Consider the following 125,364-nt stretch of genomic DNA (forward strand, 5'->3'; position numbering starts at 1 on the left):
TTTCTTTATAATACCCCTCAATTATATTATTTTTCCTCTTTTACTCCATTTAATCTTAAAGATTTGTAATAATTACTCTCTAACTTTATAAATTTATTTCTCTTTTACCCACTTAACCCTTCTAATTTTATTATTTTTCCTACTTTACCCCTTTAACCTCAAAGATTTTTAATAATTACCCTTCCAATTTTATGATACAAACTATGACTACAACCTGGATGGGTTGGAGGGTAAACTCAAGCTCAACCCAAGTAGTAGAAGTCTCAACCCGAGCTCAATTCAATCCAACCATCGGGCCTAAACTCACTAACCCAAACTCAATCCGAGTTTGATCTTTTAAAATCGGGTTAAGTTCGAGTTAGTCCGATTTGGGTAATTTTGGGCAATATGATCTAGTTGGACTCGTTTAATAGTCTTAATATCCTTTTGATTAGCAAATAAATTTTATATTTAAAAACTAAATATAACATAAAAACAAAACTACTACTAAATAAAATCATACAACCTTCAAATCCATCATTGAGAGTACATTCAGCCAAACCATGCTTAACTTCACATTAATATTGACTAATTGTCCATAAGTCGTAATATTAAAATGAAATAAAAAACCTATAATTAATATAAAAATATTCGTATATTAGTATATAGTGTTGGGTTTGGGTTGGGTTGGGGTGCTCGTACCCTCAATCCGAATTAAAATCGGGTTAAGATATTCTAACCCAAGTGCAATTCGGGCCAGGCCGCCCAAGTTGTAGCCCTAGCAAAGTCGAATTCTAGTATATATATATAGATAGATAGAGAGAGAGAGAGAGAGAGAGAGAGAGAGAGAGAGAGAGAGAGAGAGAGAGTCGTGCTGGGGTGACACAGGATTTATTGTAATTCTCACAAGTCTGACGTGGACATGCATCCAAAATCGTAGATGGTTTTTACTCGTATCACGAGGAAACACATCGATGGTTATGTGAACATCCCACGTCAGACTTGTAAGAATCGCAGTAAATACTTTTTGTCATTTCAACTTTTTCCATGAATTTTTGAGTTTTGTATTAGTTTATATATATATACTAATACAAAACTCAAAAATTAATAAATAGAAATACCTCAATTAACACATACATTAACCTATCATGTAAATTACATTTTTTTTTTATCACATCTCAATACTATGTGTTTGATGAAAATACAGGAGACCCAAAAAATCTACAAAAAATTCACAAAGAAGAAATTCTCTATTTTCTCACGTCTCAGCTGTGAGTTTGATGGAGCCCACCTCTCAGTCCTAGTTTTGATGGAGAGCCTAAAAAAAAAGTAAAAACCCCATAGGTTCTCACATACAAAATCTCATTTTCTCACATCTCTGCTGGAGAGCCTAACCCTCCCAATAAAAGTATCTATTTTTCATGGAGAACCTCAACACACATCCACAACTAAATTCTCAATAAATGACAAATTGAAGATTAAAAAGGAAAGATGGAAATCTTCTTCTTTCCCTGAATCTTCAAAATAAAAATTCAAATCTTTCAACTACGCGATAAAGGAGAATTAGATAAACAAATTGATTAAGAGAAGATCTTTCTGGTGGTTTAGATCTTTATCGAAGCTTTTCAACCTCTTTTCCGAAAAAACTCGAATTTCAATTTATCAGATTTTAGGTTTGACAAATCAACAGTACATGAGAATCGGTTCTCATGGTCGAACCAACATTATTGAGAAAACCAATGGTTCTTGTTACAACACCGGTCCATAGTAAATTGGGCCAACATTTTTAAAAAACCGGTTTGACCCTGTCGGACTGTTGATCCGGTTTTTAAAACACTGAATAAACCTCAACAATTTTCAATAAAGCAGATTCCATTTCTTCTTTCATAAGCTCAAAGTTTCTAAGCGTGGGAGATATGTAAATTTTTTTTTTAAACAATAATCATGTGGTTGTGATTTATTTACATGTTTTTGAAATCCATGATAGGAAAAATCTTGGCTTTAAAGTCATATTTTTTAATGTTTTATTTTTTTGTTTTGGTTTGTTTTTTATTTTAAAAGCCACATCGGTTAAAAGAAGATTTGGGAACCAACTCTTGTATTGGAATTGCTTCTCTTAGACTTGAAAACTAAGAGAGGAAGTGGACGGGTTCTCATGCTCACATGGGGGCTCATGAGGGAAACCCATTGGTTTATTGCGGGATCGGTCCAAGCTTTGAAATCCCTTAGTGTGTAGTACCACCTAATACAAAAAGAGTCGTGCTGGGGTGACACAGGATTTACTATGAACATCCCACGTCAGAATTTTGAGAATCATAGTAAATACCCTATGTCATTCCAGCATTTTTCATACAAAAATAAGAAGATGAATAGACTAGGGTTTTAATTTATGGATGAGGTTTTGGGGTGAATTTTATTTTCTCAAGGGAATAGGTGGGAAAATGAAATTCCGCTCTGCTGGGTTTTTGGATGAGGTTGGAAATTAATTTTCTCTAAATATTCAATCAAACACTTGCAAATTATAATGGAAAATGAGTTTTCAACTCATTTTCCATGACCAATCAAACACACCATTAATTCAATTAACTCAATGGTTATTGTTACGATAATAATAATAATAATAATAATAATAATAAAATAGATTTGTGGGCATTGAAACCTTTGGGGAGGTTTGAGCTCATCTACACAAGGTATATGAGTCGTTAACATTCAATTATGGTGTGAATAGACACCATAAAAAGATTTTATAAAATTCTATTTTTTGACTTGTAGTGACTTACATATCTAAAAGATAAGGGAAAGTGATCTACCTAGAAATCTAAGGTAAGGAGGTTCTGTTGAGGGACAAGAAAAGTGTTAGGTACCTTGTCCGTCCCATCCTAAGATGGTTACCAATAGATAATCATAGGTGAATATTAGAAAACTATTTATTTATTTATTTATTTTTGAAGACAAAAAAATTATAAAAAATAAGAAAAATTAACTATAATTTTGTTTTTGAAAAATGAACAAATCAATATGATGGAAACCCACATAGATCTCATCATTTGGAGTCCTAAAACTTCAAAACAAGTTTATGTGCTCCTTAGGGAGACTTTATTTATTAGTTTGATTATTTGATGAGGTTCATGATTTGAACCATATTAAGTAGAAATTAAGATTACATGCATGAGATTTTGTCTATTTTTACACTATTTTTGTTAGCTCTAAAAGTTGAATATAGGTCCATCGGAACCTACATTCTTGCTTGTAATAATTTTAGAAGTGAGTGTATGCCAGTGTATGCCAGTGTATGCATGTGATGGACTTATCAATAGAAGATTACCTTCAATGAGGGTTTACTCTCTAGATCTATTGTCATCAACGGAAGTAAGTGAAAGCGTCCTCGATTCGCGGGATGTGCGGATCTGTTTTTGATTTTGAGGTTTGGGAGTCGCCACTTAGTTATTATGATCTAGGATCTGAGCATTGACTCAAAATAGATAAAAATAACTAATCTACAAAAAGAAACTAAGTCCGGGAATCACGTTACGGGGTTGGAAAGAGTTAGGCACCAACCCTGCCTGACAAATGCCGGTCTCTACTATTTTTCAAAAGACAACTACATTGCTAAAAAACCTAAAACAAATAAATAAAATAAATAGAAGAAAAATGTACCTAGATGGTCGCGATGATTTGTTCCCTTAGATCTGGTGGAGAGATTCCTTGCTTCATTTCCGTCACTGAATCCGCTTCTGATCTCCAAGATGAAGTATTTGCTTCTTAGATCTGAGTATTTTTTAAATTTTTGATAATTTTTGAGTGTTTTTGAAGGGTCTCTGGGTGTTTTTTGACCAAAAGTTAGAGTTTGGATGATAGGTAAGGGGTTAGGACTTTAAAATCAAGGTTTTGGGAAGGCTAGGGAGACTTTTTGACCTGCTTTTTCTAGGATTTTCTTTGACTTACGAAATTATGTTGTGGAGGCTCTATATTTATAGAGTTTTTTTTTTTGGAAGAATTAGGGTTCGACTAGGTCTCCTTTTAGATAAGATGAATTAGGGTTTGAACTTAAGTGTTATGAGATTGACTAGGTTTCTTTAGATTAAGGTTTCAATTAGGGTTTTGACTTAAGTCTTATGAGATTAACTTGGTATTTTTAGATTAGGGTTTCAATTAGGATTTTGACTTAAGTCTTATGAGATTGACTTGGTTAGGGTTTTAATTAGGGTTTTGACTTAAGTCTTATGAGATTGACTTGGTTTCTTTAGATTAGGATTTTGACTTAAGTCTTATGAAATTGACTTTGTTTAGATTTTTAAATTAATTTTATTAAGGTTTTAATTTAAGTTAATTAATATTTTATTTATTAATTTTGAAATTAAAAAATTAAAAAATTACCGTTTTGCCCCCGAAGAGAACTTTTGCGTTTCAAGTCGGTTTTCGATGTTCCGGGATGTTTTGAAATTGATTTTTCATAAGGAATTCAATGAAATTATTGGTTTGTATCATTTACGAATTTTTTGGCATGAAATGATCGCGAACCCTATGAGAGGTATTTTCGTAATTTTGTCGAATCTGGTGAAAATTAGCGAAATGGTTTATTTGATTTTATTTTGTTGTTTTATATATTCAAATGGATTTTTCTAAGCGTAAAGGGGCTCTAAGGATGTTTTGATGTTAGGGGTATTTTGGTAATTTGATCATTTTTGAGTGATTTTTATCGTAAAGTTTCTTTTTGTATGCAAGATGATGATTTTTATGTTTTTGAAGTTAGATTTTCCTAGCGTAGTGTAGTTTCTACAGTTTTGTTAGTTTGAGATATTTCATCTGAATTTCTGAAACATATCTAGTAATAAATAAAGCATTGGAATAATCATCGATCATTGGGAATCGTCGCCATCGGGTTGACGAGTTGATTAATCAGGCAAGTGCAAAAATGAAGTGTCTACAGTAAGATAAAAGACAATTATTTTAAAATTAAAATTACAAGGAATTGAAAGCATCTATGCTATAGAAATTGAATTGCATAAGAGTACATGAAAGTAAAGTAACATAATCTAATGCTTTCAAGGAACTTGTTGAGGACTTATTGGGGGAGATTACCTCAAAAAAGGATTACTCTCTCTCCCTAAGTCTTTAGACTAAAGATTTAGGAAACTACATTAAAAAGTATGAAATTAAACATACAAATAGGAGAAATAATTAAAATAAAGAGGAGGTAATAAAAATGGGGAGAATGAAGGGTTTAACCCCACCTTAGTTTTCTTCTTCTTCTTATTCTTGGGTCGAGTTTCTAGAAAATTTTAGAGAGATTTTGAGATAATAGGAAGGCTTAGAAAGGTTTGAGAGAAATTTGGGTAAAATTTTACATCACCAAATGAACTCATCTCTTTGCCTTGGATATAGTCTTATTTATAGGATTTGAGAGACCCTTGGGGACAAACTTATTCTAAAGCCTAGGTTTTCCAATCTTTTCAATAAATTTTTTAGAGAAAACTAAAATTACCTCTCCTCTCCTTGGACTTGATGATTTTTCACTCACCTATAGGCCTTATCAATCATGGTGATCAAGATGATAGGATTATAAAAAGTCATAATTTTTAGAGAATTCTTTGAGAAGGGTAAAAAGTCTTACGTCATTGGTTTTTGGGTCAAATCCTAGAGAACTAGGTTAGATGCCACATAAATATGGACTTGAATTTTGGACATTAAAGTTATCTAACTTAACTAATTCTCTAAAAACCTAGGGTTAGTTCACATGTTTTAGAGAATTCTATGAGTTAAGTAAAGTTAACAAAATCTCCCGAACTTAGTTTAATTACATTGAATCTTCTAGAATTGAGGACAAACTTAAATGACATAAGAGTAATCTACCTTGATTTAGTTCTAATAAGGTGAGGTTAGAATAATAATTACACTCATGTGGGGACCAATATGACCAAGGGTATTTGTTGGAAGAATAGAGAAAGTATAAGAAGACTATGATGGTGGATTTATTGAAGAATTAAAGTATGAGAAAAAGAGTAAAATGGAAGGACTTTTTTGGGAGAAAATTCATCAAGGAATGGGTTAAAGGGTAATTATCCCTAACCAAATTCTAGCACACTTGGATTTGTAACAGAATTGGCCTTCGGTGAACCAAGGCTTGAACAAAAATTATGCCTGACTGTGGGTCACCCTTGAACTAAGCAAATATTATTCCTGGCCATAGGTTACTTTTGACCAGGCAAATAATAAGCTTGGTTAAGGGTGAGGTACGGTCAGACTTAAATTTAAGCTTGATCAAGGGTAAGGTACGGCCAGACTTAAATTAAACTTTTTAAAAAATAGCTTTCAAGCCTTGTGGTTGGTTGAAAATGAGGTTTTGAACACTCTTGAAAATTGCCTAGGGTCAAGCCCCTTTTTGGAAGGTTTTTTATGCTCTCAGACTAAGCCTAAGAAAAAATAGGGTGTTTACAATAATAATAATAATAATAATAACAATAATAATAATAATAATAATAATTATTATTATTTTTATTCATTTTATTTTTTGTTCGGAGTTCCATAGATGAAGAGACCGTAGCCATGATGGATTAATCTCACCAAGAAAAGGGTTTTAGGATTCTATTTTATTTAGATTTATTCTATTTTAGATTTAATTTTTTTATTTCTAATAAGATTTTATCCGTAGGTTAATTATTGATTCGGAAGGTATTTTAGTAAGAGTCGAGTTGTAAGTTGTTAGCATTGTGGCTCTTTATTTATAAAAGGATGTAATTCCATTAATGATTATTAGAGAATATTTATTTTAGTCGTATTTTTACACAATTTTTTGTACGTTGAGCACTTGAGATCACTTTTTATCTCGTTGGAGTGGGTACATTAGGAACTAGGTTCCTAATAATTGGTATCAGGACATATTTTTCTGGGCATGCCAACGAAGAAAATGGAAAAGAAGCCATCAAAACTTGAAATCATGGATAATTACGTGGCTCGTCTTGAAGGATCCAAGGAGAACATGCAATCCGTTCTTGCAGCTATGAAACAAACTTTAGAGAAGGATTAGGATCAGACATGACAACTCATCGGGCGTTTGTCTATGCACAACCCACTAGCACATCCTCCTCATGATTGTACGGTTAAATATGTTGATGGGGAATCAAGTGTAGGTAATCGTGACATGTTAATTGAAGTCCATGTTTCAAATCGAGCACAAGAAGATGGATTTGAGGGACGAGTTCAAACAAGGTTTGCAAAAATTGACTTTCCAAAATTTAATGGGCACGAATCTCTAGACTTCATCTACAAAGTGAAATAATTTTTTTATACTGTCATACAGCAGAACATGAACAAACTCTGTTGGTTTTTTCTTTCCATATGGAGGGAACGATTTTGACATGGTATCAATGGTTCAACATTCTACATGGAGAGATATGACATTAGCTATGCTAACCCATTTTGGACCCGTGGTTTTCAAAAATTTGGACGGTTTACAGGCAAGATAAAGCAAGGACTGTTAACTGTCTCAAGTTTCCAAGGGGAATTTGAAAAGTTGACAAATCGAGTTGAAGGATGGTAGGATTGTGCATGGATGAAAACCTTTATTCAAAGCTTACGTGATGAAATTAACAAATAAGTACTAATGTTTATGCCATTGACACTCCAAGAAGCCATGTGACTTGCAAGGCGATAAAGAGAAATTATTCCTACTTCACATACAGATCACTCAATGCCGATATTGGTTACCAACGGCCAAACACACACCAACAATCCACTTGAGATGATCTTGGAACCTACTCAACGAATTTCAATTGACAATATGAAAGTTCAATGGGATAAGGAGTTGTGTTATAATTGCGATGAACGTTACACTCTAGTTCATCGATGTAAGAAGATGCAGATATATTTGCTTGAAGGATGGGATGAAGTAAACGATAAAAATATTTTAATTGACATTACTTTTCTACCATGAAGATATGGTTGATTTTTAGAGGGGGCATTGTTAGGATTCTATTTATTCATATTCAATTTTATATTTCTATTAGGATTCTATCCGTAGGTTAATTATTTATTTGGACAGATTCTGATTTCAACATTCAGATCCCTCAGTGCTAGTATTGGTTACCAATTGCCAAATTGTTGTGGTTTGTGGAGCCTGATAGTACTGGTCAACAAGGAAGTATTGTAAATCAAGCCACGATTTCACGTTGGTCGAGCTAATATTATGTAAAACCCTAGTTAGGTTTCTTGAGGTATTTATATTTCTCGTTTTTTGGTGAAAGTGTGTAATTTGTTACTACGAGTTGTTTTTCATAGTGGAATCAGTATGATCCGTGGACGTACCTCAATCTAGAGGGAATCACGTAAAATCTCTGTGTTTTTATGTGTGATTGCATCTTGTATTTGGTTTTTCGATTCGTCTTCTAGTTTCGATTCCACTTGTTTTCTTAATACAAACACACACCAACAATTCACTTGAGATGATTTTGGCACTTGTATGACAAATTTCAATTGACAAGGCGAAAGTTCGATGGGACAAGGGATTGTGTTATAATTGTGATGAATGCTACACTCTAGGCCATCCATGTAAGAAGATGCAAATATATTTACTTGAAAGACGGGGTGAAGTGAACTATAAAAATATTCTAATTGATATATATTTTTTTCCGATATGAAGATATGGTTGATTTTTAGAGGATATATTATTAGGATTCAATTTTTTTTTTTTTAGATTTATTCTATTTTATTTATATTTAATTTCTATTTCTATTAGGATTCTATCTGTAGGTTAATTGTTTATTTGGATAGGTATTTTAATAAGTTGTTAGAATTAGGATTCATTCTTTATAAAAGGATATAATTCCATTAATAATTATTAGAGAATATTTATTTTAATTGTATTTTTACATAATTCTTAGTGTGTTGAACACTCAGGATTGCTGTTTCTCTCATTTGAGTGGACACGTTAACGAAGGAAATATTTTTTTTTTTCTTCTCTCGTAAGGAAAAGGTTGTGAATCCCCTTGGATGCTTCCCTATGATAGTTTTTGTGTAGAGGGAGCAAAGTTTCTCTCTGACCAAATCACCCAATTGGCACTTTTTCTCCGCAACAATTTCATTCTTTGTCATCATTTATAGTATTCACCACGAAATGATTCATTGCAGAAAAGGACGCCTGACCTTCTTTTACCTTTCAAAAAAAAAAAAAAAAAAAAGCCTGACCTGCTTGGCTTTTTTAATTAGAGTCATAGTCAGAATCACTGTGAAAAACTAAGTCCCCCAAGGATTTTCCTTTTAATTAACATATATAAATGTAAGCTTGAGCATACAGAGTTCAATGTATCCATCGAGTGAGAGAGAGAGAGAGAATGGAAAGGAGGCTTAGTGAAGCGGCAGTAGAAGGGAAAATAACTAGCTTGCTTGAATTGCTCCAAGAAGATGCACTCATTCTAGATAGGATCATGATAACAAGCAGTTTTGCTCGTGAAACTCCTCTTCACATAGCAGCCATGCTTGGGCACCTTGATTTTGCAAGGGAAATTCTGAGTCGAAAGCCCGAGTTGTCTCGTGAGTTGAACTCACAAGGCTATTCAGCTCTACACTTAGCTTCAGCTAAAGGGCACGTAGATATGGTCAAAGAGCTGTTGAAGGCCAACTCAGAAGCATGCATGCTTCGTGGTCCAGATGGAAGAACTGCTCTCCATGAAGCTGGAATTAAAGGACAAGTCGGAGTCATAAAAGAGTTGATTCATGCCATGCCAGAGTTGACTCGGATCTTGACTGATCGAGGAGAGACAGTTCTACATGTCTGCATAACACATAATCAAGTTGAAGCAGGTAAATTTCTGATAGAAATCATCGAAAATGAAGAAATGTTGAAGTCAAAAGATAACAATGGAGACACTGCACTTCATCTCGCTGTTGCCAAGAGGCAGATCCAGGCATGTATTAAATTTTCCATGAATTCATTTTTAATAGTGTAATGATTTTTGTAAGAATAATGATAACTGCACGGCTGACATGGCAAAGGCACAGAACTGCACATATTTTTCCTGTGTATTAATCCCGATGAAAATGATCTATGATTGGTGCCCTTGCCACATCAGCCGCGTACCTAACAGTGTTCATTCATTAGGACTCTTTTTGTAACTCAACCTGGCAGGGTGACTCAAAAACTATAACTGACGTGTACCCTTCAAGAACAATAGAATTTTTTCTCCCGGGATACACAACTGCACATCCCCATAAATTATGTGCAGTTGTGTATCTACAATCCTTGCACCTGCCATGTCAGTGAGTTTTTGAGTTACCCTGTTTGATTGAGTTACAAAATCAGTATTCTTCTTAATATTCCTCAAGATACAATGAAAAAAGAGTCGTGATGAATGCACGCCTAGGTACGCGGTTGGGTACGCGGCTGACGTGGTAAGGGCATAGAACCATAGATCATTTTCAGTGGGATATACAGGAAAAAGATGTGTTGTTCTGTGCCCTTGCCATGTGAGCTGTGTATCTAACCGTATACCAAGACCACATGCATTCATCATTATTCATGAAAAAAAGAGAGTAGGGATCTTGACACCCCATTTTATGCTAAGTGAAATTTTTGGTGATCCACTGACCGTATGGATATATGGTCCATTCCGTGGTGAATCTACACACAAAACATCAGTTTGATTGGTGATGTGCATCCAATCAATAATGATCTCTGATCGTTGAATTTAAACTCTTCTTCAAGAGCTTAGATCTAGTGGATACAAGTTATCAAACACTGATTTTTGGTACCTTGGTTCACGGGATGGACCACATATCCATAGGGTCAATAGTCCCCAAAAATGCCATGTGGCATAAAAATAGGGTGCCACCTGATCTTGGTTACGAACGGGACACTGTTCTGGATCTCTATTATAAAAAAAAATCAATTATTCGGTACAGATTGCCATGCCAGCTGAGTCCTAGAGAGTCAGTTCAGCATTTTTTCCTAAATTGACTTCCTATGATGCCGTGTTCAACTCTGATCCGATGTGGAGGTGTGTACAGAACCATAGGTGCTTGAGATATTTACGAAAATATGACCAATTTTGACGAATTTTTAATTTTAATTACCAAAACATGAACAGTAAAAAATTTGGAGGTTTTAAAGAGATAATTTTGCAGGTTTTGCTATTTTTAGTGAGATTGTCATTTTAAACTTTCGTAATTGTCACTGTAAACTTGTGAAATAGTGACTTTAAAACCTCCGAATTTGTTAAAGATCATGTTTTGGTATTTAAAATGAACAGGAAGCTGGAATCGTAAATTCGTCAAATTCAGGTCACGAACTGGTAATTCACCATAGATGCTTTTCCTCGAAATTCGAGTGAAAAACACCTATGGTTCCGTTCATACGATGAAGTCAGCTCAGTGTCCACAGGTACTCCATAGCATTGTTCATTTTTCCAATTTTAAGTTTGATTGCAGCAACATTTTTTTTTTCCAATCAATTACATTGAATTAATGAAAATGCACAGATGGTGAAATTGTTGCTTAGCAGCAATTGTGTGGAAGTTAATGCTGTGAACGCCATAGGTATTACTGCATTGGATGTCTTACTACTAAGTCCAACACAACCATCTGACATGGAGATAGGAGAGATCCTTCGCGGCGCTGGAGCTATGCGAGCAAATAACCACCAAATGGCTTTGTCGAAACCACCGCTGACACTACTTCCAAAAAAAATGAAGGAAAGAAAACATCTATCGAAGAAGGAAAACACACTAATGATTGTGGCTATACTGATTGCTACTATGACATTTGAAGGTGGACTTAACCCTCCTGGTTTTGATAAATTCAAAGATGCTAAAGCTAATTGCATCGAATACAATCGACATTGGGTTGCTATGAATCATACTGCATTGGACTGCGAAAGGATTTACTCACACTATGATTTTTTCATAATGGTCGACATGATGGGATTCTTATCATCCCTGAGCATAATAGTGCTAATAATCAGTGGATTCCCTTATGGGAAAAGGTATCTGATTTGGGTCTTGAATACGATTCTGATGATTTCTGTCTCTTCAGTTGCTGTGCTTTTCATCTTCTGGTTGGTAGTTTTGGATCCCAGTCACCAGATCTTAAAATATATACCTATGTTTTGGTTGGGACTGATTGGTTTACTATTGTTATGGCAATTGGTTCGGTTTGGTTTATGGTTACTCAAAAAATGTCAAATAATTGCCAAAAGAGAGTGAGGGAAAGAAACTTTTACTGAGAGTCGGATAGGAATGTCTACCATCCCTTCACTAATGTTGTTTAATGTTGAATATTAGAGAATAAGATGCGTCATTTTAAGATTCATGAGATATATTGTATCATTGTCAATGTAACTCATCACAAATTAGGATATTAAAAGTTAAAAATTTATTGATAATATAATTAAAATATTTATAATAGGCTACTTTCTATATATCTTGATTGATGTAATATCTATAAATATTCTACTCAGGTTCATGTAATAATCATCCAAGAATTATTAAGTCATTGCAACTTTTATACTCTCTACGTTGCAGTTGGAGTTACTACTTTCTATAGCCTAAATTACGACCTTTGTATGTCCTTTTATGGCCTCCGTCATGCTACGAATTGTCTTAAGCATTATGCCTTACCATCTTATTCCTGAGATGTTGATGATCCAATAACACATTAAACCATTTCCTATTTCTTCTCTTATATATTTTTCAGGGTTTCTAATTCGATTTTCAGCTCAAATACATGCCAACGAATATTTATTGTTCCATTTTGTCCGGTTATAATTAGATTCCACTCGTTAACACCATGTGAAAACTAGAAAATTCAACATAAAAATTTGATGGGCCAAGGGCCACAAATTTTAGAAATTGAATTTTGACAGTCTAGGATTGTCGAAATTCTTGATGTTCTAAGATTTGACGGCTTAGAGCTATTGAATTTCTCTCATCCTTCATTAATTTGACAGTTTCGGCCTGTCGAAAAAAAAAATTGATAATGAAAAATTCGATGCCAATCCGACCTCTTTTGGTCCATCAAATTTGGGCTTTTTCACATTGTGTAACCTAGGTCGAATAGTGATTATGTTGTTGATCATTTCAATATATACTACAAATAATTCCATCCAATATTATATATAAACTTGAAAAATAACTTTATACACTTCTTATATTCAAAGGTTTTCATCCCATATGGATTTGAAGCCTTTGCTAATACCAAGTTGTCACGACCCAAATTTCAGGATCTGCAACCCAACCCACGATCATGGTTGGACCCATGATCCATGAATTTGGGGTAATCTAAGAACAACTTGTTTACACTCATGGAACATTAAAAAGCGCTTTGGACCTAAGAAATGTCTCTAACTTGACCTCTTTCTTGAAAACACCCTCATGAGACAGACCAACAGTTCTTCAGTCAAAAATCCATAACTCATCAATTTTTATTGAATTTTGATATGATACCCCAATTTGGAAAGAAATCTTGTGTACTAACTAAATAAAATACTTGTTGGTCTTTGACGAAACAACTTTTACGAACAAAAGTGAATTTTCTAACATCCATTGTTTCTGCCTAGCTAGAATAAGTTGACGGACTAGATTGTAGATTTTTCATAATTTTATTTCTTATCAAATTAACTTGGGCAGAAAAGATTTTTGAAACTCTTTTCCTTGTATAAGAATCCAAATTTGTAGCTCTTCTTTTCCAAGGTTTTACCGAATTTAATTTTCTGGTGAGCCCACATAATATCCGCACAACCAATAAGTGTAAAACATTAAAAAAAAAAGAAAAAAAATTACTATTGTGGTGAAATACGATGCTTTGTGTTGATACCGAAAGTATTATTATTTGGAAAAGCATTAATGGTAAAGAAATAATTGGGATAGTCAATAAAATGATATTTGTATTACCTTCTTCTCCTTGATGATCCCATCATTTTGATATTTGAGATTGAAAAGGGTAAAGTTGAAATTGCAATGTGAAAAAGTAATTTTATTATATTTTTTTTATAGAAATAATTTGTGGATATGTAAAATTCTTTTTAGGAAATAAGGATAAAATGGTCTGTCAAACAACCTATGTTAAAAAAAATTAAATAATGATAAAATGACGCACTAAAACATATGCGGTTTTACGCTATTGATGTGGTAAGTGCACAGAACCGTAGATCTTTTTCATTATGTATCCCGGAGAATATGATCTATGGTTAAGTGCACTTTCCATGGCAATTGCTTACAAACCGCATAAGTTTTAGCGTGTCATTTTATCATGACTCTAAAAATTAGCCTTTCTTTCTACTAGAACTACTCGTGAAAAAATGACAATTGCATCCGCCACTTAAAATTGTCCCATCAATCTATATCTTTCTCTTAATTAAAAGGACACATGTCACCTGATACATATATGCTTCTACTTTTGTTCTTAGATTTCATGTATACAATTGTCAAGAAAGTTTCTGTATATTTGATTGGTCTATTTGTGCACACCGAAATGGTCAATTGCACCCACTTGCTTGTGATACCGACCTTAACCTTAAAATAACTATTTGCACACACCTAATAAATTTCTTTTAACATATATTGCTTATAGGGCTGTTAATAGATAGGTATCAAATCGGATAGTGCTATATCCGAATTCGAATCCGAAAAAAATAGTGATATCCCAATTCGAATCCTAATCTGATCGGATATCACTAACCAAGATTCGAATTTGAAAAATATATCGAATATCCGATATGATAAAAAAATCCTACAAAAATTAGATTCGATTATACTATCATCTTGAATCTATAAAAAACAAATCGATTTTCCTACTCTTTTCAACTTCAAAAGTTGTAATCTTCATTCTTCAACCTATTTTAGTCTTAAAATTGAATAAAATGGGATTTTACATTGAGAAGAGAGAGAGAGAGAGAGAGAGAGAGAGAGGGGGGGGGGGAGGGAGGAAGTATCTACCTGGATGCTCGTCAACCGGAGAAGATGGTGGTTATGGAGCTCACACAGTCGAAAAAAATAGGGTTTTACTTTGAGAGAGAGAGAGAGAGAGAGAGAATATCTACCTGGATACTTACTGACCAGAGAAAATGGTGGTTATGGAGCTTGCATAGTCGAAACCCACCCTTACCCTTTGATTGCTAGTTCTTCTTGTGTTTTAGGTTGAGAGAGAAGATAAAGATTTAAAAGTTAAGTTTTGTTTTGTAACATGAATACTCATATAAGTTTATATGGGAAATGTTCAACATCCAATCATTTACCCAACAATTTGCCCAACATGTTTTGTCCTACATGGGTTAGAAGTTTTGGAATGGGCTGATTTTTGGTGAGGATGATCTCTACAGTTAAAAGATCATCCTCACAAAAAATCAGGCCATTCCAAAACTTCTAACACCATGTTTACAAGTTGAAAAATCGTGGACCATCCTTTTTTTGTAAAGCATTTGTGATGGGGTTAGAAGTTTTGGAATGGGCTGATTTTTGGTGAGGATGATCTCTACGGTTAGAAGATCATCCTCACCAAAAATCAGCCCATTCCAAAACTTCTAACCCCATCACAAATGGTTTACAAAAAGAGGATGGTCCACGATTTTTCAACTTGTAAACATGGTATTAGAAGTTTTGGAATGGGCTGACTTTTGATGAGGATGATCTCTTCACCATAGAGATCATCCTCACCAAAAATCAGCTTATTCTAAAACTTCTAACCCATGTAGGACAAAACATGTTGGGCAAATTGTTGGGTGCCGAACGGATATATATGGGTCCCGTTCGACACCTCACTCTTTACCACACGCTTTGACAAACATATAGGGACTGTTCGATATTACGCGAACAAATGGAACGAGATTCAATCTCGTAACTATATAACGTTTAAGTTATAAATTATTCAATATTTATAGCGCCATCCTTACATTTTCGATTATTTAGTGCTACCTCTCTTTGTCTCTTTAAACCAAAACAAAACAGAGAGGTCTCTTCTTTCGACAGAACTCTCCATCTCTCATTGAAATCGATCGAAACTTATAAACAAAGAGTTCTGTCGAACCCTCTTTCTCACTGAAACCCGATCGATCACTCTCTCATTCTCTCTCTCTCTCTCGCTGTAACTCGAGCTCTCCCCCCCTCCACCCTCAACGAAGACAGGTATTCTCTCTCCTCCCATCACTTTTTTTTTTTTGTTAATTTTGGGATCCTCGAAGCAAAATAGGGCTTTAATAATTACTGGGATCTAGTTTTCTTGTACGGTATTTTTTTTTTTTTTTTTTTGATTTGGTTTCCATTTTATAGATTGCAAAATATAGGGAACCTTGAAGCAAAATAGGGCTTTACATCAGTGGCCTTCCAGCAGCTATTTCTTACTTCAATGTACAATAGATTGTATCAATCCAATAGTCCATATATATACAGCTTTGATGGTCCATTTTTTTAAGGAGAAAAAGATTGAAAAAGCTTTGGAAATTTACAAGAAACTGGGAGAGGAGGGTTGTGAGCCTACCATTGTTACTTATTCTGCATTGATTCGTGGGTATATGAACATGGGAATGGTTTTTGATGCTTGGGATGTCTTTCGTCGAATGAAACTGAAAGGACAATTTCCTGATTTTAAGACTTATTCAATGTTCATAACCAGTCTATGTAAGATGGAGAGGTCTGAAAAAGCACTTCAGTTTCTCTATGAAATGTTGGATAGTGGGATTTTTCCTAGTACTGTAAATTTTCGATCGGTTTTCTATGGGTTAAATAGAGAAGGGAAACAAGATTTAGCTCATACTGTATTTTAAAAAAAATGGGCTCTCATGAGTAAAAGAAAGTTTTTATTGTAAATTTACGTTTAATCATTCTGGTGCATATTTATATTTGCTGTGCATTGCTGAAATTTCTGTTCAATGATCGAGTGTATATAATGTGAAAAAGCAGAACAGTAGCTTCATATAATATCGTTTGCTGCATTACAGACACAATTAACAACTAGTCAATCAATATCCGGTCGTGATTTATTACTCCATGCTATGGCTTTAACTTATTTTTTACAAAGTTTTCTTGTGTTACAAACATGGTTACTAATTTCCCTAAAACCCTCACCAATAGTGTATTTGTCCGAATCTGAAAATATTGCCATTGTGGTTTCTTTTCTACAGGTATGATGCAGTTACACAGAGCTGGCAAGTCTTATTTAGTTGGGGCCAAGAATAATGTTCTTATGGTTGGCAGCCCCAAGCAACTGAATTACTAGCCCACCAAGACTTGACAGATATTGAGCATATAAACAGGAAGGTTTCTCAGGAGATGTTTGACAGCATCATTCGTGAAGTAGTTGAAGAAATTGGAGTACCTACGCACTCTTTGGTTAATTTACGTGACTCATTTTAAATTGTGTATAGTTTCTAGTAATACATTGAAAGGTTAAATCTGCCATGCATCAGTTTTTAGACACCAGTGCATGTGTCCATGTTGTTGCAAAGATGAAAGTTTTCTCCCATTTCTCTCTTACTTTCCAAATTTTGAATGGCCAATATAATTTGTACTAAAGGACATACATTTGAATGGTGCGTGTCTGGGTGAAATTACCAAGACAGTTTAAAGGTGACAACCTCCTTACCAAAAAAGGTTCTCGTACTCTATAACCATATCTACAAGATAATAGTGAGTTGCTTTGCAATCCCCTGACATCAGTAAGGGCATTAAGATGCAATAGAGGAATTTTATAATTGATTAACACATATTTTAGATGGGTGGTTTCACATATCAGGATGAGTTCTATTGGGATTTCAGTCGGGCAATTGCTCACTCATGGGAATTCAGCCCCACAAGATATAGTGCTCTTCCAGCGTGAGTGTAACATTTCTGAATTGATATTTGGCTTTAGGAAACTGGGACAAGAAGAAGCCACCTCCATGTTCACTATGGGGAATGCATATTGGGGAATATGGGGGCTTACCAATAGTCCATCTTGGTTTGGGTTAGTTGTTGAACAACCAATTAATGGTTATCGAGGAAGACCATCGAATGGCTCTTGGAAGAATTTGGTGGGACATCAAGAAAGTGAAGGAGAATGTTTATCACAACAAATATTTCCAATCCAATGTTGTCACTTATTCATTTGTTATTGGTGATTGTGAGAAAATATTTCTTGTAGTGTAAAATATGACAGAATAAGCACTATGTGAAAAAAATGCCCTATTTGACGGTCGAGGGCCATCGAATTTTGCAAAATTTGACGGACCATCCCGTCAAATTTGCCTGTCAAATTTTTCAATGTAGAATTTTTTTTTTTTTGACGGCCCAAAGACATCAAATTAACTAAAAAATACAATTGCCCAAATCTGTAGAATTTGTCCAAGGAAATTTTGACAGTTGTAAGCCATCAAATCTTGGCAACTTTCAACTTGAATTGTATCTAATAAAAATTTAATTTAATTTAATTTTTTTTTTTTTTTTTTATGTAGTTTAGTAAAGCCTGCAAACAAATATACCATATCCAGCTGTACACCAAGCCATCCAACAATCAACATCCAGTCATTCAAACTATTGCCACACAATCCATAGAAACTATATTTCATTAAATAAAATCTAAAATATAATTGCAAATGCAGTTTGTTAGATAATTCACATCCAAGCCATGCTGATTACAATGAGTTCTTGATTTACAACCAACCGATCTTGCCATCAACATCATCGAAGCCTTATCCGAAAGATTTTTGGGCCAGCTAAGTAGATCTTGCTCCTTTGTAATTTCCATCCATAGTCACGTGTCACAATCCGATCTTGTAATAAACTTAAATGAACTAAAACAAAAGCATTTATCAAAGAAAAAGTATTATAACGAGTATCATCTTTACAAAAGCACTTGTCATAATTCAATAACTGAAATTAAAAAATAAGTGCTAAGGAACTGAAAATCAAACTCTCAACATCACAGAAAAAAATTTAGAAGTAGTACTTACAAAAGGCAACTACTAAAAGTTGCACCTCTTAACAGGTCAGGTAGACAACATTTTAATGATTCACAAGACCTGCATTGTGTAAACAAAGATCATGCAGGATGCCTATATATATATAAACAAAACAATATAAATTTAAAAATTGCACCATTATCTTAGAATTCAGTTCATGTTTACACTCTTTAGAGCCCCACCAATCCAATGTTCAGATTCTCGGTCAGTGAACACATTCATAAAAGACTATATAGACACGAAAAAAGATCAAACCCACTAACTATACTCAAATGCAATTAGTATAAGTCATAGATCAAATTACTTATTTGTGTCAAGACATAAAATATAGTCATGCAATCAAAGAATGCCAAGAGTATTCACAATCACACAAAATAGCCATATTACTCACTAATCATACTTTTCCCTGTTTTTATCTTCTTTCGAAAGAGAAATTGCAATAGCTCGATCTATATCTTCATATTCAAACAATGCATCTTGTATTCAAGTTCCTCCACAAAATAAAGTTAGAAAGGCACTAATATGAAAGAAGCAACTTAACATTTAAAAATCACAAACCCATCATCTAACCAAGGCTATCATATGTTCATGGCAGATGAATATAATCTAAAACATGAACCTATCCCCATCAGACTCAATAAGACTTGAAAAATGGTTCTTCATCTTCATACCTAAAAAGTGAATGTGAACCTAAGTATGTTGTATTTAGACTTATAAACTTGGCAATATGATAGAAGTAAATCAAAAGCATCACTATCTTGGTAATTGAATAACACAAGAGATGGGCAGTACGTACCTTAACAGGTTTTGTCTGTGAGGGCCCAAAACAAAACACCAAGATTACTTAAATTAATAGGAGATGGAGATTTGTTTCTTTCCCTACACTAATATTTGAACTATAGTAAATGCTCCACAAGGAAAACTGTACGAGAAGCTCAACATGTTGTAACAAGAAATCATCCCCAAAGGGTCTCTACATTTTTCCCCACAATTGACATAGGTTGCATGCCTCTCGTTAGCCTTCCAGAATGTAGGTTTAAGAATTATTGACCTCTTCAAGTCTTTCTTCCTTTTTTTGCTAGGCGATCTCTTCAAGTCCTTCAATAACAAAAGACATAGCTTTGGACATAGTGGAGTGGAAAAACAAAATTATTTTTAGTAGGTCTAATATTTGTGTGGTTTAGTGGTGGCTTGGTTTTGTTGTAGGTTTAGTTTTGTTTCCTTTTTTGGTCTTCTTGACCTCCATTTTCATTGCAATTTTAATTATCAAACAATAACTATGGTGTTGCTTAATAATTAGAGAAAATGTAACATTAGTGATCCCAATGGTGTGCCTAGGTGAAGCTTCTCACAGTTGTGTACACTTGACTGATCTCGTATTTTTATACAGAAAAGCCTCCTAATGAGGCACCAATTCTTTATACCTTTGTCAATGGCCTTATATCTTCCAACAAACTTGGTGCTCTCACCTTACTCACATATCATCACTGATAATTTTTTCTATAGGACTAACTAATGAAGTCCCAAGTAAAATTAACTTAAGGGCTAAAATGAAATCTTGCACAGCCTTTTGTCAAGAAGCCAACACTTTAGTAAGGGTTCTTGCATTAAGTAGTTCATTTAATAGGAATATATGCATGTAAGACAGACAATGGTATTTTATGGAAGGTCAAACTGTCCCCACAACATGCATACTCATCCCCAATTATTGTAACAAACTGTTGTTTTATCGTCATCATCATCATCAAAGCCCTTATCCCAAAATTTAGGATCCGTTCCTCCATTCAATTATTTATCAGTCTATTCACAAGGAATTTTGGTGTCTACTTTTCAAGAATTTTATTTATGGATAGGAGTCTACATATCATTACTTAATAAAATTAAAATTAAAAAATGAAGCCAAACAAAAGAATGGCCTCAAGGGCATGGTTTCTCAAGAAATGCTTGCAATATTCATGTTCATCCCATTTTGAAGAAAAAAAAATGAGATGTTAGGATAAATATTAAAAATTGGTGAACATTTTATAATGAAATTCTCACTTGTTGCTAAAGCAGGAAGAGACAAAGATCTTGAACAAGAAAAATATCTATAATATAAAAGTGGAATAATAAAAGAAGATTAACATACCCCCAATAAAGAAACCTATGTGAAGTAATCTATGTCAATTGTGGGGGGAAATTTAAAACGCTATATACACTACAACTAGAGGAAACCTAATGAAGAATGCATGAACATATCACTACGACTGAAGACCCACTCAGGTTTCTAAATAAGTATTTGATAAATAACATACAACTTCACTCACTAACTCCGAGGTGAGTGTTGACACTTACATATCGAGTTGTTCCAGTGAAATTTTTGTTTTCCCTGTAAGGAAAGACCGTATGAGCCCTTCACAACAAGTACTAAAAAAAAACTGTAACTACTGTGGCATGTTTGTTGGACAACAACCATTCACAACACAAAGCAAACGATATCTCATCTTATTCCTTGAACAACTCAATTTAATAAAGGTTGAGTAAACCACATGTCAATATCACATAAAACTCATATAAAGATTGGAGGATTTAAACATGTCTACCTCTGCATGCTCTGAAATTAAGGACTTGAAGAATAGATGGTGGCATTGTTGATGATCCATCCGTCTTGGCAAGCTGGAGATCAAAACATAAACTGGAGTAAGGATACCATCAAGTATATTTTTTTGTCTTTCCCTCTTGCTTATGCCACCTCAAAATAGAAAAATAAATAAAAGAGAGACAATGATGGTCAAAATACTGATTATGATTAATAATACATAAGGTGCATAAGATAAAAGAGAATAGAAATAATTTCCACTAAAACAATAAAATGTTCTAACAAATTGGAATAGGTGCACCATTCCAATCCCTTAGACAATCAAGCAGTGGATCGATCATCTTCCCCTCGTTCATCGCAGTAAACAATTTCTCGAATTCCTCTCCAGGTGATCGAACATTCTCTCCGGTCAGAAGTCCTGTTCCCAATTCTTCCCTCACAAACTTGTACAACGGGTACGACCTACATTCCTTAATCCGGTTCAGGATTACTGGGTTCCCATTCTCATATGCGCTCCTTGCACTCTCGATTTCTCTTGGCAAAAGGGTCTTCAATTTCTCCTCAAAGATACCAATCTTTTGGAAGATTGAAGTACTTGAATTTGCCTCGTTATCGCCATTGTTCATTGCATGTTCGACAAGAACTTGCCTTTGTTTCTGCATTAATGGGTACGTGGCACTGCATGGGTCGTCGATGTAGGTGAAGACATATTCATGATCAACAACTTTGAGTAAGTCTTTCTCACAAAATCTTGAAGGGTGAAGCCCTCCATTAACACCCATTGTTAGAACTCTCTTAGCTACTTGACTCACAGTGTTCTTGACTACGCTCTTAAAAATTTCCTCCAAATGCCTTAAATCGATTGCTTGGCAAATCCCAACTAAGAAAGTCGATGACATGAGCTTTAATATATCGACTGCTTCAGCTGTTTTTCTTGAAGATACCAAGCCCAAGGAGTTCACATCTTGGTTATGTTGCTCTGCACTAGTGACGGGATTAGCGAGGAATTGGAGTTCCGAACAATAGGACGCCATTGCAATCTCTGCACCTTTGAACCCATAATCCAAGCTTGGATCCCTTCCACCCGATAGATTTGAAGGCAACCCATTGTTGTAAAAATCATTAACAAGTTCGGAAAATTGAGCAAACATTAGTTTCCCAATTGCAGCAATCGCCAATCAGGTATTGTCCATGGAGACACCTATAGGAGTGCCTTGGAAATTCCCACCATGTAAGGCCTTGTTCCTCGATACATCGATCAATGGGTTATCGTTAACGGAGTGAATTTCCCGTTCGATCGATTTTGTGGATGATCGAATCACTTCGATTAGTGAGCCCAACCATTGAGGTGAAGTACGGAGAGCGTATCGATCTTGCTTTGGCTTTTGAAGAGGATCAATTTCATGTAGCTTTTGAGCTGCTTTCACATAAGAGCTCCCATCTAAAATATGTTCCATGATGGCTGCAGCCTCAATTTGGCCTGGGTGATGCTTCAATTTGTGAGTCAGATGGTCAGTAAATTCTGGTTTACCTTGCATGACTTCTGCGAACATCGCCGATAAGACTTCCGATAGGACAACTAGGATATTCATGTCGAATAAAACCATTGACGCCAATCCTGACCCCACCGCGGTGCCGTTAACCAAAGCTAGGCCTTCCTTTGGCTGTAATTCAAAGAATCCACCATGGATCCCAGCTAGGTGGAAGGCTTGTGTAGCATCAAGAGATTGCTCGTTGGGTCCCACAGATTTAGAATTGTGTTGACCTGTTAAGAGCCCAGCGATGTACGATAAAGGGACGAGATCGCCTGATGAGGAGATGGTGCCTCTAAGAGGCAAACATGGGGTGATGTTGTGATTAAGGAAGGAAGTGATGGCTTCTAAGATCTCAAAATGGATTCCTGAGTATCCTTGGAGGAGTGTGTTGATCCTCACTAGCATAGCTGCTCTTGTTGTGGAGTGAGGCAATGTGTGGCAAGATTCAGTCCCATTGCCAAATATTCCAGCATTCAAGAATCTAGAGCAACAAAATTCAAAAAAAAAAAAAAATGAAATTAGCAACACTAATCTACCAAGAAATTTAGATACCCCCATGTATAAAAAAAAACAACTATAATTCAAAAAGAACCAATCACTACCTAGTGGAATTCATTCAAACAAGGACTGATTAATATGCCAACCGTAGGCCAGCTGCCCATATATAAAATACCCATAACATCCTCTTTGAAGTAAAGATAAATATCAATTTCAAGTGTCTTATAGTTTGCAACTAAGATGCCTCTCCATTGTTTTGTGGTTTTGGTGATTGTTATTAGATTGGGCGTTGGAAGCATAAAAAAGGATCGTCTCATCGATTGTCGGATCATCTCATCGATGTAATATTGTTTCGATTTGATTTAAGTAAAACTCTAGATATTGTAGATCTATTGGAGGTTTCAAGGGTAAAATCCCAACACAGCCGACCCCAAATCTTTGGGATAAGGCTTTGTTGGTGTTAAATGAACCATATGGGTGTTTTAGTCTTACAATTCTAGAGAACATTTGCATTCTAAGCACTAGTCTTCTAAAGATAAAAGCACGAAGATGGTAGAACCTAACATGGGGTTTGCATATGTTTCCGATTGTGTGATCAATAAGTGATAGTGAGTATATAAGAGGCAGACTAAGTAAAACATAATTTCACAAAGTTGACGACATATACAAAGTAGTCTTAAAAAAAGGACAACTTATGTAAACACCCAACTTGTTTGAACCAAGTACATCAAAAGAACTATTATCAACTAATAGGAATTTAAAAAATAAAAATAAAAACCCAAAAATCGATATCAAGCAAACACATTCTTCGATCATAAAATCGTTGAAAAGCAAATTCCAAATAAAAATAATCGCCACATTACTGTCAAAAATATAGTATAATTCCATAAACTACCAAATAAAATCAATAGCCGCATGACATTCCAAATAAATTCGACTAATGAGTTGAATTGGTCATTCACTAGAAGTAAAGGCAAATTACTCATTGCATGTCTTAGAATTCAAAGAAAGAATATCTAAAAGTGAAGAGAAGTTCTATATATAATAATTTTAAAAAAAAATTAACAAAAAGTGAAGAGAAGATAAGTAATTTTCCCATCTTTTTTTCAACAGAACTAGGGAAAGTCCCCGTGGCACCATTCTAGATGCTACCACCCCAAGTCAAAACCTATTCTCAGATGTCTGGAGTAAGTTGAACAAACCCTATTCCTCCATCCAATTCCATCCTGAAACAAAGGATTAGGATTCATATAACAAACCCTCCATCCAGGCTTTGTATGAGCAATCAGTGTAAAGATCACTAAGCATCTAAAGTTAACCAACACTCCCATTTTCCCAACACTCCAAAACTTTTGTGTCCAAGTTGATACAAGTAAAGAACCTAGCCAATGGATCATCATTTACACAATTTCCAGCTTGCATACAAACACGCCGAAGACCAAATTTTAGATCTCTTTGAGGAAACCCAAGCAGTCCAAAACAGATCATCTTTCATATATTAGTCCATCTTCATTCATAATTCTCTAAACACATCTTAAGCATCCCAACTTTGTGAGAAACAGCTAGACGATACACTCCCAAGCCTCCTTCATCGACTAGTTTAACTAATTTTTCCCAACTAACCCAATGAGTTTTCATCCCATAAACACCATCACCCACAGAAATATTTTGCAACATACTGTTTGTAACATATTTAAGCAAGGGAAAAATAAAGAGCAAATAAATTGGATCGATGATAGAACATGCTTGAGCAAATAATTTCTCAATATGAACCATGCCTTCATTGTTTGGACCACTACATTTGTGTGAATTTACCTCTTGGAAGCAAACACAAAACATGCTCATCGGACAAAATCATGTGGCGGCATCTCCATAGTGCAGAATTGACAATCATATATGAATAAAACATGTTCTAATTGAAATTTATAAGTCTCCAAGTTTGACCAGATTCTAAATCAAAGGCTAATTACCATAACACATTATTATTTACTAGTAGTACCATATCATAAGCAAAGAAACACCAATCCTCAACATAAGCAAAATAAAGGGCCAGAGGCTCCTCTAAACCTGAAGCTAAACAATAGTAGTAGTAAAATAACCATAACTACTGTACTTAAAACTAATGTATTGCGATATTTATGCGTCTACTAGGGTTTTGATCCTATCAATACCCACATTGCCATAAAAAAATAAAAGCAAGCTTTGCTATATCCTGCTCATGCCAAATGAAGATATCTTCGGCCTTTTTTCAGTCAACTTATCTAGTGGGTCCATCATGTGAAATGACAATTGTGCTCCTTTATTTCACAAGATTAAAGAACGAACATAAAAAAAAAGCTGCACGTTAGAAGCCAATTAACAAGAAAAAAATTCAGTTGTAATATCAAATTATCACCAAATGCATAGTAAATGGGTGAAGCATTGAAACCTTAGTTAATTCTTCGTGAAAGAGCTTGTGCGGCAACTCCGGAGTAGCAGTGAGCGCTGCCCCACTCATCACCGGTGCAGGCTTCAAGCCCCCCTCCTGCACCAGATCTTGAAAATGGTTGATTGATGGCTATTCCGAATCTTCATAAACTTCTTCATCAGAAAGCTCATCAAACGACCTCATATCAAGTTAAAACCATGAAAATATGCAGTTAATGCCCTAAAATTCAAATCCTAAATACACAACCATCAGAATATTGGATCAACACATATCTAACTTTAGCATTTCAAGTTCTTTGAAATAAATATTGAGAAGAAGAGAAAACCTAATAAACCAATCTGAAGAGAAGAAGCTTTCATTTATTCGAAATAAGACTGATTTCTATCAATATTTCCATGCAAATCCTCTTCCATAGGTGCTCCACAGAACAATATTGAGAGATTAATCAAAAGACACAAAAGAACAAAATACAAGTAAACATTTAGATAAAACAGAAGTTAAAAGAGGAGAAAATAAAAAGAAGTACTCAAATAAAACCTTCAAAGTCTCATGATGTCATTTCCACAGTCTCAAACCAAACTCATTAAAATCTCCAAACAATTACCTTTTTCCCGCAAAATCGAGTCTCTTTGACACCTCCTCAAACGAATCTCTGAAATCAAAACCTTCAAATCGAATGTAACCGGAGGAGAACTACCATATTTCAATTATAACTCGATCATAACCAATATTTACCTAAGATTTGGTGCTTTAATGGTGAGTTTCGACAAAAAGAGAAGATTTAATGGAGGATGACGGTTTCTTCTATTGTTTTTTATTCAGAGATCGAAGAAAAAGATTTTTGGTAGAATTGAGGTATGAGAAACAGAGAAACTCACTGATTTCTGTCTAAGATCCTTCAACTCATGATCCATTGATTTCTCTGCAAAACAACCGAATCAGAACAATGAAGCTTTGAGTTCGTTCTTCAGAGAGAGAGAGAGAGATTTAGAGGGAAATACCTCATCTTCAATAAACTGAAGGCTCCGGTAACCCTAGATCTCATCTTCACTCCATCATTTTCAGTGTTGAGAGATGTAGAGATCAGATACAGAGAGAGATCAATCGGATACAGAGAGAGATGTGATCGAGGGAGACAAACAGAGAGAGAGAGAGCGCTTCTCACAATGAGCTTCTCACGAACTACAGGGAGGGAAAAATTTGCAGATCAGAGAGAGAGAGAGAGGAGAAAAAACGCAAATTTCTCTAAATTTCGTGCGTCCATAGCCGTCAAATTTGAGTCGTTAAAATTCGTCGGACCCAGTCCAACAAATTTATCCTTCAATTTTTACGGTTTCCACGTAGTGAAGATTTCGATTAGTCTGCAAATAATTTGACTAAGTCTAGTTGGTTCAGTAATTTTCTTCGTAAGGTGGCTAATTATTTCTTATTATATGTGAATTAAAGAAAAAAAAAAAAGTCCTATTTATATTTGAATAATTTGCAAATTTCTAAACCTGGTAAAATAATGTATATTATTATTCTTAAAATTAATCGAAAGAGTAATTTAAGATAGAACTAAATGGTGAAATAGGATTAATTTTATTAGAGCATCATATCCTGATACCATTTCCACTATCTTCTTTCCTTGAACCTTCAAAATAAAAATTCAAATCTTTCAACTACGCAACAAAGGAGAATGAGATAAACAAATTGATTAAGAGAAGATCTTTCGGGTGGTTTAGATCTTTATCAAAGCTTTTCAACCTCCTTTAGAAAAAAATTCGAATTTTAATTTATCAGATTTTAGGTTTGACAAATCAACAGTACATGAGAATCGGTTCACACGGTCGAACCAACATTATTGAGAAAACCAATGGTTCTTGTTAAAACACAAGTCCATAGTAAATTGGGCCAACATTCTTAAAACACTGGTTTGACCCGATCGGACTGTTGATCCGGTTTTTAAAACACTGAATAAACCTCAACAATTTTCAATAAAGCAGATTCCATATCTTCTTTCATAAGCTCAAAGTTTCTAAGCGTGGGAGATATGTAAATTTTTTTAACAATAATCATGTGGTTGTGATTTATTTACATGTTTTTGAAATCCATGATAGGAAAAATCTTGGCTTTAAAGGCCATTTTTTTTTAATGTTTTATTTTATTTTATTATTTTGTTTTGGTTTGTTTGTTTGTTTTTTTTTTTTTTTGAAAGTCCCACATCGGTTAAACGAAGATTTGGGAACCACCTCTGATATAGGAATTGCTTCTCTTAGACTGAAAACTAAGAGAGGAAGTGGACGGGTTCTCATGCCCACATGGGGGCTCATGAGGGAAATACAAAAAGAGTCGTGCTAGGGTGACACAGGATTTACTGTGATTCTCACAATTATGAAATGGAGATGCATACATAACTGTAGATAGTTTTTACTCGTATCGCGAGGAAACACATTTATGGTTATGTGAACATCTCACGTCAGACTTGTGAGAATCGCAGTAAATGTCCTGTGTCATTCCAGCATTTTTCATATAAAATAAGAAGATAAATAGACTAGGGTTTTAATTTATGGATGAGGTTTTGGGGTGAATTTTATTTTCTCAAGGGAATAGGTCAGAAAATGAAATTTCGCTCTGCTGGATTTTTGGATGTGGTTGGAAATTTATTTTCTCTAAAAATTCAATCAAACACTTGAAAAGTATAATGGAAAATGAGTTTTCAACTCATTTTCCATGACCAATCAAACACACCATTAATTCAATTAACTCAATGGTTATTATTACGATCATAATAATAATAATAATAATAATAATAATTGTAGATTTGTGGGCATTGAAACCTTTGGGGAGGTTTGAGCTCATCTACACAAGGTTTAGGAGTCGTAACGATTCAATTACGGTGTGAATGGGCACCATAAAAAGGTTTTATAAAATTATATTTTTTGGCTTCTAGTGACTCACATATCTAAAAGATAAGGGGGAATGATCTACCTAAAAATCTAAGGTAAGGAGGTTCGGTTAAGGGACAAAAAAAGTGTTAGGCACCTTGTCCGTCCCATCCTAAGATGATTACCAATAGATAATCATAGGTGAAGATTATAAAACTATTTATTTATTTATTTATTTTTGAAGACAAAAAAATTATAAAAATTAAGAAAAATTAACTATAATTTTGTTTTTGAAAAATGAACAAATCAATATGATGGAAACCCACATAGTTCTCATCATTTGGAGTCCCAAAGCTTCAAAACTAGTTTATGTGCTCCTTAGGAAGACTTTATTTATTGGTTTGATCATTTGATGAGGTTCATGATTTGAATCATACCAAGTAGAAATTAAGATTACATGTATGAGATTTTGTCGATTTTTACATTGCTTTTGTTAGCTCTAAAAGTTGAGTATAGGTCCATCGGAACCTACACTCTTGCTTGTAACAATTTTATAAGTGAGTGTATGCCAGTGTATGTATGTGACGGACTTATCAATAGAAGATTACCTTCTATGAGGGTTTACTTTCTAGCTCTATTGTCGTTAACGGAAGTAAGATAAAAGACAATTATTCTAGAATTAAATTTACAAGGAATTGAAAGCATCTATGCTATAGAAATTGAATTGTATAAGAGTAAATGAAAGTAAAGTAACATAATCTAATATTTTCAAAGAAATTATTGAGGACTTATTGGGGGAGATTACCTTAAAGAAGGATTACTCTCTCTTCCTAAATCTTTAGACTAAAGATTTAGGAAACTACATTAAAAAGTATGAAATTAAACATGCAAATAGGAGAAATGCTTAAAATAAAGAAGAGGTAATAAAAAGGGGGAGAATGAAGGGTTTAACCCCACCATAGTTTTCTTTTTATTCTTATTCTTGGGTTGAGTTTCTAGGAAGTTTTAGAGAGATTTTGAGAGAATAGGAAGGCTTAGAAAGGTTTGAGAGAGATATGGGTAAAATTTTACATCACCAAATGAACTCATCTCTTTGCCTTGGATGGAGTCTTATTTATAGGATTTTGAGAGACCCTTAGGGACAAATTTATTCTAAAGCCTAGGTTTCCCAATATTTTCATAAAATTTTTTAGAGAAAATCAAAATTACCTCTCCTTTCCTTGGACTTGATGGTTTTTCACTTACCTATAAGTCTCATCAATCATGGTGATTAAGAGGATATATAGGATTGTAAAAAGTCATAATTTGTAAAGAATTCTTTGAGGAGGTTAAAAAGTCTTAGGTCATTGGCTTTCGGTCAAATCCTATAGAACTAGGTTAGATACTATATCAATATGAACTTGAATATTGGACATTAACGTTATCTAACTTAACTAATTCTCTAAAATCCAAGAGTTATGAATGTCTTTGTTTGCAAATTCTAGAGAATTCTTTGAGTTAGGTAAAGTTAACAAAATCTCTTGAACTTAGTTTAATTACATTGACACTTCTAGAATTGAGGACAAACTTAAATGACATAAGAGTAATCTACCTTGATTTAGTTCTAATAAGGTGAGGTTAGAGTAATAATTATACTCATGTGGGGACTAATTTGACTAAGGGTATTTATTGGAAAAATAGAGAAAGTATAATAAGACTATAATGGTGGGTTTATTGAAGAATTAAAGTATGAGAAAAAGAGTAAAATGGAGGGACTTTCTTGGAGAGAAAATTCATTAAGGAATGGGTTAAAGGATAATTATCCCTAACCAAATTCTAGTACACATGGGTTTGTAACAGAATTGGCATGGGGTGAACCAAGGCTTGAACAAAAATTATGCCTGACCGTGGGTCACCCTTAAACTAAGCAAAAATTATTCCTGGCCATGGGTTACTTTTGGCCAGGCAAATAATAAGCTTGGCTAAGGGTGAGGTACGGCCAGACTTAAATTTAAGCTTGACCAAGGGTAAGGTACGGCCAGGCTTAAATCAAACTTTTTAAAAAATAGCTTTCATGCCTTGTGGTTGGTTGAAAATGGGGTTTTGAACCCTCTTGAAAATTGCCTAGGGTCAAGCCCCTTTTTGGAAGGTTTTTGAAGCTCTCAGACTAAGCCTAAGAAAAAATAGGGTGTTTACAATAATAATAATAATAATAATAACAATAATAATAATAATAATAATAATTATTATTATTTTTATTCATTTTATTTTTTGTTCGGAGTTCCATAGATGAAGAGACCGTAGCCATGATGGATTAATCTCACCAAGAAAAGGGTTTTAGGATTCTATTTTATTTAGATTTATTCTATTTTAGATTTAATTTTTTATTTCTAATAAGATTTTATCCGTAGGTTAATTATTGATTCGGAAGGTATTTTAGTAAGAGTCGAGTTAGTAAGTTGTTAGCATTGTGGCTCTTTATTTATAAAAGGATGTAATTCCATTAATGATTATTAGAGAATATTTATTTTAGTCGTATTTTTACACAATTTTTTGTACGTTGAGCACTTGAGATCACCTTTTATCTCGTTGGAGTGGGTACATTAGGAACTAGGTTCCTAATAATGGGTATCAGAACATATTTTTCTGGGCATGCCAATGAAGCAAATGGAAAAGAAGCCATCAAAACTTGAAATCATGGATAATTACGTGGCTCGTCTTGAAGGATCCAAGGAGAACATGCAATCCGTTCTTGCAGCTATGAAACAAACTTTAGAGAAGGATTAGGATCAGACACGACAACTCATCGAGCATTTGTCTATGCACAACCCACTAGCACATCCTCCTCATGATTGTACGGTTAAATATGTTGATGGGGAATCAAGTGTAGGTAATCGTGATATGTTAATTGAAGACCATGTTTCGAATCAAGCACAAGAAGATCGATTTGAGGGACGAGTTCAAACAAGGTTTGCAAAAATTGACTTTCCAAAATTTAATGGGCACGAATCTCTAGACTTCATCTACAAAGTGAAATAATTTTTTTATACTATCATACAGTAGAACATGAACAAACTCTATTGGTTTTTTCTTTCCATATGGAGGGAACGATTTTGACATGGTATCAATGGTTCAACATTCTACATGGAGAGATATGACATTAGCTATGCTAACCATTTTGGACCCGTGGTTTTCAAAAATTTGGACGGTTTACTAGCAAGAAAAAGCAAGGACTTTTAACTGTCTCAAGTCACCAAGGGGAATTTGAAAAGTTGACAAATCGAGTTGAAGGATGGTAGGATTGTGCATTGATGAAAACCTTTATTCAAAGCTTATGTGATGAAATAAACAAATAAGTACTAATGTTTATGCCATTGACATGCCAAGAAGCCATGTGACTTGCAAGGTGATAAGAAGAGAAATTATTCCTACTTCAACATACAGATCACTCAATGTCGATATTGGTTACCAACGGCCAAAAACACTAACAATCCACTTGAGATGATCTTGGAACCTACTCAACAAATTTCAATTGACATTATGAAGGTTCAATGGGATACGGAGTAGTGTTATAATTGCGATAAACGTTACACTCCAGGTCATCGATGTAAGAAGATGCAGATATATTTGCTTGAAGGATGGGATGAAGTAAACGATAAAAATATTTTAATTGACATTACTTTTCTGCCATGAAGATATGGTTGATTTTTAGAGGGGGCATTGTTAGGATTCTATTTTATTCATATTCAATTTTATATTTCTATTAGGATTCTATCCGTAGGTTAATTATTTATTTGGACAGGCCTCTTATTCTGACTTCAACATTATGATCCCTCAGTGCTAGTATTGGTTACCAATGGCTAAACTATTATGGTTTGTGGAGCCTGATAGTACTGGTCAACAAGGAAGTACAGTAAATCAAGCCACAACTTCACGTTGGTCAAGCTAATATTATGTAAAACCCTAGTTAGGTTTCTTGGGGTATTTATATTTCTCGTTTTTTGGTGAAAGTGTGTAATTTGTAACTACGAGTTTTTTTTCATAGTGGAATCAGTGTGATCCGTGGACGTACCTCAATCTAGAGGGAATCACATAAAATCTCTATGTTTTTATGTGTGGTTGCATCTTGTGTTTGGTTTTTTGATTATTTTTCTTGTTTCGATTGCACTTGTTTTCTTAATACAAACACACACCAACAATTCACTTGAGATGATTTTGGCACTTGCATGACAAATTTCAAGTGACGAGGCGAAAGTTCGATGGGACAAGGGATTGTGTTATAATTGTGATGAATGTTACACACCAGGCCATCCATGTAAGAAGATGCAAATATATTTACTTGAAAGACGGGGTGAAGTGAACTATAAAAATATTCTAATTGACATTTTTTTTTCCAATATGAAGATATGGTTGATTTTTAGAGGGTATATTGTCTATTTTTTTAGATTTATTCTATTTTATTTATATTTAATTTTATATTTCTATTAGGATTCTATTTGTAGGTTAATTGTTTATTTGGAAGGTATTTTAGTAAGTTGTTAGAATTAGGGCTCATTATTTATAAAAGGATATAATTCCATTAATAATTATTAGAGAATATTTAGTTTAAGGGGGCGGTTCGTGGGACGTCCCATAAACCAGCTGAGAAACAGATGATTGAGAGTCGTTGGATATGGGAAAAACAATGGTCTGGATCGCATGGGATGTCAAATCATTTCTTTTATAATAAATGTAACGAATTTCAAATACTCCTTCTATTTTATTTTAATTGTTTTTTTTTTAAACCCTCTTCTCTCTCTCACTGTCTCACTGTCTAACACAAATCGACGAAGCCCTCTCATTCCTCATCCTCTTCTCTCTATCACTGTCTCACTATCTAACACAAATCGACGAATCTCTCTCTCTCTCTCTCTCTCTCTATATCTATCTATCTATCTATTTTGTTTGTTTAATGTTTATGTGAGCAGATCTACTTAGTAGCTTCTGTTCAACTACCCAAAAAGCACACCCTTCTTAGAACATCAATAGCTCCATTTTGAGAACTGTATTACTTATTTTCCTATTTTGCCTTCTTCAATGGATGTAAGGGGAGCCAAGTATGAGAATATATTGTTCATTGGGGGTGGGCCTTCAATCATGGATTAAATTAGAGAGAGAGAGAGAGAGAGAAGAGGATGAGGAATGAGAGGGCTTCGTGCATTCGTGTTAGACAATGAGACAGAGAGAAGAGGGTTTAAAAAAAAACAATTAAAATAAGAACAAATGGTGGATGTAAAAGTAGCATGATGGCCACCTCCCTCTCCTTGATACATATGAAATGTAAATTGGGAAAAACGAAAATTGAAGTTTTTTTCGTTCTTTTTTCTATCTTTCTTGAACTAGTCATTGGCGGAGAAGCATAATCATCTCATCCCCATCTCACAATGGCGGAACCCCATGTAAGGCCAGCCCCAAAACCTGCGGTGGCAATTGTTTGGTCTGATTCACCTTCCCACTTCGAATAGCTTCATCCAAGGCCAAGGGAAAGAAAGAGAGTGAGAGTTCAGTCGAGACTCGAGAGAGAGAGAGAGAGAGAGAGAAATAGCGAGAGAGCGAGAGACGAAGGTTTTCAATGGAGACGAAAATGAAAACTGATGCTTTTCAGTCGTTTTGTTGAGACGAAGGGAGAGAATGAGAGTTTTGAAAAGAAAATAATAACGAAAAAAAACAAAAAAGCTAGGGAGTTTTATTAAAATATAAGAAACTTCGTTTCTTAGTTGGAACTGACGTTTCAACGCGTATGCATCGTCTATTTCTCACCATCCAACGTCTGAGAAACTTCAGTTTCTCATATGGTTTTTAAGACGTCCGTCGAACCATCCCCTTAGTTTAATTGTGTTTTTACATAATTCTTAGGTAGTGTTTATTTGCGCTATTTTTCAGCGCTTATTGCTGAAAAAATTAAATTCAGCACTTTTTGTCAAAATAGCGCGTTTGTTTACTCTATATTTTCAGCACTTATTGCTGAAAATAAGTGAAAAAAATTCAGCACTATTTTGATGTTGAAAAAAAGTGCTGAAGCGGTAAGCACTTCGCTGTTTTCGATACGGATAAGTATGCCCTTCATTTTTTTTACATGGACAAGTATGCCCTTATTCTTAAAAGGATATTATCTCTTATATCCTATGGATAAGTATATAAGCACCCTACAAATTAATAAACCCACACTATGGCTAAATTATTTTGTCTTATATGGGTTAAAAGTAAAGTTTTGGAATAAGTTGATTTTTGATGAGGATGATCTCTACAATGAGGAGATCATCAACACCTAAAATCAGTACATCTTGAAACTTCTAACCCTATCAAAACAATTTCAAGAACCGTAAATCGTCCCTTGTTTAAAAAAAAAATTATTTTTAACGAGTTAGAAGTTTCAAAATGGATTGATTTTTGGTGAGAATGATCTCTAGACCATTAGACCATCTTCACTAAAAATTTGCTCATTCCAAAAACTTTAACCCATATAAAAAAAAAAATTGGTTATAGTGCTAGTTGCCCTTATTAATTCATAGGATGTTTTTATAATTACACATCATTCATTTCCATAAAAAATTATTCATCCAAAATTAAGTTTTTTTAATGTTGATTTCAAATTTTGGTGACTTATATGACATTATTATTTTTAATTTGAAATTTGTGGGCTTTTATAAATAGAAATTATTATTAATAAATTGAAGATTTAAGTATTATTTATTATTTAAAAATGAATTGTATTTTAATTTTATAAGAAATAATATATTTTATTATGTTTGATAAAAAATAGGCATTTGAAACATGCAAACAATGTGTAATATAATTGTAAGGGTAACAAAGATAATTTACCAGCTTCAGCACTGTGTAACAAACATGATTCAATATTTAAACAAACAACTTTTTTAGTACTTCAATTCAACGCTTATAAGTTTCAGCGCTTAATGCTATTCAGCTTAACAAACAACACATTAGTGTGTTAACCACAGGAGAGATTTTAGATACCTAATTCACAGGAAAAAATACACGTGGGAAGACTAAGAGATTCTTTTTTTCTTTTTTCTCGGAAGGAAAAGATTGTGAATCCCCTTGGATGCTTCCTGATAGTTTTTGCGTAGAGGGAGCAAAGCTTCTCTCTCACCAAATCACCCAATTGGCATTTTTTCTCCACAAATTTCAGTCTTTGTCTAGAATGCCGTATTTAACCCACGACGACTTGAGAAGGCTTGGTGTACACAAGTTTGATTTGATTTTTTCTTAAAGAATTGTTCCTCATTGCAGGAAAGGACGCCTGACCTTCTTGGTTTTCTTAATTAACATATATAAATGTCAGCTTGCGCATACAGAGTTCAATGTATCGATCGAATAAAGAGAGAGAGAGAGAGAGAGAGAGAGAGAGAGGATATAATGGAGAGGAGGCTTAATGAAGCGGCAGTAGAAGGGAAAATAACTAGCTTGCTTGAATTGCTCCAAGAAGATGCACTCATTCTAGATAGGATCATGACAACAAACAGTTTTGTTCGTGAAACTCCTCTTCACATAGCAGCCATGCTTGGGCACCTTGATTTTGCAAGGGAAATTCTGAGTCGAAAGCCCGAGTTGTCTCGTGAGTTGAACTCACAAGGCTATTCAGCTCTACACTTAGCTTCAGCTAAAGGGCACGTAGATATTGTCAAAGAGCTGTTGAAGGCCAACTCAGAAGCATGCATGCTTCGTGGTCCAGATGGAAGAACTGCTCTCCATGAAGCTGGAATTAAAGGCCGAGTCGGAGTCATAAAAGAGTTGATTCATGCCATGCCAGAGTTGACTCGGGTCTTGACTCATCGAGGAGAGACAGTTCTACATGTCTGCATAACACATAATCAAGTTGAAGCAGGTAAATTTCTGATAGAAATCATCAAAAATGAAGAAATGTTGAAGTCGAAAGATAACAATGGAGACACTGCACTTCATCTCGCTGTTGCCAAGAGGCAGATCCAGGCATGTATTCATTTTAATAGTGTAATGATTTTTGTAACTGCGCGGCTGACATGGCAAAGGCACAGAACTGCACATCTTTTTCCTGTGTATCCCGATGAAAATGATCTATGATTTGGTGCCCTTGCCACGTCAGCCGTGTACCCAACGGTGTGCATTCATTAGGACTCTTTTTATAACTCAACCTAACAAGGTGACTCAAAAACTATAACTGACGTGTACCCTTCAAGAACAATAGATTTTTTTCTCCCCGGATACACAACTGCACATCCCCATAAATCATGTGCAGTTGTGTATCTACAATCCTTGCACCTACCATGTCAGTGAGTTTGTGAGTTACCCTGTTTGATTGAGTTACAGAATCAGTACTCTTCTTAATATTCCTCAAGATATAATGAAAAAAGAGTCGTGATGAATGCACGCCTAGGCACGCGGTTGGGTACGCGGCTGACGTGGTAAGGGCATAGAACCATAGATCATTTTCAGCGGGATACACAGGAAAAAGATGTGTTGTTCTGTGCCCTTGCCACGTGAGCTGCATATCCAACCGTATACCAAGACCACGTGCATTCATCATTATTCATGCAAAAAAGAGAGTAGGGATCTAGAACGGCGTACCGCTCCTAACCAAGGTCAGGTGACACCCCATTTTATGCTAAGTGAGATTTTTGGTGATCTACTGACTGTATGGATATATGGTCCATCCCTTGGTGAATCTACACACAAAACATCAGTTTGATTGGTGATGTGGATCCAATCAATAATGATCTCTGATCGTTGAATTTAAACTCTTCTTCAAGAGCTTAGATCTAGTGGATACAAGTTATCAAACACTGATTTTTGGTACCTTGGTTCACGGGATGGACCACATATCCATAGGGTCAATGGTCCCCAAAAATGCCATGTGGCATAAAAATGGGGTGCCACCTGATCTTGGCTAGGAACGGGACACTGTTGTGGATCTCTATTATAAAAAAAAAAATCAATTATTCGGTACAGATTGCCATGTCAGCTGAGTGAGCGCAATGTCCTAGAGAGTCAGTTCAGCATTTTTTCCTAAATTGACTTCCTAAGATGCCGTGTTCAACTCTGCTCCGATGTGGAGGTGTGTACAGAACCATAGGTGCTTGAGATATTTACGAAAATATGACCAATTTTGACGAATTTACAATTCCAGCTCACTATTAATTTTAATTGCCAAAACATGAACAGTAAAAAATTTGGAGGTTTTAAAGAGACAATTTTGCAGGTTTTGCTATTTTTAGTGAGATTGTCATTTTAAACTTTCGTAATTGTCACTTTAAACTTGTGAAATAGTGACTTTAAAACCTCCGAATTCGTTACCGATCATGTTTTGGTATTTAAAATGAACAGGGAGCTGGAATCGTAAATTCGTCAAATTCAGGTCACGAACTGGTAATTCACCATAGATGCTTTTCCTCGAAATTCGAGTGAAAAACACCTATGGTTCCGTTCATACGATGAAGTCAGCTCAGTGTCCACAGTTACTCTATAGCATTGTTCATTTTTCCAATTTTAAGTTTGATTGCAGCAACATTTTTTTTCCAATCAATTACATTAAACTAATGAAAATGCACAGATGGTGAAATTGTTGCTTAGCAGCAATTGTGTGGAAGTTAATGCTGTGAACGCCATTGGTATTACTGCATTGGATGTCTTACTACAAAGTCCAACACAACCATCTGACATGGAGATAGGAGAGATCCTTCGCGGTGTCGGAGCTATGCGAGCAAATAACCACCAAATGGCTTTGTCGAAACCACCGCCGACACTACTTCCCAAAAAAATGAAGGAAAGAAATCATCAATCGAAGAAGGAAACCACACTAATGATTGTGGCTATACTGATTGCTACTATGACATTTGAAGGTGGACTTAACCCTCCTGGTTTTGATAAATTCAAAGATGTTAAAGCTAATTGCATCGAATACAATCAACAAAGGGTTGCTATGAATCGTACTGCATTGGACTGCGAAAGGATTTACTCACGCTACGATTTTTTCATAATGGTCGATACCTTGGGATTCTTATCATCCCTGAGCATAATAGTGCTAATAATCAGTGGATTCCCTTATGGGAAAAGGTATCTGATGTGGGTCTTGAATACGATTATGATGATTTCTGTCTCTTCAGTTGCTGTGCTTTTCATCTTCTGGTTGGTAGTTTTGGAGCCCAGACAAGAGATCTTAATATATATACCTATGTTTTGGTTGGGACTGATTGGTTTACTATTGTTATGGCAATTGGTTCGGTTTGGTTTATGGTTACTCAAAAATGTCAAATAATTGCCAAAAGAGAGTGAGGGAAAGAAACTTTTACTGAGAGTCGGATAGGAATGTCTACCATCCCTTCACTAATGTTGTTTAATGTTGAATATTAGAGAATAAGATGCGTCATTTTAAGATTCATGAGATATATTGTATCATTGTCAATGTAACTCATCACAAATTAGGATATTAAAAGTTAAAAATTTATTGATAATATAATTAAAATATTTATAATAGGCTACTTTCTATATCTTGATTCATGTAATAATCATCTAAGTCATTGCTACTTTTATACTCTCTACCTTGCAGTTGGAGTTACTACTTTCTATTGCCTAAATTACGACCTTTGTATGTCCTTTTATAGCCTCCATCATGCTACGAATTGTCTTAAGCATCTATGCCAAGCCATCTTATTCTTGACATGTCGATGATCAAATTACACCTCTAACCATTTCCTATTTTTTCTCTAATATATTTTTCAGGGTTTCTAATTCGATTTTCAGCTCAAATACATGCCAACGAATATTTATCGTTCCATTTTGTCCAGTTATTCTTGTTAGATTACATCTCTAGTTAAATTATGATTGAATTTGAATATACTTTAATATCTAACAATAATTTCATCCAATATTATATATTAACTGAAAAATAACTTTATACACTTCATATATTCAAAGGTTTTCATCCCATATGGATTTGAAGCTTTTGTTATGATATCAAGTTGTCACGTCAACCCGACCCACGACCATGGTCGGACCCATGATCCATGAATTTGGGGGTAATCAAAGAATAACTTGTTTACACTCATGGAACATTAAAAAGCGCTTTGAACCTAAGAAATATCTCTAACTTGACATTTTTCTTGAAAACACCCTCATGTGACAGACCAACAGTTCTTCATTCAAAAATCCATAACCCATCAATTTTTATCGAATTTTGATATGACACCCCGATTTGGAAAGAAAACTTGTGTCCTAACTAAATAAAATGCTTGTTGGTCTTTGATGAAACAACTTTTACGAACAAAAGTGAATTTTCTAACATTCACTGTTTCTGCCTAGAATAAGTTGACGGACTAGATTGTAGATTTTTCATAATTTTATTTCTTATCTAATTTCATTGGGCAGAAAAGATTTTTGAAACTCTTTTCCTTGTATAAGAATCCAAACTTGTAGGTCTTCCACTACGTGAAAATCCCAAATTTGCATAAGAAAATTTGTTGGGCCGGGCCCGTCGAATTTTAAAACCCAAAATCCGCGACCCGTGGACCACGTATTAAAACCCAAATAATAATCTTACTCTCTCACTATTTCTCTGCCTCTCTCTCTCTCTCTCATGGCCTGTCACGGTCTCTCTCTCTCACAGTCATCGATCGATCTCACAGTCTCTCGCTTTCTCACAGTGTCTCTCTCGAACGATCGACCACTCCATCGATCGATTGACCTCTCTATCTCTGTCACACAGTCTCTTTCTCCATCGATTCTTTAAGTTTTTTTCTTAAACTGTTGAGGATTGATGTTCTAGTTCGATCTGAAGAGCTACCTGGACCGCATCCCGGGAGATTGCGATTCGCAGCGTTGGCTCGATCTAGGGATTCGAGACGAACTTTGATGAGTTTCGCTTTTTTGAGTGAAAGTGCGACATCGGAGTCCATTCGAGATCGAAGATCTTTAATGGATTTAGCGTTGTGCATCGTTTTGCTTTCTTCATGAGTGGATTGAAGCTTTTGATGAAGTTTTTCTACTTCTTTGAGCTCATCTTTGATTCCTTCGACATCTGCGAAGAACTTATCCAAATTGGCTCCCATCGCGCCCATCTCTATATTTCCATCTTCGTCTCTGGATCGAGAGAAAGATCGTGACATGAGATCGTTCAACTTTGGCTCCTGGATTGATCAGAGATGGAAGTATCGATGAGGGAAACTGGTTTTTGAGAGAGAATTTGGAAGAATTGTGAGGTTGGGACTTTGGGGGAGAATTGGATTATAGATAGAGGAAAAAACACGTTTTGAAAGTTTGAAATCGTGGCATTCGAGTCTGAGTTTCCTTCCTTGTTGGCTGCCTGACTAGTATGTCTCCCTCGATAGATCTCATCTCGATAGATCGGATTGTGCGCAATTGGTGGATCAGGGAAGACTACATTGGCTGCTAAGCTTTGTCGAGACGAACAAGTGAAAGGTATATCTATCTATTCAAAACTCACATTGAACATTTTTTTTAACTTATGGTTATATGATTTTTCTTAGTAGATTAAAAAATTTAACATTGAATTTTAGACACAATTGAATCGTGGTGAAAAGAAGAAGAAGATCACTTTATTCACCTTTGATAAAGAACTTTGAATCCACAAGGAAAACAGAGAGAATTATTCTAAGAAAGCTAACATTCTATTGATAGTCTAGATGTTGCAAAATGTATCTCTCACTATGATTTGAAATATCAGAATGTATCTATCGATACGTATCGGTATCAGCCGAGCTGATATGAAACATTGAATGTTTTAGGTATGTATCAATTGACACCATATTGAAACTTTCATTAACCGAAAAATTCAATCAATACGATATTTTAAACATTGTCGCTCAACATCATTTAAATAGACTTTCAAACTTGTAATTTGGTGCAACTTCTACTAATCTAAAATAGTAAATCTTTCTAAAAACAAATTCAATTTTGTCTGAACTTCTTTTACTAACACTAGAATACTTACTAATGACCTTCTAAAACAAATCCAGGCTCCAATTTAGACTCTTAAATGATGAACCTCCCTGTAATGCTTATGCTTTGTATTCTTTTGGGTGACTTTTATCTCAATTTTGTAACTTTTTCCGCTACAGGCAATTTCAACATCGTACTGTCTATATCAAATTCATTTAATGTTTCAATGAGCAATTTTTGAGACGAGTTAAGGTAACTTGGCTCTCTCTTTCTCTCTTATCCTTTTTTGTGTCTCCCATTTGATACATGTTGTCCCAATGGACTTTGTGATGTGGGATTCTACAGTCCCTGATCTCTTATATATTTCCTTTACAAGTGGATTAGTCATAGGAAACCAGCATTTGTTCTTGAAAAAAATTTAATTTAGTCATACAAGTAGTTCAGTTATTATGGTTAAGCTTCACTTTAAATCTTTCACACTTTTTTCAACTGATAGTTATGTTGATTTGAGCCAAACATAGAAAGGTATTGGGTTAGGAATTGGATTAAAACATAACATTGAAAGAGAGAGAAAGAAAGCAAGTGTGTAAGCAAGGGGTGTCTTGGATTAAGTAAAAAAGAGTATGATAAGTTTGAAAAGATGGGTGATGGATTGTGAGGTGAGGTCAAAGTCCAATAATCTAAGGGAAAAAAGGGAAGTGCAGAGTCTTCACTAACGTGTTCTTTCTATGCTTCTCAGGTCATTCTTTACTATGAATTTTATAGATAGAGAGTTATGGATGATCATCCAACTGCTTATGTACTTGTTGTATACAAAGGTGATGTATGCTTATAGTTACAATTTTTACTTTTTTTATGCTTGTAGTTACAAATTGAAAATTCTATTTTTACCTCTAGAGGTGATGCATGAAAAGGTGATGTTGTTGTGTTCGTAGAGAGAGTTTATGAGAAGTACACCTACATTTCCTAGCATCTGTTATTTCAATAGTTTGTGAAGCTTTCTAAATTTGCATTTCTGGTCTCAAATTTGCTTACTTGGTTAATCAAACACACATTTTGAAAACCATGCATTTAGCTTTGTTTCTCTTTTATGTTACATTCAAGTCAATAACGAGACGAGTTTACTTCAGTTAAGACCCAGATAATTGAAATAATTTTCATGCACTACCAGTTGAGTGTCTCCTTAGTGTAGAATCTTCATGATTTCCTTTGAGAGGTTTTTTTTCTTTGTAGAGCGGTAAAAGTGTCCTTGTTAAGTCTGTTGGTGTTGTTGATGGAAGCTTGGATACTGTCTTTGAAGTGATTTTGAGCCTTGACCAGCGTAAGAGATACGAGTAAGTTGATCGGCCTATGTTTACACTACTTGCATATGCTATCTAAATGAAGTGCCAACTAGCTAAGTTGGTAAGATGTGTGGAGTGTTTCCACGTCTTAGGTTCAAACCCCCCTTAAATCCAACTTCACTTTCTAACTTTTGACTTTTTACCTGTCAGAAAAAAAAAGTTACCTAAATATCTCTAAGAATGATCTTTGCAGGTGGGATATGTTGACATGCGACCTAGAACTAGTAGATTCTTTGGATGGGCACTATGATGTTGTCTATGGGGCATATGACCCAAAATACCTAACTAGGTATGTTGTTGCAGATGACTACTTGTTTACTTATTACTGCATGGTTGGTTGGTTATAATTTGATAGGTTGTACTCCTCGAGCTTTTATCTATGTTGATTCTAATCAAAATAAGTTATTCTGCATTTTACAGATAAAAAAATGTTTTTCTACCTTTATTTGATATATAGATATTGTTTTTTCTTACGAAGGAAACAATATTCACATAAAAACACATTTGTTAATCTCTCATAAAAGTTAAGGGATCAATAAAGATCCACAAATCTAGGTTGTCATGCAACAATAGTTTACTGGGTTGTATGTGTTCCTTTTTCTTTTCTATTTATTTATTTTTGGTGAATATTGCCATTTCTTCCTCTGTTTGCTCTCTTTCATTTTCACTCTGGAAACATCAAATGGGAATTGTATCATATTCGTTTGCACTCCTGCATTCATCTCTATATTTATGACATCTACATTCATCTATGGATTTGTGATTCTGTTAGTTTATTTGTGACCCAAGATGGATATAAGTGTTTGTTCTAGTGCAATGTTGTAAATATTTTGATGGTCTACTACCCCAAGAGAGCTATAGATAACGCTAGAGTTTCCTGCCCATGTTTTACAGCTGCTCATTCCTTCTGTAAGCTCTTTAGAGAGTTCAATGGTGTTTTTTATCGAAGGTCTTGTGGGGTGATGAGATCTGGTTTGTTCAATTTCCATATTATTGCTTTGTCGATTTGTATTTGTCTTTTTAATGTTTCTTTCTTTTCATGTTTTCTTGATTGGTCTCCTCGTCCGCCTTTTTAATAAAAAAAATCATTTACTTGTTAAATATATGTATTTGTGGGTGGTTTTTTTTTTTTTTTTTTTTTTAACTTTTTGGACAAGTGGTTGAGTTATGCTAATATATGCTGAATTGGTGGGAACCTTGAGCTCCTCCAAATACTGCCTAGCAATCTACCATATAATACACTTTAACATTCTTTTCCTTTTTTCTTTTTCTATTTTCCTTCTTTTGTTCCTTCTCTATATTTAGAAGAATGGGGTTGGCGTTATGTGAAATTATTTAACAAGTGAGGAAAGATACGTAAGCATGGTTCAAACTTCAAGGTTTTGTGCTGTTTAGAATGTTTCGGTGGTAATATATAGCATTATTCTTAAAACAATTCCAAAAGAAGCAAAATTATCATAAAAGTAAATGTAGGTTGTACCCCATCGACCATTGGTGTCTTTATAACTCCCGGTGCAATGCTGTTAGTCCGAAGATTGAACGATCGCCTCTCGATGCTTCGATTAGTTGTTCCGAAGATAAGCAAGGTAATCAATCAATGGGGTATTTGTTGATTCGTCAATTATTTAGATTTATCTTTGTTTCCAATTATGTTGGACTACTTATTTTGTTCTTGAATTTGGCCTAGTTATTGATGCTCATTTTATTGAAAATATACACATTATTATAAGTTAGATTGTTGATCAAAATGGACTTTAATCAGATGGACAGAACATCTATACTTGGAGATACCATAGATTACGTGAAAGAACTACTAGAGAGAATCAAGAATTTACAAGATGAAATTGAAGTGGGTTCAAATCAATTGAACCTAATGGGCATCTTGAAGGATTTAAAACCAAATGAAATCCTCATCATGAATTCCCCCAAGGTATGATTTCTGATCTAAATATTAAAGACCCCTTCGGGGAATGTGGAATCGATTTATACCCAATTTATGTGCAGTTTATGTGGAAAGGAGGAATCGGGATACCCGGATTGAGATTTGCTGCACGGGGAAGCCGGGCTTGTTGTTCTCGACTGTAAACACCCTTGAAGCAGTAGGCCTAGAGATTCAACAATGTGTTATAAGCTGTTTCAATGATTTTTCAATGCAAGCTTCTTGCTCAGAGGTATTAATTTTTAAAATTAATTATATTTTTGTTCACTTTAAATGTCTTAAATGGGTGTTTTTTTTTTCAAGGCTATTGATCACTTTAATGTTTCCTTTTATATATTCTTGTAATGTGCCATAGGAGTTGCAGCAAAGAACACTACTTAGTTCTGAAGAGATAAAGCAAGCATTATTCAGAAATGCAGGTTATGGAGGGAGGTGTCTGCAGTAATTTTGAAGTGGTTGCTATTCATCAAAGCTATCTCATACCCTATTAATGTAATATCTATTGCTTTAAGTTCGAGATGTTTTATTAGTGTTAGGGGTTGTTCTGTTTCTCCAAACACATATATCCCCCCTCCTCCCCTCCCCCACAAAAAAAATAAAAATAAAAATCTTGTTTTAGTTATTAAATTGGGTGGGAATGTTTTTAGAATTCCATGAGACTGGGACAAAGTACCCCTAAGTAGTTCTTATTTCTACAATAATTAACCAACTTCAACTAGGTGGCGCTTTGGATTTTCTTATAATAAATTGATGGAAGAATACAAGGAGTTCCTTGAGCTAGAGGCTGCTGGTAGGTCTTGTAGGTGTCTCCTACTGTCCTTAATGCATCATTTGTGCTTGGAACATCTGTACTTCGTTTTTTTTTCTTTGAACTTTTACACGCGCGCGCACACACACACACACACACATATATATATATTAATAAGTATGACTTCCTATTAACATGTTGGTTCCACTTATTTTTCTTTCCAGCATTTCATGATATAAATCAGCAAACTTTAGAGGCAAAGCCTTCTGGAAACAGTGCAGTTTCTTTTTAACAAAGTTCAAGTGTTTCTGTGGTTGGTGGCAGTTCTTCCGAAACACTAGACTATGGTAGTGATAATGCATATGAGACATCTGAGCTTGGGACAGCAAGGCAAGGGAAGGATAACAGTTCTGAAATTGGTACGGAAGATTTAGTGTTGGATCATGACTTGACAACTTCAATGGGGATGCTTGTTAAGTATGGGATGTCTAATAAGGATAATGGTCTTTTTCTGGGAAACTCTATTTTAGAGCAGCACGAAATGCTTGCCAGAAAAGAAAACAGTGTTACGGGAAGAGATCCATTTCATGGAAATACTTATGGGGTTACATTTCTTTCTGGGGATAGGGCGGACCTTCTGTCTGAAGCAGAGCATGGTAGGCTAGCTGGTCATGCTCGAAGACTCTCTTCTGATAGTGTTGGAAGTGACATAAGTTCCATTAGAGGCAGTGAAATATCAAATCTTGGAGTGGCTAACTCACTTGGTGATGGGTCCCTTGACTTGGTTGGAGGTGCTGAAGCTCCGACAACAATGGAAATTCGTGGCAGAACAGATTTACAGTTTCACTCATTTTTCCCAAAAGAAGAAAAAGAAAACTGGTCTGACAAAGAATCATGTGACTTGTTCTTGTGAACAGTGAAAGAATATTTGCTCCACGTTGATAAAAAAGTAATTAAGATATATTAAAAGTTCAGATTGTTCTCCATAGGCCATCTTCTCTTTCACATGGAGTCAGCTAGAATCTCTTATCCATGAAAGAAATTGTCACCTTTCCAATTTAAAAACAAAAAGAAATGAACCCTTTTTGTCAAAAATTGCAAATTCTTGAGAACTAATTCATATTCTCTTTTGTTTTGTTTTTGATATTCAGGTTGGTACAGTAGGTGGTGGGACCCAACTTGCATCTCAGTCAGCTTGTTTGAATCTCCTTGGAGTGAAGGGTGCAAGCAGAGATTCACCAGGATCAAATTCAATGCTCTTGGCCAGCATAGTTGCTGGTTCAGTTCTTTCTGGGGAGCTCTCTCTCATGTCTGCCATCTCAGCAGGCCAGCTTGTTAATAGCCACATGAAATACAACAGATCAAGCAAGAATGTAGTTCTCCCCGTGTTCAGATTTTGTTATTCAATTTTCTCTTCTTTTTTCTTCGATTTAATGTGAAGTTGGGTCTATTTCAATTTCAAGATATTAATTGATGAATATTGATTCAGTTTTCTCTTCTTTGTTCTTCAGTCAATATGGATGCCCATCATATTCTTATTTTATGAATTTTCTTTTGTTTTTTATTTTTTTGATTTTTTTTATTATTATTTCGTTCATTGTGATTGGTGAATTAGAGGGCCGTGCTATTCTTTGTTAAACCTCCAAATTCGACGGTCATACTTTATGGATTGTTTTTTTGTTTTTTTTTTTAAATCCATTCTCCAATAATTTGATAGTCCAGGGCCGTCAAAAAAAAAAAAAAATTCTACAAGAGAATATTTGACGGGAGGGTCCATCAAAATTTTCAAAATTTGACGGGCTAAGACCGTCAAATATGGGCTTTTTTCACATAGTGTTCTTTTCCAAGGTTTTACCGAATTTAATTTTCTGGTGACCCCACAAAATATCCGCACAACCAACAAGCGTAAACATAATAAATAAAAAAAATATATAGAAAAATATTACTATTGTGGTGAAATACAATGCTTTGTGTTGATACCGAAAATATTATTATTTGGAAAAGCATTAATGGTAAAGAAATAATTGGGTAAGTCAATAAAGATGATTTGGAAAAGCATTAATGGTCAAGTACAAGCCACTAAGCTTTTTGGTGGAAACTCAGAGGTAAGAGATGTTGGTGATCTTGTTAGTCAAACGGTTCCAAGGCTTCATGAAGATCAGACTAATGGATGATTGTTGTCATGCTTTGTTCGGATCGATTTCCCTTGTTTTGATGGAAATAACCCATTGGAATTTATATGCAAAGCAGAACAATTTTTCTATTTCCATCAAATTGTCAAAAACGAAAAAGCTTTTTTCCTTTCCTCATTCTACATAAAGGGAGTTGTGTCAAATTGGTTTCAATGGTATAGCCATACCAATCCATATCTTATATGTGAAAGAATGGCGAAAGTTATGTTGGTTCGTTTTCGATCAACTGATTACGAGAACCTTGATGGAATGTTGGCAAAGATACAACAAGATTTTGGATCTATAAAAAATTACCAAGAAGAGTTTGAATGACTTTCCAATCAAGTTGATGGTTGAACAAATAGAGCCTTGATGAGATCCTTTATTCAAAGCTTTCAAGACGGGATCGGTCCAGAAGTGTTGATGTTTCAACTTTTAACATTACAAGAGGCAATGATGTTGGCTCGACGACAAGAAGAGAAATTGTTCCGACTTCAACATGCAAATCAACCAGTACTAAGATTGGTTACCAACAATCAAATACACACCAAAAATCTACATGAGATGATCACAGCACCCGTACAACGGATCTCAAGCGTGAGATAAAAACTCGATGAGACAAAAGGTTGTGTTATAATTACGATGAATGTTACACTCCAGGTCATCGATGTAAGAAGATGCAAATATATTTACTAAAAGGACGAGATGAAGTAGATGATGAAAATATTCCATTAGAAGTTAGTTTATCGCCAAGAGGACATGGTTGATTTTTAGAGGGGGGGCATTGTTAGGACTCCATTTCATTAGAATTGATTTTTATTTATATTAGGATTCTATCAGTAGGATTTATTATTGATTTAGTAGCTATTTGATTTAGATAGGTATTTTAGTAGTATAGAATTGGTAAATTAGTAGGATTATGACTTTTTAATTATAAAAGGATGTAATCCCCTTATCAATTAATAAGAGAATATTGTTTAATTGTGTTTTATGCAATCCTTGGTGTGTTGAGCACTCGAGATTGTCATTTCTTTCGTTTGAGTGGGTACATTAGGAAATAGGTTCTTACCATCAACCTCTCACAAAACTCAAAAGGAGATGAATATGGAGAAAGAGAGGAGAAGATATGGGTTTTTTTTTCAATAGGTTGTGGTGTGTGCATAAGTAAAAAATGGAAAAGGCAAAAAAGTAATTTATCTCTTGTAGACACTCCAATTTAAACAGGCCTCACTTGAAAAGAGCTAAAAAATACGTAATTTATCAAAAAAATGATCAATGGTCTAAGGGCCAAAAATTTCAAATTCGAACATTTTTGTTCAAATCAAAGGCCTTAAAACTTTTAATAATCCTTAGACCCACAATAAGACTTATCTAAACCTCATCATCTTCTTAACCTATCATCATTTTAACCTTAACCTAATCAAGTCCAGCCCAACTCCCAAGCCCAATGGACCTAAACCATTACCCAATTCTAAGCCCTAACCTCTACTCTAAGCCAAATCCACATCCATATCCATGATCATAACTAATCAAGATTCATATAATCAGTTATCATTAATGAGGGACATTTATTACCACCACAACGCACATCCCAAAATCATTCTACCCAATCTCATCATCACCCCTAAAAGTTACACAACCCATATCATAACACACATCTCATGTTATAATCTAACCCTATCACATTTTCCACAAAACACTCTATAAGTCATCTCTATACCCCCACACCCCAATTCTTTAATCAACTCACCTAACTCACTCACCCATACCATTGGACATATGTCACCATCTCCTCCACCTTATCAAAATATCCACAACTACCCCCCTTTACACAACCAGTCTTTCAACTAATACTCACACCCCTTAATCCCACCTAACACTCAACCTATGTGAGTTAAAGAATTCAAATCATTTGGGTCAATAATGACCCATTCCCATCATCTTCCACAAATATCCCTCTCCAACCTCAAAATAATAACCTCCCAATGCCGACACCTCATGCCATTAATCTTAAATCATTCACCTTGACACTTATAACCCTAAACCAGTCTTTCAACTAATACTCACACCCCTTAATCCCACCTAACACTCAACCCATGTGAGTTGAAAAATCCAAATCATTTGGGTCAATAATGACCCATTCCCATCATCTTCCACAAATACCCCTCTCCAGCCTCAAATAATAACCTCCCAATACCTACACACCATGCCATTAGTCGTAAATCATTCACCTTTGACACTTATAACCCTCAAAACAATCCAAGAAATCTATATACCCCATCCCCCCCCAATCCTTTTCAAAAAATGTTCATGCTCGCAAGCCCTCAAAAATTCAAAAAATCTCTCAATCTCTCTACTTAATTCTCCTCTTCCCTAAAAGAAAACTCACATAATTCCACTAAGGACCTAAGAAGAAAAAAAGAAGGAAGAAAGAAAAAAATTAGTTATGACCTCAAGGTGGGTTAGAGAAAGATATCACACCCCCTCTCTCCCCTCTCCATCTCCTTCTTCTATTTTTCCCTCCCTCACTTTTTAATTTTACTTTTAGAAGCCTATAAGATATAGTACTCACGCTCCTTTATCTTTGGTAGATCGGACATCGATTTGGTCGAAAGTGTAGGGGTTGTAACCGCTTTTAAAAGAAAATCATCTTTAATTCTTAATCACAAGTTGCACACACCACATAACTCATTTTGAGGCTAAAAGAAGCTAGGTCATTTTCATTCCATGAGAATGGGCCCATAATCATAAAGCTAATACTTTTTCAAAACTTATTTCCTAAAGGCAAAACATGGTAGGGTCTCTTTTCTCAATAAGGTGACCCTCCTAGTTTAAGTTGATATTAAAAGCCCCCTCATTCAAAGGGTACAAAATCGTTGCTTAATCAAAATTTTCTATTTTCTTTTATTTCTCTAAAATGATCATATTTTTCTAGGTTACCGTCATTTGATGGAGAGAGGGAGTACCTAACACCTTCTCTTCTCTCTAACTGAACCCTTACCTAGATCCTAGGTGCATTAATGTCATAATCTATACGATAGTCACTATGAGGTTAAAATGATATTTTTTATAGAAAATAATTTCCAAGTGACCATTCACACTATTTATAAAAAAGAACGGTGGTGACCCCAAATCCTTCTAGAAGTGATCTTCAGATTCGAAAAATCACGTATCTTCATCTTTTTTTTTTTTGTTTACAAAAGTCACTTAAATTAAGTGGATGCAATTGACCATTTCATGTGCAAAGAGACCAACCCTTTGGAAAACTTGACCAGGGATTTCTAGGGTGCCAAGAAAGTTGAAATGTTCAATTGTCGATGAATTGACTTCATACTCCATATTATTTTATCAATTTGATCATTTGGCTAGCTACACAATAAGGAGTCACAGTCACTATGATTGTAATTATTAAAAGTTAATTACGAACCTTAAGAAAGATTTAATCTAAAAATTAACTATTTAATTTAACTATCCTGATTATTTTATTAATTCACATCACTTCTCATTATCTTTTAATTCACATCACTTCTCATTAGGATTTTTTTCTTGACAAGTTGTCAAACACGATGGTATTTTTGTCATTTTAGTAGTCTCTTGTAAAAGAATTTGTTAATGGTGTATGTCATCCGTTTGAAAATGCAAGGGTTATCTGAAGTATTCACCAAAGCAGTGAGGGGTATGTCTAAACTACCATTTTTTTCTTTGAATGCTGGAATCTCATATGGCACTTCTTGACGTGAAAGTGTATAGGAATCATAAATACTTTTCATTGAGATACGAGTAAAAGGTACCTATGGTTACTATTCCATTTCACATCAAGAAGTGCGATATGAGGTTCCAGCTTGATGTCACTCCCAAACCACTCTTTTTCTTTCTTTCTTTTTGGGAGTTCAACTAAAACCTATGATGTTGAATGTTTTTTTTTCACTCATATCTCACTCAAAGGCTTCTCTATCCATGTACACACATTCCTTTCGGCAAAGTGTGAATCGATGTTAATTTTAAAGTCACTCCAACATTTTTTTACAATATTTTATATTAATGATAAACTGAGATAATAAATATAAAAAAAAGTCACTGGAAATTCACTCACTGACTTGGATGTGTGTCTGGAATCATGGATCTTTTCCTTGTGTGTATCCCAAAAAAAAGATGTATGAATCTGTGCACATACCACATCAGTGAGTCAAATATCGACTAATCTTTTTTATTTAGTCGGTTTATGGAGACTCAATATTTTATTTTCCTGACAGATGGCTATTGACCAAGCACAAGTGGCATTTAATGAACTTGGAACTCTATTTAAAGTTTAAACGATGAAGTTGTTGAAGTTAAACTGCCCAAGAAAAGCATCTTAAAAAGAGAGAAAGAGAGACTATGGAAGAGCTAGATGAAGTGAAGGTACATGGGATGTGGTGTAGTACTTATTCCAAGAGGGTTGAATTAGCCCTTAAAATTAAGGGCATACCCTATGAGTATGTGGAAGAAGATTTGATGAACAAGAGTGAATTGCTCCTCCTTTATAATCCTCTTCACAAGAAGGTCCCTATACTTGTACATAACGGAAGACCTATTTCCGAGTCGCTTGTCATCCTCGAGTACATCGATGAGAACTGGAACAATTTTCCTCGGCTACTTCCAGAGGAACCTTACCAAAGAGCCCAGGTCCGTTTCTGGGCCAATTTTATCCAACAACAGGTACGGATGCGCGATTTATTCACTCCTCTTTTGGGTAGTCAAAACATTTAAAATTATTTATTAAAATACTTTAGTTTTTTTTTTAATAATTATAAAATCTTATCATAAGGTGAATTAGTAGATACTCAACCACAAACTGTTATTTTATGTAGATATCAAACAATTAAATTATTAAAAAATAATTATTTTAAATAAAAAATACCGAATAGTTCACTTGGTTTCAAAATATTGGGGGAATCATTTTGAATGATGGGCTCAGTCAATGTGATGGATGATACTCGCCCCTTGCCTTCAAGATAAGGATGACTTTGTTAATGTGATGTCTTTTTTTTTTTTTTTCCTCTCAGGCTCCCCGTTGCTTGCCACGTCAAGCATACAAGGGTAGTTTGGTAACTAACAAGAGTACTTTTGTAAATTAAAAATGTCAAAAATTTCCACTATAATCCGGATAACCTGACTCCCCCATATGGCATACTCAAAATACTCTCCCGACATAACATGTGCTAGAATCATAGATTTTATGCATCGGGATACATATATGCACATCTTCATAAATGTGTATCCCGAGGAATAAAGATCTATGGTTCTATCACATGTCACGTGGGGAGAGTATTTTGAGTATGCCATGTGGAGGAGTCTGAAAATCCTTACTCGTAAAGATATATTTATTGAAAAGAGTCGTGATAATATGACGCCCACTTTCACCTATGCCCCATCATAGAACCATAGATCATTTGCCTTGGGATAAACAGAAAGATTCATGGTTCTACGTATCTCAAAACTACCCATGTTAAGCTTCGCGCAATAGGTCAATCAGAGAAAGCATTGACTTCCATACGAAATCCCATATTAACTTTCCAGTAATTATTAATGCTTGTAAATCCATGGATACAGTTGTTCCAGAGCCTCAGCTCAGTTATCACACAAGAAGGGCAAGAACAGGAGAAAGCATTGAAAGAGTTATATGAGAACATGAGGATTGTGGAAGAGGGAATGAAGGGCATCTTTCCTGACTTCAAACCCTCTTTCGACGATCAAAAGACTCCGGCATTTCTGACGATTGCCATGAGTGCAATATTGGGTACTTACAAAGCTATTGAAGAAGCCACTGGTTTGAAGATTATTGATCCACAAATAAATCCATTGATCTTCTCATGGGTGACTGCTCTCAATGACCTTCCTGTGTCCAAAGAATGTCTCCCTCCTCATGAAATACTGGTGCCATTTATCAGGCACTTTAGACAGAGTATACTCTTCAAGCATCCAAAACTTGATCAAAAGCAGTAGGAACAGGAGAAATAATTGTGATCAAGTTGAATAGTTTTTGGTATTTATGTCTTTCTAGTAGTCATAGTTCTATAACCACTATTTGTAATTCCTATGTGTAGATCAGTAGATGCTCTTTATTTGCTTTATCCATACTTTCAAGTGTTTCCATCACATGCACCTTATTGTCCCAGATTTTTTTGGTTAAGTTATTTTTTTTCATTTTTCAAAAAACCAAAATGCATATATCATAGTTGCTAAATGAACGATAAATACAAGTCACGACATAATCTACAAAAAAATTTGGAATCTCAACTTTCTTGACATTCCATCAAGAATATGCTGCACTAGGGGCAAGTCCAATACTATTCCATAGGATCCCTATCATCCCTGGGCATTGAAGTGTAGGTAATAACAATGTCAATAATCTGTGGATTCCATTTCCGAATAAAGTATCTGACGTGGGTATTGACAGTGACTATGATTGATTGTTGTGCCTTCAGTGGTTCTGCTTTTCGTCTGATGGTACTGATGGATCTAAGTATGCTTGTGGCAGTGTAGGAAGATTTTCAGTCGTCCTGCAATGGGGGGAAAATGTAGTGCCCTGTACTAATGGTATTCTTGAATGCATTGTGGCACATTTGTAAACGATAAATCATGCAAGTTATATAATAAAAGAATGGGTCAAGTCTATGATATAGGGAAATGTGTTCTTGAAAGATAGAATGCATTTTTGTTTCATAAATAAAAGGAATGATAGATTCCTCCTTCTATGATTTCCATTTCTGTGTTACTAACATAAAATTAGAAGCTTATTGTCGCATATCACCAAATGCAAAAAATTAATGAGTGATTAAACTAATTCTATCTAAGCAAATATATAGGAATGTAATATTAATCAGAAAGTAAAACCCCGATGATAGAATTGTCGACAAAGTTTTGAGAATATAGTACCAATAAACAAAGAGTCTGAAACCAACTCAAGGCAGAAAAAAAAAAATACTCATGCATAACACACTTAAAACACCTAACAAGATTTTGCCATGAATCACCCCTTATAGAACATTTAAAAAACCACCGGAACCGGACTAAAAATTAGAAGAGGTTTCTGCTCTCATCTTTTAGCTCTTTGAGGTTTGCTTTTCCTTGGCTTTCTGGATCTTCAACACCTTCTTCACAATCTTCTGCTCTTCCACCAAGAAGGCCCGAATGATCCTACATACACCAAAAAACAGGCCAACATAAGTTGGTACCCCCCAAGGCAGCAGTGTCCAGATCACAAAGAAAAACTAATACTGAAGAAAAAAATGATAATCATGTACCTTTCCCTGACTGCACTTCCAGATAATACACCACCATAAGCACGGTTCACGGTCCTCCTGTTCCTTGACAATCTAGACCTCTTGTACTCAGTAGGTCTCAAATGAGGAATCTGAAGCCAGAGTGATGAAACACTTGATCAGGACTGAGATCATTCACAGAGAAGTAGATAGACACTTATATGTGAAATCATTTGAAGGCTTGTGTGGTGTAGAAATCGAAACACAAGAAAGATAAATTTCACCCATACAACTTGCAAATAAGTATTGTAATACTAGCAAACGAATATTTATATGAAATTGGCAAACACCAAAGGTTCAGTCTTTGATAATGAATAGATACCCATCCACAAATTATCAAAGGTTTGACAAAACATGTAGGAGTGGAATACAGCAAAAACTGGAAGAAAGTGAGACAAAACAGGAAACTAGGCATACTAATTCAGTTTATTTGTTGTTAGAAAAATGGTCAAACAAAGGTACTCCACCAAAAATGATCACTGAGTAAAACCCAAAACAGTCTCACTAGTGTGAAACAGTGGTCTGGTGTATGTTTACGCCATGTTTGGATTGAGACAAATAGAGGGAAGAGAAAAGAAAATAAATGAGTCCCACTCCATTTCTCTTGTTTAGATTGTTAAGGTGGGGGGTGGGGGAGAAGAGAAAAAAAAAAGGTGAGTTTTCTCTCTCCAAAAATAGAGAGGAGGAGAGAAACCATTTTAAAATATTTAATAATTCCAACTCTGCCCCTAGATCTCTTTTAAGATATTTTAAAATTCCAAAGTTGTCCCAGGTTCTCCTGTGTCAATCCAAACATGGTGGAGAGAAATTGAGTATGTCTTCTCTTCTCTAAAAGAGTTTCTCTTCCCTCCACTTCTCTCAATCCAAACATAGCCTTAATGTTTTGATATAACAGCTCTCTAAATATATATAAGCTAAGGATGCACCCCAACTTTTACTTATTACATCCCAATTAAACATTAAAACACACTTTTCAAACATTACCAAGGTTTGGCTCAAATTATAATCTCAACATTACAAAACATTATAGCACTCATTCTAACAATTTTCAATGGTTGCTTACAACTGTCATTAGGCTCATAAAAATCCTAAACCCAAAAAATAGACATCTAGCAACCAAAAAAAAAAAAAAAACCAGAGATCTTCTATTGGCATCCCAACTCTTACTTATCCATGACCATTCACGTATTTTCTTATTTTTAATTGGGGTCTAATAAGTAAAAGTTGGGGTGCCAATAGCAACTCTCTATATTTAACTTGCAAAACTTCTACACATGGACAGTAACACAGACATGAATCAAGAACGCAAGAAAGATCAAGTCAAAGAGAAAAGAGTGAACATAATAAATAGATCAACAGGTTAACTTGTGTTTGCGACTACATGTTAAAGTCATCCAACATAGCTGGTAAACACCCAGTTTAACCAATGTGCATTGCCAATATGTAATATTAATCCCCAAATATCAAACCTGTTCACCTTAACCCAAGTATACACTCCATATATAATATATATAACTAAATCAGTATTACATATATAAGACTCTAAATACCCATGCAAACATACACTTTGGAATTGGCACAACATGTAATGCAAATCTGTAAAGGTCATCAAGGAAAGATAAGTTTAAGTTCAATCACCACCAAATAATTTTTTTTTCTTATGACGTAGCGCTTTGACCAACACCAAAAATTTAAAACCTGCACAGTCTAATCAAATTTAAACAATTTTCTTGGTGCACCGAGCCAATTGCTTTAACCTAAACCCTACATCAACAAACAGGGCCTCACCTAGGTGATTCCTTCAATTTCTATACACAAGAGCATCACAAAAAACCAATTATAGAGCAGAACAACTTTCACTTATTAATTCAAACCAGAAACCCTAATGCAACAACCAAGAGTAAAATAAACACTAAAACCTCAACCAATAGCCAAGCAAACACTAAAACCTAATGCATCAACAAACAGTAAGATAAACCCAAATCCAAATTTTCAATTTTCTAAAAGATAGTGTCTATATACGCTTGGATCAAAGGTATAAATATTATCAAAACAAAGTGATGGTTAAACCATAAACCAACAAACAAGCTTTAATCAAATGTATATAATGATGTCATATCGTACCCCTTGGATTCTCTTTCCTGTAACAGGGCACTTCGGTCCGCTAGCCCTCTTCTTAGTGGTCTGGTAGACAAGCTTTCCACCTACATTTCAATAAGCAATAAAACACATTAAGAAGAAACAAAACTCCAGAGACGAAATGAAACAAAATAAACATCACATACCAAGAAAAGTTTAAGATAAAGCATCAAATCAAAGTGCATTCTACACAACACATTTGTTCATAGTGGAAACTATGAACTACAGTTTCCTAAAAGAAAACTAGGGTTTCAATTAATAAACTCTGTTACAGATGAAAATTTCGTACAAAACCCAAAAAAAATTATTAAAATTTAAAAGCAGATTAAAAAAAACCAAAAATCACAGAAATGATGGCGTTAGCACCAAAGGGTTACATTACCATAACGAGAATACTAATCAAATTGAGCATATAAGAAGATGAACTAGGGTTTTACACCATTAAAAAAAGATCAACGAAACCAAAAAAAATAGTAGAAATGAAGGTGTTAGCATTGAGCAATTACATTACCATAAGAAGAATACAAATCAAATTGAAAATAAAAAGGAAGGAGTAGGGTCTGATGAAATTATGGTTCATGTGGGCTAGGGTTTTACAAGTTTGGGAATCGAATCGAATCAAATCGAATGGAATCTAGTCGAGAATAGAAAAGATACCAGGGGTCTTGACCACCCTCGTCTGGTTTGATTTGGTGGCATAACTATGCCGCTTTCGATACGTTAACCTCTGAACCATCTTCTCTCACTCACTCTCTCTCTCTCTCTCGAGGTCCCTTCGCCGCACAGAATTAACAGAGGCGCCAACAGTGGAGGAAGAGTTGAATAAAAAGGGCTTCGAAGTCTCGAATGCCCTAGATCCTACGGTTAGGATTCATTTTTATCAACGGTGAGATTCAGCCATGCATTCTGAAGGAAGATTATATGATGTCGGCGCGCTCTTAGTAAAAATTGGTGTAGCAATAGAAGCTCTCTATTTTTAATTATCAAACACGTTTTCCATTCATGGGTTACTCTGTTTGGCGACTCTTGACTATCGTCCATTGACGAGACCGAGTTGTCTCGGACGGGTCAGCTCGTATTGGACGAGTCAACTCGTATTAGACGAGACAACCCCTTTAACTCAGTTTGGAATGATTGATTTACATATATAATTCTTTTAATAAAATAAGATATATTGGAAGATGTTTTGTCATAAAATCATATTTTATTTTCATAATAAGTATTTAACATCTAAAAAAATTAATTATTCTAATCAAAATCCCAGTTGACTCGATTGAGATTTTCAAAGTATTGTTTGAGATATCTTGTTTACCTTGCAAGATGATGTGATTGTTTAGACACATTGTATATTTGTATCGTTGTTGAACAGTATTGAGATGACTCGGGTGAATCATCTTGAGATCGGACAAGATTTAAAACCATGTTTCCATCTCATCTCCAAAGTCCGAACACCGACCAATATGACTCAAACAAGTCAAACCGATTTAAAATGTAAATTTTTATTAATAATTATTATTATTCTGTTTTAAACAGAATTAGTAGATGTTCAATCACATAATCTCATTTATCTGACAATCGTTGAACATCTTAGGGTTTCTTTGCAATTTCTAACAAAGTCATCGTAGTTATACAGAATTGGGTCCTCGTTGCAATTGATCTTTGGGAAACAAATTAGTTTGATTAATTATTTAGATTGGTTTGAACATATTGGTTAAATTGGACCAATTAATTGACATGATTAAGGAGGTTGGATAAATGCAATTTGGGAATTCCCCAGTGTTCCAGCCAGATTAGTTTACATGTTGCTTGTGTAACATTGATCCTGATATGATTTAGTCTACTTGTTATTTATCCGACACCAGTACAACTCTATCTTGATGTAGTAAATCTTTTAAATTTGATTTTGTGATAATTATTTTGGATTATAATGTTAAAATAATTATCACAAAATAAAATCTTAACACAATTAAAAAAGGACAATTAAAATTCTTTTCGAAAGAGGATCACTTTGGATCATACCACTGCTAATGAATGTTTCTATATTAAAATGTTTTTAATGAAATTATAACTAAAACATGTATAAATTGAAAATGAATTTCAGAGGTAAAGGAAGCTCAATTGACCAATATTTTAAAAATCAGACCAATTGATGGTCTTGCTAGATTCGATTGAATGAATCATGAATTTTATTATTATTATTATTATTATCTTTTTATGAATATAAATATAGGTATTTTGTGTTACGTAAAACTCATCCGGGACTCGCTCTTCCATTTTATATTTTAAAAACTGTGAGACAAACAATAAAAAGGTGGATTTGCAAATCTGACCCTCAGGTAATATAAGATAAATCGTGTAACAAATATAGCCTTTGATTTCATCCAATATATAAAATAGCTAGAGTTTGTCCATGCCTATGACAAAGACATCCTCTTTGGGATTAAGGGTGTAAAAGTAAAAAATTAATAAAGTTGGAGGAATATGATTAAAACCTTTGAAATTAAAGAGGTAAAAGAGAAAAAATAATAAAGTTTGAGGTATTATTAACAATGAGGGAGAAGAGAAAAGACAATAAAATGGGTTAAAGGGAAAAAAGAGGAAAAATAGTAAAGTTTGAAAGGGTATTAGTGAAAAATGGAATAAAAAAAAAATATAAACAGTAAAATTTGAAAGATATTGTTGAAAAGTATGAGAGAAGAAGAAAGACAATAAAGTTAAATGAGGTGAAGAGGAAAAGATAGTGTGAACCTCATTTCATTATTTATATCTCATAATTGTAAATAGCATGAGGCTCACTGTTATACTGTATATAGACTAGAGTCCGTCCATGTCGTGCCTACAACACAGACATCTTCTTTAAAGGTTAAGGGGGTAAAAGAAGAAAAATAATAAAATGGGAGGAGTATTATTAAAAAAAATTGAGGTTGAAAGGGCAAAAGACGAAAAATAGTAAAGTTAGAAGAGTATTATTTAAAAAGGGAAGGGAGTAAAGGAAAGCAATAAAGTGAGGTCATGGTAAATGAAGGGACATTTATCTCCTACAAGTGGGTCCTATCGTTTCGTTTTATTATATAAATATTAGAATCATATTTTGATATGTTATATAGTATTGGACTAAAATTGGTAACTATTGTACGTGATAAGTCACATCCTTTTTAAGGGACCATGTCACCATGCTAGACACCACCAATGATTTTTTTGGAGGTTGAGAAATAATATAGAATAACACAAAAAAGAAATGAAATTCAACAATCATACATGCATCCTTTGTGTAATACAAGTCCTAAATGCGTAATAAAGTACATGTCCTTTCCAAATCGATTCTCAAGACATAATTTCTTTGGATCCAAACTGTGAGGGCTTTTTTAGGGCTTCTACTCCTTGAGATGTGAGCTGTCTCTTGAAGTCAAGCTCGATCTTAATCTCACGGCATCTTCCTATTTACAAGTTGGTTTGACTCTCTTCTACTCTTTTGTGATTTCTAGGATGATATAATACAAGAATGATAGGGTCCTGGTATGGTGCCTGTCAAAAATCCTACAAAGTTTAAGTATCTATTAGTGAAAATGTAAAATGGGTCAAACGGAAAAGATAATTAATAGTAGAGTTGCAAAGAGATATTCATTATGTAAAACTAGAGATAATCTAAATTCTCCACCCCTCTTAGTCTTAAGGATGAGGTTTTTATAACTGAAATCCAGAGACAGATGTCACCACATTGATGGTGTAGGTATAAGATGAGATCGGTAGTTTGAGATACACTTGAGTGATTTGGGAGATGTGTCCATCACTTGTAATCAAGCATTTGAGTTGGATTTTTAGTGTCTTAGTGCATTAAGTACTTAGTTGTTACATTTCACTATTTGGAGGTGGGTGAGTCAATACATGTCACATTCACCTTTACTTAAGTAATTATTTATGAATATCGTCATAAATGAGGAGATTTGGCACATGAGAGTGCTTTGATTGCATTGAATTCTTTGGCTCATTATAATTGAGATATTTGACTGAACTCACAAATCAACCAGTTTTTGAGATTTTACCGAATTGATGTGACCTTTGATTTTAAGCCCGATTTATGTTTCTATCATTTAGACTAACCCACTGTGGAAACTTTCACATCATATCTTTGATTCACTAGCCTATTCGATTAATATTGTCATGTTAACTAACTGGGTGAATGAGGGTGGGATCACATGCTTCTTATTGACCGTTCAGAACCTCATTCAAGTATTAAATCTAGCATTGATAAATACTTTTTTTTTTTTTGTTTGTTGTTATCCTTTGGAATTGGTAGCTTTAGTTCTGTATTTTGCCCTGGCCCTACTCAATCTTTAGGGACACATGTCCTCATCATAAAACATGCCAAAAATGGTCTCCAGACAAACTATTAATATAAATAATAAACTACCCTAAACTAACAAATATAAGTATAAATTAAATGGATAAACCCAAAATAGGCTAATAGTCAGGTTCAAGTTTGATCATTTGTATGTCTAGTAGAGTTTGCCACATTAATGGCTTCAATTCATACTTAGATTTGCCCAACCAACATCAATTTGATTGGTTCTTTTTGGGGTCCCTTGATTGAAGTAGCATCAATTCATACTTAAATCTGCCCTTTGACATAGCCATGAAAATCACTTTTTTTCTCCTTATATGGTGTGGATTGTTGGTGGTTATTAGCTTAAAGTCAGAAGGACAAAATTAATGGTTATATCATAATCAAAACAAGTTGATAAATGTGACTTAAAAGACTGTTTACCTACAATGTGCAAAAGGTCATATATAAATTGTATTTTATGAAACAAACAAAACAATAGGTATAAGGGGATTCTTGGATGTTATGGGTTCTGTTTGGAGTCGTTCAAACTGAACTTGTTTTCATTGCGTCGACAGTCATCATTTTAATATGTTTGGTTTGATCAATGCTTTAGATCATACACTCAATGCTTGTATGTTAAAAGGAATTTTTTTTTTATTCCCTTGTGTAAAAGGAGATTCTTTCAATTTTTTCATGAAAAAATTATGCAATTTTGAAAGATAAAAAATTATGCAATTTTGAAAGATTTTATTATGATATTTATATACTTATTACAAAATTTAAATTAAAATAATATTTTTTTGTTATTTTTCATGTCATTCAAACAATAAAATAATTTTCCGCGAAATTTTACATGATGTGATCAAATGGTGGCAAAGGATTTGCCTAGAAAATCCTTTGTCTTGCCCTACAAAATTTTCCCTGCAATCAAACACTCCCTTAGTAAAAATTGAATTTAGAAAATTTCAGGAATATATTGGTTGGTCAATCCCTACAGCTGAGTTTTAGTAGTGCATCTAAAAAAAAAAAGTTATGGTATTTCTCAAAGGGTATTTTAGAAACACCCCCTATACAATTGGTGATATTAGATTTACCCCTTTGCAAAATATGAGATTAGGTTTACCCCCTTGACTGTAATTCAACCTTGCATTTTCTTGATGATTTAATGGTGAAATTTTAATTTTAATTTTCAAAATACTCTTGAAATACTTAAATTACTAAATCAAAATATGGAAAAATCAAAATTTCATAGTTAAATCATCAAGAAAAAACAACATTGACATATGGTCATGGGGGTGAACCTAATCTTGTCTTTTGCAAGGGGTAAATCTAATATCACCAATTTTACAGTAGGGTGTTTCTAAAATAGCATTTTCTCAAATAAAAACCTTGGTTTTAATAATTTTATATTTTTTCGTCAAAACTAAATGAGTCTATTTTCTACGTTATCATGACTTAATGTTTTTTTTAGCATTTTTCGAGATATGAATTTCCTAAGATCGAAGGTCGACTTGCTAAGTGAATAACTATTATTTTTTTACCATGATAAATTGTAAGAAGACTCAAAGGGTAGTCTTCCTTTCCATATTTGAATTATCTTATTAAATTCTCATCCTTGGATTCTAGATTGGGTTTGACCATGGATCATGGCCTAAGTTGCGGATCTCAAGAATTTGGCTATGACAGATTATGAGACTTAGAATTGATTATTAACCCTCATAATCAATTATGAATATACTTACAAAACTATCTCTTATTTATGGATCCTCCAATAGGGCTGCAACCTGGGAAGGTTGGCCAGAACTTAACCTAGGCTCAACCTGATTGATGGGCAAGCCTGGACCAAGATATGTAGAAGATGAGTTGAGCTTGAGTTAGAATATCTCAATCTGACATCAATTCGGGTTGAGGGTTCGAGCAACCCAACTCAACCCGAACCTAATGTTATATACTAATATATAAATATTCGTATATTAGTTATAGATTTTTAATTTAACTTTGTTATTCCATCTTATTATTATGACTTGTGAACAATTGGATATCATTAAAGTTGGTTTAGTATGATTTTTCTAAATATTCTCTCGATGATGGATTTGGAGTTTGTAAACGATTTTATTTACTAATGATTTTATTTTTAAAGTACTTCTTTTTAAAATATAAAATTATTTTCTAAACAAAATGAAATTAGGGTTATTTAAAAGAGCCCAACCCAACCAAACCACCCAAAATTACCTAACTCGAGTTAACCCAAGCTCAGCTCGATTTTAGAAGATCAACCTCGGGTTGGTGAGGTTTGGCCCGATGGTCGTGGTGAGGGTTTTTCTACTTGGGTTGAGCCTGGGTTTACCCTCCAACCTATCCAACCCGCCCAAGTTGCAGCCCTATCCCCCAATACGTTCATACGATACCAAAAGTATCACACATGACATTTTGCGAACGTCTTTATCACAAATTTTATAACAACATCATTTTCAAACAAAGGATTCTCCACTCATCCTCGCTGTTACTTAAGAATAAAGATTTCTTTACTAAAGGTTTTTGCTCATCAAATCAAGTTTGATTTTGGTATGTACCATATTAGGCTTATCAATCGATGGTTTCACAACCCACTTGAGAACTAGATGAATTAGCCGAGTCATTACGGTCTTGAAGGCTACATGCAGGATGGTTGATGTGAATCACCCATCACAATGACTCGTTCGAGATTGAAACTATATTACTTGGTTGATATTTTGGAAATATTGGCGGATTTAATGAAAACTTGGCTGAGTCAATCAATTTTTGTAATTTAATTTATTATTCCTTTTGTGATATAAATGTTTTATTATCCATGAAAATAAGATTTTGAGATTAAGCATCTACTCATCTATTTTATAATAATTAGGGAAATATTATAAATACATCTTTATTATTAGAATGAGAGAAGGGCGAGTGTTGTTGATGCAAATTCACATCAATTAATATTTTTAAATTACAAAAAGATTCTTATATTATGATAAAAGGCATATGTTATAAAGCTAGATTTCCATATGAAAATTTCTAAAATAACCTCCAAAATTAAAAATAAAGAATATTCTACGCAATATAAGTACTACTTTTTCTTAATTCACTCGCTAATATTAATATATAATTTTAAAATGATTTAAATGGTTTGACTCATCCAAGACGATTGAGAGAAGGGTTAGTATTGTTGTCGCAAATTAACTAGTTGTAGACACCTCATTTTCGCACTCACCTGATTAATCAACTTGTTAATTTGATTGCGAAGGTTCCCAATAATGGATGAATATTCTAAGGTTTTATTTGTTACTAAATGTGTTTTCAAAGCTCGGATGAAATGTTTCAAGGAAACAAACTTTAGAAACCACGCTACACTAGAAAAATATGATTCAGAACATAAAAATCATCATTTTGAGACTTAAAAATGTTTTATGAGAAAAATCATTTAAATATAATCAAATTACCAAAATACTCTTGATACCAGAACATACCTAGAGGCTACATTATGACAGAAAGAGCATTGTAGGTTATGTCTTTACATTGGGTAATACAATAGTGAGTTGAGTTTCATGATTACAGAAAATAGTTACTCTCTCGATTACAAGAACAAAATATGTTGCAACTACAGAACATGTAAGAAAATGATATGACTTTAATTTCTTTTGAAGGAATTTGGTAAGGTGTCAGATGATTGCAAGTTGCACAGTGATAATCAAAGTACAACTCACCTAACGAAGAACTTAGTATTTCATTTGATGACGAAGCATATTGACATCAGGTATCACTTTATACGTTCAGTTCCGGAGGATGGGATGTTTACTTTGGAAAAGATTCACACAAGTGTGAATCTTGCAGATATATTCACCAAGGTAGTTACTATTGAGAACCTGAAGACTTGTTCAACTTCTATTGGTCTTCAAGCTTAAAAGACATATGATTCACACCGAGTTTGTTATGGAGGCGTAATTTATCAGATGCAGCATGTGTAAGTGGGTGATATTCTTGATCAGTCTCCAAGTGGGAGATTGTTGTGGTTTGTGAAACCTAATAATATTGGTCAACAAGGAGATACTGTAAATCAAGCCACACCTTCACATTGGTCGAGCTCGGTGGTGAGCTCACTAGGGTATTTTCATAATTTCACTAATAATATGTAAAACCCTAGTTAGATTTCCTAGGGTATTTATATTTCTTGTTTTTTGTGAAAAGGTGTAATCTATAACTACGAGGTTTTCTCTAGAATCGATGTGATCCGTGGGCGTACCTCAATTTAGAGGAAACCAAGTAAAATCTCTGTGTTTCTTTGTGTGATTGCATCTTGTGGTTGGTTTTCAATTCATTTTCTTGTTTTGATTGCACCTATTTTCTTAACAAAATGTTGATGGGAACTCAAGGTGATGCTTTTCAAGGTTTCCAACAATGGGAAACCTTGACAAGGTGTGGGTGAGGCCTGTAGTGCTGCTGGAGTAAAAGACTCGAGTCAGACATGTAACATGCATGTTATTCTTCTCTTCTTTCAACTACTACAATCATATTTGGCTACATTGAAGAGCGAAGATACACAATAGGATAAACTGGTATAGTTTTTGTGTGGATTGTGATGACTTGGAAGGATCATGAAATTGTGAGCCGACACTATCCGAACAGCAAATTGGATGTGGTGTTGGATTTTGGGAAATACCCAGCTAAGTTCGTCACTTAATGAATCTTGTGAGGACCATTGATGGTGACTCAAGCCCAAGATATGTGACTATGCGTGCAACCCTGTTTTTCAAGAAAATAGTGAACGGATCTCATCATCTCACATGCACGTAACCAATTATGCCAAACCACATAAATCTTGTATTTTTTGTTTGTTTAAAGCTATACATCCCAAAATCTTCCCCTCTCGATTTAAACATTATTAACAAATATGAATAATCCTTGTTGAGGTCCTTGCTTATGTGAGGCACATTAAAGGGGGCTGGACCCATCGTTCACAGCATCCAACATTGGAGATCACCTAGGTCGAAACTGATGTTGTTTCATGATTCAATCTCTCACTGTATGCCATTTTCTTTATTTTTCTAACCATTTAGAATATTCGGCACAACGGTTCTTTAGGATCATCCTTCTTAATCTTCTTGATATCTTAGGAAATTTGGTAAGTGGGACACATCTGATCTTTGGTCCTAAAGTCTACTTTCATGGTGGTAGGAAGGATGTCTTCTAACTTCCTTATCCTTAAACAAGCACTCCCTTGTTAAAATTTCAAATTCTTATCAACCAAATTTGTAAATTCGTCGATGTTCAATATTATATCAAAGCTTTAAATGGATCCTGATTCATGACCTTTGGATAAAAACTGCTCCCCTGCTCCCGTGTAGGCTTTATACTTAAGCCTCAGAATCTTACATCTTATTCATATTTAATTTGCTAAACATGTATAGAAATTTTCAATCTCCCTATTCGATTTATTTAATTAGGGAATCATTGAACAAGAATTCTATTGTCTTCTCAAAGATGACAAAGATCTACACGTTGCTTTAGATGCGTTCATGAAAGTCTGATTGGTGCGGTGGGCCACGAAATGGCCCATTCCGAGTTTTGCATGAAATATCACAGGAGACATCCGAATGGCATTATGTCAATAAATTGAACTATGGGTTCAATCCCTGAGATACAAAGAGAAGTTAGTTTCTTTGGTTTCTGTGATGTGTTGACACCACTTGTAATGTAAATTTCGAAATCGGTTCTTCATAAAAATTTATGTTTTAAAACATTAAATGGTTTCAACAGATAGTCTTTTACACCATCTTTACTCACAAGTGATTTGGCCTAAAACCCAACAGAAATAAAATCAACACTCTTAAAGAAAAAAGAAAAAAAATAGAAACTGTATTTGAAGATCTCTTTGATGTGAACAGTGGAGCTCCAAATTCATTAGAAACTCTTGTAAGATCTGAAAGAATGCCAAAGAATTTCACTATATTCTGCAAGAACTAAACTGGCTAACTAAAACACATGAAATTTCTTTGTCTTCAATTCGAAAAGAACAGAACTCACTGTAATTTTGTTTTCTTTGTCAGCATCATCATTCTTCAAGTACCTTCTCCTTTGTATATTTGCTTATAATCTCAGTTTACAATAGAGAGATGTCTTAAGTTATCCTTTAATAGTTCCATCCATAAACATCTCTCTAAGCGAAACCGCTAAATTGTTAACTGAGAAAACCGACAAACCCCACATAACAAAACATCTAAGGAAGCGAAGAAATTCCACTACCCTCGAGTTTTCATTTCTATGGAGGAGTGCAACAAGCCTTATATCTTCTTTTTTACCGATCAATTTCCTTAAACGTATCAAGATCTGTTGTGAATTGGGTCGGACCCTCTTCGAACTTTTCGTTTGCTTGATTGATTGGGATCAAATGTTGGTGGCGTGGGTACTGATTGTTTCTTGGTGTTAAGGTCTTCAACGACGACATCCTTAAGAACTCGTGGTTTCTTCAGGTCTAGCCCATGTTCTTCTTTCTCCCATTTAAGGACAAAGTCTATGCTTCTTAGTCCAGAAACCTTTTCTGGTTGTACAACAAAGAGCCCAATACAGACAAGAAGGATAAGTACCTTGTAAGTATAGGAAACCATGGTTTCTATACTAACAAACAACAGGAATAGAAGTGTTTCTTGATTTTGGGTAATCCTTCTATTCCTTATGGTGTCAAGTCCTGTTCTCTCTTATTGGGTTTTGAGGGGTTTAAAAGCATAAAGCAAAGAGGGACCCAGAACACTTAGAGAAGTTTCAGATTCACTTTCAATCATATGGAAGCAATCCAAGTAAGTTTTAAGGCTGTCTTAGAAGACTGATAGGCTTGAATAAAGTGGTTTTGGAACACCACCCTTGAGAAGCCAAGTATCTTTTTTAATAGTTCTCTCACCCTATCATTTGCCATGCTTTTGTTACCAAACAAAGGCCAACCAAGGATCTTGGACTACTTGCTGACCAGCCACGTCACACGATCATGCTTACGTGTACACGCATTGGTGGCTACTGGTTGCTCACTTTAACCAATATTAGCTTGACCCATCTTTGCAAGCCATACAATGTGCCTAATGGACAGCAGTGGCTCAGCTTGTATCGGTTATTGTTAAAAGTGTTTAATATTATATTGATAGAGGCCAACTTAAATTCCATTTTTTATAGCTGGTTTAATGAATTAATATCAAAATTATTTATTAGAGATATTTCTCTGGGAAAGAATTCAGTGAAAAAAAATAATGAAATAGAAAAGGGTAAGTGCCTTGTAAGTTCAGTTCCCCTCATTGTATAAACTGTAAAAAAACAAAAAACAAAAAAATTCATTTTTATATTTAAGGTCATACAAGTAATGGGTTTTCTAACTAATTTTTGCTAATTATACTGCTTTGTTCTTCCTATATAAAACATAAAAAACAAAAAAGATTACTTATGTGTAGGGGGCATTTTGGTAATTAATGTAGTTCTTTATTGCTAGAAGGAATAAGTGCTAACCAAAAAAGCAAGCCATGAGCCAAAGATTTAGATTGCTACAGTTGCAAGTTTAAAAAAAAAAGTAGAGATGGGGTATAGAACCCTTAAAAAAAACAAACACTTGCTTTATACCATTCTAAGATCTTCTCTCTTACTTTAGAATTCCAAGCTCTCCTCTCTATGCAGCAATGGAACAGTCCTTGGTTTCTTGTGCTAAGTAGTTTTCTTTATGCTTTTCTTTGGATTGCTAAGGACCAAGCCCCCCATTCAAAGTTTGAAAGATGACCCATTAGAAGCAAGTTTGAAAGATGGCCCATTAGAAATCTTTCTCACTCTTCTTTTATCCATTTTTGTATCTTTTTTGTCCATTTAGACCATCTTTTCCTTTTATTTACTCTTGGTATTAACATACAAAATCACATGGAACTAGTACTTTTTTTTTAATCAAACAACTTGAAGAATCCAAAAGCATAAGTTCTTCTCACACTTTATCAAAATTGAGGTGATGGGATTTTGTGTTGTTTTAAGCTGATGGAAGGAAGACTGGTCATGGTCCAAGCCATATATATACCCTACATATTAATACTTAGGTATTCGCCTTTAACTTTCAATTAAAGTAAAAGAACAATAGAGTTGCTTTCTAGTATTCTTAGTACAAGGTTCAAATCTCATTTAGATTGTACATGAGTATAACATGTAATCATTCATGCACATACATGGATGATATCTATTAATGTAATATAGCCTCAGTGCACATATATTTTGTTAGACGTGTTGGTGGCACAAACACATGGGGGTTGCACATCTTAAAGAAGCGTTGAAGTGTCTATGTGCACATCATAGTCACTAAATTCGATGACTTATTGTAAATGTTGTGATTTTTTTTCTTTATTGATTTAGTTGTCGTTTTTACAAATTTCGCTCTTAAATTAAATCACAAAATTTGTATCAAATTAGAGAAAACAAAAGATGACTTAATGCAATAGTAAGAAACTATGATCTCGATGAAGAAGGTGAAAACTATTGATGAGATGTTAAAAAATGAGGGTGCAAATGAGTTGGCTTTGAATTTAAGGATGTTTTTTTATATCGCAAGATTTCCCCCAATACCCTTTTTGGGATGGGACTAATCCATATGGTCTCACACCCCAGACACCACATAAGTTTTTCAATGTACAACAAGATAAGTCAAGAGATCACCAAGTTTTGAACACAACACCAGAGAGAGCAAACCCTTGTGTCTACCACTAAGCCAACCTCTTAGGACTTAAAGCTTTGGGATATTTACAAAAAGTGATCAATTTTGACGAATTTACGATTCTGGCTCATTGTTCATTTTAATTACCAAAACGTGAATGATAACGAATTCGGTGGTTTTAAAGTGACTATTTCGCAGGTTTAAAGTGGCTAATTGGAATTTGTTACCGTTCTAATTTTTTACTTATTTATAATGAAAACATGATCATTCACGTTTTGGTAATTAAAATGAACAGTTAGCCGGAATCGTAATAACTCATTTTTAGCTCACGAATAATTTTTTATGTTGCCATCGAGTAAGCTTATTTTTAATGAGATCAATAACTTGGTGTTGGTAGGAATTGAACCCAAGTTAATGGTATCATCACTCAAAGACTTCACCAACAAGCTTGTTGGCACTGAATTGTAACTTGGATTTATGATTGTGATCTTTTTATAATTTGAAAAATATAATAAATCTTGAATGTGTTGTGGATCTATGATTATTTTTATAAGAGTGCGGGTGATATAGATATTGAATTTAATAATTTATTATTAAATATAAAATTTGGTGATATAATATGAGAAGTATAACTTAGTAGAAATATTACAAAGTTGTAAAATCCTAACCAGATTTTTTTCTTCTTTAACTTTTGTTATTTTTCTATTTTCTGAGTTTTCTCATGGCCAACTTATTCCTAAACCCTGATTTGATAAATATGGTGCATATAAGTAAATACATCGTATAACTTATTAATCAAGAGGTGTTTTATTTTGTTGAAATTCCCAGGGATATGTAATTTGACTCTAAACAAAGATAATAAAACCTATTGCAAATTAAAAGGTTCTCTTTTCTCTAACTACAATAAACAAAAGAACAATAATTTTCTACCATCCTCTATTAGAAATGTAAATCATTTGCCTCGGGATATGCAGAATCATAAATCTTTTTATTATGTATCCCGAGGCAAATGATCTACATTTCTGTGATGGGAGCGTCAGATTATCACGACTCTAAACAAAATTGTTTGCATGCCCATGTGCGTATGTAGCAATACATGTATGTGGCATGTGCATCCACCAATGCATGTCTATCTTGACCATGTTCATTGTGAGCGTATTGTACATGAGTAGATGATGCACAATACCTTATCATGGTCATATTCAAAGAGCAAGGAATGCCAGATAAGGAAATAATTTGGTGCAGATGGGGACCCCTTGTCTGATGCGTACGGGAATGTACTTTTAAGGTTTGTACTTTAATATACTCTCTCCTCTTTTTAAAGTTTGTTATTCTGAAGAGAGTAGGAACCCACAAACTCCAGCGAATTTATATATTTATGCATAAAAAATCAAAAAAGAAAAGAACAGTGCAGTAAGGAGGATTCATTCAATTTTTAAACATTTTTAGTGTTTATTTAGAGATTCTTGAGGTTGGGTCTAAAGTTCTTTCGAGCTTTTTTGTGAACAAAGCCAACTAAGAAGATTCCATAGAATTTAATCAAAATCTTTTTTTTTTTGGTAAGATAAGGTGGGGGAATGGAATTAAGAACTCTCTTTCTTCATCATCAATCGAATGAACATTTGGGACCCAAGATTCTATTTTTATTATCGATCCCATCAATGTTCATATTGTTCTTTATTTTTATTTGTATGAATTAGATGTCTTGTATATCTTATGGTTGAACTTCCTACCCTAAGATAAGACATGGCTCTGATGCACAAAATAGAAAAATTCAACCAAAGCCCAGCACAACACAATATCAATTTCAATTACAAAAGGATACCTTCCCATCACAGCATCTAAAGTGAGAAAAATAAAGAGTTCTACCCCACTCAGAATATGTAGGAGCAACTCCAATAGAAGGTAAAAGCTATGAAAAAAGCAGTTGATGATGAGGTGTTTTGGGCATGTTTAATGAAATTCCGTTATAACCCGAGTTGGAAAAAATATTTAAAGAGTCGTGCCGGAGTAACATTGAAATGTATATTTCAATGATTCTGACATTCTGATGTGGTGTTGCACACTTAACCATAAATGCTTTTCACTCGTATCTCAAAGAAAACCATCAGAATGTACGATCGATATACATTTTAATGTTACTTCAGCATTATCCATATTTAAATTGAAGGTCTTACAAGAGTTAGGGAAAAACCTAAAAGAATTAAAGGTTTAGGCTGTAAAAACAGATATGAACTCTCACTAATATAAGACTTTGGATGGAATGGAATGAAGGAAAAATGATTCATTTAGCCGAGAAGCCAAATCTTTGGGATGAGGCGTTGTTGTCAATCTACATATCCTCATCTCTACTACACTTGTGACTATCCACAAATCATATATTCAACCTGATTAACATGTTATGAGCTCTAAATCCCTCTCTAACAGTCTAACTTACTGAATAAATGGGTAACATTTTGCGACTATGTTTCAATATACCTATGTATTACTTCAATAGAGTGTGGCTATAATAAAGTTTACATAATATATTCTCTAGTTGCTTTGTAGATGGTTTAATGTTAAAATTATTTTTAATCTTGCCATTGTTCAATAACAGGACAATAGAACTTATGCTCTATATACTTCTTAGTCGTCACATATGAAATAAAGCAAACTCTAAGAATCTATTTTATCTTCATCAAAACCATTGCTCCAATTATCAGAAAGAGAGAATGAAATCCTACAATGTTTAAGGTTGAACAAAAATGTTAAGCTAGGTCAATGGGAACAAATGCTGTTTTCATGGTTGATCAGATGAACAGCTGTTCTTCACCATTGATGACCATGACCGAAGACTACTAATAATAGAAAGGGCCCAAACTATCCACAATATACGGACACAACAAGCACACGTAAAAACATATCTAAATAAAAAGCTTGTTCAACTGAAAACAAATTCGAAATGAATTTCTCCAAACAGCACATTCTTGTTGGGAAAAACACGAAATTTACATACATGCCTTTAAAAGAAAAATAATTGCTCTTCCGATGAGCCAACAGCTTCAACACACCATAAAAAACATTTCAATATAGAACCCCTTCCATTTTCTTAAACTAGTAGCTGTAAGATTAGTGCCAATAACATCCCAATTTTCCAAATGTTTAATACTCCCTTTTCTATGTAGTGCTGGAAATTGACACACTTACTGGGGGTCCAAATATATCACATTATTGAGGCTGTTCTTGCTGGGGAATGGCTGCGGGCCCCGGAGCTATGGTGAATTGCAGACCTCGTAATTGACCTGACTGCAGCACGAATGCAACTTCCGTCGCTGCCATCGCTGCTGCTTCCTGATTCATCAAATAGCAATGTTAGAGGGTATTTTTGGTAAGAAATTTTTTTATTGGGTTTTTTTGGTAGGAAAATAAATTTACAAGATGTATTTAATGCACCATAACGTTTTCCCTTAGGGCACATGTGAACAAAACCCTTTAAACAAAACTTCCCCCATATTCTAGAGAATAATGGTATGAAATAACATACAAAAGAAAAATCAGGGAAATTGCTTTACGAAATCTTAGGCTTTATTGCACTGCGCAGTATTGCGTGATTATTTTGTTAAGCAACGGCAATGTTGACTAAAATGATAAAAACTTCCCTCCGAAAAATTCTTTCTAGTGGACTTCCAAAAAGTTTTCTTGTCAAGAAGGACTAATTTTTTTTCTTCAAAATAATGATTAATGTCGCTCTCATGGGAAAATGGCTTTGGAAATTTGGGAGTGGGATAATCTATGAAGGATTATTGTCAATTTTTTCGTTCTTTTCAAGCCAAGTTATGACTCTACCATTAGGTTTTGAGAGGATTTATAGCATTGGGACCAGCCTCAATTTTTAGAGTTCCCCTCAATGTACCTTTTTTTCCCTCTGGCAGAGCCTATAAGCCATGCATCATTTGGAACTAAAACGATTTCTTTTGCAATCTCTGCATGAGAAGAAATCACAATGGGAATTTGATTGCACGAGAACCCTCTCAAATAAGCTCAGCTCTTACCTTGGACCATTTTAGGTTGGACGAGAGGTTTGGAGGCTGATCCCTAATGGGAATTCTTAGGTCAGATCCTTCTTTAGCCTCTTTAATAAAGATGAAAATTTGCAGCTATTCTCCTTACCACTATGGAAGTATCTACTCCTTCCTAAGTGGCCTTCTTTGTCTGGTCTGCTATGCAAGATAAAATTCTTACTATAGAGGCTTCCATCTAAACCCCTTTTTACATAAACTACTTGGATGATACATATTTATATAGATTATCCTTGCTTGTCAAAAGAAACAAGCGTTACTGTGCGGAACAATAAATTCTATGAAATTATCCTTGAAAAAAAGAAAGTTCCAAAAACCTGAAAGGATATTTTAACATGGGAAAGGCAAGTAAGGTAAACATCGCAGGGAAGTTTACCAAAATAAAAGGGGAAAAAAAGAAGAAGAAGACAGATCAACTAACCTGTCTTTGCCTTCGGCGCTGCAAGATACTGATCGCCCAGGCCATAATGTAGCAAGGCAAAAGAAACCCAGCAACCCGAAGCAAGAAAAGCTGTTCAGCATCAACCATTCAGTCACAAACTACAAGTATAAAAAGACCTACAACCAGAAAAAAATATCGCGAGGATTGTTTCCTCATCCACTTACAGAGAAAAAAGTGGAAGCATCATCATCACCATCAGCATTGGTGATGGTCAATGCATGCCTCAGGAGCAGAAGTGCCATTAACTACAAAACAAAGATAATAACCTTAAAATTAAAGCTACAAGATAAGAACAAAAGAGAAATAGAAGTGAATATAAAAATGAAATCATTCCAACAACTTATGTTTATTCTTTTATACATATATATGAGGAATGCTAACATCCAAGATCTCATGGGGACATTAGCATTCTCCACCACATTCACTTTTCAATAATACCCCTACCCATTTTGTCTTTTAGTGAAAAAGAAAAAGGTATGTTCGTCTTTTACATAATAAATATAAATATTTGTTGACATTGATTGCCAAGGTATTTACTGCGAACAAAGCATTTAATCCAGAGACTAAAATGCCCTTAGCATTTCTTATGTAAAATACAAACATATCCTTGTATTTTTTGCTAAAAGAAAAAAAATAGGTAGTGGTATTATTAAAAAGTGAATGTAGAGAATGCTAAAGTCCCCATGAAGTCTTGGACGTTAGCATTCCCATATACATATATAATGAGTAGACATCAGTTGTCAGATGTCAGTGACTGATGTCTATTCTATTTTATTTTAAGTACTGGACTTATGAAATTCCTTCCTTTTTTGGATAGCTTAAACAGAATTCCAGTCATCGTTGTTTAGATAATTAATTATCACAAGGGCTTACAATCAGAGCAGCAGAGCGGCAAAAGGCAGTTCCACTAGCATTTGTAGCGGCATACTCATCATACTCGGACTCCATTAAACGACGTTCTGCTGCTGCCATTGCCAAGACTCGAGGATCATGCAAATCCAAAGGAGCTCCAGAGATTGTCCAGCCTCCACTGCAAGATCAAATCAATAAATACATACATAATTAGATAGATAAAAGTAAAATATATATTCAGAAAGTTAACATCCATAACTAAAATTTCCACTGCATGTCAAATTTTTGACCTTAAGAGATTAGTAAACGTACTATGTTTATTTCAAATGAAATTCTCATCATTCTAAAAGCATGAAAAAAACAAGGGAAGTGTGCATAAAGATTGAACTTGCCTGATATCAATGGAGGTCTCCTCAGAGTGAGGTGGGGGAGGTGGAGCAGTATAACCAGGCTGGTAAGGCTGAACATCAGAGTTCAGAAACATAAATTTATGGTCAGTTCATATGAAATAATGTTGCAATAAAATTTAAATTTTATAAAAACAAATACCCTACAAGATATACAGTTTATACAAATGAAAGAACAGCAATTCAAAATGATGTAAGATAGACTAGTAAACTACCCCTCAATATGTCAACACAAATGAACTTCAGAATTTTATTTAGAATTACATAGGTTCATGCCTACGTGGGTCTACTATATGCATATAATTAAACAAGTGATGATTATATATACCTAACAACAAAATATATGAGCATGGAAACTTGAATAGTGTAAAAAAATAATGTTCGCAATGATGCATATATGGATAGTAAAACTTGTAATAATAAGCATCATAATAATTTAATGGTTTATAGATGAGCAATAATTCTTTTAATATGTCGTAGATGAGATATAATCTGCCAATAAAGTAGGACCTGACTTCCAGTTAAAAATCAAACTCAGTACTAGTCACTTTGTGTCCATCAATAACGTTGAGTTATCTCAGAGCTTGACTCAATATATATTTGTTTGAGTGAGAATATCATGAATGAAAAACACGATGTCTATAACAACTATTATTGTAAGATATAATTCTCAGTTAATTTGGATATGGGTCAGTTTATTTTATATATGTGATATAGATCAAATTTAATAGGAATCATACACACATGAAGAGATACTTAAACTTATTAACAATCCAGGTGAACTCTGAGCATAATGTCTAACACTTAATAACTCTAGCTACATTTGTATCTCAATATAAATGAAGAGATGCCCTAAACTTAATACACACATGAAGAGATACTTGAACTTATTAACAATCCAGGGGAACTCTGAGCATAACGTCTAAAACTTAATAACTCTAGCTACATTTGTATCTCACAACCAAAATCAAAGAAGAATATATATAAAACGGAATATGGCTAGAAATATTAATGAAAACATAATAAAACTAGAAATATTAATGACAAGGAATTTTTTGGAAATAGGTTAATGATCAAACAATGATATTAAATATGCTGCATGTAACATTAATGGGACAATAGGGAAAATAATAAAATTCTAAGTTGTAGGCAGGGAAGGGGAAAAAAAAACAAGGCAGATACAATAGCTATTTAATATTGCAAGATATACTATGACAAAAGTTAACTCGAATTTAATAAGGACTAAGGTTCTAGTCCAAATCAGCCAGCAGTCACATTTAATGCAAAAAGAATAGAAAACTTTACAAAGAGAATGAAGGAAAAATTATTTTTTAGAAACAAAAAGTTATCAACAATCCCAATGTGCCAAAAATTCTCATTAAATTACCTGCCATTAGAGCAAACAATATTACGAAGAGCAAGCGTAAATCCTTAGATATAAGATGGGCCAAATACCAATAAAAGCAGTCATCCTTTTTTAATTTTACGACCACAAAACTTAGTTTATCTTCATAGTTGTACAACAATGGCTCTCGTAATTAGTTTTGAACCACAAGTCTTCTTGTTCAAATACATATAGAGCAATTATTCAAAAAAGGACAAAGGAGTGAAAGATATTTTCACATCTATCATTAGAACTAAATGAAATAAATATCAATTCAAGAAAACTGAAGCATTGTACATACTTGATGGCAGATCTCACAAGTTATGTCCCCCTTCTCATTGCACCATCGCTGCACACACTTCCTGTGAGCAAACTGGATAAATCATGCTAATCAGCTTAGTAATCAATATAAGTAGCAAATCAGTAAAATAAAACAAAAACTTTCTCCTATAAATGAGACTGGAGAAGCAAAAGATAAATAAGAAAATGTATTGAAAAATCAAGTTACGACTTTCACGATTATAATGTATTTGAAGGAAAACATAGCTTTATAGTTAAAAATCTGGCTAATAACAGTTTCACTAAAAAACCAACGAATTTTGATAACTAAATGAAGTTGAATATATACTAAGACTACAAAATGGACTGCTGGTTCAATTGAGTTTAGGGTTGGAGAGGAATATGCCCCATTAAACAACAGTGTTTGCTACAAATCAATTTGATATCTCGTGGAATACAATAATACCTTATCTAACAAGGCCATTTACATTACCAAACTTTTTACAATTTTTTTGAATATACAACGTTTGCAATTCTAAATACAAAAAAGAACACCGATGCTAAGACAATGTGTTTTAATTTCCTACCAAATTTGCTTACATTATGACAAAAATACTTACCATAATGATTGATGAGAAAAGAAATGTGAAATTAACATATGGTAATACCAAGCAGCTCAATTAACAATAGAAGAATGGATGAAGTCCTCAAACTTTGACAATGAAAGAAAAAACACAGTCTATGAACTCCAAAGACCTGAAAGTATTTCTTTTTTGAAAAAACTGGATACAAATACAGAGAAATTTAAGAGAACGACCCAAAGTTACATATTTTCCAAAAAGAATCACAAAAGAAAAGTTATTCTAATCATAGTCACAAAACTCTCCAAAATTTTCAAAAAATTATCCGAATTAGGGGTTAGCCGATTAAATCAGTGAAGTGACGATGTCTCACTTACTCGTAAAACATGGTAACATTTAATCCCTCACCTTTATTTTTCTTTTCAGCATTTAAACATCAAAAAAAAGACTAGGGTTTTTAGAGAGGTTGAAGATGATAGATTTTGGTAAGAAACCCAAAAACATATTTCGTATAACCTCCAAAATTTTGCCGATTTTTTAACGAAACTTTCCAGAATTTATCAGATTAAACCCCCACGGAGTAATTACTGAATCCGAACTTTGTTACTATGATTCTAATAACAACAAGACAACATTTATTTTGATTTAGAACTGGAATTAAGCCGAAGACCTCAACCATCACAATTCAGTTAACATACACATTTACATGCAGTTTTAAAATAATGACGAATGTGTTAACGAACAATTGAATAAGATACCTTCAAACTGCCACTACAAGCACAAGGAGTCTCCAAGTTCTTGATGTGGTCCTCCTCCTGACAAATGCGGCACTCCATATTCTGAATAAGCGGCTCTTCCTCCTCAGGTACCTCAAGTTCATGTTCCTCCACTTTCTTGCCGTTGCTTGTGGAACCGGACACAGCAGGAGTGTGAGGCAAAGAGGCTTCTGCAGATGGTTCTGAAGCCTCAGCCTCTTCGATGGATTGTAAAGTTGCAGACGTTATGAGGCGGTCGACATACAAAACCAAATGATCACCCATTCCTGAATAAATTTTCCTTCCTTGAATCCAAAGAATTCTATTTTGACCTCTAATTCCTCCTGATAAGGTGACAGAAAATACGAATTTTCTTAAAAACTACATTAAGAAACTTATCTTAAACTAGAAATTAAAATCAGCAAACAGAGAAATAAAAACCCTAAATTCCTGCCAAAGAAAGCAACATTCCCCAAAAAAACACTTCAAAATCAATAACGAACTTTGAAATATCTTCGCTTTAATAAATTTTACCTAATTCTTCGATTTTTCCTCAACAAAAACCTAACAGATACCCCAAAAAAAAAAAACATTTTTTCCTCAGAAAGCGCGAAAATCTTCACATCTGACAGATAATTGAAAAAAAAAAAGAAAAAGAAAGAAAGATTGCAGAAACCCTAATAAGGCTAAATCATAAAAATAAAAAAAATTCCTAAAAATCCACGATCACAATTTATCGAATAATTTCTTCAGAGAAATAATAATCAAAGACAAAGATTCAATGAAGAAAAAATGGAAAATTGAATCTAATGTACCTCGATTTCTCTTCGATCAAGCGTTTCCCGTGGATTTAGATTCAATAAAACCTATCCGCTTCGCTTAGCTTTGAAAAAACTGAAAAACAAAGAATTTTATACATATAGCTCCGAAATCAACGTGACAGGCTCGGATTCAAACAAACCTCTAGCCTCGGTAACGTCGTCTAACGTGAAGAAAAGTTTTGGCCATAAGTGTGATAACGGACGTTAAGTTGATGACGTTACCGTAAGATTTCTACGCGGAATCATGACTTTCGCTCGAATGTATTTTTTTTTTACTCCCTATCTCTACTCCGCTTTGGGTCCACACGGATGAGATTGACCGTAATGGAAATTGACAAGAAGGTTCCGCGACGGAAAGACATTTGTGAAGAAGATAAGGCCGAAACGCTACCAAATTTTGCAAGAATCGGAAATCGTTAATTGGTTTTTGATTATAACATCATGAACCCCAATTATCTCTCACAACCATTTCAACGACTTGATAGTTAAATCCACTTGACCTAAATTGAAATTGATAGAAGAAATAGACTTTTTGTTAAGATATTTAGTATGGGACAAGAGCCAATCTTGAATTTCACAAAATTAGATTTTGTGCTTAATTAATGAACCAATAGCATGACACCACATGTATTGAAAATTATCAAAAATAGAAAATTTTAATTGTTCGAAAAATTTCTCCTTAATTTTTCTCTCCACCAATCAATCATACTTTTTTTTACAATACACATGTCGTCGTGTCATTGATTTATTAGTTTAACACAGAAAATTATTAACAACAAATATATGCTTTGGGATGGAACATGTATTATAAGGGTATCCCTAACTTAGGGTAGAGTGCAACTAGTCTTACTAAGTTAGTAAGGATTTCACTCTCACTAGGGGTAGCTGGGCTCAACTTCACAATTTGAAAAAAAGCTCAAATTTGATGGTTATTGACTGTCAAATTTCATAAAATTCGATGAACAAAGGTCTTGAATTGGAATTGAATTTTTCATTGTCAATTTTTTTTTCGACGGGTCGAAACTGTCAAATTAATGAAGGATGGGAGAAATTCGACAACTCTAAACCATCAAATCTGGGAATATTTAGAATTTTGACGGTCCTAAATTGTCAATATTCAGTTTCTAAAGTTCGTGGGCCTTGGCCCGTCAATTTTTTCTGTAGAATTTTCCAATTTTCACGTAATGCTTGTAATATCCAAAACTATGATCCGATGTTTTAGGATTGTTGTAGATGACAAAATTCTATGAACTTTGAAAAGAAAAATAAAAAGAAAGTTATTGTTCACAGTTGAATTTTAATTTTAAATTTAGGACTTATGTGGAAGTTTGGTAGCTGTCAATTTTCAAAATCCTAGATCAAGTTTAAAGAAAATTATTTTTTGAAAAAAATAAATTTAAATTTAAATTTTTTTTATAAAATCTAGAGGGTTGTGGTGTTGGTTTACTTATGTGATAATCTATTTGAAGAAAACGACATTTAATAAGACTTAAAATAAGGAAAATATTTCTTTTTACAATAATACTCATGTTGAATTAATTGAAGGATATTAATATACGTCACCTCTAATGATTGATCAATACCATCCATGGTTTTAAATCTCGTCCGAGATCGAGATGACTCATCCAATACGTCTCGGTATCGTCCAATATTTCTTATCATTTGGGTTCAAATCTGACCCATACCAGGATCCGATCCGATCCGGTCTGGTCCCGGATCAACCCATCCTTTGACAGTCTTGTATGACACGTCATCAGAAATTTCATTTATATTATTTATAACCTGAAAGGTATGTATCTGTATTCCATGACTTTTCCATAAATAAATACGTCAGCGGTATTTCGGGTTGGATGGAAACATTGCTTCGGATGAGATCTACGAACTTGCGAAGACCGTTTATTCCGTTAACCAGACCGTTACCGTCTTTTAAATGTCTTAAATCTATAGACGGCAGAGAGATGGATTTTTTCTCGAGTCTTGGTTGACCTGTAAAATACATTGTTCTTCATTCTTGGACGGACCATAACAATGATCTGCCGTATAAAACAAATTGCAACTACCGTTTCTTCGAAAGAGAGACATTTCCCTTACTAACTTAGTAAGATTTTAAGTCTTATTAAGGATGTTTTTGTTCAAATGAATTACCACATTAGCAATCCAACACCACACAGCCCTCTAAATTTCATCGGATAACTCAGATCATTTTTTTTTTTCAAAAAATAATTCTTTTAGACTTGATCTAAGGTTTTAAAAATGGTTGGCTGCCAAAATTCCACAAAAAGTCCAAAATTTAAAATTAAATTCAATGGTCAAAAATAAATATTTTTTTTCTCAAATTTTTAGTAATTTTATCCTCAACAATCCTGAAGTATCGAATTATATTTTTTTTTACGTCACAAGGTGAACCCAAAGACCCTTAGTAAGGGTAAAAATACATACTAACTTAGTAAGACTAGTCAAACTCTTCTTCAAAACATGACGTGTACAGCCAATCATCTATTTTTTAAGGGAAAAAAATATTTTTTTCACAAGGGGTACTATTGACACCCACGTTTACTACTTTCACCCTCCATCTGCTACCGAATTTGATTCGGTCTCCTCCTCCTCCTCCTCCTCCTCCTTCCTCTTTCTCATTCTTCTTCGAATTTACATAGGTTTCAAGTAGGGTAAAAAAACTAAGATTTCTTGGTACAATATTCTTAGAACTTGCAAAATAGGTTAAGTAATGATTATGGTAACCTTAACTTCTAATGTAATAGTTGTTAGAAAATTCCAATAGTGGATTTTCTCTTTTTCAAATGAAACTTCATTCGGTGGATTAGTATTGAATTCACAATCTATGAGTTCTTATCGAATCCTTTCAGGAAGATTCGATAGGATCTTACTGAATTGCAAGGTAAATGTTTAGTAGCTTCTTACTGAACAAAATCTTCCTACCAAACAAAAAGTTAGATTTTTTTAAAGTAGATGTGACGAGTAATTTTGTGATTTTTTGAAAAAAAAAAAATGGGTGTCAATAGCACACCCCTTTCCACAAATATGATTTTTTATTATGAACATTCAAAAGTACCATCTCACCTAGGTGGTACCTTCCACTTAGGTATAACTTTAATTAAATAACATTAAAATTTTATAAATTTAAATTGCATTTAATTTCATGACTACAAATAGCTTGTGACTTTCAATTTGAAAAAAAAATTGATTGTATATATTAAAATATTTTTTATTTATTTATAAAATTTTAATTATTAATTTAAATTAGTTAGAAAACTTTGTTTAAGCCTCGCCTAGTAAATCTCTTTTTATTTTCTTCTATTTTTCTTTTATATGATTAAGAACCATTAGGGACCACTAATTCTATAAATGGATCTTTGGTGGGCTTATACTTAAATCCTTAACTTGATTGGTGACTTCTAGTCACTAGATTTGATATAATTTAGTGTTTATTTTTGTAATTACATGATTTTCGAGTCTAGATATAATCGCTACGTGGATTTGGAGTCACAACCATTCGTTTTTAGAAAAAAAAAATGTGGAAGGTCACCTAAAAATTGGTTTTGAAAAAATTGATATTTTTGGCATTATAGTGACTCTCGTATGAATTCAGACATTGATCTACCTAAGATTTAGGTAAGAATTCGGTTAAAGATTGAGGAAGGTATTAGGCACCCATTTCTTTCCATCAAATTGATAACCTTTAAAATACATGGTCATTTTTTAGAGATATAAGTTTTTTTTTTTAGTAAACGGTGATTTTGTACCCCTTAAATGAAAAGAAACATTAATTTTGGTCTAAGTAATGAGAATCACCTCATTGAGAGAGGGAATCTCAACTATGACTTTACCTTAGAGTCAAACAATTTTGAAAGATTTGGACTTTGATGGTTATAGACCCATTCTTATGAAAAAAGGGTCCAAATATCTTAGCCACAAAACTAATTTTTGTGGCATGTGCAATTTGTGAGTAGGGAGTAAAGTGAGTAAAGTTTAGTTTTTAAAATGGCTTCAACTTCTACACTTTTGACTGGGTCGAAACCCGATCTACTAGAGGTATGGGAGGATATTCATTACATCCTAAGGGTTGAGTTTTTTGATATAACATTTTTTTTTTCTATATGGGTTTGGAGCTACTTAGGACTTCCTTGTGGTACAATATAGTTCCATACAGATTTTTCTCTGGAAAGAAAGGTACCTATTAAATGTTGCAGACCTATTGTTTGTTAAATATATCTATTAGTTGTTGATTTTAAACCATGTATTTAATCCGATCTCTATTGTGTTTATTTTCATAAATTTGATTTAGTTGATTGATAATTAGCTTCTTAGCATCCAAGGAAGCTTCACCAATACCTTAATAAGTTCAAACTTAATTTGATGAGTTGATGGGTGTTGCAGCAGAGGAGAGATAAGTTTATGATGGTAACAGCGATGGAGGGAGATGTTGAGGAAAAAATCTAGAGTACTTGACTCTATAAGCACAAATATTGGATATAAACAAGTAACAATTTACTTGTACTATACCCTTAATAAAAATATCACTCACAAGTTGAAGAAGAAAATAACACTCTATTAAGAAGAACAAACTTTTACAAACACTCACACTTTTTACAACCTCTCAAGACCTCTTACTCACAACTTATTTCTCACAACTTGTTTTCTTACAACTTGATACAAAATGAGAGGACTCACCCCTATTTATACTAGTGGCATCTCCTTAACTAATGGCTAGGATTGTGCCAACACATTTTTAATCTAGTGGTTACAATTTTGTCATCTAGAACTTTCTAAAAATATCATTAGTCTAGAGTTTTCTACCAAAATATCTACAATTCTAGAATCTTCTATTTTTCTTTTATCTAAAAATATCTAGAGTTTTCTCTAGGAAGATTTTTGGTCTCTAAAAATATTTAGAGTTTTCTCTAAGAATATTTTAGAAAATGGGCTCTAAATTGTCATTGGGCCTTTCCTAATTGGGTTGGTGTTGAATTTTAACACTCCCCCTCAACACCAGCTCTCACTCTATGTACCATGCCAAGCTGACGACGAAAATTTTTGAACTTTGCCAGTACTCAATCCTTTTGTGAGTTTCGCCACCGGACTATACATTTCATCATATTGTTGAGAAAACTCTCGAGCCACCAATCTAACTTTGTACCTCTCGATCGATCCATTTGGATGACTCTTTATCTTGTAAACCCATTTGCAGGATATGGGTTTCACTTCTTTTGGCTTTGACACCAGATCCCAGGTCTGAATTCACTTTAACGTTGTGACTTTTTCAAATATCTTAGGTTATTTAGCGGTTGCTTCTTTAACTATGGCTGCATTGGCATATTTGGGATTTGATTTGTGAATTATGTTTGACCTTCTTAGTTGTGATTGTGGAGTTGATACTTCTGTTTCTTCATGATGATCTTCTTGTTGATACACACCAGTTTCCCAAGAATTCTGGGCCATCTCTTGATCACCATCACTGTCATGCAGATCTCCAGCTTCATCTGAACTTGGTTGAATGTTGACAGTGTGCTCCTCCATCTGTTGTTGTAGTTTGTCTCCGAATTCTCTTAAGTCTGGCAACACCTCTTTTCCTGAGGACCACCAGGAAAATGCTTCGTCGAATACCACATCTCGCGATGTATAACACCTTCCAGTTGTAGGATCACAACATCTCCACCCCTTTCTCTGATTATCATATCCAACAAAGATACATCTGACTGCTTTCTTATCAAACTTGCTACGTAAATGATCAGGAACAAATACATAGCATACACATCCGAATACTCGAAAGTAGCTAACTGTAGGTTTTATGTCCCACAGTTTCTCAAAGGGTGAAACAAACTCTAACCTTGGTTGAGGAAGTTTGTTGATCACATGGGCTGCTGTTCTCATAGCTTCGGCCCAAAATCTTCCCGATACATTCTTTGCATGTAACATACTCCGAAAAATTTCTACAAAATGCCGATTCTTTCTTTCTGCTACACCATTTTGTTGTGGTGTATTGGCACACGTATACTGACGACGTATTTTGCATTCTTGTAGGTATAGAGAGAACTCGTCTGAGCTATATTCTCCTCCGTTATCTGTGCGTAAGCAACGGATCTTATTTCCAATTTCTCCTTCAATTATCTCTTTGAACTCTTTAAACTTTGAAAAAGTTTCAGATTTTTCTTTCATAAAGAAAACCCACACATACCTAGAGAAGTCATCAATGAAGGTCACCATGTATTGCATTCCGCCAACTGATGGTTACTTGACTGGCCCGAACACATCAGAGTGAACTAACTCTAATGGTTCATTTGCTTTAAACTTTGATTTCTCGTATGACAATTGATGTGCTTTACCATTCTGGCATCCCGCACAGACCATATATGTTCTCACATCAAGCTGAGGAAGTCCCTTAAGCATCGACTTCTTTACCATCACACTTAGCTTGGAATAGCTAACATGACTCAACCGCATGTGCCACAAATCTGTTGTCTCGTTCCTTCTTGTCTTGTCTACATATACAGATTCTGCTGACATTACGTAAATTTACTCCAATCGTCGTCCCTCCATTGTTGGCTTTTCTGAGATTTTGAGGTCACGATATACCTTCACATCTTGGGGACCAAACAAGACATATTAGCCTGATGATGTTAGTTGAGCCACGGATAAAAATTTTTCTTCATTCCTGGAACATGGTAGGCATCTTGAAGTGGCACCTGGTTAGAATTATAACGAGGTGTGATTATCATCTTACTGATGTGAGCTATCGGTAACCTTGAGTTGTCAGCCGTCACCACCACACGACTTTCCTTGTATTCAAACAAGTTTTGCAACTTTTGTTTATTACCTGTCATGTGATTTGAGCACCCCGAGTCTACGATCCAGTCATTCTCATAGTCAATCCCTTTAGATGTAGCTATAAGAGCTACCTCTTCTTCTTCCTTTACAAATGATGCTTCAGCATCCCATTCATCTTCGATTTTCTCTTTAGAGATAGAAGTAGCAGCATTACTCTCAGTATGCTTTTTCTTAGACCAGCAGTCTTTCGCCATGTGGCCTTTCTTCCTGCAATTGTAGCAATCGCCTTTGAACCTTCTACTATTACCGTGATTCTTTGAATCTCCCCCTTGACGAGAGCCTCCCTCTTTTTGATGACCTTTTGTCTTGTCATCATTCATTTTAGATCTACTTCTGACGTGCTGCTTGAAGTTGCCCTTGCTTTTTCTTGTGTAGAGTGCTTCATCCTCACCCTTAAACAAGATTCCTCTCATTTGCTTAGCCAAAGCTTCTTGACCAACAAGCAAATTTTCAAACTCAACAAGTAATGGTTGTGTCGGCCATCCTTGTACTGCAGCAACAAAGCCTCGGTATTCTGGTCGCAAACCATGGATAATTATTCTTTTTATCCTGATTTCTCCAATAGCAGTAATCGGATCTAACTCTGAAATTTCACGGCATATCGACTTCACCTTATGAAAGTATTGGGCGATTTTCATATCACGTTGCGCCATTGATAGCAACTCGTTCTCGAGAAGTTGTAGCTTTATATCATTCTTCTTTGAAAAAAGTGTAGCAAAAGTATCCCATGCTTCTTTCGGTGTTTTGGCATCTCGAATGTACTCTAACATTTCTTCTTCAATTGTGGTCTTTAAAGCAAACATCGCCTTGCCTGTTTTAATCTTCCATTTTCTCAAGATGCCATTGGCATCTTCTATTGTCGGTTGTGTAACCTCACTACCACCGACAATCTCCCAAAGGTCTTGACCTTGTAGGTAAACCTCCATGCATGTTGCCCACGTGTTGTAGTTTTGATTGTTGAGCTTCTTGATTCCTCCAACTACTTGAAAGTCACTCATCGTGCTGATAAAACTTCGACTAAACGGAACAAACTTGACTAACGATCTTGTAGAGTAGTAAATTCCTCACGACTCAAGAGAGTTCCACCAAAATCGATCCTTTGCAACCTCGCTCTGATACCAATTGTTGAGGAAAAAATCTAGAGTACTTGACTCTATAAGCACAAATATTGGATATAAACAAGTAACAATTTACTTGTACTATACCCTCAATAAAAATATCACTCACAAGTTGAAGAAGAAAATAACACTCTATTAAGAAGAACACACTTTTACAAACACTCACACTTTTTACAACCTCTCAAGACCTCTTACTCACAACTCATTTCTCCCAACTTGTTTTCTTACTACTTGATACAAAATGAGAGGACTCACCCTTATTTATACTAGTGGCACCTCCTTAACTAATGACTAAGATTGTGCCAATACATTTTTAATCTAGTGGTTACAATTTTGTCATCTAGAACTTTCTAAAAATATCTATTAGTCTAGAGTTTTCTACCAAAATATCTACAATTCTAGAATTTTCTATTTTTCTCTTATCTAAAAATATCTAGAGTTTTCTCTAGGAAGATTCTAGAAATTGGTCTCTAAAAATATCTAGAGTTTTCTCTAAGAATATTCTAGAAAATGGGCTCTAAATTGTCATTGGGCCTTTCCTAATTGGGCTGATGTTGAATTTTAACAGGAGACACCAAGTTTCTTGGGCATTTGATTTGTGGATCTTGATGTGACGATATTGGTAAATTCATTATAGTGATCCATTTCTTCGATTATAGATGCTTGAGCAATGGTGGTCATCAAGGAGAAGTTAAGAAGATATAAGTAGATGTCTTTATATTTTGCCCGTAGCTACTTTAACAAACATCATGGAATTCATATTCAATTTAGATGTTTTTTTTCCTTCCCTTATTCTAAAAACTTTGTCTGATTATTTAGTAAAAAGTATCAACCTCATCGGTCTTTAATTGTTAGAGATACGAGATTTTCACTTATTTGAAGAAGCTAAAATTTCTACTAAGATTGCAATTTTTGATGTTCGAAAATGGTTCATTGAGCTAAATCAGATTGCTACCTTAAAAAAAATGCTCATGCTCCAAATGAAGTGAAGAGCCTATTGCCTATTGGAATTAAGAATAAAAGCTCACTCATGTCCTCCATGAAGAATTTTCATGATTTCTTGGAAGTCTCCTTCGAGAGGTTGGATAAAAGTACATATTGATGGTGCCTCAAACAAGAATCCAGGGAGTTCTGTGGGTGGTTTTATCGTAAGGAGAATGAGGGGAAGTTCATTAGAGCAGGTTATTTATTCTTTGGAAACAATTCCAACAATGTGGCTGAGTTTTCAACAATCATAAGAGCTCTTCAAGTGCTGGATTTTCGTCAAGATCAAGTAATTCTAGAGATTGTTTCCTTTTTGGTAGTGAATGCTTTAAAGGGTGGTGCATTCCCTTAGCAAGTGATTTAGGTGATGCATAATATAAAGTCTGCTTTATCCAAGTGTCATTGGAGCACTCCAAATGTTTGGAGGGAATGCAATGGACTTACAGACGCACTTGATGATTTTGGAAGTTTTTGTCAATCTTTTGTAATTTATTCTTCTTTGGACGATCTTTTCCCTTGTTAGCGAAACCATGAACCCAAATTCAAACCAAGCGAACTGACGAAACAAATAACATAAGTAAAGAAATTCAAGTACCCCCATCTTCAAGCTCCTATTAAATCCCTTGATTTTATTTGTTGCCAATAATCCTTCTTTTTCACTCTAGTTAAATCCAACAATGGACCTATTCTATTTTCCCGACAGTTCTAAAAAAATTACTATTACTGAAAAATAAATCAAGAAGACTATAAACTCAATCGATGTCTAGGGTTATAGAGGAAATAATGGGGGTCATAGAAACCGTAGAGTATGTTTTATATATATACATAGGTCATTTAATCAATGTTTGATTAATACTCACACGTAAAAATAAGATTTGAAGTTGTTTTCACCAAAATCTTAGTATGAATTTACAAAATATGGGATTTTATTATAAAATTGCAACTATTAGACAATTTTAAGAATAGGGTAACGATATTACCATACCATCATAATATGAGTCCACTATAGGAAAAATGATCTATAGCAACGACTTGTAACGACGGTCAATTAAAATCTGTGGCTATAAACCATTTAGTTGCACCCAAAACTTAAGTCGTTATTGAAATATCCTGTCACTCCCACTCCCACTAGCACTCTCTCTCTCTCTCTTTCAGCCTCACTCTCCTCACGGGTCAGCAAACCCTCTTCTAGTCCTCTCTCTCTCTCTCTCTTCGATCTGTTATGTTTCTCGAATTCCCTTTGTATTCATCTATCATTAAATAAACAAGCTCTCTCTCTCGACTCAACATGTTCATGCTGGATCCATAACATCGTTCATTAGGTTTGTTTTGTTGTTCCACTCTTGAACTATTCTAGGGTTTGAGCTATCGGTCTCACTCAGTAATTTTGATTTTTTTATTAATTTCTTCAGATCTGTGAGTTTGAGCTCTCAAATTTTCTCTTTCTATATAATCTTCAGTGGCTTTGGTAATAAGTTTTCAATCTAATATCGAAACTTTAATCAGGTTCGATGGTCTAGTTTTGGTTCAATTTCAAATCAAAATCCTTATTTCTTTAGTGTTGGTTCAATTTTTGGTTCGATTCCAAACCAAAATCCTAATTTCTATAGTTTTGATTCTATTTTTAATTCATTTTCAAACCAAAACCCTAATTTCTCGTTTTATAGCTAAGATTTTAATCAAAGAAACTGGTACTTTTGATTACGGTGTAGCAATCGATCCCTAAACCCTAGATTTCATTTTCTAGGTTTTTAATATCAAGAGGAGATCAACTCAGTTAAGTTTCCGCATCGACAATCAAGTTTTTAAAGCTTTTATTACTTGATATTTTGGTACTTCAACTCTGGTCTCAATCACATTTTGGGAGAAATCAGATTTCAGGTGAGTTTATGGTTCAATTTCAGTTTAAAAGACTTAGATTTATGGATTCACTTTGATTTTTTTTTTTTTTTTTAGAATTAAACCTTGATTTCAGTATAATCATTTATTTCAATCGGTCTGGACTCTTGCTTGCCTCTCTCTCTCTCTCTCGATTGAGTCTTCTATGAAAATCTCCAATTGGATTAACCAAGTAAGTAAAAAAAAAAAAAATTACCTTTGAAATCGCTGATCGAGAGATAAACAGTGAGCTTTGGTACAATTATGATCATTTTCTTATCCATTTTTTCAATATGGTTTTGATTTGTACCATTTGTTAATGCTATTTAATAAGGGTTGGGTTCCGTAGACACATAAAGCTACAACACTTTTGTCTTATATGGTTAAAAAGATTTGGAATGAGCTGATTTTTTGTAAGGATGATTTCTGTGGTGAGGGGATCATCCTTGCTAAAAATCATTCCATTCCAAAAATTCTAACCCCATCAAAAGTGATTTACAAAAATTGGACGGTCTAAAAATTTTCAACTTGTAAACATGGGGCTAGAAATTTCATAATGGGCTGATTTTTGGCAAGGATGATCTCATTACCATAGAGATCATCCTCACAAAAAATCAGCCCATTTCAAACATTTTTGCCATATAAGACAAAACACGTTGTAGCTTTATGAGTAGCTTTATGTGTATACGGATCCTAATCCATTTAATAAATGTTAATCTGTCTGTTTTGACAGTTCAATTTCCCCTCCAATTAAAGTCAATATGGTTTTGATTATCCCTTCTGTAATGGGCTAGAATAGAAGTAGCACAACCCAAGCTCAGAACTTGAATGATGCATCAAAGGTATATCCATTTGATTTGCTCATTTTTCCATTCTTTGATCAATGGGTGGGACCTAAAATTATATATGCAAGTGACATGAGTAGGCACTAGGCTTTTCAAGATAGTTGCAGCAGCAGCAACTATGGTGGGTGGGGATAGTAGCAACTAGAAACTAGCAACAACAACTCAATAGGAATCAAAATTTGTTTATTGGCAATATGTCAACCAATTGAGCTATGTTTTGACACTTACTAGCATATTGCCAAAATGTATTCAACAAGAAAAAAAAAACCCTACGCATCTATAACAATTTAACTGCCACTAAATGTTGACATTTATTCCTTCTAGAGAAATGCTTGGTTATTTTGTTACATGTGAGATAGGGATTCAATTTCTGATGTGGACCCAATGATAGACTCAGTTGTAGTAAGAGAAAAAGGCACTTTATTCATGATGCATTCACCTTTTTGTGTTTAAATCAGTTTAACTCTAAGCATTCATTTGTAGTGTTTTGTCTTTCAATATCCTCAAGATCCATTGTCAACTTGAAAAGGTTAAGGTAGCTATGATGTTATTTGTCTTAACTGCTTCATGTTTAGCTTCCTTTTATGCCCATATAATCTAGGGAAATTTCCAGTTTAGTTGAACCTTAATCTAGGAAACTCTGATGGTTTGGGAGCTAATTCTATTCTGTTAAAAAATTGCATCATTTCTAATAGAATTTCTCATCTATCATTGTGAGCACATCAAGGTCTACAAGCTCTTCAATAGATGACACTAATTTAATTTTTTTTTATAGTGGAATAACAATTGTATTTATACACTCTATTTTTGGAACTCAATATGGATGCCATCTTAAGGTCATTGCTAGATTGATGTCTTGAAATTATTGTGAATGATAATCCCTTGCAACTATTGAGACCGAGTTAAGTTATATGACTTTCTGATAATACGTTGTTCGTGTCTCCTATGTAAAAAAGGATTCTGTTCATATATTTCAAATTATAGGTCAAGATAATGAAAGGAAAAGACTTAAGAGAGAACAAAGTCTATGCATTTGTGTCCTTTAGAACAAAAAAATTGGCTGCTAAGGTTATTCAACTTCCCAATAATATTGAATTCAAGGTAAATGCACCTTATCAGGGGCGGAGCCAGGATTTTGCTCATGTGCGAGCAACCAAGGGTACAATTTTTTTATGGGGGACAACTAAGAGTGGAAAAAAAATTTGTGGGGGCAATAGTTGCAATTTTTTTTATCCCCCACTAAAATCTGTTGCAATGGTTCACTAATCGATACACTTTGAAAATTCTTGTGGGGGCAAGTGCCCCCACTATGCTTTTCTATTTTTTCCATTGGAATATTTTTCTTACTAAGGCAGTTGTAAGTCCCTTTAATGCTTTGCTATGTGCAAGTTTGCAATTTGATTAATCTCATAATGGATTGGGTTACCAAACTTACTGTGGGTAATGCAGGGCTATTCTAAAATAAAGAGTATGCCGCTTCTCACTTCTATGGAGAATTGTGTTATGGTACGTCTTGAGGCTGGAAAACCCATGTATACGCCATCGTGAGTATTGGAAATTATTATAATGTTATTTTTTCACAAACGATAAGACATGAGCATAAATGTGTGAACTGGGCTTTTCAACTATGTTATATAGTATCTTTGCATTTATCTTTTTTTATATTAAATTTTTTTATCACTATCTTTGGATGTTATAGATTCTCATATGCATTTGCTAATGCAGCCACTGATAATACACAATAGATGATGCAAATGAGTTGATTTGGATTTGATCCTTCAAAGGTATGTCTATTTGATGACTCTTTCTCTTCTAAGTGTCCTTGTATATTTGATCTAAAAAGTTCCTATAATATTAGTTCCAGCTATCGAAGGAAATTTATTGAGTTTCCTTTAAATCTATTTCACTTTGCACTTAGCTTTCTAGTAACAAAACCACTTAGCATGGTTAATATTTTATGTTCTTTTACCATTAAATGGTCCTATTGTTTGTTTTAAGGCTGATTGAGACATTATGTTAAGGTCTGTTACATATTGTCACTAATGTTCCATGATCATAGTGTTGTGTTGTTGCTGGTGAAGGTCACATGGTAGATTTGGGGATTAATTGTTAATCGTTCAGTACGTTCGTGTTATTTGTCTAAGTTTTTATTTTTATCGTTTACATGATAATTAATCATAATCGTTCAAGGTCTTTGTGTAGAAACACAATATGTATGGTCCATGGCTTGGGGAATTATCTGGGGTGTTTATTCATTCAACGAACTCATAATTCTCGCATTATGCTCAAAATCATAAGAGTTTGGCGCTCTTTCGTTTTCTGTTTCTCCACCGCTATAGAAATGTAGTCACTTGAGAACACATCTAGCCTCACATGCTTTGGACACTAGCTCATATATTGTGTCAACAAGCCACAGATGATCTGCATTCAGTTTTTTAAATGTGATGGATTCATAGAATCTTGGCTTTCCTCACCTTTCTAGGAATTGTCCCCATTGCATATGTACTTGACAACAAGTTTTTCAGCTTGCTCAAGTATCCCTATTCTTAATGTGATTTGTCTAATATTTGAAAATATGAATCTATTTAACATTTGAAAATTCAAAATGTATACTCTATCTTATAAAAAAATGTTATAATATTTATTTTTTCTCATTTGAAAGAATATTTATTCCTGAATGTTTTCCAGTTGTATTCGCATTTTTATGCAGAACATGCGAGGTAAAAAATTATTATGGCCAATCTTTTGTGGTAATAGTTATTACTAGTTATTGATTTGAAACCTTTACATTTGAGCAATTCTCATGTTCTTTCTTGAAAACCATTAAATTCCAATTAACACATTTCTGTGATTCTTCTTCTATATGATGAGGTCAATAATGTACTAGGTCTTTTTCGTTTCCCAAGCTGTTGCATTTAGGACGTCGGAAGATCTTTTGTGCTTCTCTTGAATTAAACTTGTCAAGTTGAACTCATCTTCTAACACTTACTTTTTTTTTCTGATCATGAAATAGATGATTGAGAGATTAAATTGGATGGCTGATAAATCAGAAAAAGGCCTTCGTCAAAGCAGAGGTATCATGGTAAATTATATTTATAGGTAAATCTTCTGCCCAAAACTTTCATCTTCCATTTTTTTTTTTTTTTTTAATTTATGCCCTATTTTCACTGAAAGGGAAGAAAAGTAGGGTCCCCATTTGCTAGATCGTAAGGAAAATCTACAATGTACGCTTCGAGTGCTTAGTTTTCTTTGCCTTTTGAATTGTTATTACCTTCCATAGAAAGAAACTACAGGTTAATAGTTTTCCTAAGCCGAGTACAAGTGCTTGATGTCTCTGTTCTACCATGTTCTCGAGGGGAACATAGTTTTATGACCTTCCATCTTTTAGGTATTAGATTTTTTCAATAGCTGCATGGATGCCTAGATAATGGATGTTGAATGGTCTGTGGAGGAAGTCCTCCAAATCATAATCATCAATCGCCAATCTTGGTGAGGTGAAAGGATGAAGGTAAAATGTTATTGGTCTATTTGACATTAGAAATTGTAGTCCAATTATTTTTTGGGAAAAATTATTTTCATGGAAAATAACGTGCCTTTAACTTGTATTTTGGAAATATTGAATCCGAGCAGATGTTTACTCAATTACGGTTCACATATGAGCAAGAAAATCATCCTGAGGAGTTCTTCATTCCATATGTGTGGCAGCTGGTACTGTCTCGCAGGTATTGTTCCGACTCTTATGGCTCCTTACGCTACAAATTTTTTTTGTTTTCCAATCAACAAGTTTCAAACCCAAGAATAAGCATACAAGCATTGGCATTCTGAATCTAACTCCTTTGGTGCCAAAAACCATTCTAGTGTTTCATTTATTGCTTGGCCATTTTTGCCATACTCTGAAACAATAAAGACATTTCTACTTATTTTGAACTCATCACACAACTTTTACTTCTGTATTAAAATCGAAGATCTGTATTCAATTAGTTGCTTATATATGTTGCGTCCCAATTTGATGCTGATTACACCACACTTTCCCAGCAGCTTCAGTTATAATCCTGGTGCCATTAATCTATTCCCAGCCAATCTGCCTGTAGAGGTAAAGTACTTGAAGTTCCTTGCTACCTATAATAATAATAATTTTATGTGTTATTATGGAGGAAATAGGACTGTTCTATGCATATTATACTCTTTTAGTTGCAAGTCGTGCTTCTTAATATCAATAAACTTTGGTCATGTAGAAAGGTCATTTAGTTGGGAATAAAGTTCAATAGGACTGCCTTTCAATTGTCTACACTGTGCATGCACAAATATAATACATGCACATACACAAGTACAAACAAACAAACTACATTTACACATGTACTATCACAAGTTAATGAAGTATAGCCTATCAATGCCAATATTGTTTGGTCATGAAGGAAGACCATGGAGTTTAGTTAGGAATAAAGTCAAAAAGGACTACCCTTCTGTTCAATTGACAGTATGGAAGGTATGAAATGGTGAACCATCTTTTTTATATCTTGAAAAGAAATTAATGCAATTTGTCAACAAAAAAAAATCAGATAAAAATAACTAAATAGTAGACATACTTAAACTAATGTGGTGTAATTGCAGTTTTGACCTCCAGTTGGCTGGGTGAACTACCAATATATGCCACCGCAGTTTCATGTCGTGTTTCACAGCTTTGTTGCCACATGTTGGTAAAAACACCTCTCACTTCCTTTTGTTTCTCTCTCTTGAATCTTTCAATTACATATCCCTTCCAATACATGTGCATGCGCAATACATTTGAAAAATTGTATTTGAGGTAGATGTATGTGGATGGTTGTGCTAGTAATGATAACAAGTATGAAGTGGGGAAGAACCTTGTCTACGGTATCTAACTCTAGTCAAAACTGATAACACACATTGATAATTTTTTATTATTGGTCTTTGATCGTTGTGCAGGCTGGAGGAATTTGTACGGTCACAATCGCATACTTGAGTTGCTCACAAATTGAAGAGAGAAATTGTAAGCTTTTTATATTAGTCTTGATCAGCTATAATTTCTTGTTAAGTTGTGCTAGAGTGACCTCAAGTCAGAATCTCATATCGCACTTCTTGACGTGAAAGTGGATAGGATTTTTAGTTTGAAAAATTATCAACTTAAAGTATATGAGGATATTTTTGTAAAGTTATTGTAATAAGTAGTGATAATATATTTTGTAGTTTCAAATTGTAGAATGAAATTTGGATTGACAATTAAATTTATGAAAGTTGAAGACGAGGGGCATTTGGGTCTTTTTATGTTGGTAGTTGGGGTTTCGGTTATCAATTTAAAAAAATAGGGGTATTTCCAATATTCAGCAACATGTGAAGGGGGTAGGTGTAAAATAAAATTTTTTTTTTTTTTTCAAAAGTTCTTCTGTGTGACCGTAGTTTTTTAAGACCAAGTTTTTTTTTACAAAAATTCCCTACAGCAACGGTCGGGCGACAGTAGCTAAAGGCCTTGTATATTTTTTTAATAAAAATACCATCTAGCAACGGCCAATAGCAATTGGCCGTCGATAATACATATAGCGTCGGAGGTTTTATCGACGACCACCAACGGCTTGAGCGACAGTTATTATATGAATTTGTGACAGGTTTTTACCCTATAGCGACGGTCGTTGACCGTCGCTATATCTCTATTTTAGTGGTCCATGCCATAAGAGATTTAAGTATGAGATCACACCATTTAAAATGAGATCGTCCTTGTAGCATCTACTAATAAGTTGTGATTTTATATGCACGTAGTAGTTATATATAAAAAGACCTTGAAATGAAATTCATCTGCCCATGAGTGGCAATGTAATGGTCATCGTGTACACAGAGTCAATGTCAAGCTATGTGCCATTGTAAATATTAATGTGCTGACACTACAACATTTTCGATCTACAACAATGGATTTTTCTACCACTATTGGGCACCTTTTCCATCGGTGAAACCTATTGCAACGAATAAGCAGCGGAACTGAGCTTCGACGGTGTTGCCTCGGTCGCTAAATGTAAAAGTGGATACCATATTCTATTGGTATAGGTAACACCTATAATGACGCATATTAAAATCCGTTGCAGTAGTTTGTTTTCTTAACAAACGGAATGTAATACATATAACGATGGATATTAATATCCGCTGCAATAGATCATTTAAAAAAAAAATTAAAATATAATACATATAGTGGCGAATATTAATATCCGCTGCCATAGATCATTTAAAAAAAATAAAATATAATACATATAGCGGCGGTTATTAATATCTGTTGCAATAGATCATTTAAAAAAAATGTAATATATATAGCGACGGATATTAATATCCGCTGCCATAGGTCATTTAAAAAAAATATATATATATAACACATATAATGATGGATATTAATATATGCTGCAGTAGATCATTTTTTTAAAAATAAAATATAACACATATAGCAGCAGACATTAATATCCGCTGCAATAGGTCATTTTTTATATCTATATATATATATAATCTATGTTCTCCAAGATGTATATATTGAAAACAAATATACAATAAACAACACCATATGGAATGTGGAAATGAATATTAACAATGTTCTATTTCCTATGAATAAAAGTGAAAATGAAAAACATTAACATTCTACATATAGAAACTATGAAAATACATATAGAATAACTTAGAAGATTCATACCAGTAGTTATTTGTACCATCTTGCTCCTCTTAAAAATCTTTACCAGAAGAATCATAACAATAATGTGTCCCACTTTCGTCTTTAATTCATCAAGCGAGCTAATTTTCATCCATTTAGGTCTCTCCTACAAAGATAAAAAATAAAAAAATCAACCCATTTGTGATAATAGTCGTAAAGAATGTCGTAATCCTTCTCTAATGAAGGAGAGTACCAGTTTTGTAGTTAGTCATAAAGCACTTGTTGCACTATTCCTCGAGAAGGTAAAATCATGTTTTGAAGTTTTGTGACACCTTGGATATTTCAGCTGAGATCAAAATGAAACATTCAATGTTACAATTTTATATTAGTGATTAGAACTTAGACATGTGCCCTTATTCATTGTTTGGTTCACCGGTTTAAACAATCTACCTGTTAACCTTATATATGAACTTAAAATCTATGGTTAAATAAGGTTAAAAGGTATTTTGTTTAAACCGGTAAAAAACCTTAATACACACTTTAGCATACTTATTTAATCATCAAATTAATCAGTATTTGTGATTCTAGGAACATAAAGTCATTGGAGAAAATTTTAACCTTCATTGTAGTTCCCTCCTTGTGTACTTTCTTAGCAACTTCTGTAGCATTGTCATTACCACTTTTCTAAAAAAAAAAAAAAAAAAAGATTTTATATTTAGGGGGTTTAAAAAAAACCCTTTTATACATATATAATTAAAAAGAAAATAACTAGTGTAATAAATTGAAAACTTACTGGGTTCAAAGATGTAACAAGCATCAGTGACTGCAATAGCGAAGTAAATTGTCAGATTGCAATGAAATATCTGATAAGTTATTTTGAACTTTCACCAAGAAGACACTATAAGATATGAACTATTTCACAAAACGTACATGCAGAAGGCCACTAGCAATTAGTTGTTTGTATACATAGAGTTCAAAGTGGTTTGCATACACATTACCTGAGCACAAACCATCGTTAAGGGGCCTCACATTGAGTAGGGTTAACCTGCCCTTGAAAAAGAAGACAACTCTAAGCTAAATAATAAAAAGTTAATGCTAACTACTTGCAATTACAAGTTTTAAGAATTTTTGTTTCTTGTTTTATCTTTTAGCAAAAAAAAAAAAAAAAAAAACATTAAATGAACAAGTACAAATACAAAAGTTTTGTTGAAGCCACAACAAAAGACAATTTGCTTATTATAGGTTGATGACATAGCACACATTAAGTGGAATACATACCCGTCGATAGGAGAAGATTTAAAAAACTAACCGTCATGAAAAGTTTCACATACTCCAAAGGCATGAAAAGGTTCTGCTAATAGATATTATAACATAAATAAGAGAAATCTGCTAAAACCTAATTATCACAGGGGGACAAAGATCAACATCTCAACATAAAAATAAGGGCTAAGCAATGGACCTATATACCAATGTCTTGATGCCTAACATGGTATCCTTGAAAAAAGACAATGCAAAAGGAATGCGAACAAATAGATAATTGGGGATGTCCAAAAGGAAGTAAAATTGGTAAAATTTCATTCAATATGTAGGAGAACAACAGTGTCAAGCTTGCTATTAGCTTCTTCATAACATGGGAGACCGGATGTTCATGTATGCAATTACTGCTATGCTGCATGGATTTTTCAAATCGTGTGAAGATTTGGTAAAATTCTTTTCGACTTCTTCTAATGCCTATTGTAAATTGAACGCAAATCAGTATCAATATCCATGTTTGAATCGATGATAAAAGAATAAAGGATAACTAGCCTAAAAGGAATGGCTACCCTTGTAATTGTTTCCTACATAGAGTTGGAAATGTTAGTTTATAGACAAACCGATCACTTCTTCTTTTAGTGGCATTCTCTACATAGAGTTGGAAATGGGCCAAGTTATTGGACTTTTGAATCATAACAAGACTCCGTAAAGCCAAATCTGATTCGTCTGAAGTTTCAATATTTTCTTCTGCTAAATCACAAAAGACTTAAACATATACTTAATTTGAAGGAGAGGTCTTTATTTTCTCTCCAAAGCCCAACCTTCACCAAACACATGATGAGCATATACCCAAGCCAACGTGCCAACAGTGTCCCAAGCACTCGATTCCCTATACTCCAAGTTGCCTTATAAGTTGCCATCATATAAAACAAAATGCTGGCGAGTTTTGCTATATATATTGTTGACGGACAAGAGAGTTTTTAGAAGATATCTATTCGTGGGTTGATATATGTTGAACACGATTTTTTTGGGAAGTTTCTTTTTGTAGGACTCTTTGGTTGGAAAGTTACGTAAGTAGGATACTCTCAATTGGTCTTTACACGTTTCTATAACCCAATATATTGCTTGTGGGTGTCAGTTCTTTATGGTATCAGAGCAGGCAGATATTTGATCTCTGACCAACACATGTGAATAAAACTATAGCAATTTTCACCTTCTCCAGTTCTGCAAAGGGGTTGAAGGATTTCGTAGCGAATATATATAGCAATCAAAACTATTTTTCAATTGAAATGTGAAAAATATCTGGGAAATTTAAAAAGGATGTGAGTTGAACTTGACATGTATTGTCCACACACCACTGATGCGAAAACTCTTCTAAAACGGGCTGAAGAAGATAAAAAAAAAAATTCCCTGCTTAACAGTTTGAAGCTAGAATTTGAAAATCTCAGACGTAATATTCTTATGCATCCCCAACTCTCTACTTTGTCTAGTGTTTGTGCTATCATTCAAAGGGATGAAACTTGAAAAAAATGCTATAAATACTGAGTCAAAATCTTCTGAGATAGTTGAATCTAGTGCTTTATTAGCTGAGAAAGATGATAAAAGAAAGATTTTTGGCACTATAAAGTATAAGAATCACAATCAGAATAAGGGTAAGCGTAAGCTTTAAAGATGTGATCACTGTGGAAAAACTGGGCACACCAAGGATCGGTGTTGGAAGCTTTATTCCCACCTCATATCTAATACTGAAAAACATAAATAAAAAGGACCATGTAGCAATAGTTGATACGTCTATCTCAATGAGTCATTGAGTCATCTCCTTCAACAACTTAGTAACTCTGTATATTTTTTAAACTGCGATGTTATTTTCTCCTACTACTGTTATCTTTCAAGATCGAACATCAGGGAAGATGATTTGTGAAGGAGTCTATTCGTATGGCTTGTACTTGATAAATCAAATTGATCCGGCATATCATACCAACGGCTTTGTGGAAAGTCGCATTTTGCATAAACGGCTTGGACACCCATCCAACCATATCTTATCTTGTATGTTTCCTTCTATTTCTGTTGAGTCAACTACGTGTGATGTTTGTCAATTTGTTAAGCAAACTGTTTATCGTTTGTTAGTTCATCGTCCATGTCTTCTAAACCCTTTGACTTAATTCATTTTGACTTGTGGGGTACTGCTCCTATTGATTCTTATGATGGTTATACATATTTTGTGTTATTCATTGATGATCGATCTCGTGCTACATGGTTATATTTATTAAACTAAAAAACTGAGGTGTGTTTTATTGTATGGAGTTTCATAATATGTTGATGAACCAATTTGGTGCCAATGGTGCTGAATATACCCAAGGACCTTTTCCCCAATTACATATGCAGCCAATAAATTATCCACCAAACTAGTTGCGTGGGCATGCTGCAATAGAATGAGGTGGCAGAGAGAAAAAATCGATATATCTTGGAAACTGCGAGAGTTCTCATGTTTCAAATGAATGTGCTAAAACGGCATTGGTCCCATGGAGTCTTGGTTACTGCATATCTTATTAATTGACTTCTCGGTCACATTCTCAATTTTAAGTCTCCTTTGGAGGGCTTACAAAATCGAAAGCCTAATATATCTCATCTACGGATGTTTGGCTGTGTATGTTACGTGCACTAACAAGCAACTTATCGTGATAAATTTGATGCTTGTGCCACTCAGTGTGTTTTTCTTGGGTATTTTTCTACAAAGAAAGGATACAAATGCTATGATCCAGCATCTCGAAAGCTTCTTTCTCGTGATATTCGATCTGATGAAATTGGACCATATTTCCAAACACGGAGTGAATCTGGAAATCGGTCCTAGGGAGCGTATTTATCTGATTTGGTACCACTTTCAATAGTAATTAAAAGCTCCTTGACACTTTTTACAAAAATAAAAAGTATTGGTGATTTAGGGATTTTAAGGAATTAGGGAAAAAGAAGTCGCTACATAGTTCTAAGTCTAAGAACCATAAAATTGACTCCAAATAGATTTAGGTCGGGTTACGGGTAAGAGAAAAATGGGTAAGAGGTCGAGTTAAGGGTTTCGGAAGGTATTAGACACTTAACCCGATTGAGACGAATCCAAATAATCTTATGGTCAAGAAAAGAAGATTAGGGTCAAATTAAAGTTTATGGTCCTTTTTGGATGTAGTTACATCATCATTATTTTATATCTAAATTACAAAAAATTGAGGCTTTGAATCCCTTGGTCAAAACGAGTTATTTTGTTGCATTGTTGTTGTGGTATGTAGTAAGCAAAAATAGTACACACCCTATACAAAATACATCAATGCTGAAAGGGTTCAATTTTCGTCCGAAAAATGGTGTGCAAATATAAAAAACACAACATAGGCCTTAATATTGGTGTGTCCACATCATAAATGAATTTTTGTCGATTTTGACCTTGAAAAAGTGAATTTCTCAATCCAATTTTTGCCACACCTTGACCAATACAAGTGTTTTTCTTTTAAAATTTGATATTTCATATCATCTCACTAATATTATGTTGACTCACCTGAGTTATCATGTTTCCTACGAGATAACTCGTTTAATAATTGCTTTGGATTTAATAAATCTTTTAATAATTATTACATTTAATAATACATAAATTTAATAGTAATCTTTCAAAAATATATATATATATACAAAAAATTGATCAAATTTTATTAACTTGACCAAATTTTTTTGTATAAGATAGTTCACAACTAGAATCTAACTTTTTTGTGAACGATGCCAACATAATTTGAAGCCCCCATTTCAACCTTCAAATGATCAGAGATCAAAATCTCTTCCACATATTGACGAAAACGTGGTCGAAGGAACTTGTATAGCGTAGTGTAGTGAGAACATCTAATGCACGTCCCTAGCCAATAGCAATTGGATAGGATCCATTGTCACATCCTAATCTCTAGCTTGATTATGATTTTTTGCTTTGTTCAATTGAGATAGGAACCCTTGCTTTAAATTTTAATAGGATGCAATAAGCACAAGTTGGGCTGCCAATGGAAATTCTCAAAAAAATTAAGTTGGTTTAGTGACCCACCACATTTTGATTATTATTTGAGATATCCCACATTTGGCTTTTTGGCCTTAATCTTCTCTAATAAACTAATAGAAAATGACCAATTGACTCATGTTGAACCTCTAGCTAAAAATCCATGATTTTTCTGATAAAAAAGAATTCTCTTCAATCTCTTATTTAAAAAAATTTACCCTCGTCTTCAACCTTAATATTATATCTACCTCAATCTTCAAATCTAAAGGCAACATACGGATTTAATTTGGAGAGTAGAAAACAATGGAAATTTTAATTAGCAAAATCTAAGTATTTCTACGGATGGAAGGGTTTGAAGAAGACTATTTGTGAGAAGAAAAATCAAGAAAGGATGTTTGGAGACCCGCGTTTCGGAGACCCCACAATCCTATTGGTTCACGGGTATTGAAGGCATCTCAAATTTACAAAATTACCATACCATGTTGGGATGCCTTCGATACACACCGACCCTAGATTCCTATTGGTTCATAGGTATTTTTCCTCAATGTTGCACTCTCTCAACTGGAGTTGAAACTTCAAATGCTTGACTTCCTCAACCAGTTGAATCCAAAGGCAAAACCTCCTTTCAACAAGATTTGGGAAGTCTCATAACTATGACTTAAGTCATTCCAGATGCATTGGTTGAACTTGATCAGGCTATAAGGCTGAAGACAAGTTTGAAGAACCCATGGATATAAGATGTATTGAGGAATAGGCACCAACCCCAAAGCTTCCAAGTGAACCACATACTTCGATAGACAAACACCAAGACAAGTTTGGACTTCACCCCATGAGCATCCTATTCAATTGGAAGCGTAAAACAAACATATCTTAAAACCCGTATCACTACCCATTTTTCAAAAAAAAAAATGAAATCAAATGACAGTGCACAACTTGTTGGAATTAAGATTAATCCAAACAAGCACTTGTCCCTACTCCTAACTTTTTGTTAGTATAGAAGAATGATGCATGGAAAGTGGAATGTGTGTATCGACCCACATAAATGAGTAATTAGAAACCTAAATAGAAATTTCAAACTCACTAGGAGCCTTATGAGTTTCTTGTCATGCCATTTGGGCTTGCCAATGAACTGTCAAGTTTCCAAAGCCTAATAAATGAGATTTTGCCATTATTTGAGGAAGTTTTTTTTTGCCAACTATATATATATATTTCGAGTTGTGCTGTGGTGACATTGGATTTACTGCGATTTATTACATTTCTGATGTGGAGGTACGCACATAACTGTAGATGCTGTTTCCTTCAGCTACGAGTAAACACATCTACAGTTATGTGTGCATATCGACGACAGAAATGTAAGAATCACAGTAAATCCAATGTCACCCCAGCATTAGTGATATTTTTCCATTTCTTTAAACTATACCAAGTCATAAAAATTAAAATGCATGAACCTTAACAAATTTAAAATCTTCATTTTTAACAACTCAAGAAGAATGTTGGATACAATATCTGACCTGCTTTCAGAGAATAGCAGCGAAGGGGTAGAACACCTGAAAAACATTCAATCATCAATCAAATTGGTAAAGCAACATGAGTGCTGAATTTTCCAGTTGAAACAGGAGAGATGTTTATGAATCTAAAAAATTAGATGTTGAATTATCCAGGGCACTCCTTCTCCATTGCTTCTTTTGACTAAGAGCAAAGAATCAAGCTCCACAGTGACATTGAGGTCCTGAATATTAAGAACTTCCAAGGCATGAAGAAGGGCTAGAGATTCAGCCACATTATCAGAACCGACACCAAGAGGGCAGCAGCCTGCACTTAGCACCTTCCCAAAAGAATCTGAGTACGAAACCACCTTCACTCGAGCCAGGATTAGGAATACTCGCACATCCACATTCAATTTCAGCCACCCAAATGGAGGAGGAGACCAAGAAATTGCAATGGCTCTTCTCGAAGGACAAGAAGGAATAGAAAAACCCATATATCGCTAGATTCTATTCTCAAGCACCCAACAATGATGTCTGCAATGCCCAACTGATCCTCTGAATTTCTCTATTGATTGAAGATTTTATCCCTTCAAACAAGTACCGATTCCTAGCTGTCCATAGTGACCATAAAATCACCCACGGAGCAGCAATCAACAAAGTGCCAGATTGAGTTATTGAAGACCTTCACCAACTGCAAATATTCTGGAAAGAATTCATTGGACCTGAACAATCCCTGAATGCAGCAACGAAATAATTCCAAATCGAGCATGCAAAACGGCATTTGAAAAACAAATGTTGAACATCTTAGTTTTCATTTAATAAGGCATTAATACAAAACAAGAATGAATTCATGACTTACCTGCAGTCAATCCATCTCTTTCTACTTACCAACCCTATTAGAAATCATTCTACAAAGAGATCATTGTTCATGACATTTCATCCATCTTTGTCCTTTTTTTGAAAAAATATGGGAAAATTTGACGAAGTGCCATGAACATGATCCATTTATAGCAATCTCTTGTTTATCGATTGGACCAATCTACAACAATTAACTAGGAGATTCATTCCTACAAATAGATCACTGTTCATTAGGCATTTCATCCATCTCATCTCAAGAAACAAAATTGATGAAATGCCATGAACAGGATCCATTTATAAAGATGAGTTGATGCGTCTTAAGAAGGTAATCGTCGAAGAAACTTTCCTACAAAAACTATTTCTACCATGTAAAGCTTATGTGAGTTTGTTTTTCTTGGTAAGTATATATAGGAATTCATGATTGTTGGATAGAATTTGGCCAGGTCATGCGGTCCATGAATATTTGGAAAGAAAATAAATCCAATCCATGATTGTTGGATAGAATTTGGACAGGTCATGCGGTCCATGCAAATTTGGAAAGAACATAAATCAAATTGTACCAAAAGATTTTCCATACCTTTAGCTTTTGGAAAGTTAATAAATCATATTAACCACAATGATTTCCCATATCTTTAGCCATTTATTTAGAGGGCCTAAATATTTCAAAGAGTCATGCTGGCCATGGGTGATACAAACAGAGATACAAAGGTGACAAAATGATGGTGGTGTCGCACACATTACTGTAGATGCTTTTCAGCGAGATACGAGTAAAAAGCATCTACGGTTATGTGCACGCCACCAAATCATTTTGGCACCTTTGTGTCTCCGTTTGTATCATTCCAACATTTTCCTATTTCAAAATATCTCAAGGTAGATTTGCAAATGCTAAGAATGACCATTTAGCTAAGTGGTAAGACCTTGTGGAGGTTGTTCCCAAGGTTTTCGATTCAAACCCCTTAAACCCTTTCTTATAATAATGTTAAGTGTTAACCACTAACCCCACCGAGCAAAATAAAAAATAAAAAATTTGCAAATGCTAATGCCAAGAGTAAAAAACCTGACTATGGTTCATTAACCTTCCCCAAGTGTTGATCAGACCAATATTAGTGACATAGAATTTGAACTATGATTGCATGTGCCGCCTCTTGTGTAGCGATAGAATTAAGGATAATTATGAATCGCACCACTATGGCCGTATTTGGGTGGGATGGAATTCGTTTTTATTTTTTTTATGTGCAAAAGATATTTGAATCGAGTCAAGTATTCATTGCAAAGTAACTCGACTAAGAGACATATTTGTGTGTTATATGTCATTTGTTTATTATGTTGAAAACTTTAAAAATGAGAGACGCCTGTTGTGGACAGAATTTATCCAATTATCCACAATGGATCCATGGATCGTGTTTGGTGATTTTAACACGGTTAGATTCCAAGAAGAAAAGGTGGGGGGTCGCCTTGCATCAAGTCGTTCAATGTGTAATTTCAATGATTGTATAAATTTGATTGATGTTTAGGATATGAAGACTAATAATGATTGGTTCTCCTAGAGCAATAAATCTGTGAGGTTTCGGCGAATACTGTGCAGGTTGGAAGTGCATTAATCAATCTGGCTTGATTGGTTAAAATTCCGCAAATGATTATGAATTATTTGTCATGCAGGGTGTCAGATCATGCTCTACTTAAATTGGTATTTCCAAATAATTCATCTAGAGGACGGAGGTGTTTAAATTTTTTTCAGTGTGGATAGGTAAACTAGGATTGAAAGAAGTGGTCTTTAATACTTGAAACCAAGAAATTATGGGTACACCAATGTTCCAGCTCACTAAAAAACTTAGAGCGGTAAAAAAATTCCATTAGAGATTGGACCAGGAATTATTTTGGTACTCTTCTCAGTCAGAAAGAGAAAGCTAAATGTAATTTTTTCTAGATACAAAATCAGATTCAGAGGCAACCGTTGGATAGTAATTTTCAAGTTGAAGAGGTGGAGGTGATGAGGGTCTATAATACTAAACTTGATAGTGAAGAAAGCTTTTATAAACAAAAATCGAGAGTTCAGTGGCTTCGGGAAGGGGATAGAAACATTAGATTTTTTTTATAGTTCAGTGGCCATGAACATTGCGAAGAATGGGATTATGGAGTTGGAAACGGATCAAGGAGTTTTACTCAAGGATGAAGCAAACATTGGAGCATGGGCTACAAAAAAAATTTCAACAATGTTTCGCAATTCTAATCCTTTTGTAAGTACGCAAGTGTCTTTTATTTCCAAATTTTTAGAGGAGCTTGTGCAAATTTTATCAAGTCCTATGACTAAGGAGGAGAAAAAATATGTTATTGTTGCTTCCCCAAGAAATAAATCTCCAGGTCCGAGTGGATTTGGAGTTGAGTTCTTCACCAATTTCTGAGATATTGTTGGTGAAGATGTTTGTGAAGCAGTGTTGGACTTTTTCAAACATGGGAAGTTGTTGAAGGAAATTAATGCCACATTAATTTATTTAATCCCAAAAGAAGAAAATGCCAATTGACTCAAAAAATTTAGACCTATTGCGCCCTTTGTAACTTCATTTACAAGATGATTTCCAAAATCTTTGCAAATAAGTTAGTCTTATGTTTACCCTCTATCATTTCTTCTCATCAATTGGCCTTTGTGAGTTGGAGGAAAATTCAAGATACTATTCTCACAGCCCATGAAATGGTCCATAATTACCATCATTCAAAATCTCTTGAATCTTTTTGTGCCAAAATTGATATTAGGAAAGCCTACGGTTTTATAAATTGGGGCTTTTGAAATCGGTTCTCATTCAATTAGGATGTCCAATTCTTTGGATAGACCAAGTTATGGAATGTGTGTCTACTCTGAGATTTTCTATTCTTATTAATGAAACCTCTCATGGATTTTGCAAAAGTGAACGAGGTCTCAAACAAGGTGATCTTTTATCCCCTTATCTGTTTACGTTGACTATAAAAGCATTTTCTTGCACTTTTAATCAAAAAATTTCTTCCAATTCTTTGAGTATTCCTAGGATTATGGGTGTTCCAGGTGTCTCCCATTTAATTTTTGCTAATGATGTCCTTATTTTTTCTCAAAATGATACGACATCAGTTTCATCCATTCAAAAGGTGTTGAATCTTTTTTATAATGTTTCTGGTCTTCAAGTGAATGAAGCAAAAAGTTAGGTTTTTTTCAGTGATTCGTGTAAAAATCAAGAGTTCGTTCTGTCTTCTCTTGGATTTACGAAAAGTACTTTACCTATTAAATATTTAGGTCTCCCTTTATTCTCATCTAGACTATCTCATACTTTTTGTCAACCTCTAATTGATGGAGTTTCTAAAAGGGTCGAGGGGTGGAGATCGAATTTGTTGTCCTATGCTGAAATATTAAAACTAATTAACTCTGTGTTGTCTAGCTTTCAAATCTATAGGTATACATTTTTCAATATTCCGGTAAGTGTCTTAAAAAAAATAGAGAACATCTTCAATAATTTTCTATGGAGAGGTCTTTCACTTGTCCATTTTATTCATCCTATTAGTAGGCAAGAGTATGTAAACCTTATGATAAAGGGGGTCTTAACATTCGAAGACTAAGGGATATAAACAAAATAGGTATGGCTAAACTTTACTCGAGATTGGTGGAAAATGATTTTGTTAGGTAACATTGAGCCTCGATACTGTACTATATTCTACTGTCAAACTTTGCACTAGGTATAAGCTTTAAAAATTTTGTGAAATCATTAAGAATATTTGCTACCATTTTCCATGTAAAAAATATTAGGGAAGAAATATATCAAGGTTCATAAGAATATATAAATGATTTGAAAACATATAAAAGAAAAAAATGGAGAGAGTGATAATCACTGGTGGCAAGCTCCAATAGATTATAGATCAAACACGAGAATGGACATATATATGTTTTGCGATCGTTCCCCAAAGATCACTCATTGAAGAATTTCAATGGTTATTTGGTGGATTTTGATAGAGAGAATGAAGAGTTCTCTCCTTCATCGTATAAAGTGTTGGGAGGGAGGGAGTTATAATTTTGATGAATATTTCATAAGGATTTATTAAAAAGATTGCAAGTGAGGATAATTTTGTCCAAAAATACGAGTTACTATAGCAAATTGCCCTATTTTCAGTATTAGAATAAAAGTTGCCCTTGTTCGCCATTATGTTAAACTTATGGAATTCTTTTGGTAAAAGTCCAATTTACTAAGCACAATCGCTGTGGTTGTCTCATTTTTTTTATTTTTATATATATAATATTTTTTAAGATTTTTTTTGAAAAAAAGGGTAAAAATTAATAAAAGGTATCGATTAATAGAAAATCAATTTGATTACACTTAAAGTCCGCTCGTTGGCCACCCACAAAGATTTATTCTTGCCTAGTATGTGTGGCTTGTGAGATATTGCATGTACACGAGAGACTTGGGTGAGATACGGTGCTCTAAGAGATCAATTGCAGGTTCAGAACCCCTTCCATAAATTTTTTTAAAAAAAACTTGATTGAACATAGTTTTAAAATATTTATAAAACCATAGAATTTATCTGGTTTGGATAAAAGCTTTAGTGTTTTAAAAACTTACCGTAAATATTGCAATTTCACATCTTTACCCCTTTTTGGACATTAGATAGAGTGACCTTTTATGTAACGGTATAAAGATAAATTTAGGTTTATATTTGTATAAAAATTCTTGATATTCACACAAATAATTGTATAAAATTAAATAAGTTTAATTGTTTGCATTAATATTTCAAAATCGTATTCAATTATGAATTGTTTAAAATATTTTATGCACCTATGTAAAACACCTGTATTTTATTTTATTAAGAGGCCAGTTGACTCACCTCTACTAGTTGGGTCTACGGGCCTTGGTGTGGACACCCTAGTCATTATAAAAAAGAGAGTAAAGCATGGCCTCAAAACATGTACTAAATCAATTAAGTTCCACAAACCTAATCTAATTTAGATATTCCTTTTGGGTTGATCTCACAAGCCCTGACATCCTATCCTTTATGGATTTTAAATAAACTTTGATTATTTAAGTTCTATTAAGCAACATAAATAATTACAGTACATGACTATCAAGACTTCATCCATATTTAATTGCCCCAACACTTGTTAGGAGCTTAGGATTCGTTTAATTAACTATGTTTTAAAAATAAGCAATTGTGTCACACATATTAGGGAGTGGGTCATACAGCAGTGACCTGAAGATTGGACCTCCTATCAGCAAATCTTGACGTGAAAGTCAATAGGAACCATAAATACATTTTCACTTGTATCTCTAGAAAATGCATTTATGATTCTTATACACATTCACGTTAGAGTGTGCGATGTAAAGTCCAATCTTGAGGTCACTTCAGCATTATTCCCTTCCATACTTTCATCTTGAAAGATACTTCTCTCGTTGTTTTCATATTTGATGACATACCCCATTGACTTAGGTGTTCTCTGAACGACTAATTTAAATAACCAATTGACTTCACCTTCAACATTTAACATAAAATCGATTTTGGTTTTCTACCTAAAGCCAGTCATCTTAAATTTGGACAAATTTTTTTCCTACCATTTCCTACCATTGTGATGTATTTTCTTAAAATCTCAAGAACAAAATGGGATTTTTCTTTTTTCTTTTTTTTTTTTTTTGGGGGGGGGGGGGGGAGATGAAGATTGACTTTTGGGAAAACTTTAAAGGGTATTTGACTAAATGTAAAATCATTATTGAGTGGCTTTGAATTTGCCAAAGTTCTTGACAAAATCAAGGATTTCTCTTAACAAAACCACTTCGATTTTGTCCCAAATCAGTCTTCTACAAACTTTGGGCAAAGATTTTTACCCTTGTGTCTTCAACTTTAATATTCTATTTCTTCAACCTTTAACCTCAAGAACAAAATAAGACTTTTGGAGAAGTAAAATAGATTATTCTCAAAATCAATTTACCTTCGACCCATTGTTTTGGGTATAATTTTTGGTCCTCATTTTCAACCTTAAAATCTACCTTCTTCAACCTACAAACCTCAAGAAAGAGAGAAGTAGAAAGTGACGGAATTTGGCTAAAACAATTAAGGATTTTTGACAAGAGGACAAAGTGAGGTTGAAACAATGTATTGAAGACCAGGATGAATAGCTTAAAATTTATTTTCAAAGAGCTTGAAGATGATATATTTTGAGAGAAAATCAAGAAGTTTTGGTTAGTCTCTTAAATATGACAAAATTTCTTGGAGAAAATAGTTTTAGGCAAGAACATGAAGATAAGGGCATTTATGTCATTTAAATTAGTCTATCAGAGAAAACTTAAGTCAAGGGGGCATGTCATCAATTCGAAAACATAGAGGCCCATCTATGATATTGATCAAAATGAAGAATATGGAATTTTATGTTATTTTATATTAATCTCTCATAAAGTCTAAGCTCTAGTGTGGGATAGTATGTCATCAGCTTGAAAATTAAACGGTGCATCTCAAATATTCTATAAATCATAAAGGTCTATGTTTAAATGACCAAATCACCCTTGTTCATAGTCAGTTAACGTTCTTATCCCATTTACCAGCCACAGAGAGACCATTACAATGGCAACCTCAACATCCCCTCTAAGCCCTCTATCTCCACACAAATCCAAACCAAGCAACACAAAAGAAACACACCAATTTCCTCTCTCTCTCCTACCCAAATGTAATTCCCTTAGACAACTCAAACAAATCCAAGCTTTTACAATAAAATCCGACCTCCAACATGACATCTCTGTCCTCACCAAGCTCATCAACTTCTGCACCCTTAATCCCTCTACCACCATGGACCATGCCCAACAACTGTTTGACCAAATTCCCCAACCAGACATTGTCCTCTTTAACACCATGGCTCGCGGATACGCTCAAACCCAATCATCAATTCGAGCCGTCACCCTCTTTGTTAAAATTCTCAATTCGGGGCTTCTCCCCGATGACTACACCTTCCCGTCTCTTCTCAAGGCGTGTGCCAACTCTAAAGCATTAGAGGAAGGTAAACAAGTGCATTGCCTTTCTATCAAAATTGGATTGCACCAAAACATCTATGTCCAACCTACACTTATAAACATGTACACCGAATGTGGTGACCTTAGTGCTGCACGTCAAGTCTTCGACAAGATATTAGACCCATGTGTTGTTACATACAATGCAATGATTATGGGTTATGCTCGACGTAGTCAGCCAACCAAGGCATTGGCATTGTTTCGAGAATTGCAAGCGAGCAATCTCAAACCAACGGATGTTACAATGCTAAGTGTTTTGTCATCATGTGCTTTGTTAGGAGCATTGGATCTAGGGAAGTGGATACATGAGCATATAAAGAAGACTGGGTTAGATAAGTATTTGAAGGTGAACACTGCTTTGATAGACATGTACGCAAAGTGTGGTAGCTTAGAAGATGCGGTTTTCATATTTGAGAATATGAATTTTCGAGATACGCAAGCATGGTCAGCAATGATTGTTGCGTATGCGATCCATGGGCATGGTAACACAGCTATATCTATGTTTGAGGAAATGAAAAAGGCAGGAGTACGACCTGATGAAATTACATTTCTAGGTCTTTTATATGCATGTAGTCATACAGGAATGGTGGATGAAGGTTGTGGGTTTTTCTACAACATGAGAGATCGCTACGGGATTGTTCCCGGGATTAAACATTATGGGTGTATGGTGGATTTGCTAGGTCGTGCAGGGCACTTGCATGAGGCTTATAATTTCATTGAGGGATTGCCCATCAAGCCTACACCTATACTATGGCGAACCTTGTTATCATCTTGCAGTAGCCATGGAAATGTTGAATTGGGGAAACGTGTATTTGAACACATTTTAAAGTTGGATGAGTCTCATGGTGGGGACTATGTGATTTTATCAAATCTATGTGCAAGATCGGGAAGGTGGGAAGATGTAAATTATGTGAGGAAATTGATGAAAGACAAAGGGGTGGTCAAGGTACCTGGGTGTAGCTCTGTTGAGGTGGACAATGTGGTGCACGAATTCTTCTCTGGGGACGGGACGCATTTAGAATCTAGAGGACTGCACACGGTTCTCGATGAGTTGGTTAAGGAATTGAAGTTGGTCGGATATGTGCCCGATACTTCTCTAGTGTTTCATGCAGACATGGGAGAAGAGGAGAAAGAATCTACTCTTAGATATCACAGCGAGAAGTTGGCTATGGCATATGGACTTATTAACACTTCCCCTGGAACAACCATCCGAGTTGTGAAGAATCTTCGTGTGTGTGGGGATTGTCACTCTGCTGCAAAACTTATATCCAAGATCTTTAACAGACAAATAATACTTAGGGACATTCAACGGTTCCATCATTTTAAGGACGGTGTATGCTCGTGTGGGGATTACTGGTAGTAGTAGTTATCGAAAATAAGGATTATGTTGTTACACACTTCAATTCATTCTCATCTTAACAACAAGCTATATGTATGTTCCATGTCTTTTGGCAAATGTTTACCTTTTAATCCAAGGGGAAACTGCAAAATTATACATCAAAATTCCACTAAGAGGTCCTCAATTTGCATCCCACGCAAATTAAAGTGGCATTGCTAACAAGTTAAGGCCTGGAGTAATTGAGGTAAAGTTTGATTACGCTTCTACCTTGATTAATGAGATGCATTGGGAGCATTTAAATTTTGTAATATTGTGTAACTTGAATATATTTTTTATTCATCATCATTTAGTGAACCTTGCAATTCTGGGTCCTCTTTGATTGGATTAACAGCACTCTTATGTTCTCTAAGAACAACAGTTCATGATAATGAAGACATTAAATTTTGTTTAGAGATAATACCATGAAGTTGATAGTTTCTAATGCACTATAACACCCACCTTAGCCTTTTTTATCTTCAAATTGAACAATTCGATCAGTTGGTCCTTTGAAGAGAAGTTCACGCTTAGATCGAAGTTCCACTTGACATTATATCATTGGAGCGCCAACCCATGGTTGATTCTCTTACATATAGGAAGGTAAACCTCTTCGATGAAGCATAACCCCCAAAGTCAAACATATGAACCTTAACACTTAAGTCCTCAACAACAGGTTTAACAGGTTGAAGACATGACCAGTATCATAAACCCAAAATCCTTTCTTTTTACAAGATTGAATGCTGAAACTGTAAATATTGAGACATCTTTTCTTTGAATCAACCAAATGATTTATTTATCTTTAATTTTAACAAGTACTAGAAGAAGCTTAGATTTTCAAAAATGAGAGCTACTGAATAAGCTTTCTATATTTTGTAACTTTGTTATTTCATAATTTTACCCTTACAACTACTGTACATCAAGATGATTTCTCAAGCTGTGATGAGCTCACTAACAGAGTTTGTGTCAATTTTATTCAAAGAAGTATCGGTAAACTCAGACAGGATTGCTCTGAACTCATCTCCTGATAGTGTTTCCTTCTCTAATAGAACATCCACCAGTTTATCCATTGCTTCCCGGTTATTCCTTATGTGGGTCTTTGCAATTTCATATGCACTATCGATAATTGCTCGTACGGACAAGTCAATATCTTCTGCAAGTTTTTCTGACATGGAATTTCTTGCTAGCATCCTTACTATTAAATCACTGCTTTGTACTGCAGGATCAGTCAATGCCCATGGACCGATGTCAGACATTCCAAACGTGGTTACCATCTGGTAAGAAAACAAAAAACCCATAATTTTTTAATATTTTGTTACATAGTTTAGAGACTAAATTTAATTTTCATGAAACCTACCTGTCTTGCTATTTGAGTGATTTGTTGCAAATCCCCTGCTGCACCAGTCGTAATCTCGGGTTCCCCGAAAATTATTTCCTCGGCTGCACGGCCGCCAAGACCTCCGACTATTCTAGCAAAGAGTTGTTGCTTAGAAATGAGAGCTGGATCTTCACCTGGTATGAACCAAGTAAGACCACGGGCTTGTCCTCGAGGAATTAGAGTAACTTTCTGTACTGGGTCATGCCCGGGAGTCAATGTCCTGTAATTGACAGATCGATTAAGAAGAATTAGATTAAACATTTTCGTAAGGGATGGACTATTTGCACACACCTTTTTGCACGGCTCACCCACTTAAACGTTATTTTTCTAAATTACTCACCCCGCCCATTTAAAAAAGATGAATTTTTTGTTTGGTAGGAAGCTAGTGAAAATTTTCATTGCGATACAGTAGGATCCTACCGAATCCACTTGAAAGGACTTGGTAGGATCCTAGCGATTGGTACACTGTAGGAACCTACTGAATCCTTTTAGGTAGATACAGTGGGTTCCTACCGAATCTATGTTGACGAATTCGGTATTGACCTACTGAGTGAAGCTTCATTTTATTTTTTTCACTACTGAGATTTTCGAACAACCCTTAGATTAGGAGTTGAGGTTTCCACAATCATTTCTAACCTACTTTGCAAGCTCTAAGGGTATTACTTCTTGTACCATTAAATCCTTCTTGAAACTTTCGTAGATGCAAAGAATAAGGAGAAGATTGAGAAAGAGAGAGGAGAAGAAGATGAAGACCACTGAATTCGTTCTGGGATGGTGGGTGAAAGCAGTAAAAATTACACCTTTCACCACTTTTTAGGTTGCTAAAAGCAGTAAAGTGAGCGAGACGAGCAAAAAAGGTTAGGTACAGATAGTGTGCTCCTTTTCGTAACTAGAATTAACAAATTTTAATCTTTGTTGCTAGGCTCTAACTAATATTGATTTCCAGCTTAGTTTCTAAGTAATCTAAGATTGTCATTCATTTGTTTGTTTGAGAATCTTATGTGCTTATAGGAAATGAATTTCAAAAACTTTACTATTTGAAGTTTGAGGCAATATTATTTAGTGAACTTACGCGCAAATGGCATGGCCGATCTCATGATAAGCCACCAGAATTTTGCTCTTTCCGTCTGTCATCTTCGTCCCTTCCATTCCTGCTACAATTCGATCAATTGAATCGTCAATCTCTTTCATTGTTATCTTTTCTTTGCCTCTCCTTCCTGCAAGAATCGCAGCTTCGTTCATGAGATTTGCTAAGTCTGCGCCACTGAATCCTGGGGTCCTCATAGCAATAACACTGATAGAGACATCCTTGTCGAGCTTTTTATTCTTGCTGTGGACCTTTAGAATTTCTTCCCTCCCTCTTATATCTGGCAGTCCAACTGTGACCTGATGAAGAACAGCCCAAAACTTATCAAGTCGAAGTCCATAGAAATAAATTTCGACATATTTCCACAAAATATTTCTATTTCCATAAGGTTCGACACGAAATTTAACCGACAGTTTCTTTATGTATATAATTTCGTGGAAACCACTATTCATTTCATGAAATATTTTGGTAAATATGAATTTCAACCGAAATAATCAAATGTAAGCTATAAAAATGTAAAATTTTGATGAATAGAAAATTTCGACCGAAATATCCGTATAAGTATGCACCTACAATTATTCATGTGCTAATCAGTTAGCCAAATTAATAACTTATTCTGTATATTTAAAAGATAAAAAAATCGAAATTTAATACCTTGTCAAACTAAGTTGACTCATATAAGCATTTGAACATTAATGAATTAGAAAGACGTAATAGCATACCTGCCTATCGAACCTTCCCGGCCTAAGCAAAGCTGAATCAAGAATTTCAGGTCGATTAGTTGCAGCGATGACAATCACTCCGCTGTTCCCACTAAACCCATCCATTTCGGTGAGCAATTGATTCAGTGTTTGCTCCCTTTCGTCATTTCCCCCACCAATACCCGTTCCTCTTTGTCTCCCCACCGCGTCTATCTCATCGATAAAAACCAAGCAAGGAGAATTATCTTTTGCTTTGTTGAATAAATCCCGTACTCTTGAAGCCCCAACTCCAACAAACATTTCAATGAACTCAGAACCTGAGAGAGAAAAGAAAGGAACTCCAGCTTCACCAGCTATGGCCTTAGCTAGTAATGTCTTCCCAGTCCCAGGTGGACCCACTAAGAGGACTCCTTTAGGAATTCTTGCTCCAACAGCAGAAAACTTCTCCGGGGTTTTTAAGAATTCTACGATCTCCTGAAAATCTTGCTTTGCTTCATCAACTCCAGCTACGTCGTCAAATGTAACTCCAGTGTTGGGTTCCATCTGAAATTTGGCCTTGGACCTGTTGGAATTGTATGGAATCAGAACACTACACCAAATAAATTATTAAAAATGTCCTAAAAATTTGTAGATTCATACTAGTATGAACTTCAACTAGTTGAGATAAATATTGATTATGATAAGTTGTTGGTCAAGGTAAACTATATGAATAATGCCCATGTATTGATAGAACATTCTAATATTTTTATTTTATTTCGACAAATTCACCACTTTGGAGTTTGTTCTTTCTTCAATAGGACCCTCCAAATAGAAATTAAAAAGAAAAAAAAAAATTACACAGAGAGCTAAAGTAGACATACTGTATAGTTGTGAGACTAATTAGAAAGAATTTGCATGTTCAAGATCCTAAAAGACAAGACGAAAGACATAAAGAACATGGATTGAGGTAGTGTGAGCAGATACAAACATACTTGAATTAACAGAAGACATGGCTCTAGAGAGAATCAAATGGAGGATTAGGAGATCTGTTGGGCCCACTATGTGAAAAAAGGGGTATATTCAATGCCAAGGACTATCGAATTTGGCAATTTTTTCACGTAGTGGCCTAGCCCAAATTTTAGAGAGTTTGCTTTGATAATGATGATTAATGGTTGGACATGGAATGTGCAAGAATATACAAGTTGAACATGTATAGCTAAAAAGACATGTTGAATGATTTAGTAGTTTCTCACTTAGTTTCTCTTGATGAGATGTTCTATATTCCTTTTTTAAACACAGATTATCATCAAATAATGAAAGATTTGTGACGAAAATTTGACTAATACCATACCTTCCTAATCCAAATGGTAAGTTGGGTCCTCCAGGAGCATTATTCATAGATGATCTCCTTAAAAGTAGAGCGCCAAGCAGAATCAATGGCAAGGCAATATTCCCTAACAAATCAAGAATCATACCTCCCATGTTGACCTCCATAGGATAAGCAGCAAAATCAACATCTTTCTCCTTCAATTTCCTCAACAGTTCTTGTGGCAATCCAGGTAACTGTATTTTAACTCTCTGGATTTTATTAAATGTAGGATTAAAGATCTCGGCGATCGCAACAGTCCCGTTCTCAAACAAGTCTACTTTCTTCACTAAACCTTCATCCAAATATTGTAAGAATCTAGAGTATGTCATTCTACTTGAAGTGGATTCTTGTGGGCTCTCAGGTTCAGCTCCAGTAGGCTGAACTATAGAGAGCCCTCCTCCTATAAGACCCAAACTAGTTGATTGTAACAGCTTTCTCTTACTGAATTTAGGTTTTGGATTTGGGTTTTCTTTAGGAATGATTTTGGGGAAATGGGTATCTTTTGAAAGGCCTTGAGATTTGCAGATTGGGAGGTTTGGGACAGAGAGAGATAGAGAAGATGACATTATGCTTATTGGGTTGGTGAAGTCTTTGTTCTTGGTATGTGTTGAGTAAGAAATTTGAATTTGTTTGGAGGGAGAGAGTATGTGTAAGTTTAAATAGATTTAAAAGTGTTGGCATGGATGGTTCTAGGCTTTCAACACTTCTCTTTTTCTCTAATTTCCTTTTGTTTCAGGAAGGATCTAGAGTGGGTCTTGGTGGATGGATGTGAAAGTGAAGGCTAATGGTTATTTGGGATTGTGTGGGACACTTGAAAGTGTGGTTATTTGTCCATGCCAAGGATAATATACACATGTGTCCAAACAGACAAGATCTTATCCTGCACTTGCTCTATTGACCATACACATGGATAAAATTAACAGGTCTGATTTGATTTTTTGTTTTTGATAAAGATTATGTCATGTGTCAAGTTAATTTAATTGAAATGTCATGATCATTTGTTTTTTTTTCTTCTGTTTGGTTATTGAGTAATGTTGGGGTGACACAATGACGTGGTGGCGCACACATAACCACAGATGCTTTTTACGATACAAGTAAAAAGCATCCGTGGTTATGTGTGCGCTACCACATCATTTGCGTCACTCATGTTTCCCCATTTGTGTCATTCCAGCATTAGTGTTGGTTATTTTTTTGTGGTGGGTAGGCTGGGAATTGGAACTATGGCCTCATCTCATTAGGGTTCTCGATGCATCGAGTCTGGATTGAATTAGGTTGATTTGGGACTGATTCGAAAAGGACTGGACTTAGCCCAGAAATGACCCAATAAGAATAGGATTGGACCCTTGTTGGATCAGGTATTTTATCGGATGTCAGTATGAGTATTTAAATCTGGTCCAATAAACACAAAATACGAATAAACTTCATATATTTAAAAATATATAATTTGCTTACTTTAGAAATCAAAATTGTACCAAAGACCCTATACTTATAAAGTCATAAAAAAGTCCGTAGAGGTCATAACTAGGTCCACACATCCAAATTGGGTCTATTCATAGGTAATGGGCCTATTAGACTTTCTATTTTATTATTATTTTTTTTATTTTTGTGTGTAGATGAAGCCCATGATCCAGCCCAGTCTAAGTGATCCCCACCGGATATAAGGCCCACACATCTAATAAGATGGGTTAACCCATAGTCAAACCAATAAACCTACTAAAATGGGTTGACCCACTAATCAGATAAATTGGTAATGAACTTTATATTCAAATAAATGGGTAAAATCTACTGAGAGTCCATAGAGTCATCAAAATCAAAATTGGATTAATTTGATCTTCTGACAAACTGGTCAAAGTTCATTAAGTTACAACATAATTGAAAAGTCAATTCATCTTAAATCTATAAATACCAAAGTCTTACTCATTTAGAGGGATCTTAGACTATTTTCTATCAGAAGACACAAGCTCTCTCTAAAAAAAAGAAGAAGCTCTCAAGCCTTCCTCTAAAGAAAAGATAAAATTCTTCCTCAAAAGCTGGATTCCAATAATAGAGAAGATCAAATCTACAAACCCTTCTCTATAAGTACAAAAATCCGTATCAATTGACTAAGCACGAAATCTAAACATAAGAAAATCTATATAAAATCTCTATAAAAGATCAAACATCTTAAGCCATCATCTACAAATCAAGAAATCACTTTCTTAGCCAATCAAAGCGTGAAGTCCAAAAAAAAGAAAGTTACACATCATCAATGTTGTATTTGACTACTAATCAAAGAATAAGACTCCATTGAACGAGTGCATTGAGATCTGTATCAATCTTCTTTATCAAAATCAATCAAAATCATTTGTCATCTTATTTTGTGCATCTTGAGGTAATTCGTGAAATTTTTAATCGACAATTATCTTCTCACATTGTATTAGATTGGGATATGGTTTATATAAACACAATATGACAGGTAATCAAATCGGAGCATTGCAATATTACACGATACTTGATTTAATGCCTGGCCGTGGGATTAACATAAAAAAGTTTGTTAAGTTGATATCTTCATCATAATTTTCAAACTTTAAGAAACAATTATTATTGATAGTGCTATTTTCAGAATAACAATAAGGAGCACATAGTAGCAACATAGATCAGATTTGATAATTATTCGATTGGGTTTCAATTAGGCTAATTCAGATAAATTTGTGAAATTTTCATTAAAATTTTTGAAATTTTTTGAGGAATAAACCTATGATTTTGGGTTTCTTACCCAAACTCATCATCTTCAACCTCCCTAAAAATCCTATCTCGTTCTTGAGATTTGAATGTTAAGGAAAATAGAATTTTGAGGATGAACTATAAAAATGATATCATATTCCGTGATTAATCAATAAATTATCAATCAATTCTTCAATACCCCAATTTAATTGACTAATCCAATAATTTTCCAAAAATTTGGAGAATTTTGTGACTATGCCATACCTGTCGCATAATCAGATAACATTATATAAAACGAATGATTTAAAAATTCTACCAATGATTAGAACAAAAATCTGTCAAATTGGTCTAACTGACTTATATTTATTAAAAAAGATTAAACAAATGCACACTTCTTTTTTTTCCAAAATTACCCTCTTTTATTTTTATTAAAAAAAAATTAATTACAAAACCAATGGCTTAGGGAGGTTCGAACACAAGGCCAACGAATTTTAGAAATTGAATTTTAACGGTTTGGGATTGTCGAAATTATTGATATTCCCAGATTCAATAGCTTAGAGCAGTCAAATTTCTCCCATCCTTCATTAATTTGATAGTTTCAGCCTATCAAAAATAAAAATTTGACAATAAAAAATTCAAACCCTTGATCTGTCAAATTTGTGCTTTTTTCACATTGTGCAACTAGATTAATTGATAAAATCAATGAGTGTTGATACTATAGACCTATGTTCAAACTCCGCCAACATCAAGTTATCAAACTCATAAAAAAAGAACTGATTGCTATATATCCTGGTCAGACAAGATTGGCTGATCAGCTTGGCCAGGTTTTAAGACTGTTTAAAATCATGGCCTCAAAGTTAGGGGTGTCAATGGATAGTCAAATATTCGAATTCGAAAAATTGGATATTATTCGAAATTTTTGGATATTGGATTCAAATTTGGATAGTTTTATGTATTTGAATCCTTGTTGGATACAGATTCGGATATTAACATTTCGAATCCGATAATATCCAATTCAAAATAATATATAATATATATTATTTTATTTGATTTATTTTTTATATAAATAATATAATATAATATATATTATTTGATTTATTTATTATATACATAATATAATATATAATAATTTTTTTTAATAATGAAAAATCAATTATATAAAGACAAATTATATATATTTTTTAATATACAAATTATTCGAATTCTAATCGGATATTATTCATTAGGATAATCGGATTCGAATTCAAATAGAATTTTAGATTATCCATCAGATTCGAATTCAAATTTGAATATCAAATAAAACTTTCAGATTCGAATTTGAATATAATTGTATCTGAACCGATAGGCATCCATTGACAGCCCTACTCAAAGTGAGGACTCATGTGGAATTGAAGCATACCTTTAAATTGAAAAGAGAAATAAAAATGTAGTGGTCATATATTGGTCGGTGATTTGGAGCTCGGCCGCTCTGCCTTTGTTTTCATACACAGCCGAGTTACAAAAATCAATAAAAGTTTTCACATAAATGTTTGACTTCAATGCTATTTGGACCACTTGGTTGAGTATCCGTAGAAAAAACGGCAGTGTTTTCTTGACACCTGGCACATGTCTCGGAGTCAACTTTTGTTAGGCATGCCCACTTCTGAAAATTCGATTACTACGTACAACAGTCTTACAAAAAGAAAAATTATATAAAATAAATTTTCACATTTATTACTTAGATTATACTTATATTTTTAACAAAAATAAGCAAAGTTGATGATTAGTAATTAGACGATGAAGATAGATTTAAATTCAGGTCATGATATCAACACTCGCAATCTTCAATCATAATAATCTGACACCTTCTAATGATGTTTAAATGAGTATCTATTATTTAAAATATAGAAGTGACATTATCAAAAAAACGTGAAATTATTTGAAATGAAAGACCAAACATGAATAGAGGAGACAAAAATTTTGGTAAATCTTCGAGAATTGATAGAAAATTTTGCTTGACTAAAAGATAAGAGATTAAAGCATGTATGTCAAAACCTAACGTATATTATTCGATATCAAACAAAGAGTTTTTTAAGGAACCCAAGCATTTGTGATACTTTTTATAATTTTTTGTTATCGATTATTTCATTTTACCACGTTGAAATGAAACACGCTTCACTAGCATCAGAAGTGTCAAGCTCTAGAGTGATTGAATGTGATAAGTTCTAATAAGCAAGGTAAGATCTCGTCTCAAGGTAATATTTTGCTTAGGCGAGAAATCGAAATGGTCTCAACCCAAACTTTTTAGAGACATTCTGAAACTACTGAACTATATTTTGAGATTAGTATTTCAATCGAGTCTTGATCAAAATAGAATTGTACCATCGAAAAATAAGGTAACTTTCAATCATGGTATCTCTAATTCAACATTATATATGTATATGCAAGCATAAAGTAACTCCAAGGGTTCTTGAAGGTCTTGTATCCCATTAAAGCAGTTTAGGGATAATTTTGTATTAAATTTCTATGTTACTGTATTTGATATTTCTTTTGTGGTTAGAAACTAAAGTTTGAAACTTATAAAAGCCATTGTTTTGGATTTATTTTCCCCTTGAGAAAAACATTAGTTGTTGATAAGAATGGCCCCATCATCATGCCTTGAAAGACATTTTATGTCAAATCCTTAAACAAATTAATGATACAAGGGCAAACGGTCCCTCTTGTTTATGTAGTTTTGAGTTTGAAACGGCACACAATTGTAGGCTCAAATGGGAAAGAAAAGAGTGCCCCACAGTCTGGGGGTATTTATTTCAAAAATATCTTTCTATATGGAGAAGCTGTTCAATTATTAATCTTGTACTACACGAAGTTGCAAAAGTTATCCAACTCTTGGTCTTCTTCCATAACCCCATGGCACAATCTTTTGGGTTCAAGAGTCTTTAGTCGATCTGTATAATAAAGAATCACCTGATCAATGGTTATTTCTATGAATAATAATGAATGTATGCGGTCTTGGTATGTGATTGGGTATGTGACTGACATGGCAAAGACACATAATCACGCATCTTTTTTTTGTGCATCCCGATGAAAATGATCTATGATTATGTGCCCTTACCATGTCAACAACATATCCAATCGCGTACCAAGATCGAGTGCATTCATCACGAAAAGGTACATGAATTAGGCATATTTTACTAAATCAAAAGTGTTGATGTGTAACTAGTTTCAACGACGTGGACAAATAAAATGCCTCCATGTGACTACTAAAACAAAGTAATACTAAGTCTGGAGAGACATATGTCACATCTTCGAAGTTGGTAAGTCTACTTGGCAAGTTAATAGTTTAGCCAAGACATTCACGCATCAGGTCAACCAACTCATTTAAAGGACTTAACTTAAGTGGCATGCAGTAGAACCCAAAGAACTCGATTGAACACGACTGAGTGGTTAGTGCGTTAAAGAAAAATTACGAAATTAACAAGTGGATTAGAGCTAATCTCAGCAAAAGATTTCCTAGGATTACCAGGATTCTAATTAGAGTCAGACTCTCATATCAAATTAGGAAGAGACCAATATAAGGAAGAATTGCAATTTAACACGGAATTAATAAAATAAAGATAAAAAGATTTTAATTCAAGCAGGATACTGAAATATTTGCAAGACTTTCGAGAAGGAAATTACTAATGATAGAAGGACTGTTGGAGTCTAAAAAGGAAAGGGATCAACACAAAAGTAATGGAATACTGACTCATACTCTAACTCAATCCTTCTTGATTTCTTGCTAACTTGATCGTCAAATGTTCTTGATCAAAGGACCCCTCCTAGATTTAAGATGTTTTGCAGGAAACACGAGAAAGATCATTCTCAAAATACTAGTTTGGGGAAGAGGTATTTTTAAGTATAAAAGATAGGGAA

At 34.3% G+C, this 125,364-nt stretch overlaps 8 protein-coding genes, 1 long non-coding RNA gene and 1 pseudogene across 29 annotated transcripts; 6 read left to right on the forward strand and 4 right to left on the reverse strand.

The window, feature by feature from the left end:
• Nucleotides 1-9,308: 9,308 nt before the first annotated feature.
• Nucleotides 9,309-17,778, forward strand: LOC147405780 (uncharacterized). The gene is made up of 5 exons (XM_086437055.1): nucleotides 9,309-9,881; nucleotides 11,451-12,025; nucleotides 16,576-16,717; nucleotides 17,157-17,291; nucleotides 17,695-17,778. The coding sequence occupies exons 1-5, from the start codon at nucleotides 9,309-9,311 to the stop codon at nucleotides 17,776-17,778; spliced, it is 1,509 nt and encodes a 502-aa protein (XP_086293181.1).
• A 710-nt stretch (nucleotides 17,779-18,488) lies between these two features.
• On the reverse strand, nucleotides 18,489-27,250 carry LOC147405781 (phenylalanine ammonia-lyase-like; annotated as a pseudogene). Its single transcript, XR_015176054.1, has 6 exons — nucleotides 26,939-27,250; nucleotides 26,816-26,859; nucleotides 25,938-26,672; nucleotides 21,481-23,492; nucleotides 18,890-18,958; nucleotides 18,489-18,730 (listed from the first exon to the last, which is right to left on the reverse strand). The product of XR_015176054.1 is annotated as a phenylalanine ammonia-lyase-like (transcript).
• An 8,949-nt stretch (nucleotides 27,251-36,199) lies between these two features.
• On the forward strand, nucleotides 36,200-39,261 carry LOC147405782 (uncharacterized). Its single transcript, XM_086437150.1, has 2 exons — nucleotides 36,200-36,772; nucleotides 38,370-39,261. The coding sequence occupies exons 1-2, from the start codon at nucleotides 36,200-36,202 to the stop codon at nucleotides 39,072-39,074; spliced, it is 1,278 nt and encodes a 425-aa protein (XP_086293276.1). The 3' UTR covers nucleotides 39,075-39,261.
• Nucleotides 39,262-40,392: 1,131 nt separating this feature from the next.
• Nucleotides 40,393-47,231, forward strand: LOC147405783 (uncharacterized). 20 transcript variants are annotated; one of them, XM_086433625.1, is made up of 9 exons: nucleotides 40,397-41,233; nucleotides 41,893-42,531; nucleotides 42,947-43,047; nucleotides 43,250-43,345; nucleotides 44,530-44,642; nucleotides 44,819-45,227; nucleotides 45,351-45,785; nucleotides 45,968-46,692; nucleotides 46,895-47,231. In XM_086433625.1, exons 2-6 carry the CDS (start codon nucleotides 42,442-42,444, stop codon nucleotides 44,896-44,898), a joined length of 480 nt encoding a protein of 159 aa, XP_086289751.1. In that variant the 5' UTR covers nucleotides 40,397-41,233; nucleotides 41,893-42,441; the 3' UTR covers nucleotides 44,899-45,227; nucleotides 45,351-45,785; nucleotides 45,968-46,692; nucleotides 46,895-47,231. The 20 variants fall into 20 exon arrangements, 9 of the variants coding, with proteins under 9 accessions (XP_086289759.1, XP_086289751.1, XP_086289753.1 ...); XM_086433627.1 differs by having other exon boundaries at nucleotides 45,351-45,487; XM_086433631.1 differs by having other exon boundaries at nucleotides 40,401-41,233; nucleotides 41,893-41,965; nucleotides 42,453-42,531; nucleotides 45,351-46,692.
• Nucleotides 47,232-52,222: 4,991 nt separating this feature from the next.
• Nucleotides 52,223-54,052, forward strand: LOC147405784 (glutathione S-transferase U10-like). The gene is made up of 2 exons (XM_086433634.1): nucleotides 52,223-52,612; nucleotides 53,507-54,052. Exons 1-2 carry the CDS (start codon nucleotides 52,292-52,294, stop codon nucleotides 53,897-53,899), a joined length of 714 nt encoding a protein of 237 aa, XP_086289760.1. The 5' UTR covers nucleotides 52,223-52,291; the 3' UTR covers nucleotides 53,900-54,052.
• A 688-nt stretch (nucleotides 54,053-54,740) lies between these two features.
• LOC147405785 (large ribosomal subunit protein eL34) lies at nucleotides 54,741-58,178 on the reverse strand. The gene is made up of 4 exons (XM_086433636.1): nucleotides 58,015-58,178; nucleotides 57,343-57,422; nucleotides 55,201-55,310; nucleotides 54,741-55,093 (listed from the first exon to the last, which is right to left on the reverse strand). The coding sequence occupies exons 1-4, from the start codon at nucleotides 58,091-58,093 to the stop codon at nucleotides 55,000-55,002; spliced, it is 363 nt and encodes a 120-aa protein (XP_086289762.1). The 5' UTR covers nucleotides 58,094-58,178; the 3' UTR covers nucleotides 54,741-54,999.
• Nucleotides 58,179-73,292: 15,114 nt separating this feature from the next.
• LOC147405786 (uncharacterized) lies at nucleotides 73,293-80,099 on the reverse strand. Its single transcript, XM_086433637.1, has 8 exons — nucleotides 79,941-80,099; nucleotides 79,129-79,469; nucleotides 77,812-77,883; nucleotides 76,112-76,179; nucleotides 75,741-75,897; nucleotides 75,032-75,112; nucleotides 74,847-74,936; nucleotides 73,293-73,697 (listed from the first exon to the last, which is right to left on the reverse strand). The coding sequence occupies exons 2-8, from the start codon at nucleotides 79,408-79,410 to the stop codon at nucleotides 73,575-73,577; spliced, it is 873 nt and encodes a 290-aa protein (XP_086289763.1). The 5' UTR covers nucleotides 79,411-79,469; nucleotides 79,941-80,099; the 3' UTR covers nucleotides 73,293-73,574.
• A 14,527-nt stretch (nucleotides 80,100-94,626) lies between these two features.
• Nucleotides 94,627-96,479, forward strand: LOC147405787 (uncharacterized). The gene is made up of 5 exons (XR_015175746.1): nucleotides 94,627-94,713; nucleotides 95,245-95,336; nucleotides 95,650-95,707; nucleotides 96,030-96,100; nucleotides 96,226-96,479. It is a non-coding gene; the product is annotated as an uncharacterized LOC147405787 (long non-coding RNA).
• Nucleotides 96,480-112,277: 15,798 nt separating this feature from the next.
• Nucleotides 112,278-114,306, forward strand: OTP85 (Pentatricopeptide repeat (PPR) superfamily protein). Its single transcript, XM_086433639.1, has one exon. It carries the CDS (start codon nucleotides 112,442-112,444, stop codon nucleotides 114,239-114,241), a length of 1,800 nt encoding a protein of 599 aa, XP_086289765.1. The 5' UTR covers nucleotides 112,278-112,441; the 3' UTR covers nucleotides 114,242-114,306.
• Nucleotides 114,307-115,021: 715 nt separating this feature from the next.
• FTSH6 (FTSH protease 6) lies at nucleotides 115,022-119,467 on the reverse strand. The gene is made up of 5 exons (XM_086433638.1): nucleotides 118,750-119,467; nucleotides 117,441-117,981; nucleotides 116,704-117,017; nucleotides 115,611-115,851; nucleotides 115,022-115,527 (listed from the first exon to the last, which is right to left on the reverse strand). The coding sequence occupies exons 1-5, from the start codon at nucleotides 119,331-119,333 to the stop codon at nucleotides 115,186-115,188; spliced, it is 2,022 nt and encodes a 673-aa protein (XP_086289764.1). The 5' UTR covers nucleotides 119,334-119,467; the 3' UTR covers nucleotides 115,022-115,185.
• Nucleotides 119,468-125,364: the final 5,897 nt, after the last annotated feature.

This window comes from Akebia trifoliata, chromosome 3 (assembly GCF_017979445.1).
Source record: "Akebia trifoliata isolate Shusen 1 chromosome 3, ASM1797944v1, whole genome shotgun sequence".
NCBI classification, from domain to species: Eukaryota; Viridiplantae; Streptophyta; class Magnoliopsida; order Ranunculales; family Lardizabalaceae; genus Akebia; species Akebia trifoliata.

What these genes read in the sequence shown, in the direction of transcription:
- LOC147405780 (XM_086437055.1), top strand. Translation starts at nt 9,309, where the DNA reads ATGGAAAGGAGGCTTAGTGAAGCGGCAGTAGAAGGGAAAATAACTAGC. An exon ending in TTGCCAAGAGGCAGATCCAG is followed by an intron (nt 9,882 to 11,450) that starts GCATGTATTAAA and finishes GAAAATGCACAG; the next exon opens with ATGGTGAAATTGTTGCTTAG. An exon ending in AACAAGATTTAGCTCATACT is followed by an intron (nt 16,718 to 17,156) that starts GTATTTTAAAAA and finishes TATGGTTGGCAG; the next exon opens with CCCCAAGCAACTGAATTACT.
- LOC147405782 (XM_086437150.1), top strand. Translation starts at nt 36,200, where the DNA reads ATGGAGAGGAGGCTTAATGAAGCGGCAGTAGAAGGGAAAATAACTAGC. An exon ending in TTGCCAAGAGGCAGATCCAG is followed by an intron (nt 36,773 to 38,369) that starts GCATGTATTCAT and finishes GAAAATGCACAG; the next exon opens with ATGGTGAAATTGTTGCTTAG.
- LOC147405783 (XM_086433624.1), top strand. Translation starts at nt 42,442, where the DNA reads ATGCTTCTCAGGTCATTCTTTACTATGAATTTTATAGATAGAGAGTTA. An exon ending in TGTACTTGTTGTATACAAAG is followed by an intron (nt 42,532 to 42,946) that starts GTGATGTATGCT and finishes TTTTCTTTGTAG; the next exon opens with AGCGGTAAAAGTGTCCTTGT. An exon ending in GACCCAAAATACCTAACTAG is followed by an intron (nt 43,346 to 44,529) that starts GTATGTTGTTGC and finishes AAGTAAATGTAG; the next exon opens with GTTGTACCCCATCGACCATT.
- LOC147405784 (XM_086433634.1), top strand. Translation starts at nt 52,292, where the DNA reads ATGGAAGAGCTAGATGAAGTGAAGGTACATGGGATGTGGTGTAGTACT. An exon ending in CCAATTTTATCCAACAACAG is followed by an intron (nt 52,613 to 53,506) that starts GTACGGATGCGC and finishes CCATGGATACAG; the next exon opens with TTGTTCCAGAGCCTCAGCTC.
- LOC147405785 (XM_086433636.1), bottom strand. Translation starts at nt 58,093, where the DNA reads ATGGTTCAGAGGTTAACGTATCGAAAGCGGCATAGTTATGCCACCAAA. An exon ending in GAGGGTGGTCAAGACCCCTG is followed by an intron (nt 57,423 to 58,014) that starts GTATCTTTTCTA and finishes ATTGAAATGTAG; the next exon opens with GTGGAAAGCTTGTCTACCAG. An exon ending in CAGGAAAGAGAATCCAAGGG is followed by an intron (nt 55,311 to 57,342) that starts GTACGATATGAC and finishes CTCTGGCTTCAG; the next exon opens with ATTCCTCATTTGAGACCTAC.
- LOC147405786 (XM_086433637.1), bottom strand. Translation starts at nt 79,410, where the DNA reads ATGGGTGATCATTTGGTTTTGTATGTCGACCGCCTCATAACGTCTGCA. An exon ending in CTTGTGAGATCTGCCATCAA is followed by an intron (nt 76,180 to 77,811) that starts GTATGTACAATG and finishes TCTGATGTTCAG; the next exon opens with CCTTACCAGCCTGGTTATAC. An exon ending in ATGCTTCCACTTTTTTCTCT is followed by an intron (nt 74,937 to 75,031) that starts GTAAGTGGATGA and finishes GATGCTGAACAG; the next exon opens with CTTTTCTTGCTTCGGGTTGC.
- OTP85 (XM_086433639.1), top strand. Translation starts at nt 112,442, where the DNA reads ATGGCAACCTCAACATCCCCTCTAAGCCCTCTATCTCCACACAAATCC.
- FTSH6 (XM_086433638.1), bottom strand. Translation starts at nt 119,333, where the DNA reads ATGTCATCTTCTCTATCTCTCTCTGTCCCAAACCTCCCAATCTGCAAA. An exon ending in CGGGAAGGTTCGATAGGCAG is followed by an intron (nt 117,018 to 117,440) that starts GTATGCTATTAC and finishes GTTCTTCATCAG; the next exon opens with GTCACAGTTGGACTGCCAGA. An exon ending in TCACTCAAATAGCAAGACAG is followed by an intron (nt 115,528 to 115,610) that starts GTAGGTTTCATG and finishes TTTTCTTACCAG; the next exon opens with ATGGTAACCACGTTTGGAAT.